At 42.5% G+C, this 107,659-nt stretch overlaps 1 long non-coding RNA gene, 25 other non-coding genes and 1 pseudogene across 26 annotated transcripts; 15 read left to right on the forward strand and 12 right to left on the reverse strand.

The window, feature by feature from the left end:
* Positions 1–2,067: 2,067 nt before the first annotated feature.
* On the forward strand, positions 2,068–2,186 carry LOC116681896 (uncharacterized; annotated as a pseudogene).
* Positions 2,187–12,528: 10,342 nt separating this feature from the next.
* Positions 12,529–12,615, forward strand: trnal-aag (transfer RNA leucine (anticodon AAG)). Its single transcript has one exon. It is a non-coding gene; the product is annotated as a tRNA-Leu (tRNA).
* Positions 12,616–26,716: 14,101 nt separating this feature from the next.
* On the forward strand, positions 26,717–26,788 carry trnae-cuc (transfer RNA glutamic acid (anticodon CUC)). Its single transcript has one exon. It is a non-coding gene; the product is annotated as a tRNA-Glu (tRNA).
* An 872-nt stretch (positions 26,789–27,660) lies between these two features.
* trnal-caa (transfer RNA leucine (anticodon CAA)) lies at positions 27,661–27,743 on the reverse strand. The gene has a single exon. It is a non-coding gene; the product is annotated as a tRNA-Leu (tRNA).
* Positions 27,744–29,182: 1,439 nt separating this feature from the next.
* Positions 29,183–29,255, reverse strand: trnar-ccu (transfer RNA arginine (anticodon CCU)). Its single transcript has one exon. It is a non-coding gene; the product is annotated as a tRNA-Arg (tRNA).
* A 3,042-nt stretch (positions 29,256–32,297) lies between these two features.
* Positions 32,298–32,513, forward strand: LOC116681897 (small nucleolar RNA U3). Its single transcript, XR_004330160.1, has one exon. It is a non-coding gene; the product is annotated as a small nucleolar RNA U3 (small nucleolar RNA).
* Positions 32,514–34,029: 1,516 nt separating this feature from the next.
* trnat-agu (transfer RNA threonine (anticodon AGU)) lies at positions 34,030–34,103 on the forward strand. Its single transcript has one exon. It is a non-coding gene; the product is annotated as a tRNA-Thr (tRNA).
* A 725-nt stretch (positions 34,104–34,828) lies between these two features.
* On the forward strand, positions 34,829–34,901 carry trnat-cgu (transfer RNA threonine (anticodon CGU)). Its single transcript has one exon. It is a non-coding gene; the product is annotated as a tRNA-Thr (tRNA).
* A 1,722-nt stretch (positions 34,902–36,623) lies between these two features.
* On the forward strand, positions 36,624–36,697 carry trnat-agu (transfer RNA threonine (anticodon AGU)). The gene has a single exon. It is a non-coding gene; the product is annotated as a tRNA-Thr (tRNA).
* Positions 36,698–37,294: 597 nt separating this feature from the next.
* trnat-ugu (transfer RNA threonine (anticodon UGU)) lies at positions 37,295–37,367 on the reverse strand. Its single transcript has one exon. It is a non-coding gene; the product is annotated as a tRNA-Thr (tRNA).
* Positions 37,368–40,754: 3,387 nt separating this feature from the next.
* trnas-uga (transfer RNA serine (anticodon UGA)) lies at positions 40,755–40,837 on the forward strand. The gene has a single exon. It is a non-coding gene; the product is annotated as a tRNA-Ser (tRNA).
* A 6,546-nt stretch (positions 40,838–47,383) lies between these two features.
* On the reverse strand, positions 47,384–47,457 carry trnan-guu (transfer RNA asparagine (anticodon GUU)). Its single transcript has one exon. It is a non-coding gene; the product is annotated as a tRNA-Asn (tRNA).
* Positions 47,458–48,245: 788 nt separating this feature from the next.
* On the reverse strand, positions 48,246–48,318 carry trnak-uuu (transfer RNA lysine (anticodon UUU)). The gene has a single exon. It is a non-coding gene; the product is annotated as a tRNA-Lys (tRNA).
* Positions 48,319–49,866: 1,548 nt separating this feature from the next.
* On the reverse strand, positions 49,867–49,939 carry trnav-cac (transfer RNA valine (anticodon CAC)). The gene has a single exon. It is a non-coding gene; the product is annotated as a tRNA-Val (tRNA).
* A 188-nt stretch (positions 49,940–50,127) lies between these two features.
* Positions 50,128–50,199, forward strand: trnag-ucc (transfer RNA glycine (anticodon UCC)). Its single transcript has one exon. It is a non-coding gene; the product is annotated as a tRNA-Gly (tRNA).
* A 1,444-nt stretch (positions 50,200–51,643) lies between these two features.
* trnag-ucc (transfer RNA glycine (anticodon UCC)) lies at positions 51,644–51,715 on the reverse strand. Its single transcript has one exon. It is a non-coding gene; the product is annotated as a tRNA-Gly (tRNA).
* A 9,374-nt stretch (positions 51,716–61,089) lies between these two features.
* Positions 61,090–61,208, forward strand: LOC116681895 (5S ribosomal RNA). The gene has a single exon (XR_004330159.1). It is a non-coding gene; the product is annotated as a 5S ribosomal RNA (ribosomal RNA).
* A 2,936-nt stretch (positions 61,209–64,144) lies between these two features.
* On the forward strand, positions 64,145–64,673 carry LOC116681894 (uncharacterized). The gene is made up of 3 exons (XR_004330158.1): positions 64,145–64,256; positions 64,344–64,514; positions 64,602–64,673. It is a non-coding gene; the product is annotated as an uncharacterized LOC116681894 (long non-coding RNA).
* Positions 64,674–71,237: 6,564 nt separating this feature from the next.
* On the reverse strand, positions 71,238–71,310 carry trnar-ucg (transfer RNA arginine (anticodon UCG)). The gene has a single exon. It is a non-coding gene; the product is annotated as a tRNA-Arg (tRNA).
* Positions 71,311–74,007: 2,697 nt separating this feature from the next.
* Positions 74,008–74,080, forward strand: trnar-ccu (transfer RNA arginine (anticodon CCU)). The gene has a single exon. It is a non-coding gene; the product is annotated as a tRNA-Arg (tRNA).
* Positions 74,081–78,004: 3,924 nt separating this feature from the next.
* trnal-cag (transfer RNA leucine (anticodon CAG)) lies at positions 78,005–78,087 on the reverse strand. The gene has a single exon. It is a non-coding gene; the product is annotated as a tRNA-Leu (tRNA).
* A 2,561-nt stretch (positions 78,088–80,648) lies between these two features.
* trnas-aga (transfer RNA serine (anticodon AGA)) lies at positions 80,649–80,730 on the forward strand. Its single transcript has one exon. It is a non-coding gene; the product is annotated as a tRNA-Ser (tRNA).
* Positions 80,731–85,497: 4,767 nt separating this feature from the next.
* Positions 85,498–85,569, forward strand: trnae-cuc (transfer RNA glutamic acid (anticodon CUC)). Its single transcript has one exon. It is a non-coding gene; the product is annotated as a tRNA-Glu (tRNA).
* A 4,641-nt stretch (positions 85,570–90,210) lies between these two features.
* On the reverse strand, positions 90,211–90,283 carry trnak-uuu (transfer RNA lysine (anticodon UUU)). The gene has a single exon. It is a non-coding gene; the product is annotated as a tRNA-Lys (tRNA).
* A 4,377-nt stretch (positions 90,284–94,660) lies between these two features.
* On the reverse strand, positions 94,661–94,731 carry trnag-gcc (transfer RNA glycine (anticodon GCC)). The gene has a single exon. It is a non-coding gene; the product is annotated as a tRNA-Gly (tRNA).
* Positions 94,732–97,816: 3,085 nt separating this feature from the next.
* Positions 97,817–97,889, reverse strand: trnak-cuu (transfer RNA lysine (anticodon CUU)). Its single transcript has one exon. It is a non-coding gene; the product is annotated as a tRNA-Lys (tRNA).
* Positions 97,890–104,234: 6,345 nt separating this feature from the next.
* Positions 104,235–104,306, forward strand: trnag-ucc (transfer RNA glycine (anticodon UCC)). Its single transcript has one exon. It is a non-coding gene; the product is annotated as a tRNA-Gly (tRNA).
* Positions 104,307–107,659: the final 3,353 nt, after the last annotated feature.

Genomic DNA, 107,659 nt, shown 5'->3' on the forward strand with positions numbered 1-107,659 from the left:
CTTATGCTAATAAAAAAAAGCTTACAGCAGAAATTTCACTTAAAACTTCTGAAATTTTACAGTTCTAGAATGTTACTTGGCAGTTCTAGAATGTTAGGTTGAAGTTCTAGAATGTTAAGCTGCCATTCTACAATGTTAGCTTTACATTCTAGAATGTTAAGCTACAGTTCTAGAATGTTAGGTGAAGTTCTAGAATGTAAAGATGCAGTTCTAGAAAGTTAAGCTTTCATTCTAGAAATCTGAGTTGCAATTCAAGAACATAGGTTGAAGTTTTACTTGGCAGTTCTAGAAGTTAGGTTGAAGTTCTAGAATGTTTAAAAGCCATTCTACAATGTTAGCTTTAAATTCTAGAATGTTAGGTTAAAGTTCTAGAATGTAAAGATGCAGTTCTAGAATGTTAAGCGTTCATTTAGAAATCTAAGTTGCAATAGGTTGAAGTTTTAGAATTTGTATAAGTTGCGTTCCCAAAAGGTTGCTCATAGTCCTAAAGGTTACATTGTAGTTCTAGAATGGTAAGCTGCAGTTCTAGAATGTTAGGTTTAAGTTCAGAATGTTAAGCTGCAGTTCTGGAATGTTAAGTTTGCAGTTCTAGAACAATAAGATGTAGTTTTTGAATTTTAAGAGTTATGGTCCGAAAATCTTACTTACAGTTCTACATGTTGTAGTTCTAGAATGTTAGGTTTGAGTTCTAGAATGTTAATATTCAGTTCTAGAATGTTAGGTTTCAACTTCAAGAATGTTAATCTGCAGTTAACCAGACTTTAGTTTGATCAGAGGAACAGGAGGTCAGCACAGGCCAAGATTGTAGAATGCAGGCACGTTTAGTTGGTAAATTTCAGGGATTTTTACACTGGGATGGAATTGCTAATCTTGCGATTGACAGATGATCTGCCCCAACACAGCCACAGTATACAGTGCAGAACCTTGGCATTCCAACTGTCTAAAACACACCGCCCAACGTGGGGCTCGACCCACGACCCTGAGATTAAGAGTCTCATTGCTCTACCGACTGAGCTAGCCAGGCACTTCTCACGTTATGAGTTGCGGTCCAAAAATTTCACTTAAAACTTCTGAAATGTTACAGTTCTAGAATGTTACTTGGCAGTTCTAGAATGTTAGGTTGAAGTTCTAGAATGTTAAGCTGCCATTCTACAATGTTAGCTTTAAATTCTAGAATGTTAAGCTACAGTTCTAGAATGTTAGGTGAAAGTTCTAGAATGTAAAGATGCAGTTCTAGAAAGTTAAGCTTTCATTCTAGAAATCTGAGTTGCAATTCAAGACAATAGGTTGAAGTTCTAGAATGTTAAGCTGCCATTCTACAATGTTAGCTTTAATTCTAGAATGTAAGCTACAGTTCTAGAATGTTAGGTTAAAGTTCTAGAATGTAAAGATGCAGTTCTAGAAAGTTAAGCTTTCATCAGAAATCTGGTTTGCAATAGGTTGAGTTTTAGAATTGTTATAAGTTGCGTTCCAAAGGTTGCTCATAGTCCTAAAAGGTTACATTGTAGGTCTAGAATGGTAAGCTGCAGTTCTAGAATGTTAGGTTTAAGTTCAAGAATGTTAAGCTGCAGTTCTGGAATGTTAAGTTGCAGTCTAGAACAATAGATGGAGTTTTTGAATTTTAAGAGTTATGGTCCGAAAATCTTACTTACAGTTCTACAATGCTATGTTGTAGTTCTAGAATGTTAGGTTTGAGTTCTAGAATGTTATATTCAGTTCTAGAATGTTAGGTTTAACTTCGAGAATGTTAACCTGCAGTTCTGGAATGTTAAGTTGCAGTTCTGGAAAATTTGGTTGAAGTTGTAAATTTTAAGAGTTGCGGTCCTAAACTGTTAATTACAGTTCTAAAATGTTACATGGTAGTTCTAGAATGTTGAGTTGCAGTTCTAGAACAATAGGTTGAAGTTTTAGAATTTGAACATGCATTGTCACCAGACTTTAGTTTGATCAGAGGAACAGGAGGTCAGCACAGGCCAAGATTGTAGAATGCAGGCACGTTTTAGTCTGGTAAATTTCAGTTTTGAGAACCTTCAGTTCTAGAAATAGCTGGATTTCGCCCTCTTGGTTCCTTACGGCCACACCACCCTGAAAGTGCTCGCTCTTGTCAGATCTTGGAAGCCAAGCAGGGTTGGGCCGGCTTAGTACTTGGATGGGAGACTGCCTGGGAATACCTGGTGCTGTAAGCTTTTCATTAGCATAAGGCGCTGTGGCTTCTTTGCTGGACGCAGAGCTGACAAGGAAACTGTATAGAGGACGCAACCTTTTTTTTTTCAAGCACCATTCTTCTTTAGAATTAAACCAAACTGATTTGACCATACTTCTCTAAAGTCTAAGCAATGAATGATTTCATCTGCCAGGAAGCTTTTGCCATACTCTAAGCATTCCTCCAAACTAAAACAATTGCATGAAAAGGATCACTTTGGGATCAACACTGTTGCAGTTTTAACTACAACAGTCAGCATGGCAAGTACCCACTAGTAGGCTTGAGTCTATTTTAGTTTATAACTTGTTTTTCGTTTTTGTCTTGGGGTCAAATTTGACTTAAGTTTCTTTATCAGAAATGAGTTTCTATTAACCAAAATAACATAATTGGTTATCAATGATATTTGCTATTAACATTACTTATTTCATTGAATTTTAGGTTTTTAAATACATAGTGTTTGGTTTTCCTAGGTCAATTTTGACCTGGTGGTCCAATGGAGCACTATTGTGCTTTACAGCAGATAAGCACATGTAAAGACCAGCTAAAACTGGGCGGCTGTGGCTCAGTGGCAGAGCTATTGCCTGCCAATGTGAAGGTTGGTGGTTCGGTGCTGCGAATCGGAGTGTAAATGTGTGTGAGTGTATATTTAATGAGCAGGAAGCACCTTGTACGGCAGCCTCGGCCACATTGTATGAATGTGTGTGAATGTTGGTGGTGAAATACAGCACATTTACATTTAAAAGAATAACCTTACACATACACGGGTCCCCACAAACACACAATAATACGAACAGCAGCTGCAAACTACCTCATGTAATGGTAACATTGAGCTTTCCAACACATGGAACCTGCTAAAGATCACATTGTGCTCTCCTGCATAAACATGCGCACACACCTGGGGTAATGGATCGTATATTGTACTTTTCAGCAGACGAGCACATCAGTCCCTCCAGAATTTTGTGGTCTTTTTTTGCGGGAGCTTTTGTAAAGAGCTTTTTGTCTTGTGATAAAAGTAACAATGTCTTGTATTGCAATATCTTTTTTAATGTTTAACAATAAGAAAACTTTATGAAAATAAAACTTGCTAAGTTTTCCTAGTAACCAAAAAGGCTTGGGATGCTGTGATTGTTGGTATAATATGAAAATGGTTGGAGAATTTAAGATTATTTATTGAATTAATCAAATTTTAACATGTCAGTGGCTTGTTGATCTTTACATTGTTTAATTCCTCACCTGGCCTTGGACACATTCCTTTGGTTTGATAAAGAATTTGTTAGGCTTTAACGTATCATTGCACTTACAATAATGATCGTAGCTGTTCTCAGTTTAGGTCACCCTCTACATCTCATCTCCAGTTTTTTCCTGCATCCACCATTTGTGGTCACATACTGAGACAAAGACTGGCACATGGGACTGCTGGGATTAGATAAAGTAGCGGGAAACTCGGTTATTGGTCAAATTTGTTGCAATAATTTGTCAAAATTGGGGGTCACACAAAAAGTCTCTGTTATTGGTTGAATTCGTGTGAATGTATATTGCAACATTGCAAAATGCTGGAGGGACTGAAACACGTACAGTTGTGTTCAGAATAATAGCAGTGTTTAAAAAAAGAGCATGTCGAGCCATTTACCACTGCTTAAATCATATATTTTAAGTGCATAAAGCACTTACTGTAACTAGAAGGCTGCAACTAAATTTAAAAAAAATAAAACATTCAAATAAACTACTGGTTTCTACTGTGCTGTACTTCAACTGGCAACATCAAGGTAGTGCATCATGGTAGGCATTAGGCAACATAACATTAAACATGTATAGTGCATGAATTGAACAGTCGTTTCCCACAAATTATTCAGTGCAAAAACTTGTGCTGGGCAAGAAGTCACTGCTGTGATATTTATCTATTAACAATCAATGTATTAAATCTGAAGTAGAAGAGGCAAACACTGTTATCTCAAATCTTGGGTCGAAGAGGCAAATGATTTGTAAAGAGGAGGCGGAAAAAAACAAAAAACTTCCCCAACTCAGCTCAACAAAAAGTCCATTCTGAGTGATTCACTCATTGAACAAATCATTCTTCAGCGTCAGACACCCTTTCAGTGGTTTGTTGTCCTCAAGACACATCACACTTTTTTGGATAAATGTGAATGTAAGCTCGAGATTCTTTGGGTACTGTGGGTCTAGTGCATAGACGTAGCCGTGATCTGTCAGCAGAGGTGGGTAGAGTAGCCAAAAATTGTACTCAAGTAAAAGTACTGTTACTTCAGAATAATATGACTCAAGTAAAAGTAAAAGTAGTCATCCAAATAATTACTTGAGTAAGAGTAAAAAAGTGCTTGAAGAAAAAACTACTCAAGTAGTGAGTAACTGTTGAGTAACGTCTGATTTATTTCTTAACACAAGCATCAATCAGACCAACAAAAATACAAAATAATCATATTTAGGCAAATTATAGCTCATCCAATCAATACAATAAATTAAATGTATTTATTAATTACAAAATAGCTTACTTGAGAGACTTGTCACATCAAATTTGGATGGATACTGCATGTGCAAAACATACTTTATGTAACCTAAAAGACAAAGATCCACCTCTCCACAGCAGAGAAACTAAAACCACCGCTACGTTTCCTCAGGTTAGAGGTTGAGTAGTTGAACGCTCACATGTCCGTTTGTTTTGGTTGACCCTGAACACACTGCATAACGTAGCTGCTGTTTCCACTTTTCCTAAAAGGTAACCATGCTTTCACTATGAGGGGGGGGGGGGGGGGGGGGGGGGGGGGTCCTGGTCTGCATTGCCTTGGCGACATTTGATTCTGACGTCTTTGCTTAGCTACGACTGTAAAGCTAACCTATCGCGCTGCTGCATAGACATATAAAGAGATACGTCTTTATGTGTCTATGCGCTGCTGAAGCGAGTATGATCACGTGACCGCACAACGACGTGTGATTGGTTAAGCACAGTCACGTGGTAGAGCCTTCAGCGGAAGACTCTCTCTCTCTGTCAAAATAAAACATTAAAATGAGGATTGAGGTACGCTGGGGTAAAAACAATGACGCGTAGTAACGAGTAACGAGCTCATTGTAACCCAATGTAGCGGAGTAAGAGTACAGTTTATTTTTTACTAATCTACTCAAGTAAAAGTAAAAGTATAGTGAATTAAAACTACTCCTAGAAGTACAATTTTTTCAAAACTTACTCAAGTAAATGTAACGGAGTAAATGTAACTCGTTACTACCCACCTCTACCACTGAGCTACATCTCCTGAAGATTTTCAGTGTTTTGACTTTTTTCTGAGATAGACTTAGACTTATCTTTATCAATACTTTTGGGATGACTCCCGCAATGAATTGAAATATCACTGAATAACAGAAGAAATCTGGGTAAAACATGTAATGTTAATGTTGTACATGGCTTCAAAACCTTTAAATGCAACTGCGATGGCTGGAAATCAAACCTGGGCAAAATGATTGCACTGCTATGATATAAATCCTAGTCGAAAAGTAACACACCTGTTGCCTTTCTGCTGGACAATACAACGTTCACTGCAAACGTGGTAACACAGACTGAAGCAATTCTGGGACATGGAGGCACACAAATGGAAAGATAAAGGAGAGAGGAGCTCAGTGTGTCAAAGGAAATCCCCCGGCAGTCTAAAACTATCACAGTGTAATTAAGAAAGACAGGGTAAAGAGAGGAGCCTGGTTGGGCTAGAACTCTCCCCTGCTGGATTGAGCTGTACTGCACCGCCTTCTTCTAGTTTTATATTGTATTATGTTTACTCTTAAATGTGATGAGGGTGTCTGCGTAAACTTAAGTACACAAGGTCAGACCAGACGTGAGAATTTTTGCAGCCTACGCTCACGTTCAAATTGATAAATGCCAAACTTTGGGTGGGAATCGGCGTACGCCCGTCCTACACCTGTTTTAGCACATTTCAAAAATGAGGGCCCATGTCAACACAATAAAGATTTCTTGACGAAAGGTTTGTCTTTTATAGTTCTAGTTTTTTTTCCAATTCTTCTGGTCACACTTACTCTCTCTGGTTGCACTATTTCACATCTTTTGTCTGTAGTTCTCTATTCTGTCAGGGCTTAACTCTGTCTCCCCCACCTCTTCTTTTATTCTTGTTATGTCTTGGCAAGAAGCAATGTGTATTTGGGTCATCCGTCCATCTCTACATCAGAATCCGAAATTCTTTATTGATCCCCAAATGTAAAATCTGGAAAAAAATGCTCCTTCGAGACAGATTTGAAACAGCGACCTAAGGATTTCAATTTTATGTCTCTATAGTCCTCCGCTCTACCAACTGCGCCAAAGCTGGGAACAATAGTTTGTAAGACTGGCAGGGAAGAAGAGGAAAAAGGGGAAGAGGGAGGGAAGAAGGAAAAAGAGGAAAAGGAAGAGGAAAAAGGAGGAAAAAAGAAGAAATGAGAGAAAAGATGAGAAAGATGCTAAATTACACACATAGTGTAAGAGTTTTATAGTTTCTATTAAGTCAGATTTTAATTTAATTGCTGAAATTGGAATGTTTCTGGGAAATAAGGGAAGTTTAACGTAGATTCAAAGGTCACAGGTTCGATCCCCACCTAGCACCAGATCTTAGGTTCGATCCCCACCTAGCACCAGATCTTAGGTTCGATCCCCACCTAGTGCCAGAAGATCCAATTACACTGTCCACAACTTTAATGTTCTACTAAACAAAGTTTTGGAGGAATAAGATATTAGTAAGGTTGAGAAACAATTTAAACAAATAATTTATAACGTTTAGATTGTCTTTTGAACAATATATCTGTTTTTAGTACTGCATACATTTAGTAATCGTGCTATATTTGGTCAATATTAAAAGTTAGTCTTTATAATAAGTATTGTTTAGTAATAAATAATTTTCTTTTTCTTTAAACAATGTATGACAGGTAAAACCAAGCATTTTTAGTTCTCTTTTCTCTAAAAGCTAGTATGTCTTACAGTAATCATTGCAGGGAAGTAGGTGTATAAAGGCAAGTCATATGCTCAGCAGTGTGTACACTATAATTTGGAATAATATTGAAATGAAGCCAATTAATATAATACATGCCAACTTTATTACATTATTGATCTCAACAAAACAATATGTCTTTAGGTAACGAATAATATTGTTTAGCACAAGAAATTACTGACTATACAAAGGTTTTTACGCCAGGGAGGAAAATAAGAGAATCAACAAACTAATTATGTACAAAGATTAAAACACACATAACATATAAATCACAATACATCATAGTATTGTATGCATAGTAAAATCTACAATTTACATTATACATTTTTGATTTTTAATCTGATCTGAGACATTAGTTCCAAATGAAAACAATTGTTGTCAGAAGTGGGATTTGAAACCCACGCCTCCAGTGGAGACTGCGACCTGAACGCAGCGCCTTGGACCGCTCAGCCATCCTGACTGATCCAACAAAGACTCAGTAAGACCTGTATAAAAAATTATGATATACTAAATTAAACATGTCACTCTATTGTAGGTTCTCGGTCATCCATGTCATAGTTAACAAGGGAAGGTTTCTTAACAGTCAGCCCAAATATTTGGGCGTTCATGAGGACATGGAAGAAAGTCACCAGGGTGGCAATGTGTTTGACAATGGCAATACATTGCACGGGATGTGAAGACAATGTGTAACACAGGCCAAATCCTATGGTGGGAATCAAGATCCACCAATGTTTCTGTCCACAATGTCCACCTGAATCCAGAAATGTCCCTGCCAGATGGGAAATAGACTGACATTGGGTCAATATTGTGTAATTATCTTCAAATAACTGTCTTCATGGTCTAAATGTGTCAAATATGTCGTACAATGCCACATTGAGTCCAGATGTGTTGGTTCCTGATCCATGCTATTACCCCAAAAGATCAGAACTATGCCAAGGGCACCTGGATTTGGTAAACGGTTCTCCGCAGAGGTTTTGTCTTTAATCCAAGAGACTTTTTTAGTGTTTTTTTTTTTTACACAGAAAGGGTTGGACACAGTGCCCACTCCCCCACCCATATCTGACAATTGAAAGCTGTGGGGAAAGGGGGGTTCCAAAGCTAATAGACCATTCAACAAGCAATTCTGATGCACTATACTGGCCCATTCCGGATGAGCACTGTATACTCTGACTGCAGCAACACAAGTTCAAATTTCAGTGATACCTAATTTTTATGGTGATTATGAGACTGAATGCAAAGTGTGTATCCCCCATTTAACTCAAAGCCTATCACTTCCAGTCAATACTGTCAAATTTGGAGCTCCTTCTGATTACATTAACAACCAGGTGACTCCTCAACATGCCCCCACCAACATACTGTTTACAGTCTAAATGGGCAAGGACATTAAACCTGTAAGCTTACTTTAAACTAGATGTGGAAAGTTGAAAGGTTGATCTTTTTCACCTGTGCTGTGGCTTAAAAACAGGTTCTACCGAGATTTGAACTCAGATCTCTGGATTCAGAGTCCAGAGTGCTAACCATTACACCATGGAACCTTCAAAAGTCTTACAAGAGTTTGCTAGGCAGTTTCTTTCATAATAGCCACATGTGTGATATTGAAGGCACACAACAATCACAACAAAGATGAAAAAGCAACAATTATTGGCCAACTTATGTCCTTTGGCCAGACGTAATCCGGCTAAGAAGTAGCACTTTTCAAAGGTGGAGATTGAAACCCTGACATCTCAGTTTATTTGCAGTAAAGTACACCTACATGTAAAGTGTACCCAAATTTAAATAAACACACGGTAGCAAAGTTTATGCAGTGTTTTTTAATTTTACTCGTGTTTGTTTTCGTAAGTCAGTGCAAATATTAGTGCAAATCATTACTGCACAGCTTTTCAGGTTGTTGTGGCGGAGTGGTTAAGGTGATGGACTAGAAATCCATTGGGGTCTCCCCTCGCAGGTTTGAATCCTGCCATTAACGAAAGCCATAATTCGATTGTGGTCACACATCCAATTATGGCGGATGTGCCTTCATGGACAATCTTGTAATATCTCATAGGTACTGGAAGCCACCAATGCATCTCTGAGCGTTTATTTTCAGTCTCAATAACCAGATGTGTTGCAAGATTTGCAGTGACCATTGTATTGTCCAGCGATGGTGGTATAGTGGTGAGCATAGCTGCCTTCAGAGCAGTTGCTTTGGCTTTGGTTCCCAGCCAGTAACTTTCTTTGAGTGACGTAACTTGCTTTATTTGTCAAGAAGTAACCAGAAAGGTTACTCTCCCAACCCGGTTATTTAAAACAAATGGGCATCACCTCCTCTTCAGCTGGAGAGTTCGCATCTGCATTTCTGAGTCACAGTTAGCAAAGCTCACATAAAGCAAAAATGCTTGTGGCATAAAGATCGATCCTTCTGCAGAAGACCATAGTGCAGCCCAAAGATAACCCAAGTGGCCTTACCTCTATTAGAAGGTACAGTTCTGCAAACCATGTACATATTAATCTTTACGGTCCTTGGTATGCAGGCCACTTGATGTAATACACGCAAATACATAAGGCCCCACCCAACAGTTTTGTGATACGTAGCGTGCAACTGTATGTCAATGATCAAGCTTGCTGCTGTGACCAAGAAACCACCAGCACAATGACTGATACATCATCAGTTCCCAAATTTTCTTGGATGCCAAATATTTAAATTCAAAGTCAGAATCCAATTGACATGTAAGAACAATACAATGCACGTCCAGCTTCTACATTTCCGCATGAGTCAGCTTCCCCAATTTCTGAGTAACAGGAAAATAGCCTGATAAGCATACATGTGCAGCTCAACCTCAAAAGCCATAAAGCAAATGCTTGTGGCTTAAAGATGGAGCTCCCACTCATAAAACATCAAGGAGGGGCAGTCTCTGTGGCACAATAGGTCAGCGCAGTCGGCTGTTAACTGAAGGGATGGTGGTTCAAGTCCACCCAGGGATGTGTGTTGGTTAAATAATCTGGAGTGAGCCAACTCTGGGATTTATCCTTCTGCAGAAGACCATAGAGCAGCCCAAAGATAACCCAAGTGGCCTTACCTCTATTAGAAGGTACAGTTCTGCAAACCATGTAAATATTAATCTTTACGGTCATCAGAGATGGGAAGTAACAAAACACAAATACTACATAATACTCCAGTTGAATTTTCAGGTGTTTTTACTTTACTATTTATTTTTTGGGCGACTTTTTACTTCTACTCGAATATCGGTACTTTCTACTCCCTACATTTTACAAAATTGGCTTGTTACTTTAGTTTTGTACTAAAGGTTATCTATCAGGTGTAATTGTGAGTCCATGTCGGAGAATAGCGCGGACACCCGCCTCACGCCGCGAGCTGGCGCGCACGGCACACGGAGACAAAAGTGAAAAAAAAAAGAAAAAGAGACTAGCTGTCCGGAGGATAATCAGCTGAGAATGTGTGTGTCTTTGAGAACTGTAAGTCATATAACTGATGATGTCAGTTCATTTAAGCCTGTTGTTGTATTGGTCTATAAATCTGGTACATTTAAAAGTTAGCTTGTCTGTGTTCTTCTCCTGTTACCTAGGTTACACCTGGCTGTTGATTCGATATAATGGCGATTGTTAAATGTCCTTGCTCATTAAGATAATGCAATTAATAGTGGGTTCATTGTTATTATTTACTAGCATATATGATTCCTTGTTATTTATTTATTTTATTACCACACACACAGCCATAGCAGAGCTACCCCCCCCCCCCCCATGTTTATCCTGATGCTTGATTGTAATAAAGCATCAACAGAGAGAAGTTGTCTCCATCTGTGTTTTAACAGACACACCTGGGGCCAAATTGGAAACCAGAATCAGCTTTAAATCCAGTCCTAATCTAGTCCTCAATAAATTTTAAATAATTTCACTGGAGTTAGTTATTATTTTTGCATCATCAATACCAAAATGAATCTAATTGAATGGCAATATTCACGGAATTCTCACAAAATCACAACTGAATTCATATCTTGATACTTGCGTGAGAATCTTATTAACCTGGAGTCCCAGTCTCTGTCATGCTGACTACCTGAAATAAAACAAGGCCACATGCTGATTATTGGAGACTTGATTTGATGGATTTATTCTTCCTGTTGTGTCTCTATTTAAACTCCTAATTTAAAGGTAAAGTCAGTGTCCATTAAAGGTTGTGTTGTTGCTGCTGACAGACTAAGATTATTATTCTAAGTGTGTGACAACATTATGGGATGGATCCCTACCGAGATAGACCTTTTAGTTAAGAGGAACATCCTTTTAGTTTAGATCCTTTAGTTTCAAACCAGACCAGAGTGGTGATTGTAGGAACAGTGGAAAGATGAACCAAGACGGCTTTTCATATATATATTTTCTTTTTCTATTGACTATAGTTGTGTTTGTTATTAACAGAAATCAACCTGTCAACATTTCTATTCGTCATAAAGTTCCAACTTTAAGTTTTTTACCGCCAGTTCAAAAGGGAGCTGAACACGGAGGAGGATTCCTCCCTAATGGCCGCTCTGCTCTGCTCCGTGCCCCCGCTGTCCGGTAATAGTTAAAGCAGATAAAAACCTAAACAACACTCAAAAGCTTCAAGATGAAACTTACTTAAGAAGCTTCTTCATTCACGTTCAAGAGAAGGCCTGTTTCCAGCCAGACTATGAATTGATTCATGAAGTCCCTGTTATTAATATATGATCAGTCCCATATGGTCTAGCGGTTAGGATTCCTGGTTTTCACCCAGGTGCCCTGAGTTCAGCTCCCGGTATGGGGATTAGTATTTAGCCGGTGAAGGTCTACAGAAAGATCTGTACAATCTCTGACATTGGCCTGTATTGAATCAGAGCTGTAGTTAGGTAATCTAAGTTATATGTGTTTCATGATTGTACTTTTGTTTTTGAATGGTACATGAACAACTGTGCTCGAATTTCTAATCAAAAAACATGAACTTTCCCATTTTGACAAACTGTTTTGATCCCTTGAGGTATTTCATTGAAGTCTTTGGTCTTGGACAGTTACCTTGCAATCTAAAACTGTATATCCTATTGTCTCTGGAACAATAGTTGGCAGTTGGAGGAGTAATGGCTCTTTACAGTTAATATGCAAAAGAAGATGTTCACAAATTCAGCCCAGGTAAATGCTCAGCCCATATTCACACAGACCTAACCCTACTCATTGGTTACAATATTCTAAAATCAACAATGCCAGAGAAAAATGACAAAGAGTGATAACATTTTTTAGAATGTAAGTATTGGCTTTTCCCTTGCAAACGTTTTGTTCCAATAACATTGACAAGCATACCGTTAGTTACGCTCCTTGTGTTTGTCACGATTTAGGGAAGTGATACTTGCAGGTAGTGTGGCCGAGTGGTCTAAGGCGCTGGATTAAGGCTCCAGTCTCTAGTCTCTGGAGGCGTGGGTTCAAATCCCACCACTGCCAACTGCTGAAATGTTACATACATTGGTACACTCCTTGCTGAGGAGTGGCTAAACTTGACTTTCCAGCACCTTGGAGTAGAGTTTACCAAGGAGCCTGAGCGTAGTGATACTCCTGTAATGGGCAGATGCCATTCTTCTTGAAGAGGGGAGCAACCACCCTGGTCTGCCACTCCTTAGGCACAGACCTCCACGCAATGTTGAAGAGGTATGTCAACCAAGACAGCCTCTCCTTACAGTATTTCTCAACGAATTTAATCAATCCCTGGGGCTTTGCCACTGTGGAGTTCTTTAAACAGTAAAACCAAGGATATTTTTACTACTGTAAAACTAAGTTACAGTAAGGGTATTATACTGTAAAAAACACGTACAGTTATGATACTGTAATCAGGAAGTTACAGCACGTTACCAGTAAGTTAACGCAAATTTACAAAAAAAAGTCAAACAGTGTTCAGACAAACATCATTGACTTTCTTTCTTGTAAAAAACACAACTTCCTGGACTTTCTTTACAATATAGTCTGTACATGTCCCTTGCTTCCAAATTCCCATTTTTCATGGGCTGAATCTCAACTATCACTGACTCTGCAGAGAGAGCCAATCAGAGCTGATCAGCAACAGCTGTGCTACCTGCATGATGGGTTTTTACCTGGCATGTAGCACAGGAACCATTTTCTCTTGGTGACTGGAGTGATGGCAGCTGTTTGGGTCTTTGTTGTTTGTGTGCTGACTGTTTGGATTAACAAAGGTTGTTACATTTCTTCTGTTATGATGCTTGTATTCAAATATGTAGTGGAGTATAACAAATGTAAAGAGTAGGGTAAATTACACAATTACTGAAGTGAAATTTAGCTGGAACAAGTTCATGATATGTGGCGTCAAACAGCAGAAACATTTGATTAACAGCAATTGCATTGTCCTTAGGCTTGAGTTTGCCAGTTGGCGGCACAAATGAAAGACATGATGATGCGCTGCAGAGGAGAATGATTAGAGGTAAGAACGTTCGTGACAGACTCTTTCAAGAGCTACTTACGGATACTAACTGAATTTATTTTCTGCCACAGATGTGTCTCCCAATGATCTCTCCATGAAGAGGGCCTTCGCACTTCTCCAGTCAATGGAGTCCAAGTTGATCCAAGCTGCTAAAGAAGGTGAGCAGGTTCTGTGAAACCATAATGGGAAAATGCCGCAACTGTGTTTACAGCTGAGGTTCTTTGTGGCACAATGTAGTAAATAAGGTTAAGTTGTCTGGCTTTTGGAATGGGGATTCCAACCCATGTTTAGACTATTTTGACCATACAATGTGGGTATAAAGCTGGCTTAATTAATCAGACATTCATATATTTAATGAATACAACAATTGGTGCTTACTCAACCTCGGCCTATAGCCACATCACTCACACCGTATTGTCTAATATTGCAAGTGTCCAACAGTTACATGAAAAATAAATTAAGATTAAACTCTTTTTATATTGTGTGGCTATTTGCTCTAAAAAGCAACAGAATAGCTAAGGTAGCTTTGTATAGATCGTGGAATTTCCCAAACCAAGTGAATGCAGCACATGAACACAACTGCTGTGCTAGCTTAATCTCAATTCAGATTCTGTAATGTTGTAAGCAAACTTAACTGGCCTAATTACCAATGAAGTCTTTTGGGGCTATAAAGTCTTAAAAGGGAAGTCTTATACTTGCTTTGCTTTTTAATAAAAAACGAAGAAGCCTTATGGTAAATTCTTTACAGTAATATTGTCAAGGGTAGTTGGGACTTAACGATTTCTTCATATTTTTCAGCACAACTGGAAACCAATGAAGTGGAAGCTGAGGCAGCTATTCAAAAACTTGCAGATGTTCAATTGCCCCTGAACGGACCCAAACGGCTTGAAACCAACCAGACGCTGGGCGACCAGGCTGCCAACCAGACGCTGGGCGACCAGGCTGCCAACCAGACGCTGGGCGACCAGGCTGCCAACCAGACGCTGGGCGACCAGGCTGCCAACCAGACGCTGGGCGACCAGGCTGCCAACCAGACGCTGGGCGACCAGGCTGCCAACCAGACGCTGGGCGACCAGGCTGCCAACCAGACGCTGGGCGACCAGGCTGCCAACCAGACGCTGGGCGACCAGGCTGCCAACCAGACGCTGGGCGACCAGGCTGCCAACCAGACGCTGGGCGACCAGGCTGCCAACCAGACGCTGGGCGACCAGGCTGCCAACCAGACGCTGGGCGACCAGGCTGCCAACCAGACGCTGGGCGACCAGGCTGCCAACCAGACGCTGGGCGACCAGGCTGCCAACCAGACGCTGGGCGACCAGGCTGCCAACCAGACGCTGGGCGACCAGGCTGCCAACCAGACGCTGGGCGACCAGGCTGCCAACCAGACGCTGGGCGACCAGGCTGCCAACCAGACGCTGGGCGACCAGGCTGCCAACCAGACGCTGGGCGACCAGGCTGCCAACCAGACGCTGGGCGACCAGGCTGCCAACCAGACGCTGGGCGACCAGGCTGCCAACCAGACGCTGGGCGACCAGGCTGCCAACCAGACGCTGGGCGACCAGGCTGCCAACCAGACGCTGGGCGACCAGGCTGCCAACCAGACGCTGGGCGACCAGGCTGCCAACCAGACGCTGGGCGACCAGGCTGCCAACCAGACGCTGGGCGACCAGGCTGCCAACCAGACGCTGGGCGACCAGGCTGCCAACCAGACGCTGGGCGACCAGGCTGCCAACCAGACGCTGGGCGACCAGGCTGCCAACCAGACGCTGGGCGACCAGGCTGCCAACCAGACGCTGGGCGACCAGGCTGCCAACCAGACGCTGGGCGACCAGGCTGCCAACCAGACGCTGGGCGACCAGGCTGCCAACCAGACGCTGGGCGACCAGGCTGCCAACCAGACGCTGGGCGACCAGGCTGCCAACCAGACGCTGGGCGACCAGGCTGCCAACCAGACGCTGGGCGACCAGGCTGCCAACCAGACGCTGGGCGACCAGGCTGCCAACCAGACGCTGGGCGACCAGGCTGCCAACCAGACGCTGGGCGACCAGGCTGCCAACCAGACGCTGGGCGACCAGGCTGCCAACCAGACGCTGGGCGACCAGGCTGCCAACCAGACGCTGGGCGACCAGGCTGCCAACCAGACGCTGGGCGACCAGGCTGCCAACCAGACGCTGGGCGACCAGGCTGCCAACCAGACGCTGGGCGACCAGGCTGCCAACCAGACGCTGGGCGACCAGGCTGCCAACCAGACGCTGGGCGACCAGGCTGCCAACCAGACGCTGGGCGACCAGGCTGCCAACCAGACGCTGGGCGACCAGGCTGCCAACCAGACGCTGGGCGACCAGGCTGCCAACCAGACGCTGGGCGACCAGGCTGCCAACCAGACGCTGGGCGACCAGGCTGCCAACCAGACGCTGGGCGACCAGGCTGCCAACCAGACGCTGGGCGACCAGGCTGCCAACCAGACGCTGGGCGACCAGGCTGCCAACCAGACGCTGGGCGACCAGGCTGCCAACCAGACGCTGGGCGACCAGGCTGCCAACCAGACGCTGGGCGACCAGGCTGCCAACCAGACGCTGGGCGACCAGGCTGCCAACCAGACGCTGGGCGACCAGGCTGCCAACCAGACGCTGGGCGACCAGGCTGCCAACCAGACGCTGGGCGACCAGGCTGCCAACCAGACGCTGGGCGACCAGGCTGCCAACCAGACGCTGGGCGACCAGGCTGCCAACCAGACGCTGGGCGACCAGGCTGCCAACCAGACGCTGGGCGACCAGGCTGCCAACCAGACGCTGGGCGACCAGGCTGCCAACCAGACGCTGGGCGACCAGGCTGCCAACCAGACGCTGGGCGACCAGGCTGCCAACCAGACGCTGGGCGACCAGGCTGCCAACCAGACGCTGGGCGACCAGGCTGCCAACCAGACGCTGGGCGACCAGGCTGCCAACCAGACGCTGGGCGACCAGGCTGCCAACCAGACGCTGGGCGACCAGGCTGCCAACCAGACGCTGGGCGACCAGGCTGCCAACCAGACGCTGGGCGACCAGGCTGCCAACCAGACGCTGGGCGACCAGGCTGCCAACCAGACGCTGGGCGACCAGGCTGCCAACCAGACGCTGGGCGACCAGGCTGCCAACCAGACGCTGGGCGACCAGGCTGCCAACCAGACGCTGGGCGACCAGGCTGCCAACCAGACGCTGGGCGACCAGGCTGCCAACCAGACGCTGGGCGACCAGGCTGCCAACCAGACGCTGGGCGACCAGGCTGCCAACCAGACGCTGGGCGACCAGGCTGCCAACCAGACGCTGGGCGACCAGGCTGCCAACCAGACGCTGGGCGACCAGGCTGCCAACCAGACGCTGGGCGACCAGGCTGCCAACCAGACGCTGGGCGACCAGGCTGCCAACCAGACGCTGGGCGACCAGGCTGCCAACCAGACGCTGGGCGACCAGGCTGCCAACCAGACGCTGGGCGACCAGGCTGCCAACCAGACGCTGGGCGACCAGGCTGCCAACCAGACGCTGGGCGACCAGGCTGCCAACCAGACGCTGGGCGACCAGGCTGCCAACCAGACGCTGGGCGACCAGGCTGCCAACCAGACGCTGGGCGACCAGGCTGCCAACCAGACGCTGGGCGACCAGGCTGCCAACCAGACGCTGGGCGACCAGGCTGCCAACCAGACGCTGGGCGACCAGGCTGCCAACCAGACGCTGGGCGACCAGGCTGCCAACCAGACGCTGGGCGACCAGGCTGCCAACCAGACGCTGGGCGACCAGGCTGCCAACCAGACGCTGGGCGACCAGGCTGCCAACCAGACGCTGGGCGACCAGGCTGCCAACCAGACGCTGGGCGACCAGGCTGCCAACCAGACGCTGGGCGACCAGGCTGCCAACCAGACGCTGGGCGACCAGGCTGCCAACCAGACGCTGGGCGACCAGGCTGCCAACCAGACGCTGGGCGACCAGGCTGCCAACCAGACGCTGGGCGACCAGGCTGCCAACCAGACGCTGGGCGACCAGGCTGCCAACCAGACGCTGGGCGACGGCTGCCTGCCAACCAGACGCTGGCGACCAGGCTGCCAACCAGACGCTGGGCGACCAGGCTGCCAACCAGACGCTGGGCGACCAGGCTGCCAACCAGACGCTGGGCGACCAGGCTGCCAACCAGACGCTGGGCGACCAGGCTGCCAACCAGACGCTGGGCGACCAGGCTGCCAACCAGACGCTGGGCGACCAGGCTGCCAACCAGACGCTGGGCGACCAGGCTGCCAACCAGACGCTGGGCGACCAGGCTGCCAACCAGACGCTGGGCGACCAGGCTGCCAACCAGACGCTGGGCGACCAGGCTGCCAACCAGACGCTGGGCGACCAGGCTGCCAACCAGACGCTGGGCGACCAGGCTGCCAACCAGACGCTGGGCGACCAGGCTGCCAACCAGACGCTGGGCGACCAGGCTGCCAACCAGACGCTGGGCGACCAGGCTGCCAACCAGACGCTGGGCGACCAGGCTGCCAACCAGACGCTGGGCGACCAGGCTGCCAACCAGACGCTGGGCGACCAGGCTGCCAACCAGACGCTGGGCGACCAGGCTGCCAACCAGACGCTGGGCGACCAGGCTGCCAACCAGACGCTGGCGACCAGGCTGCCAACCAGACGCTGGGCGACCAGGCTGCCAACCAGACGCTGGGCGACCAGGCTGCCAACCAGACGCTGGGCGACCAGGCTGCCAACCAGACGCTGGGCGACCAGGCTGCCAACCAGACGCTGGGCGACCAGGCTGCCAACCAGACGCTGGGCGACCAGGCTGCCAACCAGACGCTGGGCGACCAGGCTGCCAACCAGACGCTGGGCGACCAGGCTGCCAACCAGACGCTGGGCGACCAGGCTGCCAACCAGACGCTGGGCGACCAGGCTGCCAACCAGACGCTGGGCGACCAGGCTGCCAACCAGACGCTGGGCGACCAGGCTGCCAACCAGACGCTGGGCGACCAGGCTGCCAACCAGACGCTGGGCGACCAGGCTGCCAACCAGACGCTGGGCGACCAGGCTGCCAACCAGACGCTGGGCGACCAGGCTGCCAACCAGACGCTGGGCGACCAGGCTGCCAACCAGACGCTGGGCGACCAGGCTGCCAACCAGACGCTGGGCGACCAGGCTGCCAACCAGACGCTGGGCGACCAGGCTGCCAACCAGACGCTGGGCGACCAGGCTGCCAACCAGACGCTGGGCGACCAGGCCGCCAACCAGACGCTGGGCGACCAGGCCGCCAACCAGACGCTGGGCGACCAGGCCGCCAACCAGACGCTGGGCGACCAGGCCGCCAACCAGACGCTGGGCGACCAGGCCGCCAACCAGACGCTGGGCGACCAGGCCGCCAACCAGACGCTGGGCGACCAGGCCGCCAACCAGACGCTGGGCGACCAGGCCGCCAACCAGACGCTGGGCGACCAGCCGCCAACCTGACGCTGGGCGACCAGGCCGCCAACCTGACGCTGGGCGACCAGGCCGCCAACCTGACGCTGGGCGACCAGGCCGCCAACTGACGCTGGGCGACCAGGCCGCCAACCTGACGCTTGTTACCTTGTCAACCTGATGAGCCTTTGACATGTTTCTGCATGTACCTACTTATATCTGTGGTGATATTAAACCAAACTGATTTTACCATACTTCTCTGATAAATTGTAAGCTATGAATGATTTAATCTGCCAGGAAGCACAACGGTTCTTTTTGCCATTACTTTATGCATGCCTCCAAACTAAAACAATTGCACAAAAAGGTGATCACTTAGGGATCAACACTTCAAATTTTACATGGTAAGTTTCTTTATCAGAAATGAATTTCTATTAACCAAAATAACGGGTTTAAAATTTTATTATTGATGAAATGTATGAATTTTAGGGTTTTAAAATACATAGTGTTTGGTTTTCCTAGGTCAATTTTTGACCTGTTGGTCCAATGAACACTATTGTGCTTTACAGCAGATGAGCACATGTAAAGACCACTAAAACACCTGCACACATACACGGGCCCCACAAACAACAATAATACAAACAGCAGCTGCAAACTACCTCATGTAATGGTAACATTGTGCTTTCCAACACATGGAATGCACACAGTACCAAAGACCTGCAAAAGATCACATTGTGCTCTCCTAAATAAACCTGCGCACACACACCTGGGAAATGGTATATATTGTACTTTTCAACAGATGGAGACATCAGTCCCAGATTTTTTTTTTTTTCTTTTTTTTGCGATTATTGCAGTCCAAAATGCCAGATTTTTGCGGGAGCTTTTGTAAAGCTTTGTCTTGCAATAAAAGTTGCAATGTCTTTGTTTTTTAAATGTTTTAAAATAACTGGAGGAAAATAAAATTACTCTAGGCTAAATGTTGTACTAATCTTCTAGAAAAAGGCTTAGGATGCTGCAAATGTGTAATATGAAACTGGCTGGAGGATTTATGACTATTTGTTGAATTAATCGAATTTGAACATGTGTCTGTGGCTTGTTTATCTTTACATTGTTAATTCCTCACCTGGCCTCGGACACATTCCTATGGTTTGATAAAGTATTTGACTTTGACGCATCACTGCACTTATTATGATTGTAGCTGTTCTCAGTTTAGGTCATCCTGTACGATACGTCTCCAGTTTTTCCTGCATCCCCCATGTGTGTCATACTGAGACAAAGACTGGCACGTGGGACTGCTCGGATTAGTTGAAGTCAGGGAGACTCTGGTTATTGGTCAAATTTACGGAAAAGTTGCAGTGATTGGTCAAAATTGGGGGTCGCACCAAAGTCACGGTGATTGGTTGAATTTGTGTGAATTGTACAATTACGACATTGCGAAATGCTGGAGGGACTGACACACACAGTTGTGTGTTCAGAATAATAGTGAATAAAACAGTGAATAATTCTCAAAATCATCCTTAGAATAGCTTTTAATTCCATAACATAAATACACTGGGAACGCTGCACATTCAATTCCAAATCACACTTACGTTATGACCTCAATAGTGTGTGTGTGTGTGAGACTGTGTGTGTGTTTGTCTGTGTGTGTGTTGTGTGTCTTTGTGAGAATGTATGTGTGTATATATGTTTCTGTGTGTGTGTACGTGAGAATGTATGTGGGTGTGATTGTGTGTGTGTGAGTGTGTGTAACATGGTCGCCAGGAAGTCCTCCTGGTGTTCTAACACTGTCGAGATAAGCCTCTTTAAACCACATTATTGCTTTTTAAATACAAAATTTAAAAATACAATGTTCAGTGCAAATCTTGTAACACAGACTGAAAATGAAGGATAAGAGATACATTTGTGGTGACTTCCAGTACCTATGAGATAACACAACATTGTTCATGGAGGTACATCTGCAATTTGATAGTCTGTGATGTGTCATTGGATTGCTACCACTCTTAAAGCATGCCTTTTGCTGTCAGAAGGATTTCAACCTGCGCGGGGAGCCCCCCAATGGATTTCTAGTCCATCACCTTAGCCACTCGGCCACAATAATCTGAAAAGCAGTGCCATACCTGTTTGGACAAATGTTCATAAACTTTTCAATTGGTTAGTAGTAGTTACCAGACACAGCAAAATGGAAATTGTAGTGCACTGACTGTGTCTGTGGATCCATGTAGAGTCAGCTTAATTGATATGCTCCCTTTTTGGTTGGATAAAACACAACAATAAACAGTTAAAAAATAAAAACAGATAAAACACAAGAATAAACAGTTAAAAAATAAAAACAGCTAAAACACAAGAATAAAAAGTTACAGGGCAGTATACAAAATTAAACATTAAAGAAATGAATAACCATTTAAAGAAAGGCAACATCAAGAAGAATGGTCTTCAGCCTTGATTTAAAAGTTATTGAAGATGAAAGCATAGCCAAGTCTTTCCAAATCCTGTTGACACATACGTCCTTTAACCCTTGATATTTTCTTAAGGTGATGATAGGCTGACTTTGTAATTGTCTTAATGTGGCTGTTAAAATTTAAGTCAACGACTTCACCAAGATTTCTGGCTTTGCAATCTCTGCAAAAAAATTAACTTTTGGAAATTAATCTTAATGCCTTAATTTAATAAAAGGAAAAGAAAAAGACAACATTTAAGGACACCAACTGTCTTGTCTAGTGATGGTGGTATAGTGGTGAGCATAGCTGCCTTCCAAGCAGCTGACCTGGGTTCGATTCCCAGCCGTCGCAGTAGTTTCATTGTGTGGTTACTTGCTTTATTTGTCAAGAAGTAACCAGAAAGGTTACTTGCCCAACCCGATTTGATCAATATTAGACATTGTGCAAACAGGTATGAGTATTGTTTTCAGGTTGTTGTGGCCGAGTGGTTAAGGCGATGGACTAGAATCCATTGGGGTCTCCCCACGCAGGTTCGAATCCTGCCAAGGACGAAAGGTTTTCTTCCAGAATAATGGCAAACCAATGACACATCACAGTAACCCTAATTTCACTTGTGCCTTCATGGACATTGTTGTGTTACTTCATAGGTACTGGAAGCCAACTTTCTCCACCATTTCTTATCTGTCTGTGTTTCAAGATTTGCAGTGAGCGTTGTATTGTCCAGCAGAAAGGGAACAGGTGTGGGAACTTTTTGACTATGATTTATATCGTAGCAGTGCAATCATTTTGCCCAGGTTTAATTTCCAGCTACCGTAGTTGCATTTACAGGTTTTAAAGCCATCAACAACACATTTCAATTTCCTTGCGAGAGTCATCCCAAAAGGATTAATAAAGATTAGTCTGAGTCGATCTCAGAAAAAAGTCAAAAGAATTCCAAAATCTTCAGGGGATGTAGCTCAGTGGTAGAGCTCATGCTTTACATGTATGAGGACCTGGCATCTCCAGCAGGTACAGTATTATGGTAGAGTCTTTAAAAGAGCTGCAGAAGATATTACCTCCTGTGGTAATCTGACTGGTAGACAGCACAACAAGCACTTTAAACGTACATGTTTTACAGTTTCTATTTACAGTATTTATTACCTGTAGTGTAGTATATTTACTGTATTACACTCCAGTTTTTATGGGTGTTACAGCAGGAATAAAAGTGTATGAGCACTGTCTTTATTTATGGATGAAATAATCTCAACATGACATTAAGTTTACTCTTCAGCAGGTGGAGAGACATTTCACTTCAGACACTTGCAACATCAGTTACTTTGTTAAACATCAACAGACTGGAAATATACTGCTGATACAAAACACAGGAATTAGCAGAGGATGGTTTCAATCCATCGACCTCTGGGTTATGGGCCCAGCACGCTTCCACTGCGCCACTCTGCTCTGCTAGCATCAATTAGGGGCTGGAAAATGTGTGATCGACATTTTGAGGGGAGGTTTGGGAATCTGGCAACCAAGGTTCCAACATTTTACGGCTTGTAAAGTTACACATTTGGTAGACCTTGCAACTATCTTTTATTTGAGCTCCCTGATTACTCACACATTGATCATTCACATGTAAGACTTGTGATTGGCTGGTGTTTTAAAAAAAGGGCATTGTGAGTACAGATATAAACATCAGTAAGGAGTCAACCAAGTTGCCTCTTATCATTTTAGTTTGGACACCCAGTGAGGCTTACAATGTAAAGAGAGGAGCCTGGTCGGGCTAGAACTCTCCTCTGCGGATCGGGCTGTACTGCACCGCCTAATGAAAATATACACCCTTGACATATGGATACTCCTAATATTAATATATAGGCTTATATTGCAATCTCGTCAACCTACATGTAGGTGTACCTATATTTAAATAAACACACAGTAGCAAAGCTTATGCAGCGTTTTTTAATTTTACCTGTGTTTTTTCTGTGAGGGACAACTCTGTCCGGCTTATTTATGTAGATGGAAGCTAGCGTTAGCTAACTAGCAGCCAGCCTGCTTCCAAACAAATACTTTTTAATTATCTCAACACTTTTTAACAGTCAAACTGAAACACTGGCGGTGAGCTCCAGGTCCTGCAGCTGCAGACGGACATGGATAGCTTCAGACCCGCTCACCACTAGTGTTGTTGGAATAGCAAGCTAGCGTTAGCAAACTACCCCGCTTATAAATAAATACATTTTAATTATCCTAACACTTTAAACAGTCAAACTGAAACACTGGCGGTGAGCTCCAGGTCTTGCAGCCACGGACGGACCGCCATCAATGGGTATAATGCGTGCCTTTTAAATTACATTTTTATTTTTTTTAAGCGGGCTTGTTGGTTAGTTTGCTAACGCTAGCTTGCTATTCCCCCAACACTGGCGGTGGGCTCATGGGGGTTGCGCCGCTGCTATCGGTCTGGAGCTTTCCATGTCTCGCTGGAGATCAGATCCCGTTGAAGTCGGCAGCGGAGATTTCTAGCGATGTTTCCCCGCTGGCCGAGCCCCACTGACGGCGGACCGTCTGCGTCTGCCGCACCTGGAGCTCCAGTGTTTCAGTTTAACTGTTAAAAAGTGTTGAGATAATTAAAGGTATTTACAGTATTAGAAGCGGGCTGGATGCTAGTAAGCTTATGCTAGCTTTCATGCTACATAAATAAGCCGGACAGAGTTGTCCCTCATCTGGGGATAAAAACCCTGCTGCCCCCTCCCCCCCATCCTGTGGCGCAGAGCTCCACAGACTAAGTCCCAGGTACAACTTAGTTTTGCACCAAATGTATCGCAAGAAGTGTTGCAAAAGTCGAGGGTGCAGACTCGCCGCTGTGGAAAAGTGATTGAAGTGAAAAAAAAATAAATAAAGTACAAGTACAGAATTTTTTTTCTACAAGCTCTCAAATCATATTCTCTAAGTGCTCACATCACATCTACGCGCTCTCACATTTGCACCATATTTACCTTCATATTCTTTGTTGAACTTTATTGCTTTACAAACACCAAGCAAGTAAGCGCTGTGACTAACATTACTCTTCTGAAGTGATTTTGGAGAGGGAAATTAGGTAGAAATACTCTGGTTGACTAGCATGACACCATTGGATTCAAATAATAATCAATCCAGGCTAACGTGAATGACAGTGACTGCATGTTGCTTCCTCTAAATTTCAGGTTGTGGTCGACTAGCGAGGCCAGCTCGTCAGTTTGATAAACTGACCAGACCTGCATGCCTCTTGTTTCTTGGGCTAGTTGTATTAGCTTTAGCCTGGCTGGTAGCAGCTTTCGCTTGTTTCTTTAAGCTAACTATATTAGCTTTAGCCTGGCTGGTAGCAGCTTTCTGCTTGTTTCTTTAAGCTAACTATTTTAGCTTTAGCCTGGCTGGTAGCGCCTTTCTGCTTGTTTCTTTAAGCTAACTATTTTAGCTTTAGCCTGGCTGGTAGCAGCTTTCTGCTTGTTTCTTTAAGCTAACTATATTAGCTTTAGCTTGGCTGATAGCAGCTTTCTGCGGTGGGAAATGGCCGGGAGACGTTGTGACGTTATGTTGCATTAATCAGGGGGTTTAGTTTGTATTTGAGGAGAACATAAAACCCCAACTACTGTAGCGTCACTCACTACCCATCAAATACTATGACATCACTGTATCAGCGGCAGCTGTTGCCAACGGTAGGCTACTTTTCTACACACGGAGAGCCTCACTTCCCATACCAAACCCCGTCGGACTAACGTCACATCCACACGTTGCCCACATGGCTATCTGTCTTAAAGGGGAACGGTCGGATGGTAATAATCATGTAAAGGAGAAACGGTGAAAGGTTACTTTTCTATCAAGCAGCAAAAAAGTATTAACGTCAACATCGTAACGTCCTGCAATGTGACTTTCGCGCATGCGCACATCGCGATGTCAATGCTAAAACACAATATTGTTCACCCCTAACTGACGGTATACTTCAGTAAGCTAGTTGCCACTTTATCTTGGGTAATGCCACATGTAAGTATATCTTAGTTTATTTAGATACCCAACATAGGTTATACTACGTACACTGTATAACAATACATTACGTGTTTCTTTATTTCATCTTACATTTTTGCTAGCCTGTAAAAATCAGCCTGTAGTATATGTTTTTACAATTATCTTTGTTTAATATCTGTGACTCATTATATCTAAGTAACTGGTCATTGTGTTTTCTCCCAGTTTCACCCTTTGTTAATCAAATAAACGTGTTACAAGGATCCCGGTCGCCAGTGCTGATGGGGAAGGTGTTTAGTGCTGGTCAGATTGCACAGCGTTACGTACGTGAAGGACAAGACATATTCATGGTAAGTATTTCCAGGTGATCTCTGCACCTCTAATCTCTGCACCTCTGTTATTCTAATATTACCATGTAAAAAAATTGAAACAGGCAGTTTTGCATTTTCCACCACTGATTCATGGTTTTTATTTCAGAAACTACCGGAAGCATTTCCAAGTAATAACTACACCTCTGTTTTTGTATTATTACCATGTAATTAAATCGAAACAGGCAGTTTTGCATTTTGCACCACTGCCTTCTAAATCTCTAACCATGCGCCATTTCTTGCCTAAAACAATATAACCAACAATATGTTAAATTAAATTTGATAGATCTAACTCCCTGATGGTCTAATGGCTAGGATTTGGTGCCCTCACCGCCGCGGCCGGGGTTCTATTCCCGGTCAGGGAATGGTCAGGACTTAACAGATACAGATTTAAAAGAGCAAGTTTTTGGTTGATTTGTCAAATTCTTCCTCATTAGTTTAACGTTTTAAAGAGTACCATTTCCTTTAAGTCAGACCCCGACAGAGGATGTCTCCTTTTGTCATCATTGATGGGTCATAAACACTTCATCTGCCTCCATCTCAATAACAATTCTTTTCATTTTTTCAAGCAGTAACTAAACCCCTAACCAACATTTTTAACTGAAAACCAATGTATGTGAGTGTCAAGTAATGTTATTGTTGGATCCAGGTCCAAATTTTGACATTATAGCGCAATGCAAAGGTGCATAACAGATTTTTTTTCTACATACCTGGAGCGATGCAAAGCAGGGGTGGCCAACTAGTCAAGGAACAGCAAGAGACTTGGTATTTAAGACTACAAACTGACTATGTGACAGATGTGTAATCTGTCATGTCCTGCCTTCTGAAGCTCTAGCCAGGTGCCATTCCTCGCCTAAAACAATATGAGTCATTCCAGTAAGTGAAAAGAAAACTCACATCTACAAAGATAAATTTGAAAGATGTGACTCCCTGATGGTCTAGTGGCTAGGATTCGGCGCTCTCACCGCCGTGGCCCGGGTTCGATTCCCGGTCAGGGAATGTAAAGGACTTGGGAGACTCAGGTGTGATGTTTGAAAGAATAAGTTCCTGGATTTGATTTTGATTTGTCAAATTCTTCCTCATTTGTTTAAATGAACTGACAACATCAGTTATATGACTTACAGTTCTCAAAGACGCACACAATCTCAACTGGTTATCCTTTAGACAGCTAGTCTCTTTTTCTTTTCTCTCACTTTTTGTCTCTGTCTGGCCTTATGTATTTGCTTGTATTACATCAAGTGACCTGCATACCAATGACCGTAAAGATTAATATGTACAGTACATGGTTTTCAGAACTGTACCTTCAGATAAAGGTAAGGCCACTTGGGTTATCTTTGGGCTGCTCTATATTCACCTGCAGAATGATAAATCCTAAAGTTGGCTTACTCCAGATTATTTAAGCAACAAACGTCCCTAGGTGGACTTGAACCACCATCCTTTCGGTTAACAGCCGACTGCGCTGACCTATTGCGCCACAGAGACTGCATGTGTCTGATGTTTTTTTTATTTCTGATTCTGATGTAGAGATGGACAAACGACTCAAAAGCATAATACTCTTGCCGTGACAAACAAGAAACAGTAGAAAAAAGAGGTCGGCGAGATAGAGTTCAAGACCCTTTTTTCAGGACACCCAAACTTTGTCGCTCAATATGGCAGGAATTCTATGCATCCAGGGCCAAATGTTTTACCATTTCATCCACTACGGGCCCCTAAGGAACTTTACATGTGTTGACAATAAAGATGCTCACAAAACGCTGCACTTGGAATTGCGTTTCTCATGCACATTCATGTCCTCTTAAATACAAAGAACTGCTAAGTTCTTTATTCCCAATATCAACTCTTAGACATTAGTTCTAAATGAAAATACTAGTTGTCAGAAGTGGGATTTGAACCCACACCTCCAGTGGAGACTGCGTCTTGAACGCAGCGCCTTGGACCGCTTGGCCATCCTGACTGATCCAGCAGATCTTCAGTAGGACCTGTCTCAAAAATCATAATATAGTAAATTAAACATGTCATGATATAGTAGGTTCTCAGTCATGACTGAGAACCTACTATATCATGACATGTCTGACGGGGCGCTACCTATACCATCCAAAGACTGAGACTGCACTCCTTTCACTAACACTCCTGTATATTCTGTATAATCTGTGAATAGACCTCCTATATTTATATTTATACACTACAGTTTATAGTCCCTTACATTATTTACTTTTTTTGCTTATACATATACTTTATACTCTGTATAATCTGTATAAATCTGTCATAGAGCTCCCATATTTATATTTATATTTTTACACAACATTTTTTAAAGTTCCTTACTATTACATTTGCTTATACATAAAATTATATACAATATTTATACCCTGTATAGCAATACTGGATAGATGTAAATCACATTTCGTTGCTTGTACTTGTGACAGTGCAATGACAATAAAGTTGAATTGAATTGAATTGAATTGAATTGAATATGTTCAATGCCCGTATATGTTTAATGTATTCATATTTTCGTTATTTTCACAATGTTTATTCTTCTCATCGGGTAGGATTGCATTTTTCTTAGGAGGCATATTCCCCTGGGCCTGGTGGTATCTGGCTGCACCAGAGCACCTGGGATGTCAGGCTTTAAATCCCCACCTCTGAAAAGCGCCGCTTCTTAGCCGGATTATGTCTGGCCATGTCATAAATAATAGAGGCGAGGCCTCAAAACTGAGAATATATTGGGGCGTGATATTTAAATTACAATCGTTTCTAGCCGCTGCATTTATCAATGTGCGATCATTCTTACGCTCTGATTGGTGTGATACGAACGTTTCATGAATCTCACGTGAAGCCTGTCGTACGTTAGGTTAATAAATGAGGGCCATTAGCTCTAAGGATGTGCTTCAATACATAACTGAAGTGGACACTCTAATGAGTAGCACAATGGTGCAATCTGTTTACCTTGTCATAAGCTAAAGCCTTTTCCCAAGCTAAAAGAAAACAAGGCGCTCTTCTGCAAAAGCACACCTGGGAGTGCTTGAGAGTTCTTTGAGGTGCAGCGTGATTTTAGGCTGAGATGCTTCGGGTGTGTTAAGGTGTGAGACAGCGATCAGGTGATAGAACCGGGGTATTGATGTCACATCCATGCAACCGATGGATATGATCAAAACCTGTAAACAGCCCAACCACATCACTGGAAAGTCAGCATTACTACAGGATCCTTACAGGTCAGTGGATGTCAATTTTTTAAGATGCAAGAACTGACTTGCCACTTTTCATGGGCTGTCAACAACTTTTCCAGCAGGTATAACATGATTCATCTCACCATGTAAATCAGAGTTAGCAGAGGATGGTTTCAATCCATCAACCTCTGGGTCAGAGACATTTCCATGGTGCCAATCTGTTGAAATTCACCCCAGATGGGACTTGAACCCACAATCCCTGGCTTAGGAGGCCAGTGCCTTATCCATTAGGCCACTGGGGTTTTACGTCCACAAAGCATCCCCATCACCAGTTCAGGAGAAATACATATACAGTTCTGGAGACGTAATGAAACAGTAACCTTGACCTTTGACCTCCAAAATCGAAATCAGTTCATCCGTGACTCCTAGTGGTTATGTATGCCAAATTTAAAGTGCTTCCCTCTAGGCGTTCAGGGATATTGCATTCACAAGAATTGGATGGACAGACATGAGGACACAGTCACCTTGACATTGAACCTATGACCTCCAAAATCTCATCAATTGATTTGCGAGTTCAGATGAATGTTTTTGCAAACTTTGAAGGAACACAAACATGGGCGTTGTGATAAGATGGTGATGTCTATCGTTGTTTCTGAGATCAACAATACCTTCTAAAGTTGAATAGCTATTGCGTACCCGGTGATATTAGAGAAGAGCTCTCGTTGGCACTGTAGGTGGACAATTTAGAAAATTAAGTTACTTTAAACTTTCAAACTGTTACATCTCCTCTGAATCACCATCTGCAAATTTCCAAGCCTCGTTGGCATGCCGACCACCATCTACAGGAGGTAAATCACTGGCTAGCTATGCAGGACTACCTCATACCTTTTACCAGGTTCAGGTGGTTAATAGTTATGGTCAAATGAAGCTTCATTAAGGTTTCTTTTTATTTTATTTTTTATTTAACCTTTATTTAACCAGGAAGTCCCCAGTTTCTGAACAATGTTCTTCATTTTCTGAACTTATTCACTCACTAGTGTTTTATTATTGGTTGTGCATCTGTGATTGCCCTAGAGGTGCTCTCAGTCCAGCACCTCTCCCGCTCACCTTTGTTAGTTTTACACTGTCCAGCATAAATCGCTGACACCATACCTCACACTCATCCATGCATACACCATGCATACATGTATACAACCTTTGCACACAGTCTTTTGTCTCCCCTTTTCATGGGGTCATGACAAAGCATCTAGTGTTGATCTTAGCCTTTGTGTGAGAACATAGGTCTCCACATACATTGTTTTTATTAAGATTGACGACCAAATTGTTAGTTTTTCTGAGATTTTCCCAACCATTGCAATGTCTTTTGTTGCCTCGTTGGCGCAGTAGGCAGCGCGTCAGTCTCATAATCTGAAGGTCGTGAGATTAACCCTCACACGGGGCAGGTGTTTTAAAAAAGCTAAAAAACACTACTGCTGCTAAAAATACAGTGACAGTTGGTTGAACACAAGCACATGAATGAAATTTGTCACTTTGGTTATTTCTGAGATTGATACAATGAAAGGAATTATTTAAGAGTGGTAGCAAACCAATACAAAGGGTTATAGACCATAAATGGTATGTCCTTGGACATACTATATCTAGCAGGGAGATGAGTACAGAGATTTGGGTGCTAGCAAGATGGATGTAGGTTGCCCATTGTTCATTTAGACTTACCAACAACATTGTTATGATACAAACCTGCTTGAAAAACAGTCACAATTATTTTTAAAGACTTGCGCATGGAACACACATGATATGATAGCGTCTGAATTTGTCCATGTCCATACAAGCATGTCAAATGGACAACTCATCTAGCAGAATGTGCAACCCTACGCCTGAACAGGGACTTGAACCCTGGACCCTCAGATTAAAAGTCTGATGGTCTACCGACTGAGCTACCAAGGCTTCAAAAGCAAGTGACTGTGGAAAAAACAATCTGCTGAACTACAGATTAAAGTGCAAGTAAATGAAGACCATTGAGCTGTTGCCATGATCACAGTCTTCTGGACAGCAGGAGGGTAGACCATAATTTGCACAATGCAACATCAAATGTTATTGCACAAACTGGTTGAAAATTGGCCAAAAAGGTTAATTAAAAAGCTCAAAGTCACAGCTCATCATGGCGACTAGCAGACTGTGAACATCCAGCAAACCTGCATGACAGATGACAATAGCGAGCACTTCATACATATCCCAGAATCAAGCTGTTGCCTTACCAGGGACTTGAGCTGTGGTATTCTTTTTCGCTCAAAACGTTGACAGCCTAATGCAATTTTATGGCTACAGACAAATAAACTTTACTGCTAGTTGGTACAATAAAACAACTCTCCCTCTTGATCAGCTTCCTCTTGACGGAAAAAATCCACCAGATGACTTGCCATCCAAGCAGGGAGATCAGCACAGAGATTTGGGTGCCATCAAGATGGATGTAGGTTGCCCATTGATCATTTAGAGATAGCACCCGCATTGTTATGATGCAAACCTGCATAAAAAACAGTCACATTTCTTTTTAAAGACTTGTGCATGTTACTTAAATGATACAGTGTCTGAAAGTGTTAAGGATTGCCAAAGTGTACAATTTATCATGGCATCAAGCAAAATGTGCAAATGCACGCCTGAACAGGGACTTGAACCCTGGACCCTCAGATTAAAAGTCTGATGCTCTACCGACTGAGCTACCCACGCTTCTGAAAAAGAGGGCTGTAGGAAAAAGAAGTGCCGTTATTGCTTCCTAAACCCAACCGTCCCATTGTTGTCCCACATGTCATGGTTAACACAAATATGCCCGTTTCGTTATTTCGTTAATTATTTGGCTGCTGGCTTTTCCTCCTCTTCCTCATCCCAGTCAGTCGCCGTAGTTCTAGTGCCAGGCTGAGACTTCGCTCCCCAGTGTGACGTCATCGCCGAATTGACTTAATAAACCAGCGAATACTAAAAATGACCAAAAACTAACTTTTAACATTATTTGGAGACATTTAAAAAAATGATATATATACATATCTTGAGTGCTTTTTGTACCCAATAATCAACAGTGGTGGTTAACCCGCAACATTCTGAGACCAATTAATGCAAAGAAAGGACTGGAGCATTTATTGGAGAGAATAAGTAGGCTGACACTGAAGTATTGAGACAACAGTGACTGAAAATCTAATTCAATCTACATATCGGTCTTCTTAAAGATCTAAATAGATTTTCTCACCTCAGAGTCATCTGGAGCACGTAACGATTAGCTTTTGTCCCTCTGAACCCTGAGTGACAATCACTCTGCAGTGAATGAGATGCAGTTCCCCCCCCCGAGTCCAACCAAGACTATACTTTCAGGGATCATTTCTAGAGTTTCTGACTTGAGGAATGTGTTTCTAAAGTGTTTGGTCTCGCTTACCACAATGATGAGTCGTGATGTTCCTTTCTGAGCATGAAGTTGAAAGAGACTAATGATTCACTTCATATGCTCTCTGTCATTGATGATTGTTCTTTGCTTCTTTATGGAGTATTGAAGAAGGGAATATGTTCAGAGTGGTAGTAGCAGATATGTGGAAAACTAACACGTGTGAAAGTAATAAAACATACTAAGCTTTCTATTTAACTGAAGTTATAGTCAGTCTTGAAGAATGTCCAGTCCATGCTGGACAAGGTTACTTGAAAGGGTTACACCTACTTTCTTGACTTTGTAATGCCTTATGTCGGTGTAAAAATGTAAACTGAGTTAAGCCATAATTCATTTTTATTTCTACCTTTGCTTTTCCTACTTTGACATGTCAAAAGGTACATTGTTTGAAAGCCCAGCTCTACACATCCATGTTCCACTCCCACAGGTGTTTCCACTTAACTAATCAGACTGTGTGGCCTTTACAAGCTCAGCTTGATTGACATGTATTAAAGGGTTGGAACGGTACACTGAAGTCCCGGTGGACGGGATGGCATGTTGTAACAAGGTTTGCGTACATACAGCAGATACTTGAAGCCAGGTTACTCTACGAGTGGATACGGGGCATTGAAGGTGATGTGTTAATCCTGATTGATTCAGTGATTTTTTGGCTCTATTTGTATTTGGATCTAAAGGCTTGTTAACCACTGTAGGGAGGAGACGTTGGACAGTTTTTTTTGTCTCGTTCCAGTGATTGGCATGTCTGGGTGATGGCGTTGGATATGCGTTAGCATGTTGGATGTATTTCCACTCACGTACCAACAACGCCGACCCACAGTCCTCGTTTTATCCACCACTTTCTCACCTGTACTACTGGAACTGACTGGGAAACCAAAGTTTCCCCGTGGGTCGCCGCCACTCGCCGTAGGAGAGGCTGCTCTTCCTTAGTGCTGCTGGCTCGGACTCATATGAAGGGAAATATGGGGCAAAAGGTGAGAGCTTTCAGAACAAAAAAATCTGAACTTATATGTTTAAATTATAGCCGATAGATATCAGAGGTCCACCCATTACCTTAATTTTTATGCGTTGTACTTTTCCCTTGCCGGGTGAGTTAGGGAAACTGTTACAGCATAGCAGAGTTTTCTGTCCACCTCCACACGCGTAGTCTTCTCTTCAAGCACACTTACTGCCTCCTGGTCTTGTCTTGACCTAGTCACCACTTTCTCATTTTTGTATGGCAGCACATCCAGCTGCAAGAGATTCTCAACAATCTGGAAGAGCTCCATGTTGGAAGGAACAGTGGACGTCAGAAGGTACTGTTGCGGCCGTAGCTGTTGCTCTACGATCCGTGCTGGGCTCTGAAACGTCCCCCCCAAGTCTGGTTCGAATAGTGAGTGGTCAACCTGGTGGACCGAGCTTCACTGGCTCAATGGGGGTGAGATGTGGATGATCAGCACCAATGAGAAGGAGTGGGCTGGCATTCTCAAACTGCTGAAGGGAGAGACCTGCCAGGTACTTCTACCTCTTCTGCAGACTGACTGGATAGGATTGATCCGCCAAGCCTAGGCAAGCTAACCCGTTAGTCCCAATACTGCCAGTCAGTGTACTGTATGTTTAGCTCACACAAGGTAAAAGACAAATTAAGACTTAACAGGGTAGCTGCTCGTGGAGGTGCTGTGGCTTAGTTGGTTAAAGTGCCTGTCTAGTAAAAAGGAGATCCTGGGTTCAAATCCCAGCAGCACCTTGTTGTTGGAGAGATTACCTCTTTTGGCGTGTCATCATCATGTCAACCCAATCCCTGTGAAAGTACCCTGGTAGCAAATGAAAATTGCCTGTTACATTTACACAGAAACACCAATAACATGCCCACAAGGTGTTCTATTTGCCTGATAACTAATGAAATTAATTAATAAATGCGCTACTTTGGCTCCACAACAGTTCTGTGTCAGTCAACTGCTCCATTTCACTCACCACTGAGTCAGACTTAATGCCCCGCCCACAACAACATCTGATTAGCAGGCAACTTAAAAGCAAGTACAGGTCATCTCTGCAACAACAAGGTGTTGCTGGGATTTGAACCCAGGTACTTCTGCTGACTAGACGGGCACTTTAACCAACTAAGCCACAGCACCTCTGGGGATGAACACAGATGCATGGCCATTATGGAGGTACTTGGTGTAAACAACTGAGGTGGTTGGGTCATCTGGTAAGGAGGGCCTCCGTAGAGAGCTGGTCCAGGCACGTCCAGCTGGGAGGAGGCCTCGGGGAAGACCCAGGACTAGGTGGAGAAAGTACATCTCCAACCTGGCCTGGGAACGCCTCGGGATCCCCCAGTCGGAGCTGGTTTATGTGGCTCGGCAAAGGGTAGTTTGAGGTCCCCTGCTGGAGCTGCTGGACAAAGATGGATGGAAGGAGGGAACCCTTTTCACTAGCTCATTGTATTCTTGCAAGACGGACTTAGTTGCAGGAGGCGCTGTAGCTTAGTGGTTAAAGCGCCTGTCTCGTAAACAGGAGATCCTGGGTCCAAATCCCAGCAGTGCCTGGTCATCACGGTATGAAGTGTTACCACATGGTTGCTGATACTTAACGTGTGCAACCCAGTTATTGCCTGATTTTTTTAGATCACTAAAGTGACATGTGATGTTGTATTGTACCCTAACATTACATGTGTCCATGTAAAGCGAATAAAAGCCTTTTATTGGAGGTGTTTTTGCAACTTTAGTGTGAAGATTATAAAGGTTTTATTATCATGAATTTCAGTCTTACCTTGGAAGCTTAGGGCTCCTGCACACTGCCTGCATGACGTGAGCGTGTCAGCTGAGGTTAGAATGCCTACCGTATTGGTCAATACTGTTATCATGAGAGAAATAAAAACAGACACACCACACAGCAAACACTATGTTGACTGTTGAGGAGGACTAAACTAGGACTGTGTTTTAAGCTTTCCATGGCTTTCCATGAGAAATGGCATAATGGGAAAGGGTCTCTCATCTCTCAAGGTCCTTGCATAAGACTTCTGTTGTTCTCGGTAGGCCTGCCTATCAACAGTGAGTCCTGAGGCGTCGCTCAAGGACACGTTCAGCTGTTTTCATTTGCCGGAGTTTGTAGGGGTCCCCTACTGGAGCTGCTGGACAATGATGGATGGATGGAAGCAACCCTGTTCATTAGCTCATTGTATTCTTGCAAGACAGGCTTATCTGTAGAAGGTGCTATAGCTTAGTGGTTGAAGCGCATGCCTTGTAAACAGGATCCTGGGTCCAAATCCCAACAGTACCTAGTTATCACTTAATGAAGATCCGGGGTCCAAATCCCAGAAGTGTCTCATTATCAGTTAATATTTATTTTATCTGCACTACAAACAAAAATATTTGTTATTTATTTTTGCTAAAGTGCTTAACAACCATAATTTAATTTTGCCCAGTTGTGGCCTGTTGATGGGCAATAAATATCTAAAGGGAAATGGATTGGACCCATTTTTTAATGCTTTTAAACCTTGTTGTTGGGGCTGAATGTGGCCTAGGTGTACACCAGTACCCTGTGACATCACTGTTGGGTGAGGTTTCAGGCGTGTGATGCTGACTGAGGTCAGAGGTGAAATAAACATGAACTTTACCGGCCAAGGCACTTTGGGCGCTGACTGCCGGATTTTAACGTCTTCGATGCTTCTGGAATGAAAATTGATAAATTAATTATTTGATATTGTTGACTATATCGGGATATGCAACTGAAGGAAGAATCACCTTCCACCGCTCTATTACCTCCTCAGTTGAGGTCAACCGCCAATAAACTGTAATTTCTCAAAATATCATCCTTCCCTATATGCCTTTGCATCTTGGATATTTTTCTGTTGTTTAGACATGGCTACATTCACTTAAAGTATCCAAAGTGCACAATACTCCACTGTACTCTGTTCAGTTGTTTACACCGAGTGCCTCCAATATAGCCGTGCAGCCGTGTTCATCCCCAGAGGTGCTGTGGCTTAGTTGGTTAAAGTTCACTCTGTGGTGAGTGAAATGGAGCAGTTGACTGACACAGAACTGTAGTGGAGCCAAAGTAGCGCATTTATTAATTAATTTCATTAGTTATCAGGCAAATAGAACACCTTGTGGGCATGTTATTGGTGTTTCTGTGTAAATGTAACATGCCATTTTCATTTGCTACCAGGGTATCATAACGGGAGTTGGGTTGACATGATGATGACACGCAAACAGAGGTAGTCTCTGCACCAAACAAATTAAGACTTAACATGGTTGGTACTCGTGGAGGTGCTGTGGCTTAGTTGGTTAAAGTGCCTGTCTAGTAAACAGGAGATCCTGGGCTCAAATCCCAGCAGCACCTTGTTGTTGCAGAGATTACCTCTGTTGGTGTGTCATCATCTCCTCTGGGGATAAACTTGGATTAGCAGCTACGAGGAACTTGGTGTAAACAACTGAACAGAGTGCAGTTTGGATACTTTATGTGAATGTAGCCATATCTAAACAACAGAAAAGCATCCAAAATGCAAAGGCATATAGATTCTTCCTTCAGTTTCATATCCTAATATAGTCAACTAATATCAAATAATAAATGTATTAATTTTTATTACAGCAGCATCGAAAACGTTAAAATCACACAGTCAGCGCCCAAAGTGCCTAGGCCAGTAAAGTTCATGTTCATTTCACCTCTGACCTCAGTCAGCATCACATGCACCTGAAACCCCACCCAACAGTGATGTCACAGGGTCATGGTGTACACCTGGGCCACGTTCAGCCCCAACAACAAGGTTTAAAAGCATTAAAAAATGGGTCCAATCCATTTCACTTTAGATATTTATTGCCCATCAACACGCCACAATTGGGCAAAATTATATAATGCTTGTTAAGCACTATAGCAAAAACAAATGACAAATATATACACTCTTTGTAGTGCAGATAACATAAACATTAACTGATAATGAGGCACTGCTGGGATTTGGACCCAGGATCTCCTGTTTACAAGACAGGTGCTTTAACCACTAAGCTACAGCGCCTCCTACAGGATTGCCTGTCATGCAAGATTACAATGAGCTAGTGACCAGGGTTCCAACCATCCATCCATCTTTGTCAAGCAGCTCCAGAGAGAGCTATAGAGAGAGAGTCTTCCGCTGAAGGCTCTACCACGTGACTGGGTTTCACCAATCAAACGTCGTTGTGCAGTCACGTGACCATACTCGATCTCAGCATACTCGTTAGGCTCGTTCGAGATGAGCCAGGTCTGCGCAGAATCGATCACCGGCGATCGGCGCCCGTTGCATGCCGGTTAGATTTGTGTCCAACTTGATCCCGACTTGCTCTGACGTCATGCACACGTGGGCAACGGAAATCTCACGAGAGCAAGGCGGCCGCAGTTCTGAGACGCAGGCGGCGCAGTTGCTTTTCACCGACTGCAAGAGCCAGGCGGACCCAGAGCATGCTGGGAAACGCCGGCCTCTCAGCTGATTTAACAGCTGATTGGTTTACAACATGATGACGTTTTATATAAACTTTTTTTATCGTTTTTGAATCGGAGGGATTTTAATTACTATTTGTCTGATTTAAAGACTTATTCTGTCCAGAACACATGTTGTGTGGCTGATAGTTACGTTTAGAAGTCAGACAGACTAAATCTGATCAGATCACGGACCATCTACAGTCTGTTGTTCATTAAAATCAGCAACAGATCGCATGTAGAACACTTTGCCAGCTACTCTGTCATAATTAAAACAACTGGAGACTGTGTACCAGCTGGTATGTGGGTCTGATTATATTTTATTAAATTGGAATCGCACCACAGTGTTTTTGTCACTTCCTGTCCAGCCTGAAGGCGGCTGGAATCGGCTGGAAACTGTCCGACTTTACCGCAGCTTTTTGTCACCGCCCCCCGCTGCTGCCGCCTGCTCTCGTCTACTTTACAGGTTAGGCGCAGTTCATCTCGAACAAGCCCATCTTTACTTTATTCAAGAAACTCATGCTTCAGAAGGAGACGCGTCATTTTGGAGGAGTCAATGGGGAAGAGATGCGTAGTTTTCATTTGGCAGTAATAGGTTGGCAGGGGTTGCTATACTGCAGGGAAAGTTCAAGGAACCCTCCTCTGCTATAGGATTTAGTAGAGAATAGTTTTGATCCATTGACCTCTGGGTTATGGGCCCAGCACGCTTCCACTGTGCTGTTCTGCTCTGCTGTTTGAACTTAGGGGTAACATGTAAAGCAGGAGCTCTACCACTGAGCTACATACCCTGAAGATTTTCAGATTTGTTGACTTTTTTCTGAGATAGACTTAGACTTATCTTTATTAATCCTTTTGGGATGACTTACCGCAAAGAAATTGAAATATTACAGAATAAAAGAAGAAAACTGGGTAAAACATGTAATAATTAATGTTAATAAGTAATGTTGTATATGGCTTCAACCTGTAAATGCAACTGTTGTGGCTTGAAATCTAACCTGGGCAAAATGATTTCCCTGCTATGGTATAAATCATAATCAAAAAGTAACACACCTGTTGCCTTTCTGCTGGACAATACAAAGTTCACTGCAAATCTTGTAACACATCTGGGCATTGAGACTGAAAATAAATGCTAAGAGATACATTGGTGGAGATGGGTTGCTTCCAGTACCTATGAGATAATACAAAAAGCAGAGCTACACCTGTTTGGACAAATGTTCATAATCTTTTCAATTAGTTAGTAGTAGTTACCAGACACGGGCAAAGAACAAATTGTAGTGCCCTGCCTGTGTCTGTGGATCCTCATGGAGGCAGCTTAATTGGTTGATATTCTCCCTTATTTGTACCATAACAGAGATCTACTATTTTTATCAAATCGGGTTGGGCAAGTAACCTTTCTGGCTACTTCTTGACAAATAAAGCAAGTAACCACACAATGAAAACTACTGCGATGGCTGGGAATCGAACCCATGTCAACTGCTTGGAAGGCAGCTATGCTCACCACTATACCACCATCACTGGACAACGCATTTGATGTCCTTAAAGGTTGGATTTTTCCTTTTTATTAAATTAAGGCAATAAGCTCAATTTCCAAAAGATGATTTTTGTAATTTCTCTTTTTGGTCAACTTCAGCATGGGTTCCTAAACGCATGCACACCACTGTATGCATGTATACCTGCATGTAAAATTAGCCGCATTGACACAAAAAAAGAATTTGACAACAGAAAGCACAATTTTAAGGACACACAGCAGACCTACAATGAAAGTGTAATTGCACTGCTTTGAAAATAGTAAGAACCTTCTTCATCACAAACCTGATGGTGCAGTACTTGATCCACATGGATCCACTTGCTGTCCCTCTGGCTGTTCCTCTCTCTGTCCCATTTATGTTTTCTTCCTCCTCACCCTCTTCTTCATCCTCCTCACCCTCTTCTTCATCTTCCTCACCTTCTGGAATATCCCTCTCTGTGTCAGAGCCCTCACTTTCATCACACGCCCTCTCTCCAAACTCCCAGAACTCCTCTGGCTCTCCCTCTTCCTGCTCTCCAGTCCCTTGATTTGTTTCTCTCACTGCTGTTTTTCTCACTTTTTGTTTACTAGGGCTCTATATCGCTTCCTCGTTTCATGATAAATATTAGAAGAAGATAAAACGTAGGGGTATGCATTACATTTCCCTCCCTACTCAACACGGGCATAAAGCCTGTTGATTACTTTACACAAATGTAGCTATTTGTTATCGCAATGCAACAGCAAAGACGGATGAAGTTACGTGTTCAAAGTACTCACTTCCCGTACTCAAGTAGAAGTAGACTTAATTGTGTTAACAAATACTCTGGTAAAAGTAGAAGTACTGATTTAACTTCTTTACTCAAATACAAGTAACAAAGTACAGGCTTGGAAATTTACTTAAAGTATGAAAGTAAAAGTAGCCTTGCTGATGTTACTAGAGAGCACGCTGAGAAACTTCAGTGGACATTGAGAAAAGGCTCTTTATTCTTTATTCTTTATTCTTTATTTGCCATTGCCTACATTTTAAATGGCCGTCTGCCAATAGGCCTAAAACATATATAAAACATATAACTTATTTCTTGTGACAGAGACTGGGACTCCAGGTTAATAAGATTCTGACCGAGTAGAAAGATATGAATTGAGTTATTTTGTGAGAAATCTGTGTATGTTCCCATCCAATTAGATTCAATTTGGTATTGATGATCAAAAATAATAACTACTCCTGTGAAATTATTTGAAACTTAGCTCTGCTAAGGCTGTGTGTGGGTAATAAAATAATAAATAACATTGTAATGGCTACCATACACAATGCATAGGAATCTTACAGTGAGGAAAATAAGTATTTGAACACCCTGCTATTTTGCAAGTGCAGCTTAGGCATTATATGGTGTGTTGAGGTGCTACACGAACATTTCTGCAAACAGTCCTAGCACTGCTTATTACGTTGTTGTGGCCGAGTGGTTAAGGCGATGGACTTGAAATCCATTGAGGTCTCCCCGCGCAGGTTCGAATCCTGCCGAACAACGAGTGCTTTTTTTAAGAATGGTAGCAAACCAATGACACATCAGAGTATACCAAATCGCAGATGTGCCTTCATAAACAATATTGTGTTATCTCATAGGTACTGGAAGCCACCAGTCTCCACCAATGTATTTCTTATCAATCTGTCTTACAATATTTGCAGTGAACGTTGTATTGTCCAGCAGAAAGGCAACAGGTGTGTTACTTTTCAACTATGATTTATACCATAGCAGTGCAAGCATTTTGCCCAGGTTTCATTTCAAGCCACCGCATATTTCAATTTCCTTGCGGGAGTCATCCCAAAAGGATTAATAAAGATAAGTCTGAGTCTATCTCAGAAAAAAGTCAAAAGAATTTTCAAAATCTTCAGGGGATGTAGCTCAGTGGTAGAGCTCATGCTTTACATGTATGAGGACCTGGCATCTCCAGCAGGTATTATGGTAGAGTCTTTAAAAGAGCTGCAACAGATATTACCTCCTGTGTTAATCTGACTGGTAGAAAGCACTTTAAACGTACATGTTTTACAGTTTCTATTTACAGTATTTATTACCTGTAGTGTAGTATATTTACTGTATTACACTCCAGTTTTTATGGGTGTTACAGCGGGAATAAAGGAGTATGAGCACTGTAGTTTTTTTTTTATGGATGAAATAATCTCAACATGCCATTAAGTTTACTCTTCAGCAGGTGGAGACACTTGCAACATCAGATGCTTTGTTAACCATCAACAGACTGGAAATAGACTTGATACTGATACAAAGCACAGGAATTAGAAGAGGATGGCTTCAATCCCTCAACCTCTGGGTTATGGGCCCAGCACGCTTCAGTGTCTGTGATTGACATTTTGAGGGAGATTTGGGAACCTGTGGCAACCAAGGTTCCAACATCTTACGGCTTGTAAAGTTAAACATTTGGTAGACCCTGCAACTTTTCTTTTATTTGAGCTCCCTTATTACTCACACATTGATTATTCACATGTAAGACTTGTGATGGCTGGTGTTTTAAAAAAAAGGGCATTGTGAGTACAGCTATAAACATCAGTAAGGAGTCTACCAAGTTGCCTCTTATCATTTTAGTTTGGACACCCAGTGAGGCTTACAATGTAAAGAGAGGAGCCTGGTTGGGCTAGAACTCTCCTCTGCTGGATCGGGCTGTACTGCACGCCTAATATACACCCTTGACATATGGATACTCCTACTATTAATATACAGGCTTATATTGCAATCTCGTCACCCTACATGTAGGTGTACCTATATTTAAATAAACACACAGTAGCAAAGCTTATGCAGTGTTTTTTAATTTTACCTGTGTTTTTTTCTGTGAGGGACAACTCTGTCCGGCTTATTTATGTAGCATGGAAGCTAGCATTGGCTAACTAGCAGCCAGCCTGCTTCCAAACAAATAATTTTTAATTATCTCAACACTTTTTAACAGTCAAACTGAAACACTGGCGGTGAGCTCCAGGTCCTGCAGCTGCTGACGGACATGGATAGCTTCAGACCCGCTCACCACTAGTGTTGGTGGAATAGCAAGCTAGCGTTGGAAAACTAACCCCGCTTATAAATAAATACATTTTAATTATCCTAACACTTTAAACAGTCAAACTGAAACACTGGCGGTGAGCTCCAGGTCTTGCAGCCACGGACGGACCGCCATCAATGGGTATAATGCGTGCCTTTTAAATTACATTTTTATTTTTTTTAAGCAGGCTGGTTGGTTAGTTTGCTAACGCTAGCTTGCTATTCCACCAACACTGGCGGTGGGCTCCCGGGGGGTTGCGCCGCTGCTATCGGGTCTGGAGCTTTCCATGTCCCGCTGGAGATCAGATCCCGTTGAGGTCGGCAGCGGAGATTTCTAGCGAGAGTTGTCCCTCATCTGAGGATAAAAACCCTGCTGCCCCCCCCCCCCCCATCCTGTTGGCTCAGAGCTCCACAGACTAAGTCCACAGGTACAACTTAGTTTTGCACCAAATGTATCGCAAGAAGTGTTGCAAAAGTCGAGGGTGCAGACTCGCCGCTGTGGAAAAGTGACTGAAGTGAAGAAAAAAAATGAAATAAAGTACAAGTAGAGAATTTTTTTCTACAAGCTCTCAAATCATATTCTCTAAGTGCTCACATCACATCTACGCGCTCTCACATTTGCACCATATTTACCTTCATATTCTTTGTTGAACTTTATTGCTTTACAAACACCAAAGCAAGTAAGCGCTGTGACTAACATTACTCTTCTGAAGTGATTTTGGAGAGGGAAATTAGGTAGAAATACTCTGGTTGACTAGCATGACACCATTGTATTCATATAATAATCAATCCAGGTTAACGTGAATGACAGTGACTGCATGTTGCTTCCTCTAAATTTCAGGTTGTGGTCGACTAGCGAGGCCAGCTCGTCAGTTTGATAAACTGACCAGACCTGCATGCCTCTTGTTTCTTTGGGCTAGTTGTATTAGCTTTAGCCTGGCTGGTAGCAGCTTTCTGCTTGTTTCTTTAAGCTAACTATATTAGCTTTAGACCGGCTGGTAGCAGCTTTCTGCTTGTTTCTTTAAGCTAACTATTTTAGCTTTAGCCTGGCTGGTAGCGCCTTTCTGGTTGTTTCTTTAAGCTAACTATTTTAGCTTTAGCCTGGCTGGTAGCAGCTTTCTGCTTGTTTCTTTAAGCTAATTATATTAGCTTTAGCCTGACTGGTTGCAGCTTTCTGCGGTGGGAAATGGCCGGGAGACGTTGTGATTATGTTGCATTAATCAGGGGGTTTAGTTTGTATTTGAGGAGAACATAAAACCCCAACTACTGTAGCGTCACTCACTACCCATCAAATACTATGACATCACTGTGTCAGAGGCAGCTGTTGCCAACGGTAGGCTACTTTTCTACACACAGAGAGCCTCACTTCCCATACCAAACCCCATCGGACTAACGTCACATACATACGTTGCCCACATGGCTACCTGTCTTAAAGGGGAATGGTCGGATGGTAATAATCATGTAAAGGAGAAACGGTGAAAGGTTACTTTTCTATCAAGCAGCAAAAAAGTATTAACGTCAACATCGTAACGTCCTGCAATGTGACTTTCGCGCATGCGCACATCGCGATGTCAATGCTAAAACACAATATTGTTCAGCCCTAACTGACGGTATACTTCAGTAAGCTAGTTTGCCACTTTTATCTTGGGTAATGCCACATGTAAGTATATCTTAGTTTATTTAGATACCCAACATAGGTTATACTACGTACACTGTATAACGATACATTACGTGTTTCTTTATTTCATCTTACATTTTTGCTAGCCTGTTGTGTAGTTATATTGTTTTTACAATTATCTTTGTTTACTATCTGTGACTCATTACTATCTAAGTAACTGGTCATTGTGTTTTCTCCCAGTTTCACCCTTTGTTACTCAAATACACGTGTTACAAGGATCCCGGTCGCCAGTGCTTGATGGTGGAAGGTGTTTAGCTGCTGGTCAGATTGTACAGCGTTACGTACGTGAAGGACAAGACATATTTCATGGTAAGTATTTCCAGGTGATCTCTGCACCTCTAATCTCTGCACCTCTGTTATTCTAATATTACCATGTAATAAAATTGAAACAGGCAGTTTTGCATTTTCCACCACTGATTCAGGGTTTTTATTTCAGAAACTACCGGAAGCATTTCCAAGTAATCACTACACCTCTGTTTTTGTATTATTACCATGTAATTAAATCGAAACAGGCAGTTTTGCATTTTGCACCACTGCCTTCTAAATCTCTAACCATGCGCCATTTCTTGCCTAAAACAGTATAACCAACAATATGTTAAATTAAATTTGATAGATGTAACTCCCTGATGGTCTAATGGCTAGGATTTGGCGCCCTCACCGCCGCGGCCGGGGTTCAATTCCCGGTCAGGGAATGGTCAGGACTTGACAGATACAGATTTAAAAGAGCAAGTTTTTGGTTGATTTGTCAAATTCTTCCTCATTAGTTTAACGTTTTAAAGAGTACCATTTCCTTTAAATTAGACCCCGACAGTGGATGTATCCTTTTGTCATCATTGATGGGTCATAAACACTTCATCTGCCTCCATCTCAATAACATTTTTTTTCATTTTTTCAAGCAGTAACTAAACCCAACCAACATTTTTAACTGAAAACCAATGTATGTGAGTGTCAAGTAATGTTATTGTTGGATTCAGGTCCAAATTTTGACATTTTAGCGCAATGCGAAGGTGCATAACAGATTTTTTTTCTACATACCTGGAGCGATGCAAAGCAGGGGTGGCCAACTAGTCAAGGAACAGCAAGAGACTTGGTATTTAAGAATACAAACGGACTATGTGACAGATGTGTAATCTGTCATGGCGTTCCTTCTGAAGCTCTAGCCAGGCGCCATTCCTCGCCTAAAACAATATGAGTCATTCCAGTAAGTGAAAAGAAAACTCACATCTACAAAGATAAACATCATGGCTGTGACTCCCTGATGGTCTAGTGGCTAGGATTTGGCGCTCTCACCGCCGCGGCCAGGGTTCGATTCCCGGCCAGGGAATGGTCACGACTTGACACATACAGGTGTAACATTTGAAAGACTAAGTTCCTGGACTTGTTTCTGATTTGTCAAATTCTTCCTCATTAGTTTAAATGAGCTGACAACATAAGTTATATGACTTACAGTTCTCAAAGACGCACAAAATCTCAACTGGTTATCCTTTAGACAGCTAGTCTCTTTTTCTTTTCTCTCACTTTTTGTCTCTGTCTGGCCTTATGTATTTGCTTGTATTACATCAAGTGACCTGCATACCAATGACCGTAAAGATTAATATGTACAGTACATGGTTTTCAGAACTGTACTTTCAGATAAAGGTAAGGCCACTTGGGTTATCTTTGGGCTGCTGTATGATCTCCTGCAGAATGATAAATCCCAGAGTTGGCTTACTCCAGGTTATTTAAGCAACAAACGTCCCTGGGTGGACTTGAACCACCATCCTTTCGGTTAACAGCCAACTGCGCTGACCTATTGCGAACAAGGTGAGGGTCATGTGGGGCCTCTGAGCATCACTTATAGACCAAGTAATTATTCTCAAGTCAATCTTTTTATTGGAAAACACATACTTACATGACCATAGAATATTTTTAGTTTTCTCCTTTTAAGTCATGCATATTAGTATCTCCATACTTCCAGCCAACAATCTCCTATATTACTGACACATTTCATCTCTCCTCCATCTGTACAGGCTTAGCAATATACTTAAAATATAAAAGTAAAAGTAGCCTTATGAATGACAAAGCTCCCTGGACCAGACTCATGTTACTAGAGAGCACACTGAGAAACTACAGTAGACATGGAGACAAGACTCTTTACTCTTTATTCTTTATATGCCATTGGCTACATTTTAAATGGCCGTCTGCTAATAGGCCTAAAACATTTATAAACATATAGCCTATTTATATTGACAGAGACTGGGACTCCAGGTTAATAAGATTCTGACCGAGTAGCAAAATATGAATTCAAGTGTGACTTTGTGACAAGTCTGTGTATGTTCCAATTTAATTAGATTACATTTTGTAATGGTAACTCCAGGGAAATTATTTGAAATTTAGTGAGGACTAGATTAGAACTGGATTTAAAGCTGATTCTGGTTTCCAACTTCGGCCCAGGTGTGTCTGTTAAAACACAGATGGAGACAACTTCTCTCTGTTGATTTATTACAATCAATCATCAGTATAAACATGGGGGGGGGGTAGCTCTGCTATGAATGTGTGTGTGGAAATAAATGAAATAAACAACATTGTAAAGGCTACCATACACAATGTATAGGAATCATATATGCTAGTAAATAATAACAATAAACTAACTACTAATTACATTATCTTAATGTGCAAGGACGTTCAACAATCGCCATTATGTTGAATCAACAGCCAGGTGTAACCTAGCCAACAGTAGAAGAACGTAAACAAGCTAACTTTTAAATGTACCAGAACTACAGACCAATACAACAACAGGCTTACATGAACTGACAACATCAGTTATATGACTTACAGTTCTCAAAGACGCACACAATCTCAACTGGTTATCCTCCAGACAGCTAGTTTCTATTTCTTTTCTCTCAATTTTGTCTCCGTGTGCCGTGCGCGCCTGCTCGTGGTGTGAGGTGCATGTCCGCGCTATTCTCCGACATGGACTCCAAATCACACCTGATAGACAACCTTTAGTACAAAACTAAAGTAACAAGCCAATTTTGTAAAATGTAGGGAGTAGAAAGTACCGATATTGTGGTAAAAATGTAAGGAGTAAAAGTAAAAAGTCGCCAAAAAAATAAAGAGTAAAGTAAAAATATCCGAAAAATCTACTTGAGTACTGTAATGAAGTGTTTGTACTTCGTTATTTTGTTAACTAAGTATTTGTACTTTGTTACTTCCCATCTCTGATGACTGTAAAGATTAATATGTACACGGTTTCCAGAACTGTATCTTCTGATAGACATAAGGCCACTTGGGTTATCTTCAGGCTGCTCTATAGTCTCCTGAAGAAGGATAAATCCCGGAGTTGGTTCTCTCCAGATTATTTAAGCATCAAACGTCCCTGGGTGGACTTGAACCACCATCCTTTCGGTTAACAGCCGACTGCGCTGACCTATTGCGCCACAGAGACTGCACCTGTCCGATGTTTTTTTTATTTCTGATTCTGATGTAGAGATGGACAAACGACTCAAAAGCATAATACTTCTTGCCGTGACATAACAAGAAACAGTAAAAGAAAGAGGTCGGCGAGATAGAGTTCAAGACCCTTTTTTCAGGACACCCAAACTTTGTCGCTCAATATGGCAGGAATTCTATGCATCCAGGGCCAAATGTTTTACCATTTCATCCACTACGGGCCCCTAAGGAACTTTACATGTTTTTGTGAAGATTGACGACCAAATTGTTAGTTTTTCTGAAATTTTGCGAACCATTACTAAGCCTTTCATAGCCTCGTTGGCGCAGTAGGCAGCGCGTCAGTCTCATAATCTGAAGGTCGTGAGTTCAACCCTCACATCGGGCAGGTGTTTTAAAAAACAAAAAAACACTACTGCTGCTAAAAATACAGTGACAGGTGGTTGAAAACTGGCACAAGCACATGAATGGAATTTGTCATTCTTTGGTTATTTCTGAGATTGATACAATGAAAGGAATTATTTAAGAGTGGTAGCAAACCAATGAAAAGGTTATAGAACATATGTGGTATGTCCTTGAACATACTATCCAAGCAGGGAGATGAGTGGGTGCTAAGATGGATATAGGTTGCCCATTGTTCATTTAGACTTACCAGCAACATTGTTATGATACAAACCTTATGAATTCTTTTTAAAGACTTGTGCATGGAACACACAAGGTACAGCAGTGTCTGAAGTGTTCAGACATGTCAAATGGACAACTCATCTAGCAGAATGTGCAACTCTACGCCTGAACAGGGACTTGAACCCTGGACCCTCAGATTAAAAGTCTGATGCTCTACCGACTGAGCTACCCAGGCTTCAAAAGCAGTTTGCTGTGGAAAAAACAATCTACTGAACTACAAATTAAAGTGCAAGTAAATGAAGACCCTTAAACTGTTGCCATGATCACAATCTTCTGGACAGCAGGAGGGTAGACCACGATTTTCACATTGCCTGAGAACACCAAATGTTATTGCAAAAACTGGTTGAAAATTGGCTAAATTGACCAAAACGGTTAAAAAGCTCAAAGTCACAACTCATCATGGCCACTAGCAGACTGTGAACATCCAGCAAACCTGCATGACAGATGACGATAGCAAGCACTTCATACATATCCCACAATCAAGCTGTTGCCTTACCAGGGACTTGAGCTGTGGTATTCTTTTTTGCTGAAAACGTTGATAACCTAATGCAATTTTACGGCTCCAGACAAATAAACTTTATTGCTGGTGAGTACAATAAAACAACTCTTCCTCTTGATCAGCTTCCTCTTGACGGGAAAAATCCACCCGATGACTTGCCATCCAAGCAGGGAGATCAGCACAGAGATTTGGGTGCTATCAAGATGGATGTAGGTTGGCCATTGTTCATTTAGAGATAGCACCCGCATTGTTATGATGCAAACCTGCATGAATAACAGCCACATTTCTTTTTAAAGACTTGTGCATGTTACTTACATGATACAACAGTGTCTGAAAGTGTTCAGAATTGCCAAAGTGTACAACTAATCCAGCTCATCCAGAACTCGGCCAATTTTGCTCAATTTGGCCTTAATTGTTTCTGGACATCTGTTCTTTTTAAACAGTTAAAAAGCAGGCCGGTTAGCTCAGATTGTTTGAGTGTGGTGCTAAAAATGCTAAGCACCGGCAGACACTTTAGGGGTACTAAAATTGCCAAACCCTACGCCCAAGATAATCTGTATCCACCTTTTGTTTGCACAAATCGGCCATTAGCGCAAAACAAGTCTCAATCTCTATAGCTCTGCTTTCCATGTCTTTTGTAGCAAGGCCAAAAACATATAGTTGTAAGGTTGTCTGCTCAGCAAGTGCAAATATGAGTCACAGGTAACTGATGTGCCTAGCATTCACTCTATTTCCTTCAACAAAAGCTAACTGGCCACCTAATTAGTCTGCCTTTTTTACAATTGTTACGTCATTTTTAATTTTCAGCTAAACCGTGGCAATTCAGATTTGGAAAAAAATCTTTCCAACAACCATGTGGCCTAATGGAAAAGGGGTCTGATCTTGGATCAGAAGATTGAGGGTTCAAGTCTATTTATGGTTTCTAACTCCAGAAACAGAATGGGAGAACGTAGCATCTTGGTTTGGACTCCATAGCTATGCTTTCCATGTTTTTATTGCACAGCCAAAAACATATTCAGTCCCTACAACCCATACACAAATGCATGGACTAGTTTTTCTGCATCAACATCAGACAGGATTTTCCTGAATGTGACAACTACTGCACTATGGAAACTGCGGTAGGCCTGGCCACGATTTCACTTCGGGAATATTTTTCCGTGTAGGTTATTTAGAGTTCAACTCAGCAGAGTTTAAATGTGCGAAGTCAACATGAACAAAGAAATGTGTTTCTGCCCTGTTTTGAACAGGAGACCTTTCGCGTGTGACGCAAACCTGATAACCACTACACTACAGAAACTGATGAATAAAGGTATTTTGCATGTTCATGGGGAAATTTATAGTTAACTGTAAATGTTTAAAATGCTGTTAGACATGTTAATTTGACATGTCAGTGATCTTAAGGGGCTGTAGCTCAGTGATAGAGCCCATTTTGAGTCTCAATGCCCAGATGTGTTACAAGATTTTCAGTGAATATTATGGTGTTGAGCGATGGTGGTATGGTGGTGAGCATAGCTGCCTTCCAAGCAGTTGACCTGGGTTCGATTCCCAGCCATCGCATTAGTTTTCATTGTGTGGTTACTTGCTTTATTCGTCAAGATCAGCCAGAAAGGTTACTCGCCCAACTGGATTTGATGAAACATTAGATTTCTGTTATCCAAGCACAGATATTGACTCGTATTCCTCGTATAATACTCGTAATCAGCAAAAGTGCTTTATCCGTACTGGTTCCTCGTTTTAGTCAAGTATCCGGCTCCTCTCTAAGGCTTATATTGCAATCTTGTCACCCTACATGTAGGTGTACCCATATTTAAATGAACACACAGTAGCAAGAAATCTTTGTTCTTTGTAGTTCTATTTTTTTTTTCCAATTCTTCTGATCACACACACACACTTCTGATTTCACATCTTTTGTCTGTAGTTCTCTATTCTGTCAGGGCTTAACTCTATCTCCCCCAACTCTTTTTTTTGTTTCTTCTTATGTCTAGACAAGAAGTATTATGCTTTTGGGTCGTCCGTCCATCTCTACATCAGAATCAGAAATACTTTATTTATCACCGAAGGAAAATTCTGGAAAAGAGGGCTCCTTCGAAATCAGCGACCTATGGATTTCATCTTTATGTCGCTATAGTACTCCACTCTACCAGCTGAGCTATCGAAGGGAGCTAAAACTTGCCTACGCACTTTGTGATGAAGAAGGTTCTTACTATTTTGAAAGCAGTGCAATTACAATTTCATTGTAGGTCTGCTGTGTGTCCTTAAAATGGTGCTTTCTGCTGTCAAATTCTTTTTTTGTGTGTCAATACAGCTCTGTTTCTTTTTTTAAGTAGGCCTACATACTTGGCCTACATTTTGAAATCCATGCAGGTATACATGCATGCAGTGGTAAGCATGCGTTTAGGAACCCATGCTGAAGTTGACTAAAAAAAGGAATTAAAAAAAGCATCTTTTGGAAATTGATCTTAATGCCTTAAGTTAATAAAAAGGAAACATCCAACCTTTAAGGACACCAATTGTGTTGTCCAGTGATGGTGGTATAGTGGTGAGCATAGCTCCCTTCCAGGCAGATTCCCAGCCATTGCAGTAGTTTTCATTGTGTGGTTAGTTGCTTTATTTGTCAAGAAATAACCAGAAAGGTTACTTGCCCAACCTGATTTGATAAAATATTAGATCTCTGTTATGGTACAAATAAGGGAGCATATCAATCAATCAAGCTGCCTCCATGAGGATCCACAGACACAGGTAGCACACTACGATTTGCAATGTGTTTAAAGTTTATGAACATTTGTGCAAACAGTGTCTTTCTAGCACTTTGAAGTAGAAAATCAACAATTACTTGTGATAATTTCCATATAGATCAAAATAATCGTAGTTATCACTTTGGCCATAATCGTGCAGCCCAAAGAGATCTAATGTTTTATCAAACCAAGTTGTGCAAGTAACCTTTCTGCTGTCTTCTTGTAAAAAAAAACAAAACAAGTAACATCACTCACAAGAAAGCTACTGCGATGGCTGGGAATCGAACCCAGGTCAACTGCTTGGAAGGCAGCTATGCTCACCACTATACCACCATCGCTGGGCAATGCAATGTTTACTTAAATAAATCTTGTTGTACATCTGGGCATTGAGACTGTGAAGTGTGCTCTATCACTGAGCTACAGGCCCTGATGAGTCAGAAATTCCATCCAGGGGATCCTGTGTTATCACATTCACAAGAATGGGAAGTGTGTTCAAACACATTGTCCCCCTTCGATAGCTCAGTTGGCTGGAGGACTGTAGAAGCATAATTCTGAACTCCTTAGGTTGCTGGTTCAAATCTGGCTCGAAGGAGCAGTCTTTTCAAGAGTTTCCCTTCAGGGATCAATAAAGTGTTTCTGATTCTGATGTAGAGATGGACAGACAGCTCAAAAACATATTACTTCTTGCCAAGACAGAACAAGAAACAAGAAAAAGAGGTGGGGGAGATAGAATTAAGTCCTGACAGAATAGAGAACTACAGATAAAAGATGTGAAATAGTGCCAAGTCTCACCAGAAGAATTGGAAAAAAAACTAGCTCCTCCTTTCTCCTGTTTTGTACACAACCCAAAGTTTTACAAAACAAAAGATAACTTTCACCGAATCCCTCAGTTAAATCACAGTCAATATTTGTCTCACAACCCGTCTCAATGTCCAATTTAAATCATTTATCCAACTGAATTGAAACTTTATCTTACCCCTGCTGTTTGAAATTGCTTCCTTGTCGTTTTGATTTCCCGAGTGGAATCAACGAGCCCTCCGCGGTAGGAAAATGCAAAGACATAACAAATTCAGTTGTCTCCTACAAGGAGAAGACACTGAGGAAAAATTCAGAAGTCATTTACTCTGAGAGGCATTTGAGATCTTATCACAAATAATTAATATGAAAATCATTGGTTAAATGTAATTTTCCATTACAAGTTACTGTTTGAAAAAAGGAAAAAAATTGTTATTGAGATAGAGGCAGATGAAGCAAGTTTACACAGACACCGTTATCACATTTAAAAGTAAACTTAAAACTCTTCTCTTTGATTTGAGACCGGCGGGGGGAGGGTGTATATCCGCAGACATGGCACCCCTTCCCTTCTTGCTTCTCTTCATAGTCGTCAGATTAATTTACCATACAATCATTAATATAATAAAACTAGAGGAAGGCGGTGCAGTACAGCTCGATCCAGCAGGGGAGAGTTCTAGCCCGACCAGACTCCTCTCTTTACCCCGTCTCTCTTTGTTACGCTGTGATAGTTTTAGACTGCCGGGGGACTTCCTTTGACACACTGAGCTCCTCTCTCTTTTATCTTTCCATTTGTGTGCATCCATGTCCCAGAAGTTCTTGTTACTAACCTAGCTTTGGCGGGTCATTCCCCAGAGTCCTTATTTTGTTTTTCCCCAAGCATGTTTTCTTGGATCAGGGAGGTTCCAAAATGCTGCTTGCAACTGTTGCTGTGGTCCTGCTACACATCATGCGATGCCTTGTTACATCCTGCTATGCTCTGCTGTGCCTTGTAATACAGTGCAGTGCCCTGCTATGCCATAAACTACTGCAAACTATTATTTCTAGTTATTTCATTATCTTTTACTGTGACTGTTATTGCCAGTCTTCATTTTAAATATATATTACTATTAAGAGTATACATATGTCAAGGATGTACAAATTAAACAAACTTCAGCTGGAGTCCGATTTAATACAGCAACATGTTCACCGCATCAATGTTCTCTTTCTATTCCATATTCTTCCAACAGCCTAATACCAATTTTTAGGCTGCCAAATACGACACACGTTACTGCAAATTAAACTGAGATATCAGGGTTTCAATCTCCACCTCTGAAAAGTGCTGCTTCTTAGCCAGGTTACATCTGGCCATGTCATAAATAGTAGGGACGTGGCCTCAAAACCAAGAATATATTGGGGCGTGTTGTGGGTAGATGTCACCAGCGGCCGTAGTAAGGCGAGTAACCGGAAGGATGAATCAAACGTTGAGTTTTCAGTGAAAAGGGGAATATTTATTTTTCCCAATAAGGCCAAAGGCAAAATACATGGTACAAAAACATAAAAAAAGGATAATAAGAATCTAAGACTTTCAAAACAGAAAAGAACAGGACTTGTGAGTCAAAAGAACAAAAAGCAAATTACAACTAAGGAACAGCTGTTTACCTAGTGCCTTTGACTACACTGAAATCGGCTAACACGAGACTTACGTCTACTTACAGCCTTTTCCTATTTTTGAGCTGACCCGAACCGAACTGGCGCTCCTTCCCAAGCTGACTCTCTAATGTAACTCAAACCTCCCTCTTAAATACCCTGATAGCACACCCCTGTAATGGATCAAACCATTCCCAATAATGACTCAGGGGTGGCGCAGTTGGGAAGTATACAAACGGCTTTAACAACAGCCAAAACGCTATACAACGTAGCGAGTTACTCATAGTAATATAAATACAATCCTAACAGGCTTAACCTGTGCACAGGATATGTCAGAGGACACAGAGAAGATGACATAATAACAAGTAACAAACATGTGGTCACACACATTAGCATATCATTATGAATCTTTGAAAGTAAATGTCCAAACGTTCAAAGTCAAAGTAGCGCATCGCTACGGTGACGGTCGCAATGCGCCCTGTCACAGGGCGTGATATTTAAATTGCGATACTTTCTAGACGCTGTTTTTATCAACGTAAGATCATTCTTACGCTCTGATTGGTGTGATATGAAAGTTTCATGAATCTCACATAAAGCCTGTCGTAAGAGGATTTCTGCGCTCTTATCTGCACTGGTTTCCATGTTAGGTTGATAAATGAGGGTCATTAGCTCTAAGGATGTGCTTCAATGCATAACTGAAGTGAGCACACTGATGAGTAGCACAACGGTGCAATCTGTTTACCTTGTCATAAGCTAAAGCCTTCTACCGAGCTAAAAGAAAACAAGGCGCTCTGTTGCAAAAGCACAGCTGGGTGTGCTTGGGAGCCCTTTGAGGTGCAGCGTGATTTTTGGCTGAGATGCTTAAGGTGTGTTTAGTTGTGGAAGACAAGACAACAATCAGGTGGTGGCAGTGATGTCCCGTCCATGCAACCGATGGACATGATTAAAACCTAAATACAGCGCATCACTTACCAATCAAATCACTGAAAAGTCAGACTTACCTGACAGGGTAGTGGATGTTGATTTGTCAAATTGGACAGGAAACAGCCAGAACATGATTTTGCTCGAGAACATTACTTTTCATAGCACTGTCACCCACTTTTACAGCAGTTATAGCATGATTCATCTCACAATGGAAATCAGGTTGACCCTTCAAAATCTCCTGATGCATCACCCTTTCAGAGTGTCTTCCATTTGGTCACCAACACAAGAGTTAAGCAGAGGATGGTTAGCCCATCACGCTTCCACTGTGGCACTCCACTGATAATCACCCCAGATGGGACTCGAACTCACAATCCCTGGCTTACAATGACCAAGTTCACCAGTTCAAGAGAAATGCATATACAGTTTTGGAGACGTAATGAAACAGTAACCTTGACCTTTGACCTCCAACATCAAAATCAGTTCAGCCGCGACTGCAAGTGGTTCTGTATGCCATATTTAAAGTGATTCCCTCTAGGCGTTCAGAGATATTGCATTCACAATTGGATTGACAGAGGGGACGCAGTGTTTGTCTAGACCGGCGGAGGTGGGTGTATAGCCGCAGACATGGCACCCCTTCTCTATTCTGCTTCTCTTTGTAGTCGTCAGATTCATTAACCATATAGTCAATAATATAATACAACTAGAGGGAGGCGGTGCAGTATTGCCCGATCCAGCAGGGGAGAGTTCTAGCCCGACCAGGCTCCTCTCTTTACCCCGTCTCTCTTAGTTACGCTGTAATAGTTTTAGACTGCCGGGGTACTTCCTTTGACATAATGAGCTCCTCTCTCCTTCATCTTTCCGGTTGTGTGTATCCATGTCCCAGAAATGCTTGTTACTAACCTAGCTCTGGTGAGTCATTCCCCAGAGTCCTTGTGTTTTTTTCCCCCAGCATGTTTCCTTGGATCAGGTAAGGCTAAAAAATCATGTTCGCAGCTGTCGCCATGGTCCTGCTGAACATCACGCGATGCCCTGTTACATCCTGCTAGGCCAAATCACAACAACAGCTATTTCACTGCGCTTTTCATTAAAGAGCAGGTCTAGACCATACTCTGTGATGTTATTTACAGAAACCCAACAATTCCCATTAAGAGAAAGCACTAGGCGACAAAGGCAAGGAAAAACTTCCTTTTAAGAGGCAGAAACCTCGAGTAGAACCCTGGCGCCTCACCGTGGTGGGCACGATGCACAAAAACAAGTCCGAGCTGCCGGGGGCGTTGGTAGTCCAAGTTTGCCTTCACGCCCGTCGCCACTCTGGTTTCCTACGTGCCCAAGAGGCACAGGAATGTGGTGCTGCTGAGCACGCTGCACACGGGGGATGCACGTTCCGGCAGGCAAGCCAAACCCGACATCATCCTCCACTACAACCACACCAAGGGAGGCGTGGACAACCTGGACAAGCTCGTGGGCACGTACAGCTGCCGCAGAAAGACGGCACGCTGGCCCCTCGCCGTGTTCCACAATATCCTAGATGTGTCTGCCTAAAACGCCTTTGTGCTGTGGCGAGAGCTCAGGCCCGAGTAGATGCGCGGCAAGCTCAACAAGAGGAGGGCGTTCCTTGAGCAGTTGGGAAGGGCGCTTGTGAATCCGCTCATCGAGAGATGGCGGCATCTGCCTTGCACGGAGGCGTCCGCCGCACTTGTCAAAGCCGTCGTCACAGCGAGGAGGTCCTGTGGCGGCAGCAGTGGTGGCAGCGGTGGCAGCGGTGGCAGCGGCGGCAGCGGCACAGTCACAAGGGGCCTAGAGGAGGACGGGGATTCTGAACCGGACACACCGAGGGTGCACACCAAAAGGAAGCGGTGGCTGCAAGAGACACATCTGCGGGAGATACATGCGAGCCTACTTCTGTGCCGACTGTGTTTGCCCGTAGCCTCTTGGCCCGCGTGGACGAGGCCCCGAACGAACCTTGAATCTGTGTTTGAGAAACACACACACACACACACACCCCTGGGTCCCAGGGACCCGAATGGAGAGGCTGAGGCATCAAGGGTAGGAGAAAGATGACATCAAAGGATGAGGGCGCCACGGCAGTGGTGGGACGTACGTATAATGGCATGAAAAATAAAACAGGGGGTCTCTGAGACCCGAAGGATGAGGCCATGATGGCATTTGACATGGAATGAAAGCGGTGTCTGGGGACCCCGAAGCAGAACGGAAGACTATTACAAAAGGTCACATAAGCTCAACATGTCCCTGTGACACATAGGACAATACAAGAGTTAAATGATACAACAGTGTCTGAAAGTGTTAAGGCTTGCAAAAGTGTACAACTCATCATGGCAGCATGCTCAACTGTACACCTGAACAGGGACATGAACCCTGGACCATCAAATTAAAAGTCTGGTGCTCTACCAACTGAGCTAACCAGGCTTCTAACACAACCTGCTGTGGAAAAAATAATCTCCTGGACTACAGATTGAAGTGCATGTAAATGAAGACCATTAAGCTGTTGCCATGATCACAGTCTTCTGGACAGTAGGAGGGTAGACCATGATCTGCACATTGCCTGAGAACACCCAATGTTATTGCACAAACTGGTTGAAAATTAGCTAAATTGGCCCAAACGGTTAAAAAGCTCAAAGTCACAACTCATCATGGCCACTAGCAGACTGTGAACATCCTGCAAACCTGCATGACAGATGACGATAGCGAGCACTTCATACATATCCCAGAATCAAGCTGTTGCCTTACCAGGGACTTGAGCTGTGGTATTCTTTTTCGCTCAAAACGTTGATAACCCAATGCAATTTTATGGCTACAGACAAATAAACTTTACTGCTAGCCGGTACAATAAAACAACTCTCCCTCTGGTTCTGCTTCTATACTCTTAGTGTCCTCATGCGGAAGCACTATACGTAGTTTGAGCAAAAGCCCTCGTGACAGGAAAAATCCACCAGATGACTTGCCATCCAAGCAGGGAGATCAGCACAGAGATTTGGGTGCTAGCAAGATGGATGTAGGTTGCCCATTGTTCATTTAGACTTACCACCAACATTAAAAACAGAGGTCTGTGGAAAAAACAATCTCCTGAACTACAAATTGAGGTTCAAGTAAATGAAGAAGATTAAGCTGTTACCATGGAAGGAAAAATCCACCAGATGACTTGCCATCAAAGCATAGAGATCAGCACTTCATACATATCCCACAATAAAGCTGTCGCCCTACCAAGGACTTGAGGTGTGGTATACCTTTTCGCTCAAAACGTTGATAACCTAATTAAAACAACACGGCTCCAGACGAGTAAACTTTACTGCTGGTGGGTACAAAAAAACAACTCTCCCTCTTGTTCCGCTTCTATACACTTAGCCCTAGTGACCGTAAAAATGCACCAGATGACATTCTATCCAAGCAGGGAGATGAGTACAGAGATTTGGGTGCTAGAAAGATGGATGTAGGTTGCCCATTGTTCATTTAGACTTTCCAGCAACATTGTTAAAATGCAAACCTGCTTGAAAAACAGCCATAATTCTTTTCAAGGACTTATGCATTGAACACAAATGATATGGCAGTCAAATGGACAACTCATCTAGCAGAATGTACAACTCTACACCTGAACAGGGACTTGAACCCTGGACCCTCAGATTAAAAGTCTGATGCTCTACCAACTGAGCTACTCTAGGATTCTAAAGTAAAGGGCAAATGAAAAAACAATCTCCTGAGCTACAAATTAAATTGCAAGTAAATGAAGACCATTAAGCTGTTGCCATGATCACGGTCACCTGGTCGTCATGGATAAAAGAATAGGGGAGCCAACTCGTAAAGATCTGCACCGCCAATAAACAGTAATTTCTCAAAATATCGTCCTTCTCTATATGCCTTTGCAGCTTGGATGCTTTTCTGTTGTTTAGACATGGCTACATGTCTACATGGCTACTGTACTCTGTTCAGTTGTTTACACAGAGTTCCTCCAATATGGCCGCGCATCCGAGTTCACACCTAGAGGTGCTGTGGCTTAGTTGGTTAGGCTGAATCCCATTCCTTCCCCTTACCCCTACCCCTTACCCCTTCCCCTAGCTTTTGCGCGTTCACGCGGGACCTAGTGCTGTCCCAATACCTATTAGGACCGAGGGGTAGGGGATAGACCAAGGGCTGTATAGCCCTTGAAACCTAGTGTGGACGCGACCTCACTTGAAAACACACAGGCATCAATGGCTGCCCGTCGACTAGAGAGACACATGAATGTAAGTACTTTAGGCTTAAATAATTGATTAAAAAGTTACGACAGTCTTGTTTTGTGGTCTATGCAGTCCTGTACATGTATACTTGCAACCATGTTCCTAACTGAAACTTTTTAAAAATCGCTAGCTTGCAATGCTAACACTAATCGCTAACGCTAACGTTGAACAGTCCCACATATTTCTGCCTTGAATGGACTGAATACATCGCATAGATTGTATAGCTATATATATATTAATATTAACAGTCTACGATACATTGCTACGTGCTTCACATATACCGCCCTGTATCACACAGGAGGACACAGCAGCTGGTCCACTTTGGGGCTGAAAACGCAGACGTTTCCTAAATCATGTGTTCATGTTGTACCCATTCATTATTGCATTGGTACTGTATTATTGTAATCATTTGTAATTAATTCTTGTTCATTGTTCATGCACTTGTATATTATTGTTGGCTTTGATATGGGACACTGATGATATGTGAGGGGGGGGGGGGGTTACTGGCCAACATGCATCAGACTGGTCTGGAATATCAGAACAGCTGTTGTTAATTTGTTTGTTAGTGGTCTTGTTTGTATTTTTTAGTTTTACACATTTGAAGCCTTTTTATGTGTGTGACATGTTATGGTTCTAATAGTTGATAATGGTTATGTAACATCATTTTATGTAACGTTTTTGCCGGTTATGTTCAATTTATCACCAATAAAGATAGATTTTTGTCAACAAAATGTTTTTGTGAACATCAATGACATTCAAAACGGTGATAACTGAAACAGATATACACACACCATGTATACATGGTGTATATGTATGTATACACCATGTATACAGGGTGTATACATACATATACACCATGTATACATGGTGTATATGTATGTATACACCATGTATACAGGGTGTATATGTATGTATACATGATACATGTGTATACACATATGTATTGCAAACAGACCTAAGTACTACACAGATAAGAACATCTGCCTCTGCACTACCAAAGTGAACCTAAAATATATAAATATTTAAATCCATATGACACTGTTGTCCAAACCCACACAATCAACAGACAGAGACGGCATCTTGGAGGTTTGTGATCAATACTGCATGGTGATGTCACCGAGTGGTGTCCCATTTCATAGGGGTATGTTTTCACCCCTACCCCTTACCCCTTGGCCAAGGGGTAGGGGTAAGGGCCAGTCAGGGGCCAGTCAGGGGTAGTTGATCAGTTGCAGTCCAATTTAGGGTGACTCGGTAGAATTTATCCAAATCAATGTCCATCAATCATTTGTCACCGACCTCAGCGTCATGCGAGCATCCATATCACGTAGTGATTTTTGCAGTCCATCTACCTTCTCTGCCAGTCCGGTGGTCACACGAAGCAACTCCACCGACTGGGCCCTGTTGGTATCAATCCCCTTCTGCGCTTCCACGGTCCGGTCTGAGATGTTACGAGACAGTTCACTGGACTGGTTAGCCCTTAGATGTAAAACCTTCATCCCCTCAACCACTCCGTGTAGGCACTCTTTAAGTTCCCCAGACAGCTTGTGGGTGAATTTGCTGGCGGCTGTCTTACCAATTTTCCGATAGGTCAGTGAGACCCCAAGGCCGATGATCAGGAGCCCCACCAACAGAATTCCAATTATCCAAATGTCTTCAACGTCCTCCACAGTGAGAACGTCCAGGCAGACCACCTGCCACTCCCGGGAATAGGAATCGCGAGAATAGCCTGCCGGGAACGTCCCGCTGGGGCAATTCGGCTCACCCGGAGAAGCATGTTTAGATGAAAAAATCTTGTCAATAGCGCTGAGTGACCAGTTAATCAATTCCATATTCGAATGTCTCAGGAAAACAGCAGGCAGGGGACAAAGAGAAAAGAAAAAGATTCCACAAGACAGGGTAGACAGACTGGGAAGGAGCCAAGCTAAGATAAGAGGGGAGAGGAGGAAAAACACGTCTGCTCTCGCCAGAAGCAGGAAGAAGGAAGGGAAGGAGGAGAAGGGGAAGGGGAAGGAATGGGATTCAGCCTAAGTCTACATGTAGTTCAGTACTCCTCAACCCCAAGCTGTGTATTCAACAGTTTTGAGAACCTTCCGGTTTCCACATGTATAAAAAGCTTGTTTTCAGCCTGTCCATTTTCTTAAGGCCATACTACCCTGAACACGCCCGATCTCGTCTGATCTCGGAAGCTAAGCAGGGTCGGGCTGGGTCAGTACTTGGATGGGAGACCGCCTGGGAATACCCGGTGCTGTAGGCTTTTTTATCAGCAGAGGGCGCTGCTGCTGCTTCTTCTTTGCTGGACGCAGAGCTGACAAGGAAACTGTAGAGAGGACGCAAGTATTTTTTTCTTCTTTTTTGGAAGCAACATCTTTATTTAGACCTGAAATAAACAATCTTAAAGTGTTCATCTATTCAAGTAGCAGTTCGAAATGCATTCAGTTTGACCACATCCTAACTAAATAATATATTCTGGATGATGCAAATTTACAGAGACGACAAGTCACCCAAGTCTCAGTAAAGACAGAGGTAAAACCAAGTGAGAAAAAGTTAGAGTAATGAAAAATAGAAACATGGAAAGAAAGTATTCATGACTATGGCAACAGGTTAAATAAACGAATCAATTTACATACAGACAAACATACATGCACACCTGGACTTAAATTCACACCTGGTCACTTTATCACTTTAACACTGGACTCAACACTGACACTTTAATAATAATTTATGGTCTTTTCTTTGTTTAGTTGACGAATGTTCTTATTGTTGTTCTTATTATTGTTATTTTGCTGTCTTTATACTGTCTTTTTTCATCTATTTTTTATTTCTTTTTCTTGCTAAAACTGCTGCTGGAACTTTCTATTTCCTCGAGGGAGTCATCCCAAAAGGATCAATAAAGAGAAGTCTAAGTCTAATCTAATGACGGTTCAAGTCCACATGTGTCTGGAGAGATGCCACTTCACCTCCTGGGCACTGCCAGGTACTCTTGAGCAAGGCACTGAACCCCCCCCAAAGGCACAGGTCCAGCTGGCAGCCCACTCACTCTGACATCTCTCCATTTGTGCATGAATAGGTCCTGAGCGTGTGTGAGTGTTTTTCAGACCTGTGTGTGGTTACTAACAGAGTGTAAATTGCAATTTTCCCACTGGGGATCTTATGTGATCTTATTAACAAAGAAAGTTGATGTGTATATGCGTTAATCTAAAAGAAAGTTGATGTGTATATGCATTAATTTAAAAGAAAGTTGACGTGTACATGCATTAATCAGCAGACCTTGTGGCGCAACGGCAGTGTGTCTGACTCTAGATCAGAAGGTTGTGTGTTCAAATCACTCGGGGTCAAATGTTTAGTGGTGGCAGTAGCTCAGTCGGCCTTTGCAAGTGCCCGTGTGGACCAAAGTACAGAGTGGGGATTGGTGGCTGGAGAGATGCCAAGGCACTGAACCCCTCCCCCCAACTGCTCAGGGTGCTGGTCCAGCCTATTCACTCATACCTCTCTCCATTTGTGCATGGTCCTGAGCATGTGTGTGTATTTCAGGCCTGTGTGTGATCACTAACAAATTGTAATTTCCCCACTGGGGATCAATAAATATTGTATGTTAAATTATGTTAATAAAAAAAAAAGTAGATGTGTATAGATGACATAATGAATTGTGATGATATAATGAAAAGCATTTTGATGTATATGCGTTAATCAGAAAGAAAGCTGATGTGTATACATGTCATAATGAATTGTGATGATGACATAATGAAGAGTGATGATATAATGAATGTTGATGATATAATGTAAAGAAAGTTGATGTGTAGATGCATTAATATCAAAAAAGGTTTATGTGAATCAATCTAAAGTAAAGTTGATGTGTATATGCATCATTCAAAAGAAAGTTGATGTGTATATGCATTAACATCAAAGAAAGTTGACGTGTATATGCATTAATATCAAAGAAAGTTGATGTGTACATGCATAAATAAAATAAAGTTGATGTGTATATATGACATAATGAATTGTGATGATGACATAAAGAAAAGAAAGTTGATGTGTCTATGCATTAATCTAAAAGAAAGTTGTGATGATGACATAATGAATAGTGATGATGACATAATGAATGGTGATTATTTAATGAAAAGAAAGTTGATGTGTCCATTTATAAATCAAAAAGAAAGTTGATGTGTATATGCATTAATCAAAAAGAAAGTAACTTATTATTTGTTAATGTAAATTCTGAAAAGCATAGAATTTGTGAAAGTAGCATGAAATAGGGCTGTTGGTGAGTTTGCAGGTGCAGTGAACATTTCCATGGTAACAGTGAGTTCCACCAATCAGATATGTCACTGTACAAAATAGAATGTTGGCACATCAGAGGAATGCTTTTGATCCTTTAATGCAGATCAAAGGTGCTTACGATGTTCTGGTTTCAGATCAGGTCCATATTAAAATGATTGCACATGTAATTTTTTACATTTTTTTTTTATGACCACTGTGCACTTTGTACTAATGACTGGCAAATAACTGTTTTTGTCTTTTTCTAAGATGTATATTCTGTGATGTCTGAGTAGTTACAGTGTGTAATCTTTCTACCTAATGGATATTTTCTAATGTGTTTTGTTTCCATAAGAGTGTTTTCTAGCTGAAGAAGAAATTATTTGGATTTTCTGTGTACTAACAGGTGGCACCCACATCTTCTACCATATCCATGAATTCATTCCCACAACTCTCAATTGCTCCAGTACAAGATGACGCCATGGCTAATGGTACCCAAGCGCAAAATGTGGTTGAAATCAGGTAACCAATGTTGACACTGTATACACATTTTTAAGTATTTATTTATTTATTTTTTTTGTATACTTTTTGATTGTGAGTAAGGCCTTTATTTATTTATTTTTAAATTTAGGCTCTTCAAGAATTGCGAGCTATACGTGCCCAGCAAGACCAGGAGTATAATAAAACTTTGTTAGTGGATCAGGAGAAGGTAATACTTAAAAGTTCTGCTTACGTATAATTCACGTTCTCTTACAGGATGCATACATACTTTAGAATGTGGTCTTCTTTTAATAGGAGAGGAAGAGACTAGGCTACCATGCCTGTGAGGAAAGACGTCAAAAGGTTTGTTTGTAATATATTAGCTTGGTAAACTAGCTAAAGGTTTTTTAATTTTATTTTAAAATGAGAAGTCACATTCCAGGCTACTGAGGCAAGACGTCAGCGACTCTCTGCATGTGAGGAACCCTCAGATGGGGTGTTCATCAAATTTAAATATCCAAATGGACACATCAATATGACGAAATTCAGCTTGTTGGAGCCAATCCAGGTGAAATGTGTTCAGCTTAAGGAAAAATATCAGGTGTCTTCTCAGTGGGTTGGAACACTTGACTAACACTGTTTCACATCTTTTAAGATCTTGTTTGACTTTGTGGGACAAGATGATATTGCCAGTGAAATCTTTGTGGTGCAAGAAGCCACATCACCAAGATCAATTGAGAGCACTTCCTCCGGGTCAATAATGGATCATGGCATAAAAGCAACCTCAACTTTATATGTACTTTGGTTTTCAAATCATGATGTACAGGTAAATGTGTGCTGGATTAAATTCCTGTTTCAAATTAAAACAGTGTTTTGGTTTGCAAGCTCATGTATTGTGCATGTTCATATTCAGGAAATTCTGTCGGATCAACAAAATGATGGAGCTTATGCCCTACGCCATACATCTCATGGTCAGTCATCGCTGTGTGAGACCAAGTCTCTCTGTGCCCTTTCTCCAGCCACTGCTGTTTGAGACCTCCTCCCAGCCAAGTCTCTCTGTGCCCTCTCTTCAGCCACTGCTGTGTGAGACCTCCTCCCAGCCACTGCTCACTCTGTTCTCGCAACCACAAGAAATCTTGACTCTCCATGATGAACCATCACTTCCTCCTTCATCTGCCCAGGAATCAATCATTATTCTTGATGAACAAGATGAGACAGTATTACAAAATCAGTCTCCTGTTTCAACACATGACCTCAGAGGACCTGATGATGAGTAGGTTTTTCCTCATTAACTTGACTTCACATTTTTGTGTATTTATAAAATATATATGTATATATATATATCCTGTTATATTTAATCAGGTGTTAAACTTATAAATATGGTACATATTTGGCATATTAATAAAATGCATGAACTTATTTGGTTGCAGGATTGATCTACAGACCATATTGGAAAAAATGGTCAGCAAAGTTGATGAAGCTTCTGTCCAACAAGCAACCAAATAAATGTGTGCAGGGATAATGTTTTCCTGTGTAGCCTGCGGGCGTTCAAGGGTAGGTCCTTCAGCCCTGAAGCAAAATTGAATGTCGAATTATTTTTGGTTGGCAGCCTGGTCGCCCAGCGTCTGGTTGGCAGCCTGGTCGCCCAGCGTCTGGTTGGCAGCCTGGTCGCCCAGCGTCTGGTTGGCAGCCTGGTCGCCCAGCGTCTGGTTGGCAGCCTGGTCGCCCAGCGTCTGGCAGGTTTTGAGCTGTTTGGGTCCGTTCAGGGGCAATTGAACATCTGCAAGTTTTTTAATAGCTGCCTCAGCTTCCACTTCATTGGTTTCCAGTTGTGCTGAAAAATACGTAGAAATCGTTAACTCCCAACTACCCTTGACATTAATACTGTAAATAATTTACCATTAAGGCTTCTTTGTTTTTGATTAAAAACTAAAGTATTAAGACTTCCTTTTAAGACTTGATACCTCCAAAACATTGAATTGGTAATTAGGCCAGTGGAGTTTGTTTACATCATTACAGACTCTGAATTGAGATTAAGCTAGCACAGCAGTTGTGTTCATGTGCTGCATTTACTTGGTTTTGGAAATTCCACAATCTCTACAGAGCTACCTTAGCTTAAGTTGGCTGACTGACTATATAAATGTCTGAATAATTTGAGAAGCCCGCTTTATGCCTACATTGTATGGTCAAAATAGCTCAAATTAAACATGGGTTGGAATCCCCATTCCAAAAGCCAGACAACTTAACCTTAATTTACTACATTGTGCCACAAAGAACCTCAGCTGTAAACACAATTGCAGCATTTTCCCAATATGGTTTCATAGAACCTGCTCACCTTTTTTAGCGGCTTGGATCAACTTGGACTCCATTGACTGGAGAAGTGCAAAGGCCCTCTTCATGGAGAGATCATTGGGAGACACATCTGTAGTACAAAATAAATGTAGTTAGTGTCCGTAAGTAGCTCTTGAAAGATTCTGTCACTAACGTCTTTACCTCTAATCATTCTCCTCTGCAGCTCATCATCATGTCTTTCATTTGTGCCGCCAACTGGCAAACTCAAGCCTAAGGACAATGCAACTGCTGTTAATCAAATGTTTCTGCTGTTTGACGCCACATATCATGAACTTGCTAAATTTCATTTGAGTAATTGAGTAATTTACCCTACTCTTTACATTCGCTATACTCCACTACATATTTGAATACAAGCTTCAAACAGAAGAAATGTAACAACCTTTGTTAATCCAAACAGTCAGCGCACAAACAACAAAGACCCAAACAGCTGCCATCACTCCAGTCACCAAGAGAAACTGGTTCCTGTGCTACATGCCAGGTAAAAACCCATCATGCAGGTAGCACAGCTGTTGCTGATCAGCTCTGATTGTCTCTCTCTGCAGAGTCAGTGCTAGTTGAGATTCAGCCCAGGAAAAATGGGAATTTGGAAGCAAGGGACATGTACAGACTATATTGTAAAGAAAGTCCAGGAAGTTGTGTTTTTTACAAGAAAGAAAGTCAATGATGTTTGTCTGAACACTGTTAGACTTTTTTTTGTAAATTTGCGTTAACTTACTGGCAACGTGCTGTAACTTCCTGATTACAGTATCATAACTGTACATGTTTTTTTACAGTATAAGACCCTTACTGTAACTTAGTTTTACAGTAGTAAAAATATCCTTGGTTTTACTGTTTAAAGAACTCCACAGTGGCAAAGCCCCAGGGATTGATTAAATTCGTTGAGAAATACTGTAAGGAGAGGCTGTCTTGGTTGACATACCTCTTTAACATTACGTGGAGGTCTGTGGCAGTGCCTAAGGAGTGGCAGACCAGGGTGGTTGCTCCCCTCTTCAAGAAGAATGGCATCTGCCCATTACAGGAGTATCACTATGCTCAGGCTCCTTGGTAAACTCTACTCCAAGGTGCTGGAAAGTCAAGTTCAGCCAATCCTCAGCAAGGAGTGTACCAATGTATGTAACATTTCAGCAGTTGACAGTGGTGGGATTTGAACCCACGCCTCCAGAGAGACTGGAGCCTTAATCCAGCACCCTAGACCACTCGGCCACACTACTTGCAAGTATCACTTCCCCAGATCTGACAAACACAAGGAACGTAACTAACGGTATGCTTGTCAATGTTATTGGAACAAAACGTTTGCAAGGGAAAAGCCAATCCTTACATTCTAAAAAACGTTATCACTCTTTGTCATTTTTCTCTGGCATTGTTGATTTTAGAATATTGTAACTAATAAGTAGGTTTAGGTCTGTGTGAATATGGGCTGAGCATTTACCTGGGCTGAATATGTGAACATCTTCTTTTGCATATTCACTGTAAAGAGCCATTACTCCTCCAACTGCCAACTATTGTTCCAGAGACAATAGGATTTACAGTTTTAGATTGCAAGGTAACTGTCAAAGACCAAAGACTTCAATGAAATACCTCAAGGGATCAAAACAGTTTGTCAAAATGGGAAAGTTCATGTTTTTTGATTAGAAATTCGAGCACAGTTGTTCATCTACCATTCAAAAACAAAAGTACGATCATGAAACACATATAACTTAGATTACCTAACTACAGCTCTGATTCAATACAGGCCAATGTCAGCGATCGTACAGATCTTTCTGCAGACCTTCACCGGCTAAATACCGATTCCCATACCGGGAGCTAAACCTGGGGCACCTGGTTGAAAACCAGGTATCCTAACCGCTAGACCATATGGGACTGACCACATATTAATAACAGGGATTTCATGAATCAACTCATAGTCTGGCTGGAAACAGGCCTTTGCTTGAACGTGAATGAAGACGCTTCTTAAGTAAGTTTTATCTTGAAGCTTTTGAGTGTTCTTTAGGTTTTTATCTGCTTTAACTATTACCGGACAGCGGGGGCACGGAGCAGAGCAGAGCGGCCGTTAGGGAGGAATCCTCCTCCGGGTTCAGCTCCATTTTGAACTGGCGGTAAAAAACTTAACGTCGGAACTTTATGACAAATATAAATGTTGACAGGTGGATTTCTGTTAATAACAAACACAACTATAGTCAATAGAAAAAGAAAATATTTATATATGAAAAGCCGTCTTGGTTCATCTTTCCACTGTTCCTACAATCACCACTCTGGTCTGGTTGGAAACTAAAGGATCTAAACTAAAAGGATGTTCCTCTTTAACTAAAAGGTCTATCTCTGTAGGGATCCATCCCATAATGTTGTCACACACTTAGAATAATGATCTGAGTCTGTCAGCAGCAACAACACAACCTTTAGTGGACGCTGACTTTACCTTTAAATTAGGAGTTTAAACAGAGACACAACAGGAAGAATAAATCCAGCAAATTAAGTCCCCAATAATCAGCATGTGGCCTTGTTTTATTTCAGGTAGTTAGCATGAAGCTGTTCCACACACATGCAACTTAAAAACAGGCTCCACTGAGATTTGAAGTCAGATCGCTGGATACAGAGTCCATTACACCATGGAACCTTTAAAAGTCTCACAAGGGTTTGCTTTGCAGTTTATTTCATAATATCCACAGTTATGATATTGAAAGCTGTGACAGGGCGCGTGGCGTCTATTTCTTTTCTGTTTGGAAAGTCTTTGCTTTTCATTAGTTTTTTTTTTGATATTTTTGTATTTTGTATTTTGCCGTGTGGCCTTATTTTGGGATAAATAAAATTATCTCATCTTCACCAAAACCACATCCCTGACTCCTCATTCCTGGTACTCATTCTTGCTGCAACCAACTGGCAACATCTACCCACAACAAAGGCACACAACAATCACAACTAAGATGAAAAAGCAACAATTATTGGCCAACTTAAGTCATTTAGTTAGCTAAGTGTTCAGAGGATGTGGGAAAAAGCAAGTCAAGAACAGGTTTTAAAGGTCTTGCCACAGACAGTGAATACAGCAGTAGATATGTCTACCGTGTACAAACACATGGTAACTTTACATGTGTTGGGGGTGTCCTGAACAAGCCCGCCGTGTTTACCGGTAACGAGTTTATCCAGCGTTTTTTTTTTTTGCCAGCCTCCAGGTTCATATAGAAACTGATTTGCTTTCTGGCTGTGGCAAAAAAAACAACTTTTGACTTTCTGTGTGTGTGTTGCGTTGGGTTGCTGCCGTTTTCTGCTATGATGACCGGCCACGGCTCGCCTCGCAGTGGAAAACGGACGCACAGTAACACGATTCGAGTAGAGATATTGGAAACACGCCAAGTTTCTCCCGCTCTTCTTAGAAGGCGTGGTATATCAGCAAAGTATGTCCGGGCAAGTTCAGTACTGAACTCAGCTTTTGAAAAATGCTCAGTAGAATGACAAGTAGCACTAACTCAATCCTTTTCTATTGTTAAGAAAAGGTAAAAGTGTTTATTCATAATCAATATATATTTAAGTTCAGACACTTTTTATTATTTTCATTTTGATCTACTTCTTAAAATAAGTTATCAACTTACTAAAACATGTATTCGTAACAAACTCAATTTTTTATGCTTAAAATGCTCAAGATTTTAAGCTTTAATTATTTTTTAGAGTGTAAGACTGTTATTCAACTGGCAGAATTCTAGAAATTTATTTGGAAAAACTCATTTGGAAATTATTTGTCCTGTATGATTTATTTTGTTCTGTTTGGGTTGGGCAGATTTCATCAGGTATTGTCTGTATCTTATTTTCTTGGTAAGAATTTTTCCATGATTCCTAAAGGTACAATAGTAATTTGTAGTAGCACTAATATTAATCATAGCACGTTAAGGTATTACATTTTCAGGACGCAGAGCAGTCTTTTAGTTATGTCTTTATTTTTAGCTTTGCAGACTAAACTTTAACTGTGGTTCAGCCGCAGGTAACCAGTGTCGTGAGGATATCGACATCCTCATAAACACGAGGGCTATGTTGCTTAAACATCTCATTTATGTAGGGAAGGTGTTGTTAGAAGCCAATTTTGGACTCTCTCACGCTTTCATTATTTTCTATCTGTCTTTTATAGATACAGGAAGCAACAACAGTCCAAGATGCAAACAGTGCAATTGCAGAGGAAGCCGATAGTCTCAGCATTATAGGTGCCTTAAGACATGTGTCCAGCCTGCAGGAGAAGCTTACTTTAAACGAGATGTGGAAAGTTGAAAGGTTGATTTCTTTCACTTATACTGTGGCTTAAAACACATTCCACCGAGATTTGAACTCAGATCACTGGATTCAGAGTCCAGTGTGCTAACCATTACACCATGGAACCTTTAAAAGTGTTGCAAGTGTTTACTTGACATTTTCTTTTTTATAATATCCACATAATATTGATATGATATGATATTGAAGACACACAACAATCACAACGCAGATGAAAAAGCAACAATTATTGGCCAACTTAAGTCATTTAGTTAGCTAAGCATTCAGAGGATGTGGGAAAAGGCAAGTCAAGAACAGGTTTTCCAAAAGTAGAATGGGAGCCAGAGCGTTCCTCTCCTGTGGAACCAGGTTCCAGTTTGGGTTCAGGAGGCAGACACCATCTCCACATGTAAGAGTAGGCTTAAGACTTTCCTCTTTGATAAATCCTATAGGTAGGGCTGGCTTGGGTGAGTCCTGAACCATCCCTTAGTTGTGCTGCTATAGGCCTAGACTGCCGGGGGACTTCCCATGATGCACTAGGTACCTCTCTCCTCCTCCTTCTCTCCATCTGTATGCAACCTCATATGCCTTTGAGATACAAGAACTTCTTCACTTGCGTAAATGGCCTGTTTGTGCATACAAAAGGTGGATACAGATGTTCTTGGGTGTAGGGTTTGGTGATTTTATTACCCCTAAAGTGTCTGCCGGTGCTTAGCATTATTAGCACCACACTCAAACCATCTGAGCTAACCGGCCTGCTTTTTAAGTGTTTGAAAAAGAAAGATTTCCGGAAACAAACCAGGCAAAATCAAGCAAAATTGGGCCAGTTCTGGATGGGCTACCTGGTTGTGTATGGTTTGTAGGGACTGCATATGTTTTCGGCCTTGCAAAAAAGACATGGAAAGCATAGCTATAGAGTCCAAACCAAGATGCTCCCATTCTGTTTCTGGAGGTAGACAGGAGCTTCTAACCACGAAGGGACTTGAACCCTCAATCTTCTGATCCGAAGTCAGACGCCTTGTCCATTAGGCCACGTGGTTGCAAGAAAAGGTAATATTTCCAAATCTGAATTGCCATGGTTTATCTGAAATTCAGGAGCGAGGTAACATTTTTAAAAAAGGCAGACTAATTAGGTGGCCAGTTAGCTTTTGTTGAAGGAAATAGATTGAATGCTAGGCACATCAGTTACCTGTGACTCATATTTGCACTTACTGAGCAGACAACCTTACAACTGTTTGTTTTTGGCCTTGCTACAAAAGACATGGAAAGCAGAGCTATAGAGATTGAGACTTGTTTTGCGTTAATGGCCGATTTGTGCAAACAAAAGGTGGATACAGATGCTCTTGGGCGTAGGGTTTGGCGATTTTAGTACCCCTAAAGTGTCTGCCGGTGCTTAGCATTTTTAGCACCACACTCAAACAATCTGAGCTAACCGGCCTGCTTTTTAACTGTTTAAAAAGAACAGATGTCCAGAAACAATTAAGGCCAAATTGAGCAAAATTGTCCGAGTTCTGGATGAGCTGGATGAGTTGTACACTTTGGCAATTCTGAACACTTTCAGACACTGTTGTATCATGTAAGTAACATGCACAAGTCTTTAAAAAGAAATGTGACTGTTTTTTATGCAGGTTTGCATCATAACAATGCGGGTGCTATCTCTAAATGAACAATGGGCAACCTACATCCATCTTGATAGCACCCAAATCTCTGTGCTGATCTCCCTGCTTGGATGGCAAGTCATCTGGTGGATTTTTTCCGTCAAGAGGAAGCTGATCAAGAGGGAGAGTTGTTTTATTGTACCAACTAGCAGTAAAGTTAATTTGTCTGGAGCCATAAAATTGCATTAGGTTATCAACGTTTTCAGCGAAAAAGAAAACCACAGCTCAAGTCCCTGATAAGGCAACAGCTTGATTGTGTGATATGTATGAAGTGCTCGCTATTGTCATCTGTCATGCAGGTTTGCTGGATGTTCACAGTCTGCTAGTCGCCATGATGAGTTGTGACTTTGAGCTTTTTAATTAACCTTTTTGGCCAATTTTCAACCAGTTTGTGCAATAACATTTGGTGTTGCATTGTGCAAATTATGGTCTACCCTCCTGCTGTCCAGAAGACTGTGATCATGGCAACAGCTCAATGGTCTTCATTTACTTGCACTTTAATCTGTAGTTCAGCAGATGTTTTTTTCCACAGTCAGTTGCTTTTGAAGCCTGGGTAGCTCAGTCGGTAGACCATCAGACTTTTAATCTGAGGGTCCAGGGTTCAAGTCCCTGTTCAGGCGTAGAGTTGCACATTCTGCTAGATGAGTTGTGCATTTGACATGCTTGTGTGGACATGGACAAATTCAGACACTATCATATCATGTGTGTTCCATGCGCAAGTCTTTAAAAAGAATTGTGACTGTTTTTAAAGCACGTTTGTATCATAACAATGTTGCTGGTAAGTCTAAATGAACAATGGGCAACCTACATCCATCTTGCTAGCACCCAAATCTCTGTACTCATCTCCCTGCTTGGATAGTATGCCCAAGGACATACGATTTATGTTCTATAACCCTTTTCATCGGTTTGCTACCACTCTTAAATAATTCCTTTCATTGTATCCCTCTCAGAAATAACCAAAGAATGACAAATTTCATTCATGTGCTTGTGTTCAACCACCTGTCACTGTATTTTTAGCAGCAGTAGTGTTTTTTTTTTTTTTTTTTAAAACACCTGCCCTGTGTGAGGGTTGAACTCACAACCTTCAGATTATGAGACTGACGCGCTGCCTACTGCGCCAACGAGGCAACAAAAGGCATTGCAATGGTTGGGAAAATCTCAGAAAAACTAACAATTTGGTCGTCAATCTTAATAAAAACAATGTATGTGGAAACCTATGTTCTCACACAAAGGCTAAGATTGACCCTATATGCTTTGTCATGACCCCATGAAAAGGGGAGACAAAAGACTGTGTGAAAGGTTGTCTACATGTATGCAAGGTGTATGCATGGATGAGTGTGAGGTATGGTGTCAGTGATTTATGCTGGACAGAGTAAAACTGACAAAGATGAGGGGGAGAGGTGCTGGAATGAGAGCACCTCTAGGGCAATCACAGATGCACAACCAATAATAAAACACTACTGAGTGAATGCGTTCAGAAAATGAAGAACATTGTTCAGAAAGCTTAATGAATTTTCATTTGACCATAACTATTAACCACCTGAACCTGGTAAAAGGTATGAGGTACTCATGCATAGCTAGCTAGTGATTTACCTACTGTAGATGGTGGTCGGCGTGCCAATGAGGCTTGAAAATTTGCAGTTGGTGATTCAGAGGAGATGTAACAGTTTAAAGTGTAAAGTAACTTAATTTTCTAAATTGTCCACCTACAGTGCCAACGAGAGCTCTTCTCTAATATTACCGGGTACGCAATAGCTATTCAACTTTAGAAGGTATTGTTGATTTCAGAAACAACAATAGACAGCACCATCTTATCACAATGCCCATGTATGTGTTTCTTCAAAGTTTGCAAAAACATTCACATGAACTCGCAAATCAATTGATGACATTTTGGAGGTCAAAGGTTCAATGTCAAGGTGACTGTGTCCTCATGTCTGTCCATCCAATTCTTGTGAATGCAATATCCCTGAACGCCTAGAGGGAAGCACTTAAAAATCTAGAGGTCAAGGTTACTGTTTCATTATGTCTCCAGAACTGTATATGTATTTCTCCTGAACTGTTGAGTTTGGGTGACGTAAAGCCCCAGTGGCCTAATGGATAAGGCACTGGCCTCCTAAGCCAGGGATTGTGGGTTCAAGTCCCATCTGGGGTGGTTTTCAGCAGAGTGGTGCAGCTGAAGTGTGCTGGGCCCACAACCTAGAGGTTGAAAGTTAGAAATCATCCTCTGTTAGCTCTGTTTTGCTGGTGACACAATGGTAGACACTCTGAAAGGGAGATGAATCAAGAGATTATGATTTCCATGGTGAGATGAATCATGTTATAACTGCTGGAAAAGTTGTTGACAGCCCATGAAAAGTAGCAAATCACGTTCTGGCAGTTTTCTGTCCATTTTAAAAAATTGACATCCACTACCCTGTCAGGACCCTGTAGTAATGCTGTCTTTCCAGTGATGTGATTGGTAAGTGGTTGGGCTGTATACAGGTTTTAATCATATCCATCGGTTGCATGGACGGGACATCAATACCCTGGTTCTACCGCCTGATCGCTGTCTTGTCTTTGTCGTTCAACAACTATTTGGGCTCACACCTAAACGCACCCGAAGCATCTCAGCCGAAAATCACACTGCACCTCAAAAGTGCTCTCAAGCACTCCCAGCTGTGCTTTTGCAGAAGAGTGCCTTGTTTTCTTTTAGCTTAGAAAAAGGCTTTAGCTTGACAAGGTAAACAAATTGATCCATAGTGATACTCATTAGTGTGTCCACTTCAGTTATGTATTGAAGCACATCCTTAGAGCTAATGGCCCTCATTTATTAACCTAATGTAGAAATCCTCTTACGACAGGCTTTACGTGAGATTCATGAAACGTTGTATCACACCAATCAGAGCGTAAGAATGATCGTACATTGATAAATGCAGCAGCTGGAAACGATCATAATTAAAATTATCACACCCCATTATATTCTCGGTTTTGAGGCATCGCCGCTACTATTTACGACATGACCAGACGTAATCCGGCTAAGAAGAGGCATTTTTCAGAGGTGGAGATTGCAAACCCTGACATCTCAGGTGCTCTGGTGCAGCCAGCTACCACCAGGACCAGGAGCAGCCGGCTACCACCAGGCCCAGGAGAATATGCCACCTAAGAAAAATGCAATCCTACCCAATGAGGTTGAGGAGATAAAGAAATCTCTGGACTTCTTGTTGGCGGAAAAATCATAGATCTGATGAGTAAAATACAAACGCTAAACGGGCAAAACGTGGAGAAGATTACTTTTCTGAAACTTGAGTTGCTGACCTCGAGCAATGCAATGTGATTATCAGCGGCCTGAGAACCAAACAACGGAACTATGCCAGGGTGGCCGCAGACGCTGGATACACCACTGCTAGGCTGAGGGAAGCTCTCGAGGAGGAGAAGGAGACGCTGGAACAACAGGTGATTTGCTTTTTGGACAGCAAAGGCATTTATGTTGATAGCAGGGACATTGAGGATTGTCATACTCTTCCGAGCAAAAACAAACGGCCACTCCATTGGTAATAATCCGGTTCACCGACAGAAAGAAAAAGTCAGCACTCCTCAGACAAGGAAGGAAATTAAAAGGCACCCAAGTTTACATCAACTCACAAAGAAAAATGCAGATATTGCCAAGAAAGCACTTGTACTCAGAAACAAAACAAGATCCAGGCAACATGGGCAAGAAATTGTAAAATATACATCAAACTTCATGGCACTTCAGGCAGCGAAAGTGATTCTCATCAGGGACATCACCGACCTGGATAAGTTTGAAGAAGGAATAAATCAAGAGCAACATAGGCCTACATAAGGTAACTATATACAAACTGAATTGGACATATCAAACACAATGATCATGGACAGAAACTTATCTGTTACATATGATAAACTGAACTTGGAAAATTTTAAATACACAGAACATAAACCACAAGACATTGAAAACAACATTGACCCAGATGATAATTTCTACATTGGTTCTCCCTACCAGTGTGAATATTACACAGTTAAACCTGTAAGCTTACTGTAAACTAAATGTGGAAAGTTGAAAGGTTGATCTTTTTACCTGTGCTGTGGCGTAAAAAAAAAGGTTCCACCGAGATTTGAACTCAGATTGCTGGATTCAGAGTCCAGAGTGCTAACCATTACAGCATGGAACCTTTAAAAGTGTTGCAAGGGTTTGCTAGACAGTTTCTTTCATAATATCCACATGTATGATATTGAAGGCACACCACAATCACAACAAAGATGAAAAAGCAAAATTATTAGCCAACTTAAGTCATTTAGTTAGCTAAGCGTTCAGAGGATGTGGGAAAAAGAAAGTCAAGAACAGGTTTTGAAGGACTTGACACAGACAGTGAATACAGCAGTAGATATGTCTACTGTGTACAAACAGATGGTAACTTTACATGTGTTGACAATAAAGATGCTCACAAAACGCTGTACTTGCCATTGAGTTTCTTACTCACATATATGTCCTCTTAAATGCAAAGAACTGCTAAGAGTTGTATTCTCAATACAATGTCTCAGATATGACTTCCAAATGAAAATACTAGTTGTCAGAAGTGGGATTTGAACCCACGCCTCCAGTGGAGACTGCAACCTGAACGCAGCGCCTTGGACCGCTCGGCCATCCTGACTGATCCAACTAATGCTTCGTAGGACCTGTCTCGAAAATTATAATATAGTAAATTAAACATGTCATGATATAGGAGGTTCTCAGTCATCCATGTCATAGTTAACAAGGGAAGGTTTCTCAACTGTCAGTCCAGATATATGGGCGTTCATGGAGACATGGAAGAAAGTCACCAGGGTGGCAATGTGCTTGACAATAGCAATAAATTGCGCGGGATGTGAAGGCAATGTGCAATACAGGCTAAATCCTATGGTGGGAATCAAGATCCACCAATGTTTCTGTCCATAATGTCCACCTGAATACAGAAATGTCCCTGCCAGATGGGAAATAGACTGACAATTGGGTCAACATTGTGCAATTATCTTCAAAATGTCCAACTGAGTCAACAAATATACCTGCCAGATGGGAAATAAACTGATAACTGTCTTCATGGTCTAAACGTGTCAAATATAAGTACAATGCCCACATTGAGTGCAGATGTGTGTGTTTTGGTTCCTGATCCATGCTATTACCCCAAAGTTCACAACTAGGCCGAGGGCAACTGGACTTGGTGAAAGGTTCTTTGCAGAAGTTTTGTCTCTCACCCAAGAGACTTCTTTAATTGTTTTTTTTACACAGAAAGGGTTGGACACAGTGCCCACTCCTCCACCCATATCTGACAATTGAAATCTGTGGGGAAAGGGGGGTTCCAAAGCTAATAGACCATTCAACAAGCAAATCTGATGAACTATACTGCCCCATTCAGGATTGATTCCTTTTTATGGTGAGTACAAGACTGAATGCAAAGTGTGCATTCCCCATGTAACTCAAAGCCTATCACTTCCACTAAATAGTGTCAAATTTGGAGCTCCTTCGGATTACATTAACGACCAGGTGACTCCTCAACATGCCCCCACCAACATACTGTTTACAGTCTAAATGACCAAGGACATTAAACCTGTAAGCTCACTTTAAACTAGATGTGAAAAGTTGATCTTTTTCACCTATACTGTGGTTTAAAACAAGGTTCCACTGAGATTTGAACTTAGACCGCTGGATTTACAGTGCAGAGTGCTAACCATTACACCATGGAACCTTTGGAAGTGTTGCAAGGGTTTGCTAGGCAGTTTCTTTCACAATATCCACATGTGTGATATTAAAGGCACACAACAATCACAACAATTATTGGCCAACTTAAGTCATTTAGTTAGCTAAGCGTTCAGAAGATGTGGGAAAAAGCAAGTCAAGAACAGGTTTTAAAGGACTTGCCACAGACAGTGAATACAGCAGTAGATATGTCTACTGTGTACAAACACATGGTAACTTTACATGTGTTGACAATAAAGATGGCCACAAAACACTGTAGTGGCCATTGAGTTTCTTGCACACATTCATGTCCTCTTAAATACATAGAACTGCTTTATTCCCAATATCATGTCTCAGAAAAACAGTAGATGTCAGAAGTGGGATTTGAACCCACGCCTCCAGTGGAGACTGCGACCTGAACGCAGCGCCTTGGACCGCTCGGCCATCCTGACTGATCCAACAAATACTTTGTAGGACCTGTCTCAAAAATTATGATGTAGTAAATTAAACATGTCATGATATAGTAGGTTCTCAGTCATCCATGTCATAGTTAACAAGGGAAAGTTTCTCAACTGTCAGCCCAAATATATGAAGACATGGAGACATGGAAGAAAGTCACCAGGGTGGCAATGTGCTTGACAATGGCAAATTCCTAAACGCATGCACACCACTGTATGCATGTATACCTGCATGCATTTCAAAATGTAGGCCAAGAAAAAAAAGAAACAGAGCCATATTCACACAAAAAAAATAATTTTACAGCAGAAAGCCCCATTTTAAGGACACACAGCAGACCTACAATGAAAGTGTAATTGCACTGCTTTGAAAATAGTAAGAACCTTCTTCATCACAAACCTGATGGTGCAGTACTTGATCCACATGGATCCACTTGCTGTCCCTCTGGCTGTTCCTCCCTCTGTCCCATTTATGTTTTCTTCCTCCTCACTCTCTTCTTCATCTTCCTCACCCTCTGGAATATCCCTCTCTGTGTCAGAGCCCTCACTTTCATCACATGCCCTCTCTCCAAACTCCTCCTCCTCCTCTGGCTCTCCCTCTTCCTGCTCTCCAGTCCCTTGATTTGTTTCTCTCACTGCTGTTTTTCTCACTTTTTGTTTACTAGGGCTCTATACCGCTTCCTCGTTTCATGATAAATATTAAAAGAAGAAAAAACGTAGGGGTATGCATTACATTTCCCTCCCTACTCAACCTGGGCATAAAGCCTGTCGATTACTTTACACAAACGTAGTTATTTGTTAACGCAATGCAACAGCAAAGACGGATGAAGTTACGTGTTCAAAGTACTGACTTCCCGTACTCAAGTAGAAGTAGACTTAATTGTGTTAACAAATACTCTGGTAAAAGTAGAAGTACTGATTTAACTTCTTTACTCAAATACAAGTAACAAAGTACAGGCTTGGAAATTTACTTAAAGTATGAAAGTAAAAGTAGCCTTGCTGATGTTACTAGAGAGCACGCTGAGAAACTTCAGTGGACATTGAGAAAAGGCAAGGCAGCTTTATTTGTATAGCACATTTCAGCAACAGGGCAATTCAAAGTGCTTTACACAAAATCAGTTAAACAGATAAAACACTAGTAAAAACAGTTAAAAATCATAAGCATTAAAAACCGGTAAAACACATGAATAGACAGTTAAAAAAATAGACACATAAAACACAAGAATAAAAGTTACAGTGCAGCATAATAAATTTAAAGAAATGAGCAGTCATTTAAAGAAAGGCAGCATCAAAAAGGAAGGTCTTCAGCCTTGATTTAAAAGAACTGAGAGTAGCAGCAGATCTGCAGGTTTCTGGGAGTTTATTCCAGATATGAGGAGCATAGAAACTGAAAGCTGCTTTACCCTGTTTAGTTCTGACTCTGGGGACAGAAAGTAGACCTGTCCCAGATGACCTGAGAGGTCTGGGGGGGTCATAGTGTAGTAGCAGATCAGAAATATATTTTGGACCTAAACCGTTAAGTGATTTATAAACTAGCAAGAGTACTTTGAAATCAATTCTTTGAGACACAGGAAGCCAGTGTAAAGACTTCAGAACTGGAGTGATGTGATCCAGTCTCTTGGTCTTAGTGAGGACCTGAGCAGCAGCGTTCTGAATCAGCTGTAGCTGTCTGATTGATTTTTTAGGGAGACCTGTAAAGACCCCGTTACAGTAGTCAAGTCTACTGAAGATAAAGGCATGGACCAGTTTTTCCAAATCCTGTTGACACATAAGTCCTTTAACCCTTGATATATTCTTAAGGTGATAGTAGGCTGACTTTGTTATTGTCTTAATGTGGCTGGTAAAGTTCAGGTCTGAGTCCATGACTACACCAAGATTTCTGGCTTTGTCTGTTGTTTTTAACATTGTTGTTTGAAGCTGAGCGCAGACAGCAAAAGGCTCTTTATTCTTTATTCTTTATTTGCCATTGCCTACATTTTAAATGTCTGTCTGCCAATAGGCCTAAAACATATATAAAACATATAACTTATTTCTTGTGACAGAGACTGGGACTCCAGGTTAATAAGATTCTGACCGAGTAGCAAGATATGAATTCAAGTGGGATTTTGTGAGAAGTCTGTGTATGTTCCCATCCAATTAGATTCAATTTGGTATTGATGATCAAAAATAATAACTAACTCCTGTGAAATTATTTGAAACTTAATGAGGACTAGATTAGGATTTAAAAAGATTTAAAGCTGAATCTGGTTTTCAATTTGGCCCAGGTGTGTCTGTTAAAACACCAACGGAGTCAACTTCTCTCTGTTGATGCTTTGTTACAATCAAGCATCAGGATAAAGATGGGGGGGGGGGGGTTAGCTCTGCTAAGGCTGTGTGTGTGGTAATAAAATAAATAAATAACATTGTAATGGCTACCATACACAATGCATAGGAATCATACAGTGAGGAAAATAAGTATTTGAACACCCTGCTATTTTGCAAGTGCAGTTTAGGCATTATATGGTGTGTTGAGGTGCTACAGGAACATTTCTGCAAACAGTCCTAGCACTGCTTATTACGTTGTTGTGGCCGAGTGGTTAAGGCGATGGACTAGAAATCCATTGGGGTCTCCCCGCGCAGGTTCGAATCCTGCCGACAACGAGCGCTGTTTTTTAAGAGTGGTAGCAAACCAATGACACATCAAAGTATTCCAAATCGCAGATGTGCTTTCATAAACAATATTGTGTTATCTCATAACTACTGGAAGCAACCAGTCTCCACCAATGTATTTCTTATCAATCTGTGTTACAAGATTTGCAGTGAACGTTGTATTGTCCAGCAGAAAGGCAACAGGTTTGTTACTTTTCAACTATGATTTATATCGTAGCAGTGCAAGCATTTTGCCCAGGTTTGATTTCAAGCCACCGCATATTTCAATTTCCTTGCGGGAGTCATCCCAAAAGGATTAATAAAGATAAGTCTAAGTCTATCTCAGAAAAAAGTCAAAAGAATTTCAAAATCTTCAGGGGATGTAGCTCAGTGGTAGAGCTCATGCTTTACATGCATGAGGACCTGGCATCTCCAGCAGGTATTATGGTTGAGTCTTTAAAAGAGCTGCAACAGATATTACCTCCTGTGGTAATCTGACTGGTAGACAGCACAACAAGCAATTTGAACGTACATGTTTTACAGTTTCTATTTACAGTATTTATTACCTGTAGTGTAGTATATTTACTGTATTACACTCCAGTTTTTATGGGTGTTACAGCGGGAATAAAGGAGTATGAGCACTGTAGTTTCTTTTTTTATGGATGAAATAATCTCAACATGCCATTAAGTTTACTCTTCAGCAGGTGGAGACATTTCACTTCAGACACTTGCAACATCAGATGCTTTGTTAAACATCAACAGACTGGAAATAGACTTGATACTGATACAAAGCACAGGAATTAGAAGAGGATGGTTTCAATCCCTCAACCTCTGGGTTATGGCCCAGCACGCTTCAGTGTCTGTGATTGACATTTTGAGGGGAGATTTGGGAACCTGTGGCAACCAAGGTTCCAACAGCTTACGGGTAGTAAAGTTAAACATTTGGTAGACCTTGCAACTATCTTTTATTTGAGCTCCCTGATTACTCACACATTGATTATTCACATGTAAGACTTGTGATTGGCTGGTGTTTTAAAAAAAGGGCATTGTGAGTACAGATATAAACATCAGTAAGGAGTCTACCAAGTTGCCTCTTATCATTTTAGTTTGGACACCCAGTGAGGCTTACTATGTAAAGAGAGGAGCCTGGTTGGGCTAGAACTCTCCCCTGCTGGATCGGGCTGTACTGCACCGCCTAATGAAAATATACACCCTTGAGATATGGATAGTCCTAATATTAATATACAGGCTTATATTTCAATCTCGTCACCTTACACGTAGGTGTACCTATATTTAAATGAACACACAGTAGCAAAGCTTATGCAGTGTTTTTTTTAATTTTACCTGTGTTTTTTTCTGTGAGGGACAACTCTGTCTGGCTTATTTATGTAGCATGGAAGCTAGCGTTAGCTAACTAGCAGCCAGCCTGCTTCTAAACAAATACTTTTTAATTATCTCAACACTTTTTAACAGTCAAACTGAAACACTGGCGGTGAGCTCCAGGTCCTGCAGCTGCTGACGGACATGGATAGCTTCAGACCCGCTCACCACTAGTGTTGGTGGATTAGCAGGCTAGCGTTAGCAAACTAACACCGCTTATAAATAAATACATTTTAATTATCCTAACACTTTAAACAGTCAAACTAAACACTGGCGGTGATCTCCAGGTCTTGCAGCCACGGACGGACCGCCATCAATGGGTATAATGCGTGCATTTTAAATTACATTTTTATTTTTTTTAAGCGGGCTGGTTGGTTAGTTTGCTAACGCTAGCTTGCTATTCCCCCAACACTGGCGGGGGGCTCATGGGGGGTTGTGCCGCTGCTACGGGTCTGGAGCTTTCCATGTCCCGCTGGAGATCAGATCCCGTTGAGGTCGGCAGCGGAGATTTCTAGCGATGTTTCCCCGCTGGCCGAGCCCCACTGACGGCGGACCGTCTGCGTCTGCCGCACCTGGAGCTCCAGTGTTTCAGTTTAACTGTTAAAAAGGGTTGAGATAATTAAAGGTATTTACAGTATTTAGAAGCGGGCTGGATGCTAGTAAGCTTATGCTAGCTTTCATGCTACATAATAAGCCGGACAGAGTTGTCCCTCATCTGGGGATAAAACCCTGCTGCCCCCTCCCCCCCCATCCTGTTGGCGCAGAGCTCCACAGACTAAGTCCACAGGTACAACTTAGTTTTGCACCAAATGTATCGCAAGAAGTGTTGCAAAAGTCGAGGGTGCAGACTCGCCGCTGTGGAAAAGTGATTGAAGTGAAAAAAAATAAATAAAGTACAAGTACAGAATTTTTTTCTACAAGCTCTCAAATCATATTCTCTAAGTGCTCACATCACATCTACGCGCTCTCACATTTGCACCATATTTACCTTCATATTCTTTGTTGAACTTTATTGCTTTACAAACACCAAAGCAAGTAAGCGCTGTGACTAACATTACTCTTCTGAAGTGATTTTGGAGAGGGAAATTAGGTAGAAATACTCTGGTTGACTAGCATGACACCATTGTATTCAAATAATAATCAATCCAGGTTAACATGAATGACAGTGACTGCATGTTGCTTCCTCTAAATTTCAGGTTGTGGTCGACTAGCGAGGCCAGCTCGTCAGTTTGATAAACTGACCAGACCTGCATGCCTCTTGTTTCTTTGGGCTAGTTGTATTAGCTTTAGCCTGGCTGGTAGCAGCTTTCTGCTTGTTTCTTTAAGCTAACTATATTAGCTTTAGCCTGGCTGGTAGCAGCTTTCTGCTTCTTTCTTTAAGCTAACTATTTTAGCTTTAGCCTGGCTGGTAGCGCCTTTCTGCTTGTTTCTTTAAGCTAACTATTTTAGCTTTAGCCTGGCTGGTAGCAGCTTTCTGCTTGTTTCTTTAAGCTAACTATATTAGCTTTAGCTTGGCTGATAGCAGCTTTCTGCGGTGGGAAATGGCCGGGAGACGTTGTGACGTTATGTTGCATTAATCAGGGGGTTTAGTTTGTATTTGAGGAGAACATAAAACCCCAACTACTGTAGCGTCACTCACTACCCATCAAATACTATGACATCACTGTGTTAGAGGCAGCTGTTGCCAACGGTAGGCTACTTTTCTACACACGGAGAGCCTCACTTCCCATACCAAACCCCGTCGGACTAACGTCACATACACACGTTGCCCACATGGCTACCTGTCTTAAAGGGGAACGGTCGGATGGTAATAATCATGTAAAGGAGAAACGGTGAAAGGTTACTTTTCTATCAAGCAGCAAAAAAGTATTAACGTCAACATCGTAACGTCCTGCAATGTGACTTTCGCGCATGCGCACATCGCGATGTCAATGCTAAAACACAATATTGTTCAGCCCTAACTGACGGTATACTTCAGTAAGCTAGTTTGCCACTTTTATCTTGGGTAATGCCACATGTAAGTATATCTTAGTTTATTTAGATACCCAACATAGGTTATACTACTTACACTGTATAACAATACATTACGTGTTTCTTTATTTAATCTTACATTTTTGCTAGCCTGTTGTGTAGTTATATTGTTTTTACAATTATCTTTGTTTAATATCTGTGACTCATTACTATCTAAGTAACTGGTCATTGTGTTTTCTCCCAGTTTCACCCTTTGTTACTCAAATAAACGTGTTACAAGGATCCCGGTCGCCAGTGCTTGATGGTGGAAGGTGTTTAGCTGCTGGTCAGATTGCACAGCGTTACGTACGTGAAGGACAAGACATATTTCATGGTAAGTATTTCCAGGTGATCTCTGCACCTCTAATCTCTGCACCTCTGTTATTCTAATATTACCATGTAATAAAATTGAAACAGGCAGTTTTGCATTTTCCACCACTGATTCATGGTTGTTTGACAGTAACTACCAGAAGCATTTCCAGGTAATCACTACACCTCTGTCTTACCACGTAATAAAATAGAAACAGGTAGTTTTGCATTTTCCACCACTGATTCATGGTTTTTATTTCAGAAACTACCGGAAGCATTTCCAAGTAATCACTACACCTCTGTTTTTGTATTATTACCATGTAATTAAATCGAAACAGGCAGTTTTGCATTTTGCACCACTGCCTTCTAAATCTCTAACCATGCGCCATTTCTTGCCTAAAACAATATAACCAACAATATGTTAAATTAAATTTGATGGATGTAACTCCCTGATGGTCTAATGGCTAGGATTTGGCGCCCTCACCGCCGTGGCCGGGGTTCAATTCCCGGTCAGGGAATGGTCAGGACTTGACAGATACAGATTTAAAAGAGTAGGTTTTTGGTTGATTTGTCAAATTCTTCCTCATTAGTTTAACGTTTTAAAGAGTAGCATTTCCTTTAAATCAGACCCCGACAGTGGATGTATGCTTTTGTCATCATTGATGGGTCATAAACACTTCATCTGCCTCCATCTCAATAACAATTCTTTTCATTTTTTCAAGCAGTAACTAAACCCCTAACCAACATTTTTAACTGAAAACCAATGTATGTGAGTGTCAAGTAATGTTATTGTTGGATTCAGGTCCAAATTTTGACATTTTAGCGCAATGCAAAGGTGCATAACAGATTTTTTTTCTACATACCTGGAGCGATGCAAAGCAGGGGTGGCCAACTAGTCAAGGAACAGCAAGAGACTTGGTATTTAAGACTACAAACTGACTATGTGACAGATGTCTAATCTGTCAAGTCCTGCCTTCTGAAGCTCTAGCCAGGCGCCATTCCTCGCCTAAAACAATATGAGTCATTCCAGTAAGTGAAAAGAAAACTCACATCTACAAAGACAAATTTGAAAGAAGTCACTCCCTGATGGTCTAGTGGCTAGGATTCGGCGCTCTCACCGCCGCGGCCTGGGTTCGATTCCCGGTCAGGGAATGGTCAGGACGTGAGAGACTCAGGTGTGATGTTGAAAGAATAAGTTCCTGGACTTAATTTTATTTGTCAAATTCTTCCTCATTAGTTTAAATGAACTGACAACATCAGTTATATAACTTACAGTTCTCAAAGACGCACACAATCTCAATTGGTTATCCTTTAGACAGCTAGTCTCTTTTTCTTTTCTCTCACTTTTTGTCTCTGTCTGGCCTTATGTATTTGCTTGTATTACATCAAGTGACCTGCATACCAATGACCGTAAAGATTAATATGAATAATATGAATATCGGGAAACTGACTCAAGCTGCATTTCCTTTTTACAAATATGAATGTTAACCTGCAGTCCTGGAATGTTAAGTTGCAGTTCTAGAACAATAGGTTGAAGTTGTAGAATTTTAAGAGTTGCGGTCCTAAACTGTTAATTACAGTTCTAAAATGGTACATTGTAGTTCTAGAATGTTAAGCTGCAGTTCTAGAACAATAGGTTGAAGTTTTAGAATTTGAACATGCATTGTCACCAGACTTTAGTTTGATCTGAGGAACAGGAGGTCAGCACAGGCCATGATCGTAGAATGCAGGCACATTTTAGACTGGTAAATTACAGGGATTTTTACACTGAGATGGACCTTCTAATCTTGCGATTGACAGACGATCTGCCCCAATACAGTGCAGAACTCAGGCATTCCCACTTTCTAAAACACCACCGCCCAAAGTGGGGCTCGAACCCACGACCATGAGATTAAGAGTCTCATGCTCTACCGACTGAGCTAGCCAGGTACTTCTTAACCCTTTTATTGTCCTTCGGGACCCGTGCAGTTTTACCCATAGTGTTGTCCTTCAAGTCCCCGGGACCCATGACGTTGTACTTTGGGTTCCAGGGAGCCGTAGCATTGTCCTTTGGGTCCCGAGGACCCTTGACGTGGTCCTTTGGGTCCCCGGGACCCATGACATTGTCGTTTGGGTCCTGGGGACCCTTGACGTTCCTTTTCGGGTCCCAGGGACCCTTGACATATCCCTTCGGGTGGCATTGGCCTTGCGGGTCCCAAGGACCTGTGGCATTGTCCTTCGGGTCCCGGGGACCCTTTACGTTGTTCTTCGGGTCCATAGGACCCTTGACATTGTCCCTCGGGTCCATAGGACCCTTTACATTGTCCTTCGGGTCCATAGGACCCTTGACGTTGTCCTTTGGGTCCCGGGGACCCTTGACGTTGTCCTTCGGGTCCATAGGACCCGTGGCATTGGCCTTGCGGATCCCAAGGACCCGTGGCATTGTCCTTCGGGTCCAGGGGACCCATGACGTTGTCCTTCGGGTTCCAGGGACCCTTGACATTGGCCTTATGGGTCCTTGGGACCCGTGGCATTGTCCTTCGGGTCCCGGGCACCCTTGACGTTGTCCTTTGGGTTCCAGGGACCCGTGGAATTGTCCTTCAGGTCACAGGGACCCTTACGTTGTCCTACGGGTCCCGGGGACCCATGACGTTGTCCTTCGGGTCCCAAGGACCTGTTGCATTGTCCTTTGGGTCCCTGGGACCCTTGACGTTGTCCTTCGGGTTCATAGGACCTGTGGCATTGTCCTTCGGGTCCCTGGGACCCGTGGCATTGTCCTTCGGGTCCCGAGGACCCTTGACGTTGTCCTTCGGGTTCCAGGGACCCGTGGCATTGGCCTTATGGGTCCTTGGGACCCGTGGCATTGTCCTTCGGGTCCCGGGGACCCTTGACGTTGTCCTTTGGGTCCTAGGGACCAGTGGCATTGTTCTTTCGGGTCACATGGACCCGTGGCGTTGTCCTTTTGGGTCACGGGGACACGTGGCGTTGTCCTTCGGGTCCCTAGGACCCGCAACATTGTCCTTCGGGTCCCAGGGACTCGTGGAATTGTCCTTCAGGTCACAGGGACCCTTGGCATTGGTGGTACACTCAATCGGACGTATTAGTTCTGCTACCCTCCCATCGTCCTGCTTTTGAGTCCCTGGGATTCTGGCCAGTGGCTTGTAGTTGTAGTAAAAACAGGAAAGGCAAAGGCGAGTGGAAAGGGAGGTTAAAAAATAAAACTAAAGGCTTGACATCAGTCTACTCATTATTTTTATTACACACACACACACAATATACACTTTAGACACATTTGTCTTCTTGTTGTCGTCATTTTTTTTCACGTCATCTTGTTTTAGACCTGTGCACTTGTTGCACGTGGCTCGGCACAGCCGGGGGAGCAGCTGCAGCATGGCCCGTCGTTTCACTCTGGAGTTGAAGCTGCATCGGATTCTCGTGAGCGGCGTTGCCGCTAGCAATGTCTCCGCTGAAATCAAGGTACAAAAAGGAGAAAACCCACAATAGGCCTGCGACAAACACGACGACGACAACCACCACCGTGACTGTGATGGCGGTGGGTGTGCGTCACAAGAGGACCAACACATACACGACCACAGCGGCAAAAAAGACTACTGCTACTACGACGACGACAACAAAGATGATGACCAAGGCCAAATGGACGTTGAAGTTCAAGACAAAGAAGGAGAACAAGTGAATGAAGAAGAAGAAGTAGAGGAAGAAGAAGACAAAGAGAAAAAAGTATAAGTAGGAGAAGACGACGAAGAAGAAGAAGAAGAAGAAGAAGAAGAAGAAGAAGATGGTAGTGAAGACGAGGGGCAAGAGGAGGATGAGGAAACATTTGTGTCAAAAGATGGCAAAGTCAAATGGTCCTCGAAAACGTGTCATCCCAGTGTCCCTAGACCTCATTGCCATGCTACCAAAAAAGACAAACCCGACCAAGAAGAGGACACAACAGACGCTGCTGTTTGTGGCTGCCACAAATCTCGAGGGTCAAAGGAGATGCGCCACAGCCGGAAAGTGGAAAGAGATGGACGTCACGGACCTGCGAGCCTACCTCGGGCTGCTGCTCCTCGCGGGCGTGTACCGGTCCCGCAACGAGGCCTTGGAGAGCCTGTGGCACGAGAGCGGCAGGGCCATTTTCCGTGCCACGATGCCAATCAAGCAGTTCCACGCATACTCTAGACTGTTGCGATTCGACGACCGTGAGTCAAGAGCTGTCCGCCAAGCCTTGGACAAACTGGCGGCCGTACGAGAGGTGTGTGACGGTGGACGAGCAGCTGGTGCCCTTTAGAGGTGTTGTATTTGTTGCTTTGTTGTTGTTTTCGGGTTTTTTTGTACCATTGCCGTACAATTGTCTTAGTGTGTGTGTGTGTGTGTGTGTGTGTGTGTGTGTGTGTGTGTGAGTTAAATTTTTTCTTCCATCTCTTTCCATCATGTTCCATCTTCTTGTTTGGACACGCCACTTTCACACACCCGAGAGGAATCTGGTCGCCCGCGTGGTGCTGGACGTGACCTAGGGCCTGCGTAACGTGACGTGCGACAACTTTTTCACCTCCTACGTGCTGGTCCAGCGGCTGCTGGTCCAGCGGCTGCTCGTTGAGCGGCGCCTCACCGCGGTGGGCACGATGGGCAAAAACAAGCCTGAGCTGCCGGGGGCGTTGCTCGCCACAAAGGGCCGTGCGGTCTTCTCGTCCAAGTTTGCCTTCACGCCCGTCCCCACTCTGGTGTCCTACGTGCCCAAGAGGCACAGGAACGTGGTGCTGCTGAGCACGCTGCACACGGGGATGCGCGCGTTGGCGCCGGCAGGCAAGCCAAACCTGACATCATCCTCCACTACAACCACACCAAGAGAGGCGTGGACAACCTGGACAAGCTCGTGGACACATACAGCTGTCGCAGGAAGATGGTGCGCTGGACCCTCGCCGTGTTCCACAACATCCTCGACGTGTCCGCCTACAACGCCTTTGTGCTGTGGCGAGAGCTCAGGCCCGAGTGGATGCGCGGCAAGCTCAACAAGAGGAGGGTGTTCCTCGAGCAGTTGGGAAGGGCGTTTGTGAATCCGCTCATCGAGAGACGGCGGCGTCTGCCTCGCACGGAGGCGTCCGCCGCACTTGTCAAAGCCGTCATCAAACCGAGGAGGTCCTGTGGTGGTGGCGGCTGTAGTGGCGGCAGCGGCGGCGGCACAGTCACAAGGGGCCTAGAGGAGGACGGGGATTCTGAACCGGACACACCGAGGGTGCAAAGCAAAAGGAAGCAGTGTCAGCTCTGTCCAGAGGGAAAGGACTGCAAATCACACATTGTGTGCGGTGGCTGCAAGAGATACATCTGCGGGAGCTTTACGCGGGCCTACTACTGTGCAGACTGTGTTTGTCCTTAGCCTCTTGGCCCGCGTGGACAAAGCCCCGAACAAACCTTGAACCTTTTGGATAAACACACACACACACACACACACACACCCTGGGTCCCAGGTACCCGCATGGCGAGGCTTAGGCATCAAGGGTAGGAGAAAGATGACATTGAAGGATGAGGGCGCCACGGCATTGGTGGAACTTACGTATAATGGCATGATAAATAAGACAGGGGGTCTCCGAGACCCGAAGGATGAGGCCACGATGGCATTTGACATGGAATGAAAGCGGAGTCTGGGGAGCCCGAAGCGGAACAGCAGGCTGGTACAAAAGGTCCCAGAAGCTAAACATGTCCCTGTGACACAAAGGCCAATACAAGGGTTAAATGACACAACAATGTCTGAAAGTGTTCAGGCATGCCAAAGTGTACAACTCATCATGGCAGCAAGCAGAATGTGCAACTCTACGCCTGAACAGGGACTTGAACCCTGGACCCTCAGATTAAAAGTCTGATGCTCTACCGACTGAGCTACCCAGGCTTCTAAACTGAGTGCCTATGGAAAAAAAAATCTCCTGAACTACAGATTGAAGTGCAATTAAGTGAAGACCATTAAGCTGTTGCCATGATCACGGTCTTCTGGACAGCAGGAGGGTAGACCATAATTTACACAATGCCTGAGAACACCAATTGTTATTGCACAAACTGGTTGAAAATTGGCTAAATTGGCCATAAAACGGTTAAAAAGCTCAAAGTCACAACTCATCAGGGCCACTAGCAGACTGTGAACATCTTGCAAACCTGCATTACAGATGACGATAGCGAGCACTTCATACATATCCCACAGTCAAGCTGTTGCTTTACCAGGGACTTGAGCTGTGGTATTCTTTTTCGCTCAAAACGTTGATAACCTAATGCAATTTTATGGCTACAGACAAATAAACTTTACTGCTAGTGGGTACAATAAAACAACTCTCCCTCTGGTTCCGCTTCTATTCTCTTAGTGTCCTCATGCGGAAGCACTATACGTAAATCAAGCAAAAGCCCTCGTGACAGGAAAAATCCACCAGATGACTTGCCATCCAAGCAGGGAGATCAGCACAAAGATTTGGATGCTAGCAAGATGGATGTAGGTTGCCCATTGTTCATTTAGACGTACCACCAACATTGAAAACAGAGGTCTGTGGAAAAAACAATCTCCTGAACTACAAATTGAGGTGCAAGTAAATGAAGAAGATTAAGCTGTTGCCATGGAAAGACAAATCCACCAGATGACTTGCCATCAAAGCATAGAGATCAGTACTTTATACATATCCCACAATAAAGCTGTCGCCTTACCAAGGACTTGAGTTGTGGTATTCGTTTTTACTCAAAACATTGATAATCTAATTCAAACAACACAGCTTTAGACAAGTAAACTTTACTGCTGTTTGGGTGCAAAAAAATAACTCTCCCTCTTGTTCCGTTTCTATACTCTTAGCCCTCGTGACAGGAAAAAGGCACCAGATGACCTTCTATCCAAGCAGGGAGATGACTACAGAGATTTGGGTGCTAGCAAGATGGATGTAGGTTGCCCATTGTTCATTTAGACTTACCAGCCACATTGTTTTGATAAAAAACCTGATTGAAAACAGGCACAATTGTTTTTAAAGAATTATGCATGGAACACAAATTATATGGCAGTGTCTGAAGTGTTTAGGCATGTCAAATGGACAACTCATCTAGCAGAACGTGCAACTCTACACCTGAACAAGGACTTGAACCCTGGACCCTCAGATTAAAAGTCTGATGCTCTACCACTGAGCTACCCAGGCTTCCAAAGCAAGGGGCTGTGGAAAAAGCAATCTCCTGAACTAAAATTAAAGTGCAAGTAAATGAAGACCATTAAGCTGTTGCCATGATCACAGTCTTCTGGACAGCAGGAGGGTAGACAACAATTTGCACATTGCCTGAGAACACCAATTGTTATTGCACAAACTGGTTGAAATTGACCAAAACGGTTAAAAAGCTCAAAGTCACAACTCATTATGGCCACTAGCAGATTGTGAACATCCTGCAAACCTGCATGACAGATGATGATAGCGAGCACTTCATACATATCCCAGAATCAAGCTGTTGCCTTACCAGGGACTTGAGCTGTGGTATTCTTTTTCGCTGAAAACGTTGATAGCCATAATGCAATTTGTGGACAAATAAACTTTATTGCTGGTGAGTACAATAAAACAACTCTCCCTCTTGATGGAAAAAATCCACCAGATGACTTGCCATCCAAGCAGCGAGATCAGCACAGAGATTTGGGTGCTAACAAGATGGATGCAGGTTGGCCAATGTTCATTTAGAGATACCACCCGCATTGTTATGATGCAAACCTGCATGAAAAACAGCCACATTTCTTTTTAAAGACTTGTGCATGTTACTTAAATGATACAGTGTCTGAAAGTGTTAAGGATTGCCAAAGTGTACAATTTATCATGGCAGCCAGCAAAATGTGCAACTGTACGCCTGAACAGGGACTTGAACCCTGGACCCTCAGATTAAAAGTCTGATGCTCTACCGACTGAACTACCCAAAAAAGAAGTGCCGTTATTGCTTCCTAAACCCAACCGTCCCATTGTTGTCCCGCGTGTCATGGTTAACACAAATATGCCCGTTTCGTACAAGGGCTAATCCCGAATATTAGTAAAGGAAAGTTGCATTAGCCGGGAATCGGACCCGGGTCTCCCCGCCCCCACTCAGGAATTCTTCAGCTAAAACGCCCTAAACTGACTCCCATTCATTTCCTATGGTACTGCTAAACCACTACGGATGTAATATATCCTCGGCCACTAGTCAGAGCACTGGAGGCGTTTGGCGCCCTGGAGCAGTTCAGCGAGTGAAGCTTCCGGCCCCTCTCAGTGCTCGTGTGGACAGCGGATTTACAGCACACATCGATTGAGCTCCGCTGAACATTATACTAAAAGCTAAGTTATTTAAATGATTATGAATGAAAAGATGTTAAATGACCAAACGTGTAATTAAATGTTATGTTGTCCCTGTCTGACGTTTTCTATTTTAACGGTACATGAATGCTATAAAGTTAGTCACTGTTCATGTTAACACCACTTTCGGATGGATAACATGTTAACTACAGTTAATGTAACGCTAACCTTAAACCGTGGTTTGATTCATGTGGTTCTTTATTGTCTATTTATGTTCGTGGTGAGTAGAAATTGGCATTATATTAAGTCGAAAGCATTACTGTGTGACTTAAGGTTAACGCAGGACAGGCATGAACTCTGGCACTCTCTGACCAAGGGGAGTAAGACTACCAGTGTGCCAGTTGTTACCATGTCTGCTGCAGTTGTTCATCCACCACCACCACCACCTGTGCAGACCCAGGCTACGCCTCTAACTCCAGACTCTATTGAGAAAATAGTTAGAAACATAATGGACAAACAGCAGCAGCAACAACAACAGCCAGCAAAAAAAAAAATCCCGGACAAAAACATGTCTTTCCTGTGGCCAGCCAAAGTCGCGGTATGAGAATGATGGTTCTTCCGTCCACTTCTTTTACCAGCAAGGACCTGTCAGGTATTTCTACTGCTCCACTAAGGTTTTTAAAGCCTACAGTGCTGAAGGTCTGACAAACCCAAAAATGCCCTTTAATGACTTTGCGCAGACAGAGTTCTTTCAGCAGGAACTGGATGCCACAAGGAAAAGGGTGGAGGACAGAGGACAGCAAAAGAGGAAAAGGACCCCCACACAGGAGCCCCAGCTCACAGGTCGCAAGTGTCGGTTTTACAGAATGGAACTGAAGCAGGGCCCAAACAGTCCTCACATTCACACCGGATTCCCTGGAGTAGCAGGGATGTACATTTACTGCCCTGCTAAAGTCTTTTCTATTTACAAAGACCAGGGCATGGAGAAGGAGATGTCCTGGAAAGAGTTTCAGGAGTCTGCTTTTTATGAGTCAGAAAAACAGAGGTGGGAGGGGGAAAATGGAAAATGATGGGCAATGAGGGAGGGTGTTAAGTGTGTATCTACTGTATATTTTGCCCATTTCTTATTTATTTTACATATTATTTGGTTTTATGTTTTATGTGTGAACTTGCACTATTGGATTTGGTGTGTTAAAACTGTCATTGTTGTATTTAGTAAACAAGACATTACATTGACCCATGTTTACGTGTCTCATTAATAAGTGTATGACTTTAAGAGAACAGTAAGATTTCTATAATTGAATGCAAAGGTTTTAAGAAATTGTAATGTTACACATACTAAGAAAAATATCATATAAGTGGTTAATAGCCATGAGTAAGTCAAGTGCAACCATGTTATTATATGTTTTTAGTTTTGTTCTGCTTTAGTATTTTTTGTAATCATACCCTACCTTAAAATGAATAATTTAAGGTATTTACTTGACTTAAGATAAAAAAATTATAATAAATACTTATTTATCTTTAATACTGCATCACAGACATAGCCCCAACTGGGATTCGAACCTGCGTCCAGATAATAATTATTAAATATACAGGAAAAAAAACTCGGCCGGTTCAGCACCTCGGACAGCACTAATAATGCTGCAACTTCATTGGCTGTCAGCGAATGCCACCTATACGCGACAGGCCCCCCGCTGGCAGGCGAGAATTCTACCACTGAACCACCAATGCTTGACGCGGTATACATTCCCCCACTGAAAAAAGTCAGTCTGCATGGCCACAGTACGGTTTCACAATTGTCAGCATAAAGGTAATTTAATCCATCTTCCATCAAACACGGATGACAGTCTCTTGGGCTGCCTATTGCACCAACAACCAAAACGGAGCTAACATGCATGACTGAAATCTAGAAGTTAACATCACCAGAAATTTGCTGTTTGCCTTCACACAAACATGCCCCTGCGTGCAAGGGCTAATTCAGAATAGTACTAAGGGAAACCTGCATTGGCCGGGAATCGGACCCGGGTCTCCCGCGTGGCAGGCGAGAATTCTACCACTGAACCACTAATGCTTGACGCACATTAAACTGCACCACTGAAAAAAATCAGTCTGCATGGCCACATTATGTTTTCACAAGTGTCAGCAAAAAGGTAATTTTATCCGTCTTCAAGCAACCCCGGATCCCAGTCTCTTGGGCTGCCTAGTGCACCAACAAACAAAATGGAGCTAACATGCATGACTGAAATCAAGTGGTTAACATGACCAGAAATAAGTTGTTTGCCTTCACACAAACATGCCCCTTTTGTGCAGGGGTTAATTCCAAATAGTAGTAAAGGAAAAGTTCATTGGCTGGGAATCAGACCCAGGTCGCCCACACGGCAGACAAGAATTCTACCACTGAACCACCAATGCTTGATTGGGTCAAAATTGCACCAGTGAAAACAATCAGTCCGCATGGCCACATTATGTTTTCACAAAAGTCAGCAAAAAAATCTAATTACAAAAAGAAGTAAAGGAAAACTGCATTGGCCAAGAACCGGACCCCGGTCTCAAGACTACGGGGTTGAGAGGGCACAAGTCTCCAGGAAAGGGAAGAAGTTGAGTTAGTAACATGCATTAATGGGATGAGATTGCATACAGATGGAGAGAAGGAGGAGAGAGGTGCTTAGTGCTCAAATCAAAATCAAAAAGAAGCAGAAACAGATAGTGGCAATACAGTCAGATATTTTAATAAGTGGCAGAAACAATATGATTATATTATTAGAGTCTACTTGAAGCTTTTTATATTTGTCTCTCTCTCTCACTCACAGACCTACACACACACACACACAGTGTACTACCACGTTGTTCTGCATCCATCTCCTCCCAGCCCTTGACATTTAGCAGCCCCACTCCCAACACACACACACACACACACGCACACAAGCCACAAGGTCTACTTACTAATGCATATACACATCAACTTTATTTTGGATTAATGCATATACACAACTTTATTTTGGATTAATGCAAATACACATCAACTTTCTTTTTAGAATTTGAACATGCATTATCACCAGACTTTAGTTTGATCTGAGGAACAGGAGGTCAGCACAGGCCATGATCGTAGGATGCAGGCACATTTTAGTCTGGTAAATTACAAGGATTTTTACACTGGGATAGAACTCCTAATCTTGCGATTGACAGCATATCCACCCCAATACAGCCACCTGATACTGTGCAGAACTCAGGGATTCCCACTCTCTAAAACATCACCACCCAACATGGGGCTCGAACCCACGACCCTGAGATTAAGAGTCTGATGCTCTACCGACTGAGCTAGCCAGGCACTTCTCAAGTTTTAAGTTGCGGTCCAAAAGTTTTACTTAAAACCTCTGAAATGTTACAGTTCTAGAATGTTACTTGGCAGTTCTAGAATGTTAGGTTTAAGTTCTAGAATGTTAAGCTGCCATTCTACAATGTTAGCTTTAAATTATAAAATGTTAAGCTGCAGTTCTAGAATGTTATGATGAAGTACTAGAATGTAAGGATGCAGTTCTAGAAAGTTAAGCTTTCATTCTAGAAATTTGAGCTGCAATTCAAGAACAATAGGTTGAAGTTTTAGAATTTTAAAAGTTCCGTTCCAAAAGGTTGCTCATAGTCCTAAAATGTTACATTGTAGTTCGAGAATGGTAAGTTGCAGATCTAGAATGTTAGGTTTAAGTTTTAGAATATTTAACTGCAGTTCTGGAATGTTCAATTGCAGTTCTAGAACAATAAGATGTAGTTTTTGAATATTAAGAGTTATGGTCCTAAAATGTTACTTACAGTTCTACAATGTTATTTGTAGTTCTAGAATGTTAGGTTTAATTTCTAGAATGTTAAGTTGTCGATCTAGAATGTTAGGTCAAACTTCAAGAATGTTAACCTGCAGTTCTGGAATGTTAGGTTGCAGTTCTGGAACAATAGTTTGAAGTTGTAGAATTTTAAGAGTTGTGGTCCTAAACTGTTAATTACAGTTTTAAAATGTTACATTGTAGTTCTAGAATGTTAAGTTGCAGTTCTAGAACAATAGGTTGAAGTTTTAGAATTTGAACATGCATTGTCACCAGACTTTAGTTTGATCTGAGGAACAGGAGGTCAGCACAGGCCATGATTGTAGAATACAGACACTTTTTAGTCTGGTAAATAACAGGGATTGCTAATCTTGTGATTGACAGACGATCTGCCCCAATACAGCCACATTATACGGTGCAGAACTCAAGCAATCCCACTCTCTAAAACACCAACGCCCAACGTAGGGCTCAAACCCACGACCCTAAGATTAAGAGTCTCATGCTCTACCGACTGAGCTAGCCAGGCATTTCTCAGGTTTTAAGCTGCGGTCCAAAATTTTACTTAAAGGTTTTGAAATGTTACAGTTCTAGAATGTTACTTGGCAGTTCTAGAATGTTAGGTTGAAGTTCTAGAATGTTAAGCTGCCATTCTACAATTTTAGCTTTAAATTCTAGAATGTTAGGTTGAAGTTCAAGAATGTAAAGATGCAGTTCTAGAAAGTTAAGCTTTCATTCTGGAAATCTGAGTTGCAATTCAAGAACAATAGGTTGAAGTTTTAGAATTTTTAAAAGTTCCGTTCCCAAAAGGTTGCTCATAGTCCTAAAAGGTTACATTGTAGTTCTAGAATGTTAGGTTGAAGTTCTAGAATGTTAAGCTGCCATTCTACAATGTTAGCTTTAAATTCTAGAATATTTAACTGCAGTTCTGGAATGTTCAATTGCAGTTCTAGAACAATAAGATGTAGTTTTTGAATATTAAGAGTTATGGTCCTAAAATGTTACTTACAGTTCTACAATGTTATTTGTAGTTCTAGAATGTTAAGAGTTGCGGTCCAAAACTGTTAATTACAGTTCTAAAATGTTACATTGTAGTTCTAGAATGTTGAGTTGCAGTTCTAGAACAATAGGTTGAAGTTTTAGAATTTGAACATGCATTGTCACCAGACTTTAGTTTGATCTGAGGAACAGGAGGTCAGCACAGGCCAAGATTGTAGAATACAGACACTTTTTAGTCTGGTAAATAACAGGGATTGCTAATCTTGTGATTGACAGACGATCTGCCCCAATACAGCCACATTATACGGTGCAGAACTCAAGCAATCCCACTCTCTAAAACACCAACGCCCAACGTGGGGCTCGAACCCACGACCCTAAGATTAAGAGTCTCATGCTCTACCGACTGAGCTAGCCAGGCATTTCTCAAGCTTTGAGCTGCGGTCCAAAAATTTTACTTAAAGGTTTTGAAATGTTACAGTTCTAGAATGTTAGGTTGAAGTTCTAGAATGTTAAGCTACCATTCTACAATTTTAGCTTTAAATTCTAGAATGTTAAGCTGCAGTTCTAGAATTTTAGGTTGAAGTTCAAGAATGTAAAGATGCAGTTCTAGAAAGTTAAGCTTTCAGTCTGGAAATCTGAGTTGCAATTCAAGAACAATAGGTTGAAGTTTTAGAATTTTTAAAAGTTCCGTTCCTAAAAGGTTGCTCATAGTCCTAAAAGGTTACATTGTAGTTCTAGAATGTTAGGTTGAAGTTCTAGAATGTTAAGCTGCCATTCTACAATGTTAGCTTTAAATTCTAGAATATTTAACTGCAGTTCTGGAATGTTCAATTGCAGTTCTAGAACAATAAGATGTAGTTTTTGAATATTAAGAGTTATGGTCCTAAAATGTTACTTACAGTTCTACAATGTTATTTGTAGTTCTAGAATGTTAAGAGTTGCGGTCCAAAACTGTTAATTACAGTTCTAAAATGTTACATTGTAGTTCTAGAATGTTGAGTTGCAGTTCTAGAACAATAGGTTGAAGTTTTAGAATTTGAACATGCATTGTCACCAGACTTTAGTTTGATCTGAGGAACAGGAGGTCAGCACAGGCCAAGATTGTAGAATGCAGGCACATTTCAGTCTGGTATATTTCAGGGATTTTTACACAAGGATGGAACTGCTAATCTTGCGATTGACAGCATATCCACCGCAATACAGCCACCTGATACTGTGGAGAACTGAGAAATTCCCACTCTCTAAAACACCACCACCAACGTGGGGCTCAACCCCACGACCCTGAGATTAAGAGTCTCATGCTCTACCGACTGAGCTAGCCAGGCACTTCTCAAGTTTTAAGTTGCGGTCTAAAAATTAGGTTGAAGTTCTAGAATGTTAAGCTGCCATTCTACAATGTTAGCTTTAAATTCTAGAATGTTAAGTTGCAGTTCTAGAATGTTAGGTTGAAGTTCTAGAATGTAAAGATATAGCAGGGCTGCCAACTTTTCCAAAAACCTTGGAGTGAGATTTGGGAGGGGCCAACCCATATTTTTCCGCGTACAAAGCAATTTCTTTGGGTCTTTATCCTTTAGGGCAGGCTATTCAATTAATTTGGAATTGGGGCCAGTTCATGAAACTGAGGCAAAATAAGGGGCCGGAGAATATGAGTAATTATAGTAACAAAAAGAAATTACAACAACATACTGAAGGAGTCAATATATTCTATTTTGTAATGCAGAACAACGTATGCATATTGTGGTACACTAAGACACACAGGTCCATGACATTGTTCCATTCAAAAGACAATACAATGTTGAAAAATCAGAGACAGACAATTAGAGAAATGCAGTTAACTAACAGAAAACATCCACTTAATTGCACATAACTGTACAAAATTTACAGCTCATTATCCTCAATTGACAATGAAGAGATACATTCAGTGTTACAAGTAAAGAGGGAAATAATCCTCAGAAATATCAAACTGTCCCCGTTCTCCACTGGTTGAAAATAGAAATGCAGCTAAATGGAAACTTAATACAACACACGCTTTTTCCTTCTAAAAAAATAAAATAGACTGCCCCATAAATCCTCACATGGACTACTACTGTACTCACTTTGTCCAGTTTGAACATAAATCAGACACCTTAACAATCAGTCTAGGTCAGCCATATCACAGATATTTAAGAATGCAGTCATTTGAGTGACAGGCAACGACCAACAAAAATAAAACCAAAGTGCATAGTGTGGTACAGAATAGAATTAAAACAACATAACAGTGCATGGCACTTTATCAAGGCAAAAGATTTCAAACTGCATTCAGCAATAATACTACATCAAGAAAAATTGAAGTGCATAACATGGAGTGACAAACATGTTAATTGCATCATAGTGTTCAAAATCCTCATTTCTTGCTTGACTAATTATGCCTGTTACCTTGCATGTAGTTTGCCAACATTTGTCATCTAATGAGAGAAATGGCATTTTTTTGACTTGGCAAGAGCAGTGAAGTCAGGTGTATATGTTGTCAAGGCAATGCGCAAGCAGTGTTGCAGATGCTGGTCAGTGAGGGATATGCGATTGTGAGTTTTAATGGCATTCATGTGTGAGAATGATGACTCACAAGTGTATGTTGAGCCAAACATTGTCAAAAGAAAAGTGCAAGACCCCTTGAATGTGGAAATTTCTCTCGGCTGACTTCACGGGTCCAGAATTTTTCAAAACCTGCTTGCTGTAATGACTGTCGCAAGTCATCTGATGACTGAATGTCAATGATTTCCAGTTGAAAAGACCCCTCATCCAATGACGATACCAGCTCCTTCCCTTTCAATGCAAAGTCTGCCTCAACATTCACACAGAAAGGGTCCTTCACAAATCTCATCACTTCACTAGAGATGCTGAAATCCTCAAACCTAGTGGCAAAGTTGTTTTTCAATGAATCAATAAACCCTGACATCACCTCAGTAATTTGCAGGCCAGATTTCCTCAATGTGGGGAAGTGGAGCATCTTGGCTGGACAAAGATCAGCAGAGAAGAGTGAGAGCTTTCTTTGAAAAGCATGAAGTTTCTCCACAAGTTCTGCGACTGTTTTATCTCTGCCCTGCAACTCCATGTTAAGTTGGTTCAAATGATGGAAAACGTCACTCAAAAAGCAAACAGCGGCATTAAACTCATCATTTTCCATCAGAGACAGAAACTTGCCAGCTTTTTTCAATTTTGAAGACCGGAGAAACACCAGAATCTCCTCTTTTAGTTCACAAAAACGTTTCAAAGCGTTTCCTTTGCTAAGCCATCTAATGTCATTGTGAATGAGCAAATCTTTATATTCAGCAGACATGTCAGTCAACAGCTTGCGGAAAAGTCGGTGCTGTAAACTGGAGGTACAACGGATGAAGTTTATGATTGCCATAACAGAGTCCATGGTCTCTTTTAACTCACCACTGAGCTTGGCACACAGGAGGCTTTGGTGGATGAGGCAATGCAGAGATCTCACCTGCGGAGCCGCAGCTGCCATCCTGCCGGCGAGCCCCTGATCCCTGCCCGCCATCGAGGGCGCACCATCCGTCGCCAACATGTTGACGCGTGCCAAATCCAAGTTGTTCTCCTCAAAGAATGAAGCAATTTAGTGAAGATAATCTCACCGGTAGTGTGCCCCTCCATGGGAATTAGTCCAAGCAGATCCTCACGAAAACATTCCCCATCAAAAATCGCACATAGAGGCACAGCTGTGCAACATCACTGTTATCAGTCGACTCATCCACGGCCAAAGACATCACCTCGGCCTTCCTCAGCTTGTCCAAAAGCGTCTCGAAAACGTCCGATGCAAGGGACTCGACTCTCCTCATATTTGACGTGTCAGAAATTGGAATTTGCTTGATCAAATCGATAATGTTTTTTCGGGTTTTCTCATCTGTTACCACCTCCTCAATGGATGCCAGCATACACTCCTTGACTGTCTCTGAGTCTGTAAACGGCTTTTTCTTTTTGCCCAATATCCATGCCACTCGTAACGACGCCGCAGTTGCTCTCTCTTGATCTGTACAGGCCCGAAACAAAATGCGACGTCTTTGCTCGTAACAAGATGTAAGCCCCGTTATCTCTGCCCCCGAGCAGCAGAGCCCGGAGGGAAAGTAGCATCAAAGTTAGCATGCGTTGTCTTGAAATGCCTTCTCAAATTATACTCTTTGCACACGGCAAGGCACTCGTTGCAGATTAAACACACAGGATTCGCATCAACGGCATAAACGCGTATTTCTCTGTCCATTCACTGTTGAACTGCCTGTTCTCTGAGTCAACTTTCTTTTTTTTAAGGTAGTGAGAGACATTTTTCTTGTTAGCCAAACTTTGCGCTTGGCTTGAAAGAAAGTCAGAGCGCGGCACTAGAGCGCGAATGGGCGGCTTTGATTGGTCATGTGTGGTTCCCCAAAATATATGTCCGGCCGAAACAGGTAGATATTCTACCTGTTTTGCCACCATGGCTGAAAGGGGTGCATACCGCTACTGCCTCCTACCGTACGAAAGAATGTACAATTAACCATAGTCATGCGATGTATGAGACTACCCATATGTAATAACTACACTTCACTCCACGGGCCTGTACAAAATCCCTCAGGGGCCGGACCCGGCCCTGGGGCCGCCAATTGAATAGCCCGGGTGTAGTGGTTAGTACTCTGCGTTGTGGCCGTAGCATCCCCGGTTCGAATCCGGGTTGCGGCAGCTTTGTAAAGCTAGTTCTCTGTTATGCCTCCAAATTGTTCCATCCTCCGCTTCATTTTACATTGATAGAAACTTCAAAGCAGGGGGGGCCAACTAGTCAAGGAACAGCAAGAGACTTGGTATTTAAGAATACAAACTGACTATGTGACAGATGTGTAATCTGTCATGTCCTGCCCTCTGAAGCTCTAGCCAGGAGCCATTCCTCGCCTAAAACAATATGAGTCATTCCAGTAAGTGAAAAGGAAACTCACATCTACAAAGATAAATTTGATGGATGTGACTCCCTGATGGTCTAGTGGCTAGCATTCGGTGCTCTCACTGCCGCTGCCCGGGTTCAATTCCCGGTCAGGGAATGGTCAGGACTTGAAAGATTCAGGTGTAAGATTTGAAAGAATAAGTTTGTGGACTTGTTTTCGGTTCATTTAGATTTGTCAAATTCTTCCTCATTAGTTTAACGCTAGAACCCCACGCTTTTAAAGAGTACCATTTCCTTTAAATCAGACCTTTGACAGTGGATGTATCCTTTTGTCCTCATTGATGGGTCATAAACACTTCATCTGCCTCTATCTCAATAACAATTCTTTTCCTTTTTTCAAACAGTAACTTGTAATGGAAAATTACATTTAACCAATGATTTTCATATTAATTATTCATAATAAGATCTCAAATGTTCCTGAGAGTATATGACTTCTGTATCTGTCATCTGTGTGTTTCTCCTTGTAGGAGACAACTGGGTTTGTTATGACTCCACACCATTTCCTTGAAGAATAGATGACGTGGAAACTGACAGAAACAGTTGTCTAAAGCTGTGTTTATCATAGTTGATCCTAGTTCGAGACCATAGCCTATCCAAGAGACAAGATGTCCTTTTTCAGCTAAGATAGAATGACCGGTCAAGAAACTTGAAACAAGGAGTGGCAGATTTAGAAAAATGTAAGAGCTCCAACTGTCTGCCTGAGGTCCACTTTCAGATTAAACCGTTTTCCAAACAAGGGATGTTTTTCTCCTCTGGGGGCACTAGATATAAAGAAGTGTATTACTGATTGTATTCACACAGAAATGTGGTCACTCTGTAACTTTGTGCATTGTGAGAGCTGTTCTTGTCATCTGATTGTTTTTCTTGAGAAAACATTTAAACCTTTTCACCGAATACGTAGACCTTTAATTCAGTTTGCAGCCTGTCTTTATTTTGTTTCAACAAGGTCTCTTCTCCAATCCAAAATTCCTCCTTGCTGTACAAGAAACTTCCACAGGAAACTTGGTGTTGTTGGCAGGATTTCAAGGAGGGATCAGATCGGGACTTGCTGGTGACTGATGAGGGCATGCATCCAGGGATCTGATGATCACCTGCCTCTAAACCTCGCCAAACATCTTTGAGAGACAGAGGGTCAGAAACCACGGAGAGCTCTGATGATTCAACTCTGAAATCCAAAAGACAAGGAAGCAATTTCAAACAGCGGGGGTAAGTTAAAGTTTCAATTCTGTCGAATAAATTATTTAAATTGGACATTGAGACTGTTTGTGAGACAAATATTGACTGTGTTTTAACTGAGTGATTCGGTGAAAGTTATCTTATGTTTTGTACAAAACAGGAGAAAAGAGAAGGTATTTTTTTCCCCAATTCTTCTGGTCACACTTGGCAGTATTTCACAACTTTTGTCTGTAATCTCTATTCTGTCGGGCTTAACTCTATCTCCCCCACCTCTACTTTTTTTCTTGTTATGTATGACAAGAAGTATTATGCTTTTGGGTTGTCTGTCCATCTCTACATTAAAATCAGAAATATTTTCTGGATCCCTGAAGGGAAACTCTGGAAAGAGTACTCCTTCGAGCCAGCGACCCTAAGGATTTCAGCATTACAACTCTACAGTCCTCTGCTCTACCAACTGAGCTACCGAAGGGCAATAATGTAGATGAATGCACTTCCCATTGTTGTGTATGTGAAAACACAGGACCCCCTGGAGGGAATTTCTGAATCGTCAGGGGCTGTAGCTCAGTGATAGAGCGCACTTCACAGTCTCAATGCCCAGATGTATTACAAGATTTGAAGTGAACATTGTACTGCCCAGTGATGGTGGTATAGTGGTGAGCATAGCTGCCTTCCAAGCAGTTGACCTGGGTTCGATTCCCAGCCATCGCAGTAGCTTTCTTTGAGTGATGTTACTTGCTTTATTTGTCAAGAAGTCAGCAGAAAGGTTACTTGCTCAACCTGGTTTGATAAAACATTAGATCTCTTTGGCTGAACGATTATGGCCAAAGTGATAATCACGATTCTTTTGATCAATATGGAGATTATCACAATTATTTGTTGATGTTCTAGTCCAAAGTGCTGGAAAGGAAGGTTTAACCACCGTAAAACCTCAGGTTAACAAGGAACAATCTCAGCAAGGTGATGGATGGATGATTCTAGTTACTTCACCAAGTTCAGCCCAAATGACACAGCTGTAAGACATCACATTGGTTGCCTTCCAGCTATGTAATATATGTAAACGGCAGAGGTGGGATTTGAACCCACTCAATCTGACATCAAGTTGGAATAATTTATCATTAGAAGCATTTGATTTGCATTCCATACCAAAAATGTCAAGCTGAGAAAATGAGAAAGAAAACATAACAGTTACAAGAAAAATGAGAAAATGAGATTATTAAAAACCATCATACCAAAATACACATTTAGGTGATCATTTTACCAAACTATGTCTATTTGCACGTTCAAAGTAGTAATCCAAAAATCTGTAAAATTTCTCTGTGTTAATGTAAGTATTAACTGGGGAAGTTTCCTGTTGATATGTGTTAGTTCATTAATTAGACCCTTTTCTCCTATAATAACCAGATGTTAATGTTATGTTATGTATTATCCAGATGTTCAAAGGCCGTTTTCTCTAAATGGGTTTTTCCTCAGACTGAGCCAAAAATCTCCACTTCAGCAGCACTTCCATGCACCCAACTTCCCAGTTTCACTCCAATCTATATTATGAAGGTTATTACAGAGGGGGGTGTTCACACATCATTCAGAAACTGATTTATGGAACATTTCATATCTAAAAACCTGTCAACAGGTGTTTTTTATGGCTGTTGCCACCATATTGTGATTGATGCAGTGATGAAAGGAGATCTCCAAAATCACACAAAACGTTGAAACACATGAAAAATATAAAAAATAGAATGACAACAATCAGCTGTCAGCAACAAACATGGAGACTAAATAAGACGAAGAGTTAAAACTCAGAATTTAACCCTTAAATGACTTCTGTTTATTTCACTTTACACAACTCAGCAGAGAATCCAGAAAACCAAGACCAAGACCAAAAAAACCCTAGTCCAGCGCAGAGCGGCTGAGTGAACGTGGTCTGGACTCTGTGGAGGAGAGTCATGGTTTCAGAGATGCTGTAGAAGGACAGAATACCTGCACTGTGATCCAGGTCCACTCCCACTCTGGAGGACTCAGGACCTGAGACGGGAGTTTGGACTTTGTTGTACTAAAATATATAACTGTTGTTGATACAATATAACACCCAAGATTTGTCATTAAACCAAATCTACATTCATCCGACCCCCCACTCTCCTTATATTCTTGTATGTGACTGCTACATAAACTCTCCCTCTCATCTCCACCTCCCAGTAACAACGTCCAGTCAGACTCTCTCTACTCAGGACCTGAGACCTACAATAAATATAAAAGAATTGGTGACTTCTTACTGTATGATACGTTGCTTTCCTGTTCCCATCAGATAATAACAGATATGTGAATACTGTGTTTGGATCCAGTGTGATTTCATTCAGTTATTATATTTTATAACAATTTCCCTGTTGTGTTTAATTTATCGATAATAACGACAGATTTCTGTTAACCAAAATGTTTTTGTAAACATCCATGCCATTCAAAACAGGGATAACTGAAACAGATGTACAACACACCGTGTTTACATGTGTATACACATATGTATTGCAAACAGACCTAAGTACTACCCCTACCCCTTGGTTTCAAGGGCCAAGGGGTATGGGTAAGATGGAGAAATGGGATTCAGCCTTACCCTCTGCAGGTAAAATAACAGATCTAAACCAAGCTCATTCAGAGCTTCTGGGCTCCCCGAATGATTTTCTCAAACAAAACAAATTTCATCACTTCTAAACCTCAATACAAGCAAAAAACCTCAAACTAATTTACAAAACCTTTAGAAAAGAAAAGAAATGTTGAAGAAGGTGTCAAAAAATTTAGATAAAGCCACAAAAAAAGAAAACCAACACGGAACGTGGAAACACATGAAAACTAGAATGACAACAATCAGCTCTCAGCAGTAACCATGGAGACTTAATAAGACGAAGAGTTTAATTTAACCCTTAAATGACTTCTGTCTACTTCACTTTACACAACTCAACAGAGGCTCCATACCAATCAAACCCTAGTCCAGCATAGAGGGGCTGAGTGAAAGTGGTCTGGACTCTGTGGAGGAGAGTCATGGTTTCAGAGACGCTGTAGAAGGACAGAATACCTGCTCTGTGATCCAGGTACACTCCTACTCTGGAGGACAAAGAACCTGGGACGGGAGTTTGGACATTGTCTGACCAAAATGCATAACTGTTGTTGTCACAATCTAAGGCCCAAGATTTGTCATTGAAACCAAATTCACATTCCTCCAACCCCCCCGCTCTGCTGATATTCTTGTATGCGACTGCTACATAAACTCCTCCCCCTCTCATCTCCACCTCCCAGTAACAACGTCCAGTCAGACTCTCTCTACTCAGACCTGATTCTCTTCAAGGAATCTGTCTGGGTGACTAGAAACAAGACTGTTCTTGTCTCATTAACGTTGCTTTCTTGTTCCCCTCAGATAATAACACCTGTTTTGTTGCTGTGTTCGGATCCAGTGTGATTTCACGTGAATATTGTAAGAATCCAGCTCTGGTCTTGGGCTCTGGTTGTACCAGTAAAACGTCCACTTCAGTCCCTGCCAGTGAAACGGTTGTCCACTTCTCTCTCAGGACGTCCTGTAGTTTATCTCTGAGCTCTGACAAGGCCGCTGTCACGTCCTCAAAGCAGCTCAGAGGACAGATCTGGATGCTGGATGCTGATTGGCTGAGTGGTGCCAGTGAGGGTAGTTGTGTAGAAACTGGTTGTGATCCTCTGTTTGTGAGAGCTTCTTCAGCTCAGCGTCTTTCCTCTTCAGCTCAGCGATCTCCTGCTCCAGCTTCTCCTGAAGCTCTCGGACTCGACTCACTTCCCTTTCCTGCTGGATCTGACCTGCTGCTTCACATCAGAGCTTCTTTTCTCCAGGAGACGGATCAGCTCAGTGAAGATCTTCTCGCTGTCCTCCACTGCTTCATCAGCAGAGAGATTGATGGCCTCCGCCTGCTGTTGAGCAGCTTCACATCTTTCTCTCTGTCCTGGATTCTCTGCTGGATGTTGCTCGACTCCCCTCGAGCTCTCTCTGCCTCTCAGCTCTCTCTGCTGCAGCTGAGACTGTGTCGTGGCCTTTATGTTTCCTCCACAGG

Source organism: Etheostoma spectabile, unplaced genomic scaffold (assembly GCF_008692095.1).
Source record: "Etheostoma spectabile isolate EspeVRDwgs_2016 unplaced genomic scaffold, UIUC_Espe_1.0 scaffold00018760, whole genome shotgun sequence".
In the NCBI taxonomy this organism is placed as follows: domain Eukaryota; kingdom Metazoa; phylum Chordata; class Actinopteri; order Perciformes; family Percidae; genus Etheostoma; species Etheostoma spectabile.